General features: G+C 44.0%; 7 protein-coding genes, 1 long non-coding RNA gene and 2 pseudogenes across 10 annotated transcripts; 3 read left to right on the top strand and 7 right to left on the bottom strand.

Moving 5' to 3' along the window:
* The first annotated feature begins 37,860 nt into the window (after positions 1–37,860).
* LOC123038322 (protease Do-like 2, chloroplastic) lies at positions 37,861–46,723 on the top strand. The gene is made up of 21 exons (XM_044462172.1): positions 37,861–38,144; positions 38,245–38,370; positions 39,075–39,128; positions 39,384–39,457; positions 40,187–40,250; positions 40,819–40,863; positions 41,311–41,418; positions 41,740–41,817; positions 42,466–42,532; positions 42,653–42,711; positions 43,358–43,457; positions 43,791–43,870; positions 44,300–44,356; positions 44,512–44,615; positions 45,219–45,306; positions 45,399–45,484; positions 45,573–45,597; positions 45,693–45,764; positions 45,851–45,901; positions 45,989–46,049; positions 46,131–46,723. The coding sequence occupies exons 1-21, from the start codon at positions 37,986–37,988 to the stop codon at positions 46,373–46,375; spliced, it is 1,803 nt and encodes a 600-aa protein (XP_044318107.1). The 5' UTR covers positions 37,861–37,985; the 3' UTR covers positions 46,376–46,723.
* Positions 46,724–49,556: 2,833 nt separating this feature from the next.
* On the top strand, positions 49,557–51,977 carry LOC123038311 (pentatricopeptide repeat-containing protein At3g05340). The gene has a single exon (XM_044462166.1). It carries the CDS (start codon positions 49,740–49,742, stop codon positions 51,390–51,392), a length of 1,653 nt encoding a protein of 550 aa, XP_044318101.1. The 5' UTR covers positions 49,557–49,739; the 3' UTR covers positions 51,393–51,977.
* A 1,579-nt stretch (positions 51,978–53,556) lies between these two features.
* On the bottom strand, positions 53,557–67,476 carry LOC123038300 (G-type lectin S-receptor-like serine/threonine-protein kinase SD1-13; annotated as a pseudogene).
* A 4,356-nt stretch (positions 67,477–71,832) lies between these two features.
* On the bottom strand, positions 71,833–73,814 carry LOC123038283 (uncharacterized). 2 transcript variants are annotated; one of them, XM_044462152.1, is made up of 2 exons: positions 72,472–73,814; positions 71,833–72,354 (listed from the first exon to the last, which is right to left on the bottom strand). In XM_044462152.1, exons 1-2 carry the CDS (start codon positions 73,712–73,714, stop codon positions 72,326–72,328), a joined length of 1,272 nt encoding a protein of 423 aa, XP_044318087.1. In that variant the 5' UTR covers positions 73,715–73,814; the 3' UTR covers positions 71,833–72,325. The 2 variants fall into 2 exon arrangements, with proteins under 2 accessions (XP_044318087.1, XP_044318091.1); XM_044462156.1 differs by having other exon boundaries at positions 71,833–72,242; positions 72,472–73,810.
* Positions 73,815–75,604: 1,790 nt separating this feature from the next.
* LOC123102398 (endo-1,3;1,4-beta-D-glucanase) lies at positions 75,605–77,486 on the bottom strand. The gene is made up of 7 exons (XM_044523777.1): positions 77,224–77,486; positions 77,115–77,136; positions 76,736–76,853; positions 76,558–76,648; positions 76,312–76,401; positions 76,131–76,231; positions 75,605–75,902 (listed from the first exon to the last, which is right to left on the bottom strand). Exons 1-7 carry the CDS (start codon positions 77,450–77,452, stop codon positions 75,765–75,767), a joined length of 789 nt encoding a protein of 262 aa, XP_044379712.1. The 5' UTR covers positions 77,453–77,486; the 3' UTR covers positions 75,605–75,764.
* Positions 77,487–79,594: 2,108 nt separating this feature from the next.
* On the bottom strand, positions 79,595–81,637 carry LOC123151348 (uncharacterized; annotated as a pseudogene).
* A 4,855-nt stretch (positions 81,638–86,492) lies between these two features.
* LOC123038268 (uncharacterized) lies at positions 86,493–88,992 on the bottom strand. Of its 2 annotated transcripts, XR_006417807.1 has the most exons (4): positions 87,747–88,992; positions 87,470–87,561; positions 86,951–87,027; positions 86,493–86,785 (listed from the first exon to the last, which is right to left on the bottom strand). XR_006417807.1 is itself a non-coding variant. In XM_044462140.1 (2 exons), exon 1 carries the CDS (start codon positions 88,912–88,914, stop codon positions 87,751–87,753), a length of 1,164 nt encoding a protein of 387 aa, XP_044318075.1. In that variant the 5' UTR covers positions 88,915–88,992; the 3' UTR covers positions 87,285–87,561; positions 87,747–87,750. The 2 variants fall into 2 exon arrangements, 1 of the variants encoding a protein (XP_044318075.1); XM_044462140.1 differs by lacking the exons at positions 86,493–86,785; positions 86,951–87,027 and having other exon boundaries at positions 87,285–87,561.
* A 5,168-nt stretch (positions 88,993–94,160) lies between these two features.
* LOC123102327 (protein FAR1-RELATED SEQUENCE 5) lies at positions 94,161–97,634 on the top strand. Its single transcript, XM_044523666.1, has 4 exons — positions 94,161–94,361; positions 94,948–95,039; positions 95,158–96,856; positions 96,927–97,634. Exons 3-4 carry the CDS (start codon positions 95,181–95,183, stop codon positions 97,432–97,434), a joined length of 2,184 nt encoding a protein of 727 aa, XP_044379601.1. The 5' UTR covers positions 94,161–94,361; positions 94,948–95,039; positions 95,158–95,180; the 3' UTR covers positions 97,435–97,634.
* A 2,814-nt stretch (positions 97,635–100,448) lies between these two features.
* Positions 100,449–101,531, bottom strand: LOC123102284 (uncharacterized). The gene is made up of 4 exons (XR_006448892.1): positions 101,341–101,531; positions 100,799–100,934; positions 100,574–100,712; positions 100,449–100,474 (listed from the first exon to the last, which is right to left on the bottom strand). It is a non-coding gene; the product is annotated as an uncharacterized lncRNA (long non-coding RNA).
* Positions 101,532–102,672: 1,141 nt separating this feature from the next.
* Positions 102,673–103,440, bottom strand: LOC123102198 (uncharacterized). The gene is made up of 2 exons (XM_044523520.1): positions 103,108–103,440; positions 102,673–102,844 (listed from the first exon to the last, which is right to left on the bottom strand). The coding sequence occupies exons 1-2, from the start codon at positions 103,435–103,437 to the stop codon at positions 102,833–102,835; spliced, it is 342 nt and encodes a 113-aa protein (XP_044379455.1). The 5' UTR covers positions 103,438–103,440; the 3' UTR covers positions 102,673–102,832.
* Positions 103,441–144,179: the final 40,739 nt, after the last annotated feature.

Genomic DNA, 144,179 nt, shown 5'->3' with positions numbered 1-144,179 from the left:
GGCTTTTCGCAAAAACATTATAACCATAGAGCTTTTCCACCAGCCATATATGCATATAGTGATAGCCATTGTTCATCATTTTCTCTATGGTGTGAATTTGCCAGTACATTCAATGTACTGACCCGTTTCGGGCTGCAACGTCTCATGTTGCAGGTTTCTTACGACGAGTAAGTGATACGTTAGGGTTACGATTCTACACTCAACTTTGCCGTTGGTGTTGATGGGAATCCACAACCTTGTTGCTTCCGCTATTTTGGATTGAGGTAATAGTATTTACGTTATTTTATACATGTGATTTACCTCTGTTATAAATCCTCGAGTAATGTGTGTGTCAGCATACCGATCCAGGGATGACACTTAAGCACAGAGACTTGACCCATTCGGATCGGGTCGCTACAAGATGGTATCAGAGCACATGTTGAGTGTAGGACGTGACCCTAGAAACTGGCAAGCCCATAGCAAAGATTTTTCTCTAAAACTTTACTCTTCAAAAGGGTCTTTTACCTCTCTTCTCTTCTGAGCTTATTCAAATATCCCCTTTTAGTGAGACCATACCCCCTTTTCCCTTTTGACCCCACGAAGATTCGACTAATGAGACCACTCCAAGATGTACGAGATATCGGACAACCGAGACCATTCGGAATGAAGAGGATTTTACCATACATTATGATAATGGAAACTACAAACTGTTGAAGACTCTGAAGACTAGGAAAATTGGAGGCTCTGAAGAATTTCCAGATTTGTGTGACCTAGGAAGGCAACCCTTATGGAACTTGGCAGACTATGGAAGTTGTCAATACCCGAGATCAAGGTGTATCGGAGAAAGACTGAAACAACGAGCATGAGAACTCAAAGTTTTGAGATATTAACTATGGAATGATAGCTCATGGGAATGACAAGAGCAGAAACACGGTTGTCCATGATGTCATCGCCCGCTGATGCTATTGTCACCGTGCTGAGTTAAGGATGCATGTCTTCAGAATGGATTTGATGGAAGAAGGCTGATGGAGCACCTATCATAAGATGAAGTTTTAGCCCTAGCTGGTGTATCACTAGGATCTAGAGTAGTACATCAAGAAGTTTAAGGTGGAGCTCCATGAAGCCGTATTTTGACAAGGAAGCATTTCGTGAAGAACTTAGGTCCAAGAAGCTGAAGTAGCAAGCTGGAGGAGCAAAACTCGAGAAATCGGAGATTCGTCAGGAACTAGACCATGGTTCATGCCAAGGATGTTGAAACCTAGAAGTTTGAAATGCAACTCCGTAGTATTAAAGAATGTCACGAGAGACTTCACGTCAATAGAGATGATCTAGCAAAAGAACTTGAGAGAGACAAGCATGATCGGAAGAAGCCATTGGAGGCATGAACAAGGCTTGAAGAGTTTGGAGACGTTGAAGATTTATTGACCTTAGAAGACCAAACCCCTGTTATATACCTATGTTAGATGCGACGACTGTGAGCTGTCATTTGTTTGATGTTTTTCGACAGCCACAACAAAAATATGTCTTTTCAAAACTGTTGTTTGCATTGTGTGTATCCCTCTCTATCTCTCTTATCTCACCCCAAACCCATGGACCCAATAGATGATGAATGGAGATGAGCTTATATTTTCTGGATCGATGAGTCAATTGGAGACGGACCAATGGATTCAGAACATGGAGGATCACATGGAGAATAACCCTATAGTTGGACATGATATGACCCAGCATGCTCTTCAATGCTTTGAAAGAGGTGTTGCTACTTGGTGGAGGATGTACCAAACCATCAATGGATGGCAAGGAGTAAACCACTTGGAAAGAATTTAAGTTGACTCTGCCAAAGTCTCGGCTTGTGTCCCAGAAGTTGAAGCCTTATGGAAAGGATATGAAGAAACCTTGTGCATGCAAGATTTATGGAGAAATAGGACATACCATAAAGAACACAAGGATGAATGCACTAATTGTGAAGGAAGTCACCCAGTTGAAGAATGCCCAACTAGGCAGATTACTTGTTTCTTGTGTGAAGGGACTACCCACTATCCTGCTCGGTGTCACATTTACCCCATGGTACGAAGAACCATACAACAGAAGAAAGAAGTAATGAAAGGAGCCCTTATGGAAATTTTAGAAGAACCCGTGATGAAGGAAGAGATGGAGGACACACCTAAAGAAGACCCGAGTAAACCCTTCACTAAGTCTTGCTATTCATGTGGAGAAAAAGGACACATCTCCCAAAATTGTTTGAATGGGGATCTAGTAGAATTCCCGACAGAGGAAGTAGAATATGACCGACAGGAAATAGAAGCCATGATTGGCATGGAAAGGTCCAGGAAGAGAAGCAGATTGGATTCCAGGAAGGACCTGAGTCATATCACCTGTTACAGGTGCAAGGAGTCAGGGCACTACCTCAACAGTTGCCCAAAAAGGAAACCTCGATACTTGTCAGAAGTAATATGTTTTAGTTGTAATGGAGCACGGCACTTTGCTAGAGAATGCCCCAAGGAGAAGGAGACTTGTGATAAATAGTTGAGTCTGTGAGAAGTATAGTAGTAGAAGGGAGAACAACTCTTTTGTATCAAGGTGATTGAGTTGAGACATGTAATGGAAGAGCGAGAGATTGTAATCATTAGAGAATAAATAAAGTTAGCATCATTGGTACTGATAGGGATTTTATGAGTTGTTACTCTATGAAGAAGGATTTTGACCATTTTTTAGGATAAGAGAAATATGGTCTATGGAAGATTTGTGCATTTTAAGGGTGGTAGTACCCTGTAAGAACCCTTGACCCCTGGAAAAGATAAGGATACTCCACTGAGTGGATTTCGGACAAAATGAATACAAGTTTTGTCTCAATATGTGTGATGCCCCAAGAGTATGTGGGATGAAGTTGGAGACCATCAGTTGTTTGGACCAAATGTGATCAAGGAGTCAGAAGAGAATGTTAAGTTGATTCGAGACAGACTGAAGGTAACTCAGTCCAGGCAGAAGAGTTATGTAGACTAAAAAACTCAAGGAGGTAGTCTATGAAATTGGAGATAGAGCATGTCTTCGTGTGCCCCTCTGCGAGGAGTTAAACGATTTGGAGTTAAGGGAAAGTTAGCCCCGAGATTTATAGGACCATACCGAGTTTTGGAGCATATGGGAGAAGTGGACAACAAGTTGGAGTCACCCGAAGGATTGTCAGGAATTCATGATGTGTTTCACGTTTCCCAGTTGAAGAAGTGCCATACAGAGATGGCCAATATTCCCCTGTAAGGACGCTTGACCCTGGAACGGATAATGATGTTCCACGAAGGGGAATATGGACTTCATAAGTATAAGTTTTTATCTCGGTATGAGGGATATCCCATGAGGATGAAGAGATGAGTTACCATTGGATATAAAGGAGGTATGATGTTGGAAATATGGATCAATGGAAACTCCATGATGAGTCTGAGTAATCATGTCCTAGTTTGGTGCCAATAGAAGGAAGGAAGACATTACAATTGGATGGATTTAAGAATACTAGGAAGTTGGAAGTTGGAATAATGATAAGTTGCCCGATGATAAGTTCAAGGACTACAAGTGATGAGACGGGCCATACCCACAGGCCCCAGGACCTGCCAAGAAGCAAGTGCATTCTTGCTGAAGGAAAACCCTGGAAGAAGTTACGTTTATCGGCAGACGATCTTATAGGAGTTATGCAAAACCTGAGAGTTGTGAAGGAATGATAGATGTTTGTTTGGCTTGCAGAATTAATGGATTTAACCGAACATGGTTCGTCGACAAGAGAAATTCTGCAATGCTTGTGAGGATGACCGAGTGTTAGAATGCGAGATACACTAAACCATATACAGGGTAATGATTTGGGTGCGGGATGGATTGATCACCATACCGACTTACTCTTACTATTCGCCTTACTATGTGGGATGGTAAATCTGAGTGACTTACCTTTAGTAGAGAGACGATGATCAAAACCTTGTTTAAACCTTAGAATGGTATAGCAATTTTTCCCTTGTACAAGGCAGCTTTTGCCAACCGTAGGTTATACGGTGAGGATCAACCCAGACCCATTTCCTGCAGGAGAAACCATAAATTGTTGACCACCATGAGATATCGATAGTTGTTAGTTTTGGCGCCCGACCCGTCAGCTAAGAAGACCCAATCTCGGAATAACCTTACCAAGAGGAAAGGACAGAAGAATTGAGGAAAAGGTTATGCCACTACCGGAAGAGCCATAGAAGGAATTTTCCGAGGATTTGAGAAGACCGACACTGTTAACAATATGGATGAAGTATATGAGTTTCGATGGAGCTGTAACCATGCTTCTAAGGGTGGTAGCACCCCAGACCCCTGTGATGATTGATGGATTTTGAGAAGACCCCAAACCCTAACCTATTTCTTTCTAGCCTCTCCGAATCTCGAGGACGAGATTCATTTTAAGGGTGGTAGGTTTGTAACATCCCAAAATTCTAAATTTTGGAATGTCATAATAAATAGATAGAATTGATTGATTGTTTGATTGATTGCGTGAAATTGAGTGAAATTCGAATCCTTTTTGAAAGTTAAATGAGAGGGAATAAAAGGACTTTCCCAAACTTTCATATTTGCTTTCTGATCTCCATGAATTCAAATTCTTTTCAAATACAAAACCCTTGAGTGAAGATGATATGACTTCTTCCATTTAAATTAAATGAAAGGGTATTTGAAAATAATTGAATTTCATTTGGAATATTTCAATTCATAAACTTCATGCAGCTCAATGATTTTCATGAGCGAAGATAAAATGACTTCTTCAAAACATATGAAATATGAGTTGGGAGTTTCAAAGAATTAAATTCAAAGTTCTTTTGAATTTATTTTCAATTTGGAGTTATTTGAGTTTTATTCAAATTATTTTTCTCCAAAAATAAAATACATGGAAATTAGGGTAACATGATTCCCTACAATAGAAAATTGGAGAAAAATTTATTTGAAATCATTTTGGAATTTTTAAAATGATTTTTGTTGGATTCTATTAGACCAGTAGCACTCTTTGAATTATTAGAATTGGTGTGTATTTTATTTAATGCTAGAATAATGTTCATGTCGTAGAAAATCTTTTCCTGGAAATTTTGATATATTATATGCCTATATAATATTTTCATTTAATTCGTTTTATTATTTAAATTGTCGGGAAAATGTTTTTTTCAAAAAAAATCCCCTCGCTGACTGGGCCGGCCCAGCACCCAGCCAGGCCAAGGCCCAGCTCCGCGCCGCCTCGCCCGTCGTCCCCGACCGGGACTCCTCCTGGAGTCCGGCGTCGCGCCGCCACCGCCGCCTCCATTGCCCCTCGCCCAAGCTGCCCTCGCCTCCCCTCCTATAAAGCCGCCGCCCAGGACCCCCCTCTCCTTTTCGCCTCACCGCCGCCCCTCTCCTCCCCGCCTCTCGCCGCCGCAACCGCCGCCATCACCGGACACCGCCGCCGCTGCTTAGCCCGCGCCACCCCCGCCGATCCACTGCCGCGCCGCACGCCGGAGCATCCCGCCTCGCCCCTCCGCTGCCTCGCCGCGCGCCGCCTCGCCTCGCTCCTCACCGACGCTCGCCACCGCGGAAAGCCACCGGAGATCCGCCGCCAGTTTTCCGACGGAAAACCGCCCCGAACCGGTACAAACCGACCCGATTTTCTTTTTAGGTTTTTTTTCTTTAGATTCGGTTTTCGTTTAAAAAACGGTTTAGTTTTTTTAGTTTTATCTATTTAGAGAACGTTCTCTGTTTAGAACTAGTTAGTGAACATTCGTTATTTAGTGTTTTCCTTTTTTTTGTTAATTTCGGCCAGGGACCTATCTGTGAAGATTTTATTTACAGATTAGTTCCTGATTTTCAAATGACTATAACTTTTTACCCGTTAGTCCAAATCCAACGAAACCAACGCCCACATCTTCGTTATGATCTCCTCTATCCAGTAATCCAACCCAAGCATGTTTTTGAAAATTTTAAAATTTGAATTAGATCAGATTTGAATTCAAACTTCGTTTGATCATAACTTGAGTTTCGTAGCTCCGTTTAAGTTGATTCTTTTTGCAAATCAAAGCTCTTGACCTAAACATTCTAATAAGGCCAAATTCACATAATTTTGGTACTGTTAGAAATTGTTTTATATTGCAAGAGTTAATTGCTTGTTTTTTTGTTTTCCGAATCGACTTCTTCGATCTTTCTGATCTTTTGAGTGATTGCTTATGTGTGGTTACTATTGCTTGATTACGATAGATTGACCGTAGTGTGACGAATAGATCTATCAAGAGTTATGAGTGCGAATCATCTTCATCAACATTGCAGGCAAGTTCACACTTTGATCATATCCCTTTCATACCCAGTTTTTATGCATTAGTTTCACCATCAAACATTGCATGAGTAGGATTGATAACATGGGGGTATTGTGAAGTAGTTACTGAGGTAGGAACCTATTGCCCTGTTAGTATCAAACCCTTGGGAGTTACTTCTATGTGTTGCTTATATTGTTATGCTATGCTCGTAGACGTGGTTTGGGTATGAGTGAAATCCATGACAGATGTGAGATTGGTATTTAATGGTTCAACTTAAGGTGGCAACTTAAATACACATCTGGGTGGATTGCTAGGGGCACCCTGGGGATATACCAGTGGACTTGCCCGGACACCTGGGGAAATACCAGTGTTGTCCTAGGAGATCCCGGGAATATACCGTGTGATCATCCTACGGTCTTCCACCCAGGCTCAAAGGGATCATAAGATTATTCATGCTAGAAACTTCTGTGTGCAGCCACAAGCCATTATGGGCTCTGGCATAGTTGATTAAGTCGTGCGAACTCTTACAGGGTAGACTAGCAGATGTAGGGGAAAGTAGGTGTACCGGTCTATCCATCGTAAGGTGCTAGCGCTTCTGAAAGATTGTGTCTCGGTCATCCGTTTCTCAAACACCATGTAGTGCGAGAAATCCAACGGAGGCGATCGAGTCTTGTGGGGAAATGTGCGCAAACCTCTGCAGAGTGTACAAACTAATCATGATTAGCCGTGTCCTCGGTTATGGACATCTTGAGTATCTAGTTCTTGGATTATCCTGTTGATCTCATCACATTACTTTAATTAACTTTGTTGGGTTTTAATGATGATGCTTAATTGGGATTGAGAATGCTGTCAACCATTCTCAATGTTTAACAACCACCATGATAGTTAAATAAATTTATTCCTTTGCAGTAGGGAAAAATTGGCTTTTCACAAACACATTATAACCATAGAGCTTTTCCACCAGCCATATATGCATATAGTGATAGCCATTGTTCATCATTTTCTCTATGGTGTGAATTTGCCAGTACATTCAATGTACTGACCCGTTTCGGGCTGCAACGTCTCATGTTGCAGGTTTCTTACGACGAGTAAGTGATACGTTAGGGTTACGATTCTACACTCAACTTTGCCGTTGGTGTTGATGGGAATCCACAACCTTGTTGCTTCCGCTATTTTGGATTGAGGTAATAGTATTTACGTTATTTTATACATGTGATTTACCTCTGTTATAAATCCTCGAGTACTGTGTGTGTCAGCATACCGATCCAGGGATGACACTTATGCACAGAGACTTGATCCATTTGGATCGGGTCGCTACACCCTGGGACTCTTGTTAGTTGGAGGCACTCGTTGTTTCGAGCAAGCCATGGATTGATGCTTGTTGGTGGAGGGGGAGTATAAACTTTACCATTCTGTTTGGGAACCGCCTATAATGTGTGTAGCATGGAAGATATTGCCATCTCTTTGTTGTTATGTTGACAATAAAAGTATATCGCTCAAAATATTATTCACCTCTATTTCAAAACCGAGCTCTGGCACCTCTACAAATCCCTGCTTCCCTCTGTGAAGGGCCTATCTATTTACTTTTATGTTGAGTCATCATCCTCTTATTAAAAAGCACCAGTTGGAGAGCACCGTTGTCATTTGCGTTCATTACTGTTAGTTTACATTGAGTATGACTTGACTGGATCTCTTTTACCATGAATTACAATGTCTAGTCAGTCCTTGATCTTTAAAGGTGCTCTGCATTTATGTTTTGCGGTCTCAGAAAGGGCTAGCGAGATACCATCTTGTTATATCATATTATGATTGTTTTGAGAAAGTGTTGTCATCCGAGATTTATTATTATTGCTCGCTAGTTGATTATGCCATTGATATGAGTAAACATGAGACCTATGCGTTATTGTGAATATGGTTAGTTAATAATCTTTGCTGAAACTTGAATGTTGGCTTTACATATTTACAACAACAAGAGCAAACAGAGTTTGTAAAAGTTTTTCTTTATCACTTTCAGTTTATCAACTAAATTGCTTGAGGACAAGCAAAGGTTTAAGCTTGGGGGAGTTGATACGTCTCTATCGTATCTACTTTTCCAAACACTTTTTCCCTTGTTTTGGACTCTAACTTGCATGATTTGAATGGAACTAACCCGGACTGACGCTGTTTTCAGCAGAATTGCCATGGTGTTATTTATGTGTAGAAACAAAAGTTCTCGGAATGACCTGAAACTTCACGGAATGTCTATTTGGAAATAATAAAAAAAACCTTGCAAAAGATGAAGACCAGGGGGGCCACACCCTAGCCACGAGGGTGGGGGCGCGCCTACCCCCCTGGGCGCGCCCCCCTACCTCATGGGCCCCCTGGAGCTCCTCCGACCTCAACTCCAACTCTATATATTTGGTTTCAGGGAGAAAAAAATCAGAGAGAAGGATTCATCGCGTTTTACGATATGGAGCCGCTGCCAAGCCCTAAAACCTCTCGGGAGGGCTGATCTGGAGTCCGTTCGGGGCTTCGGAGAGGGGAATCCGTCGCCATCGTCATCATCGACCTTCCTCCATCACCAATTTCATGATGCTCACCGCCGTGCGTGAGTAATTCCATCATAGACTTGTTGGACGGTGATGGGTTGGATGAGATTTATCATGTAATCGAGTTAGTTTTGTTAGGGTTTGATCCCTAATATCCACTATGTTCTGAGATTGATGTTGCTATGACTTTGCTATGCTTAATGCTTGTCACTAGAGCCCAGTGCCATGATTTCAGATCCGAACCTATTATGTTTTCATCAATATATGAGAGTTCTTGATCCTATCTTGCAAGTCTATAGTCACCTATTATGTGTTATGATCCGTTAACCCCGAAGTGACAATAATCGGGATACTTACCGGTGATGACCGTAGTTTGAGGAGTTCATGTATTCACTATGTGTTAATGCTTTGGTCCGGTACTCTATTCAAAGGAGGCCTTAATATCCCTTAGTTTCCATTAGGACCCCGCTGCCACGGGAGGGTAGGACAAAAGATGTCATGCAAGTTCTTTTCCATAAGCACGTATGACTATATTCGGAATACATGCCTACATTACATTGATGAATTGGAGCTAGTTCTGTGTCATCCTAGGTTATGACTGTTACATGATGAACCGCATCCGGCATAATTCTCTATCACCGATCCATTGCCTACTGAGCTTTCCATATATTGTTCTTTGCTTATTTACTTTTCCGTTGCTATTGTTACAATCACTACAAAATACCAAAAACATTACTTTTGCTATCATTACCTTTTGCTACCGTTACCACTACTATCATATTACTTTGCTACTAAATACTTTGCTGCAGATATTAAGTTTCCAGGTGTGGTTGAATTGACAACTCAGCTGCTAATACTTGAGAATATTCTTTGGCTCCCCTTGTGTCGAATCAATAAATTTGGGTTGAATACTCTACCCTCGAAAACTGTTGTGATCCCCTATACTTGTGGGTTATCAGAGCCGGCTAGCCCCCTCGCCTGAGCGCATCCCTGCCCTGCCTAGCTTCTCCTCTGTTTCCCTTGTGGGGGAACAGGAGGAAGAAGACGAGCGCTGGCTCGCCCGCCCTGTCGTGTGGACCCCGTGTGCAAGCGAGACAAAACCCGGGCCCAAGTACGTTAAGTGGAAACATATTTCTGAAATTACGTTTTCATCTCCGGAAAACGTATTTTCCTCCTTCTTTAGCCCAAAGTGTGCTTTCCCTTCTCTGAAAGCGTATTTCTTTCTACTGCGGCCAAGAATTTGCTTTCTTTGTTCCGAAAGCGTATTTTCTAAAATCCCTTTCTGTCTTATCCACTCAGGGACCCATTGGTGATAAAAATATTCACAGATTAGTCCCTGAACTTCCACCCTTCGTATCTTTTTGACTGTAACTCTGATTGAGGTGAAACCAACGCTCACTTCTTCATCTCGTCGAGATCTTTCTATTGGTATCATTTTAACTAGGTGGTCCCATAGTGAAAATGATCATTTTTCCCTTGCTTCTAATCAGCCCCCTCCGAGAGAAAACCGTCCGGCATTTTGTTTTGCGGCTTCATCGCACTTCTTCCAGGAGTCTCCGTCACCCCCAGGAAAGCCACAACAGCCACTTGCATGATGGCCATGCAGTAGCCATGGTTTCTACTTGAATATTTAATAAAAGTTTGCCCATTATCTGTCTGCTTGTTTTCTACTAATGTTGTTGTTTCGGTTATGCTCGTGGTTTCATGTTCACCTTCATGCTATGTTCCGATGCATCTTATTATTTTGTACTACTTGCTAGTATTATTTTCTCATGTTATGCTTGGTAGTAGTAGTACATGCTGGTAGCAGTGGTGTTCTTCCTGATGCATGCTTGTCATCTATCAAAGTACTGTTGTTATGCATGTTCCTTTGCATCTAGTTGGTCACATGCTTACTTGGTAGTGTTCTTGCTATTTTCTTGCTTGGTATTTATTTATGATGCTAGTAGTCATGCTATCCTCATGTGTAATGTTATGCTTATGCTCATCGGTATGCCATGCTCATATGGTTTAATGCTTCAATGTGGTTATGCTCGATGATTATGTTGCACCTCCATGCTTATGCTCATGCATTGTAGTTGCATCATGTTATGTTAATATGGCTCAGCTCATTGCATTCAAATTTAACCGGATAATAATGAACTTGAACAACCGTTGGCTGAGTCATGGTGCCACCAAATCGAGCTGACCAGTGCAACCACATTTGCCTTTTATGGGAATGCCCTAATGCGGTCTATTGTCATGCCTCTCGCCGGTGCCTCTAAAGAGGGAAGGTTATATATGGGCGCGCTACCCTGGTCAGGTAGGCGGACATAAACCTTGTGTGCCCGTTGTTGTTGTTTTCGTACCGTGTCCCCATTCGGGATCGTTTATGTTTGGCCACGACAGTGTGTTGGATGTCACGGGTTGACATCGGGGCTACCCATGGCTTAGCTCAAAGGGGAGTTGGTCGGAGTGGCCGGGAGAGTGTCATGGAAATGGGTTGGTTTTGTCGGAACACCGTTGGTCCACCCAAATGGGAGTGTAAGGCCATGGATTCCGTGGTGTGGGTACAGTGTACTAACCTCTGCAGTGTGTGTGTTTAAATCTATCGATAGCCGCGCCCGTGGATATGGGCCCAGTTCGTACTCGGTCACACTATGAGCCAACTATAATAATAACTTGATTAATGATGACCCCGGTTTGATGATGAGAAAGAGATTGGTTGTGATTGAGAGAGGATCATAGGGGTATCATGGATACCGAAGTTGGTTGATCTTTATGTGATCGTGAGATGATCACGGAGGTATCGTGGATACAGATGTTGGTAAGTTGATGCATGAGATGGTTACTAGGTAACCGCCGGATAAGAGTAAGTTGGTGCATGATATGGTTTACCTGTTGCATGTATTATCATCATGTTCATATGCTCATGCCATGCTAATGTTGTTTTAGCCGTATCATGTTCAGTTTGTGTATGCCATGTTCATGATTTCTTTAACCTGCTAATGCCATGTTGTTGTTTGTCTTGACTGCTTTTGGTTATTGTGAGCTTGCAAGTACATTCAATGTACTGACCTGGTGTGTCATGCCAGTTTGTAGGTCGTTCCAGGATTTCTTCTTGTTTGGTGTGGTTCCTTTGCTCGCGAGCAAGGATAAGTGCTCCAGCCAGAGTCCCTGTGGATTGGAGTCCATCATCGTCGTTCGTTGTTCCGCTGCCAGTAGAGGTTCCGCTGCCTCGAGTTGTTATGTTGCTTGCATAGAGCAACTGTGGTTGGTGTAGCATCGTTGTGCCGGTGTTATTCGTTGTAACATCGGAGACCTTGTATTCATATTCGTGTTGTAATAGAGAGCTGGTTTGTTCTATGCTAAGCAGTGCCATATTCCAGAAGACTTCACCTCGATCTCTAGGCTGGAATACGGGGCATTCCGGTTTCTCTGAGCCGGAGTGCCACACGTCCTATACATAAATCTTTACCTCTCGACCATTTTGAGACTCCTCGTCATGTCCATGATCTCATCCGGGACTCCAAACAACATTCGGCCACCAAATCACATAACTCATATAATACTATATCGCCATTGAACGTTAAGTGTGAGGACCCTACGGGTTCGAGAACTATGTAGACATGATCGAGACACCTATCCGGTCAATAACCAATAGCAGAACATGGATGCCTATATTGGCTCCTACATATTCTACGAAGATATTTATAGATCGAACCGTTATGACAACATACGTAATTCCCTTTGTCTGTCGGTATGTTACTTGCCCGAGATTCGATCATCGGTATCTTCATACCTAGTTAAATATTGTTACTAGAAAGTCTCTTTACTCGTTCTGTAATACATCAACTCATCACTAATTCCTTAGTCACTTTTCTTGCAAGCTTCTTGTGATGTATATTACCGAGAGGGCCCAGAGATACCTCTCCGATACTCGGAGTGAAAAATCATAATCTCGATCTATGCCAACTCAACAAACACCTTCGAAGGTACATGTAGCGCATCTTTATAATCACCCTGTTACGTTCTGACATTTGATAGCACACAAGGCATTCCTCCAGTATCCGTGAGTTGCATAATCTCATAGTCGAAGGAATATGTAGTTGACATGAAGAAAGCAATAGCAATAAAACTGAACGATCATTATGCTAAGCTAAAAAATGGATCTTGTCCACCACATCATTCTCCTAATGTTGTGATACCATTATCAAATGACAACTCATGTCCATGGTTAGGAAACCTTAACCATCTTTGATCAACGAGCTAGTCAAGTAGAGGCTCACTAGGGACACGGTGTTTGTTTATATATTCACACATGTATTTTGGTTTCCAAATCAATACAATTCTAGCACGAATAATAAACCTTTATCATGAATAAGGAAATATAAAATAAAAACTTTATTATTGTCTCTAGGGCATATTTCCTTCACCCTAGAGGGTGACATGCCCCTCCAAGATTGGATCTAACCTCAAGCATTATTTTTATGGATGCTGAAATATGAGTCCCTGATATTTTTATCGACCATGGGAGTTTTGTAACTCCGAAACTTTTGAAACACATAAAGCAATTTGGAAATTTCTAGACAAAGTTTGCAGCCAAAGGGGGGCTCCAACCGACATTCTATGTTGCCACGCGGTAGGAGCTTGCGATTAGGGCAGGGGCCATGAGAGATGGGTGCGTGGGGGGCTGCATGTGGGCCCATGCCTCCTGAGTCCTCTCGGTATTGAACCTATGGGATCAATGTTGGTACATCTGTTACAAACAAGGACAACAAATGTGAAGGCTATATATCTCAAGTCGTGTGATATTCTTTGGTCAAGCATACCGAAGTAAACTTTTTTACAGATTGAATCATGTTCACCTGGCGGCCTGGTGGGTAGAGGCCCAAGTGGGGGCGCGGGGGCTAGCTGGGCCAGTCGGCCCAGTTGAGGGGGGGGCTTTCTCTTCTTTTTTTTCTGTTTGTTTTTCCCCCTTGTATTTTCTTTCTTTTATTTCCTTTTCTGTTTTAATTCATTTTAAAATACTTAGGCACTTTACAAAAATGTGTTTATTACACCATAATTAAATATGCAAATTATGGCACTGCCTGAACATTTTTGTTTTAACCTTTGAAAACTTTTACAACTTAACCTTATTTTAAATTTGAATTTGACTCGGTTTTGAACTAACGGTAGATTATCAACAGTAATCGTGGTGACGTGGCATGACTAGCGTTGGATTACTCTAGCACGATTATCGGGCGTTACAGACGGAAACTAGGGCGGCAAGAGTAGAACAAAACACCAGGCATAAGGCCGAGCCTTCCACCCTTTACCAAGTATATAGTGTTGGGGAACGTAGTAATTTCAAAAATTTCCTACGCACATGCAAGATCATGGTGATGCATAGCAACAAGAGGGGAGAGTGTTGTCCACGTACCCTCGTGGACCGAAAGCGGAAGCGTTAGCACAACACGGTGTTGGAAATATGCCCTAGAGGCAATAATAAATTGATTATTATTATATTTCCTTGTTCATGATAATCGTTTATTATCCATGCTAGAATTGTATTGATAGGAAACTCAGATACATGTGTGGATACATAGACAACACCATGTCCCTAGTAAGCCTCTAGTTGACTAGCTCGTTAATCAATAGATGGTTACGGTTTCCTGACCATGGACATTGGATGTCGTTGATAACGGGATCACATCATTAGGAGAATGATGTGATGGACAAGACCCAATCCTAAGCCTAGCACAAGATCATGTAGTTCGTATGCTAAAGCTTTTCTAATGTCAAGTATCATTTCCTTAGACCATGAGATTGTGCAACTCCCGGATACCGTAGGAGTGCTTTGGGTGTGCCAAACGTCACAACGTAACTGGGTGGCTATAAAGGTACACTACGGGTATCTCTGAAAGTGTCTATTGGGTTGGCACGAATCGAGATTGGGATTTGTCACTCCGTGTAAACGGAGAGGTATCTCTGGGCCCACTCGGTAGGACATCATCATAATGTGCACAATGTGACCAAGGGGTTGATCACGGGATGATGTGTTACGGAACGAGTAAAGAGACTTGCCGGTAACGAGATTGAACAAGGTATCGGTATATCGACGATCGAATCTCGGGTAAGTACCATACCGCTAGACAAAGGGAATTGTATACGGGATTGATTGAGTCCTTGACATCGTGGTTCATCCGATGAGATCATCGTGGAACATGTGGGAGCCAACATGGGTATCCAGATCCCGCTGTTGGTTATTGACCGGAGAACATCTCGGTCATGACTACATGTCTCCCGAACCCGTAGGGTCTACACACTTAAGGTTCGATGACGCTAGGGTTATAAAGGAAGTTTGTATGTGGTTACCGAATGTTTTTCGGAGTCCCGGATGAGATCCCGGACGTCACGAGGAGTTCCGGAATGGTCCGGAGGTAAAGATTTATATATAGGAAGTCCTGTTTCGGCCATCGGGACAAGTTTCGGGGTCATCGGTATTGTACCGGGACCACCGGAAGGGTCCCGGGGGCCCACCGGGTGGGGCCACCTGCCCCGGGGGGCCACATGGGCTGTAGGGGGTGCGCCTTGGCCTACATGGGCCAAGGGCACCAGCCCCTAGAGGCCCATGCGCCAAGATATAGGAAAAAGGGGATAGTCCTAAAAGGGGAAGGCACCTCCGAGGTGCCTTGGGGAGGATGGACTCCTCCCCCCCTCTTAGCCGCACCCCTTCCTTGGAGGAAGGGGCAAGGCTGCGCCTCCCCCCTCTCCCTGCCCCTATATATAGTGGAGGGGAGGGAGGGCATCCATACCTGAGCCCTTGGCGCCTCCCTCCCTCCCGTGACACCTCCTCCTCTCCCGTAGGTGCTTGGCGAAGCCCTGCGGGATTGCCACGCTCCTCCATCACCACCACGCCGTTGTGCTGCTGCTGGATGGAGTCTTCCTCAACCTCTCCCTCTCTCCTTGCTGGATCAAGGCGTGGGAGACATCGTCGAGCTGTACGTGTGTTGAACGCGGAGGTGCCGTCCGTTCGGCACTAGGATCATCGGTGATCTGAATCACGACGAGTACGACTCCATCAACCCCGTTCACTTGAACGCTTCCGCTTAGCGATCTACAAGGGTACGTAGATGCACTCTCCTTCCCCTCGTTGCTAGTCTCTCCATAGATAGATCTTGGTGACACGTAGGAAAATTTTGAATTTCTGCTACGTTCCCCAACAGTGGCATCATGAGCTAGGTCTATTGCGTAGATTCTTTGCACGAGTAGAACACAAAGTAGTTGTGGGCGTCGATATTGTTCAATATGCTTGCCGTTACTAGTCTTATCTTGATTCGGCGGCATCGTGGGATGAAGCGGCCCGGACCAACCTTACACGTACGCTTACGTGAGACCGGTTCCACCGACAAACATGCACTAGTTGCATAAGGTGGCTGGCGGGTGTCTGTCTCTCCCACTTTAGTCGGATCGGATTCGATGAAAAGGGTCCTTATGAAGGGTAAATAGCAATTGGCATATCACGTTGTGGTTCATGCGTAGGTAAGAAACGTTCTTGCTAGAAACCCATAGCAGCCACGTAAAACATGCAAACAACAATTAGAGGACGTCTAACTTGTTTTTGCAGGGTATGCTATGTGATGTGATATGGCCAAAAAGGATGTGATGAATGATATATGTGATGTATGAGATTGAATCATGTTCTTGTAATAGGAATCACGACTTGCATGTCGATGAGTATGACAACCGGCAGGAGCCATAGGAGTTGTCTTAATTTATTTGTGACCTGCGTGTCAACTTAAACGTCATGTAATTACTTTACTTTATTGCTAACCGTTAGCCATAGTAGTAGAAGTAATAGTTGGCGAGGCAACTTCATGAAGACACGATGATGGAGATCATGATGATGGAGATCATGGTGTCATGCCGGTGACGATGATGATCATGGAGCCCCGAAGATGGAGATCAAAAGGAGCAAAGTGATGATGGCCATATCATGTCACTATTTGATTGCATGTGATGTTTATCATGTTTATACATCTTATTTGCTTAGAACGACGGTAGTAAATAAGATGATCCCTTACAACAATTTCAAGAAGTGTTCTCCCCTAACTGTGCACCGTTGCGACAGTTCGTGTTTCGAAGCACCACGTGTTGATCGGGTGTTAGATTCTAACGTTCACATACAACGGGTGTAAGACAGATTTACACACGCGAAACACTTAGGGTTAACTTGACGAGCCTAGCATGTACAGACATGGCCTCGGAACACGGAGACCAAAAGGTCGAACATGAGTCGTATAGAAGATACGATCAACATGAAGATGTTCACCGATGATGACTAGTCCGTCTCACGTGATGATCGGACACGGCCTAGTTTGACTCGGATCATGTAATCACTTAGATGACTAGAGGGATGTCTATCTGAGTGGGAGTTCATAAGATGAACTTAAATTATCCTGAACATAGTCAAAAGGTTTTTGCAAATTATGTCGTAGCTCACGCTATAGTTCTACTGTTTAGATATGTTCCTAGAGAAAAATTAGTTGAAAGTTGATAGTAGCAATTATGCGGACTAGGTCCGTAAACTGAGGATTGTCCTCATTGCTTCATAGAAGGCTTATGTCCTTAATGCACTGCTCAGTGTGCTGAACCTCGAACGTTGTCTGTGGTTGTTGCGAACATCTGACATACACGTTTTGATAACTACGTGATAGTTCAGTTAAACGGTTTAGAGTTGAGGCACCAAAGACGTTTTTGAAACATCGCGAAACATATGAGATGTTTTGAGGGCTGAAATTGGGATTTCAGGCTCGTGCCCATGTCAAGAGGTATAAGACCTCCGATGACTTTCTTAACCTGCAAACTAAGGAGAAAAGCTCAATTGTTGAGCTTGTGCTCAGATTGTCTGAGTACAATAATCATTTGAATCGAGTGGGAGTTGATCTTCCAGATAAGACAGTGATGGTTCTCCAAAGTCATTGCCACCAAGCTGTTAGAGCTTCGTGATGAACTATAACATATCAGGGATAGATATGATGATCCTTGAGGTATTCGCGATGTTTGACACCGCGAAAGTAGAAATCAAGAAGGAGCATCAATTGTTGATGGTTGGTGAAACCACTAGTTTCAAGAAGGGCAAGGGCAAGAAGGGATACTTCATGAAACGGCAAATCAGCTGCTGCTCTAGTGAAGAAACCCAAGGTAAAACCTAAACCCGAGACTAAGTGCTTCTGTAATAAGGGGAACAACCACTAGAGCAGAATTACCCTAGATACTTGGTAGATAAGAAGGCTGGCAAGGTCGATAGAAGTATATTGGATATACATTGTGTTAATGTGTACTTTGCTAGTACTCCTAGTAGCACCAGGGTATTAGATACCGGTTCGGTTGCTAAGTGTTAGTAACTCGAAACAAAAGGCTACGGAATAAACGGAGACTAGCTAAAGGTGAGCTGACGATATGTGTTGGAAGTTTTTCCAAGCTTGATATGATCAAGCATCGCACGCTCCCTCTACCAAAGAGATTGGTGTTAAACCTAAATAATTGTTATTTGGTGTTTGCGTTGAGCATAGACATGATTGGATTACGTCTATCGCAATACGGTTATTCATTTAAGGAGAATAATGGTTACTCTGTTTATTTGAATAATACCTTCAATGGTCTTACACCTAAAACGAATGGTTTATTAAATCTCGATCGTAGTGATACACATGTTCATGCCAAAAGATAGTAATGATAGTACCACCTACTTGTGGCACTGCCACGTAAGTCATATTGGTATAAAACGCATGAAGAAGCTCCATATTGATGGATCTTTGGGCTCACTCGTTTTGAAAAGTTTGAGACATGCGAACCATGTCTATTGGTGTATATGCATGAAGAAACTCCATGCAAATGGACCATTTTGACTCACTTGATTTTTAATCACTTGGGACATGCAAATCATACCACATGGGCAAGATGACTGAAAAGCCTCGTTTTCAGTAAGATGGAACAAGATAGCAACTTGTTGGAAGTAACACATTTTGATGTGTGCAGTCCAATGAGTGATGAGGCATGCAGTGAATATCGTTATGTTCTTACTTCACAGATGATTGGAGTAGATGTTGAGAATATTTACTTGATGAAACATAAGTCTGAATTATTGAATGGTTCAAGTAATTTCAGAGTGAAGTAGAAGATCATTGTGACAAGAGGATAAAATGTCTATGATATGATCATAGAGATGAGTATCTGAGTTACGAGTTTTGGCACACAATTAAGACATTGTGGAAATTGTTTCACAATTAATATCGCCTGGAACACCATAGTGTGATGGTGTGTCCGAACATCATAGTTGCACCCTATTGGATATGATGCATACCATGATGTCTCTTATCGAACTGCCACGATAGTTTATGGGTTAGGCATTAAAGACAACCACATTCACTTTAAATAGGGTACCACGTAATTCCGATGAGATGACACCGTATGAATTATGGTTTAGAGAAACCTAAGTTGTCGTTTCTTAAAGGTTTGGGGCTGCGACGCTTATGTGAAAAAGTTTCAGGATTAAGCTCGAACCCAAAGCGGATAAAGTACATCTTCATAGGACACCCAAAAACAGTTGGGTATACCTCCTAATTCAGATCCGAAAGCAATAGGGATTGTTTCTTAAATCGGGTCCTTTTTCGAGGAAAGGTTTCTCTCGAAAAGTTGAGTGGGAGGATGGTGGAGACTTGATGAGGTTATTGAACCGTCACTTCAACAAGTGTGTAGCAGGGCACAGGAAGTTGTTCCTGTGGCACGTACACCAACTAAAGTGGAAGCTTATGATAGTGATCATGAAACTTCAGATCGAGTCACTACCAAACCTCGTGGGATGACAAGGATGCGTACTACTTCAGAGTGGTACGTAATCCTGTCTTGGAAGTCATGTTGCTAGACAACAATGAACCTACGAGCTATGGAGAAGCGATGGTGGGCCCGGATTCCGATAAATGGCTCAAGGCCATAAAACCCGAGAGAGGATCCATGTATGAAAACAAAGTATAGACTTTGGAAGAACTAGTTGATGGTCGTAAGGCTGTTAGGTACATATGGATTTTGAAAGGAAGACAGACAATGATGGTAAGTGTCACCATTGAGAAAGCTCGACTTGTCGTTAAGATGTTTTTCGACAAGTTCAAGGAGTTGACTACGATGAGACTTTCTCACTCGTAGCGATGCTAAGAGTCTGTTGGAATTATATTAGCAATTACTGCATTATTTATGAAATCTTGCAGATAGGATGTCAAAACATTGTTTCCTCGACGATTCTTGAGGAAAGGTTGTATGTGATACAACCGGAAGGTTTTGTCTATCCTGAAATATGCTAATAAGTATGCAAAGCTCCAGCAATCCTTCTGAGGACTGGAGTGAGCATCTCGGAGTTGGAATGTATGCTTTGATGATGATCAAAGATTTTGGGTGTATACAAAGTTTATGAGAAACTTGTATTTCCAAAGAAGTGAGTGGGAGCACTATAGAATTTCTGATGAGTATATGTTGTTGACATATTAATGATCAGAAATGACGTAGAATTTCTGGAAAGCATATAGGGTTATTTGGAAAGTGTTTTCAATGGAAAACCTGGATTAAGCTACTTGAACATTGAGCATCAAGATCTATAAGGATAGATCAAAACGCTTAATAGTACTTTCAAATGAGCACATGCCTTGACATGATCTTGAAGGTGTTCAAGATGGATCAGTCAAAGAAGGAGTTCTTGCCTAAGTTGTAAGGTATGAAGTTAAGACTTAAAGCTCGACCATGGCAGAATAGAGAGAAAGGACTAAGGTCGTCCCCTATGCATAAGATGTAGGCTCTACAGTATGCTATGCTGTGTACCGCACCTGAAGTGTGCCTTGCCATGAGTCAGTCAAGGGGTACAAGAGTGATCCAAGAATGGATCACAGGACAGCGGTCAAAGTTATCCTTAGTAACTAGTGGGCTAAGGAATTTTCTCGATTATGGAGGTGGTAAAGGGGTTCGTCGTAAAGGGTTACGTCGATGCAAGCTTAACACCTATCCGGATAGCTCTGAGTAGAGATACCGGATACGTATAATGGAGCAACAATTTAGAATAGCTCCAAGTAGAACAGTTATTTGGAATAGCTCCAAATAGAACGTGGTAGCTGCATCTAGGAGATGACATAGAGATTTGTAAAGCACACACAGATCTGAAAGGTTCAGACCCGTTGACTATAACCTCTCTCACAAGCATAACATGATCAAACCCAGAACTCATCGAGTGTTAATCACATGGTAAATGTGAACTAGATTATTGACTCTAGTAAACTCTTTGGGTGTTAGTCACATGGGGATGTGACCTTCAGTGTTAATCACATATCGATGTGAACTAGATTATTGACTCTAGTGCAAGTGGGAGACTATTGGAAATATGCCCTAGAGGCAATAATAAATTGATTATTATTATATTTCCTTGTTCATGATAATCGTTTATTATCCATGCTAGAATTGTATTGATAGGAAACTCAGATACATGTGTGGATACATAGACAACACCATGTCCCTAGTAAGCCTCTAGTTGACTAGCTCGTTAATCAATAGATGGTTACGGTTTCCTGACCATGGACATTGGATGTCGTTGATAACGGGATCACATCATTAGGAGAATGATGTGATGGACAAGACCCAATCCTAAGCCTAGCACAAGATCATGTAGTTCGTATGCTAAAGCTTTTCTAATGTCAAGTATCATTTCCTTAGACCATGAGATTGTGCAACTCCCGGATACCGTAGGAGTGCTTTGGGTGTGCCAAACGTCACAACGTAACTGGGTGGCTATAAAGGTACACTACGGGTATCTATGAAAGTGTCTGTTGGGTTGGCACGAATCGAGATTGGGATTTTGTCACTCCGTGTAAACGGAGAGGTATCTCTGGGCCCACTCGGTAGGACATCATCATAATGTGCACAATGTGACCAAGGGGTTGATCACGGGATGATGTGTTACGGAACGAGTAAAGAGACTTGCCGGTAACGAGATTGAACAAGGTATCGGTATACCGACGATCGAATCTCGGGCAAGTACCATACCGCTAGACAAAGGGAATTGTATACGGGATTGATTGAGTCCTTGACATCGTGGTTCATCCGATGAGATCATCGTGGAACATGTGGGAGCCAACATGGGTATCTAGATCCCGCTGTTGGTTATTGACCGGAGAACATCTCGGTCATGACTACATGTCTCCCGAACCCGTAGGGTCTACACACTTAAGGTTCGATGACGCTAGGGTTATAAAGGAAGTTTGTATGTGGTTACCGAATGTTGTTCGGAGTCCCGGATGAGATCCTGGACGTCACGAGGAGTTCCGGAATGGTCCGGAAGTAAAGATTTATATATAGGAAGTCCTGTTTCGGCCATCGGGACAAGTTTCGGGGTCATCGGTATTGTACCGGGACCACCGGAAGGGTCCCGGGGGCCCACCGGGTGGGGCCACCTGCCCCGGGGGGCCACATGGGCTGTAGGGGGTGCGCCTTGGCCTACATGGGCCAAGGGCACCAGCCCCTAGAGGCCCATGCTCCAAGATATAGGACAAAGGGGAGAGTCCTAAAGGGGGAAGGCACCTCCGAGGTGCCTTGGGGAGGATGGACTCCTCCCCCCCTCTTAGCCGCACCCTTTCCTTGGAGGAAGGGGCAAGGCTGCGCCTCCCCCCTCTCCCCTGCCCCTATATATAGTGGAGGGGAGGGAGGGCATCCATACCTGAGCCCTTGGCGCCTCCCTCCCTCCCGTGACACCTCCTCCTCTCCCGTAGGTGCTTGGCGAAGCCCTGCAGGATTGCCACGCTCCTCCATCACCACCACGCCGTTGTGCTGCTGCTGGATGGAGTCTTCCTCAACCTCTCCCTCTCTCCTTGCTGGATCAAGGCGTGGGAGACATCGTCGAGCTGTACGTGTGTTGAACGCGGAGGTGCCGTCCGTTCGGCACTAGGATCATCGGTGATCTGAATCACGACGAGTACGACTCCATCAACCCCGTTCACTTGAACGCTTCCGCTTAGCGATCTACAAGGGTATGTAGATGCACTCTCCTTTCTACTCGTTGCTGGTTTCTCCATAGATAGATCTTGGTGACGCGTAGGAAAATTTTGAATTTCTGCTACGTTCCCCAACACACGGTTGATGTAGTCGTACGTCTTCACGATCCGACTGATCAAGTACCAAACGCACGGCACCTCCGAGTTCTGCACATGTTCAACTCGATGACGTCCGTCGAACTCCGATCCAGCCGAGTGTTGAGGGAGAGTTTCGTTAGCACGACGGCGTGGTGACGATGATGATGTTCCACTGACGCAGGGCTTCGCCTAAGCACCGCTACGATATGATCGAGGTGGATTATGGTGGAAGGGGGCACCGCACACGGCTAAGAGATCAAGAGATCAATTATTGTGTCTATGGGGTGCCCCCTGGCCATGTATATAAAGGAGTGGAGGAGGGGAGGGCCGGCCCTCTCTATGGCGCGCCCTAGGGGAGTCCTACTCCCACCGGGAGTAGGATTCCCCCTTTCCTATTAGAACTAGAATCCCTTCCAAGTAGTAGGAGTAGGAGAGAAGGAAAGGGAAGGGAAAAGGAGAAGGAAGGAAGGGGGCGCCCCCCTCCCTAGTCCAATTCGGACCAGCCCATGGGGAGGGGTGCGGCCACCCTTTGAGGCCTTTCTCTCCTTTCCCGTATGGCCCATTAAGGCCCAATACGAATTCCCGTAACTCCCCGGTACTCCCGAAAATACCCGAATCACTCGGAACCTTTCTGATGTCCGAATATAGTCGTCCAATATATTGATCTTTACGTCTCAACCATTTCGAGACTCCTTGTCATGTCCCCGATCTCATCCGGGACTCCGAACTCCTTCGGTACATCAAAACACATAAACTCATAATATAACCATCATCGAACTTTAAGCGTGCGGACCCTACGGGTTCGAGAACTATGTAGCCATGACCGAGACATGTCTCCAGTCAATAACCAATAGCGGAACCTGGATTCTCATATTGGCTCCCACGTATTCTACGAAGATCTTTATCAGTCAAACCGCATAACAACATATGTTGTTCCCTTTGTCATCGGTATATTACTTGCCCGAGATTCGATCGTCGGTATCTCAATACCTAGTTCAATCTCGTTACTCGTTCCGTAACACATCATCCCGCAACTAACTCATTAGTTGCAATGCTTGCAAGGCTTATAGTGATGTGCATTACCGAGTGGGCCCAGAGATACCTCTCCGACAATTGGAGTGACAAATCCTAATCTCGAAATACGCCAACCCAACAAGTACCTTCGGAGACACCTGTAGAGCACCTTTATAATCACCCAATTACTTTGTGATGTTTGGTAGCACACAAAGTGTTCCTCTGGTAAATGGGAGTTGCATAATCTCATAGTCATAGGAACATGTATAAGTCATGAAGAAAGCAATAGCAACAAACTAAACGATCAAGTGCTATACTAACGGAATGGGTCAAGTCAATCACATCATTCTCTGATGATGTGATTCCGTTAATCAAATGACAACTCATGTCTATGGCTAGGAAAACTTAACCATCTTTGATTCAACGAGCTAGTCAAGTAGAGGCATAGTAGTGACATAATGTTTGTCTATGTATTCACACGTGTATTATGTTTCCGGTTAATACAATTCTAGCATGAATAATAAACATTTATCATGATATAAGGAAATAAATAATAACTTTATTATTGCCTCTAGGGCATATTTCCTTCAGTATCCCACTTGCACTAGAGTCAATAATCTAGTTCACATCGCCATGTGATTTAACATCAATAGTTCACATCACCATGTGATTAACACCCATAGTTCACATCGTCATGTGACCAACACCCAAAGGGTTCACTAGAGTCAATAATCTAGTTCACATCGCTATGTGATTAATACCCAAAGAGTACTAAGGTGTGATCATGTTTTGATTGTGAGGGAAGTTTAGTCAACGGGTCTACTACATTCATATCCGTATGTATTTTGCAAATTTCTATGTCAACAATGCTCTGCACGGAGCTACTCTAGCTAATTGCTCCCACTTTAAATATATATCCAGATTGAGACTTTGAGTCATCTGGATCAGTGTCAAAACTTGCATCGACGTAACCCTTTATGACGAACCTTTTGTCACCTCCATAATCGAGAAACATATCCTTATTCCACTAAGGATAATTTTGACCAATGTCCAGTGATCTACTCCTAGATCACTATTGTACTCCCTTGCCAAACTTAGGGCAGGGTATACAATAGGTCTGGTACACAGCATGGCATACTTTATAGAACCTATGGCTAAGGCATAGGGAATGACTTTCATTCTCTCTCTATCTTCTGCCATGGTCGGGTTTTGAGTCTTACTCAACTTCACACCTTGTAACACAGGCAAGAACTCCTTCTTTGACTGTTCCATTTTGAACTACTTCAAAATCTTGTCAAGGTATGTACTCATTGAAAAACTTATCAAGCATCTTGATCTATCTCTATAGATCTTGATGCTCAATATGTAAGCAGCTTAACCGAGGTCTTTCTTTGAAAAAATCCTTTCAAATACTCCTTTATGCTTTGCAGAATAATTCTACATTATCTCCGATCAACAATATGTCATTCACATATACTTATCAGAAATGTTGTAGTGCTCCCACTCACTTTCTTGTAAATACAGGCTTCACCACAAGTCTGTATAAAACTATATGCTTTGATCAACTTATCAAAGCGTATATTCCAACTCCGAGATGCTTGCACTAGTCCATAGATGGATCGCTGGAGCTTGCATATTTTGTTAGCACCTTTAGGATTGACAAAACTTTCTTGTTGCATCATATACAACTCTTCTTTAATAAATCCATTAAGGAATGCAATTTTGTTTATCCATTTGCCAAATTTCATAAAATGCGGCAATTGCTAACATGATTCGGACAGACTTAAGCATAGATACGAGTGAGAAACTCTCATCGTAGTCAACACCTTGAACTTGTCGAAAACCTTTTTGCGACAATTCTAGATTTGTAGATAGTAACACTACTATCAGCGTTCGTCTTCCTCTTGAAGATCCACTTAATCTCAATGGCTCACCGATCATTGGGAAAGTCAATCAAAGTCCATACTTTATTCTCATACATGGATCTCATCTCAGATTTTATGGCCTCAAGCCATTTCGCGGAATCTGGGCTCATCATCGCTTCCTCATAGTTCGTAGGTTCATCATGGTCATGACCTCCAGAACAGGATTACCGTACCACTCTGATGCGGATCTCACTCTGGTTTACCTACGAGGTTCGGTAGTAACTTGATCTGAAGTTACATGATCATCATCATTAGCTTCCTCACTAATTGGTGTAGTAGTCACAGGAACAGATTTCTGTGATGAACTTCTTTCCAATAAGGCAGCAGGTACAGTTACCTCATAAAGTTCTACTTTCCTCCCACTCACTTCTTTCGAGAGAAACTCCTTCTCTAGAAAGGATCCATTCTCAGCAACAAATATCTTGCCTTCGGATCTATGATAGAAGGTGTACCCAACAGTTACTTTTGGGTATCATATGAAGACACACTTCTCCGACTTGGGTTTGAGCTTATCAAGATGAAACTTTTTCACATAAGCATCGCAACCCCAAACTTTAAGAAATGACAGCTTAGGTTTCTTGCTAAACCACAGTTCATACGGTGTCGTCTCAACGGATTTAGATGGTGCCCTATTTAACGTGAATGTAGCTGTCTCTAATGCATAACCCAAAAACGATAGTGGTAAATTGGTAAGAGACATCATAGATCGCACCATATCTAATAAAGTACGGTTATGATATTTGGACACACCATTACACTGTGGTGTTCCAGGTGGCGTGAGTAGTGAAACTATTTCACATTGTTTTAACTGAAGGCCAAACTCGTAACTTAAATATTTTACTTCTGCGATCATATCGTAGAAACTTATATTTTTGTTATGATGATTCTCCACTTCACTCTGAAATTCTTTGAACTTTTCAACTATTTCAGACTTGTGTTTCATTAAGTAGATATACCCATATCTGCTCAAATCATCTGTGAAGGTCAGAAAATAACGATACTTGACGTGAGCCTTAACACTCATCGGACTGCATACATCAGTATGTATTATTTCCAATAAGTCAGTTGCTCGCTCCATTGTTCCGGAGAAAGGAGTCTTAGTCATCTTGCCCATGAGGCATGGTTCGCAAGCATCAAGTGATTCATAATCAAGTGATTCCAAAAGTCCATCAGCATGGAGTTTCTTGATGCGCTTTACACCAATATGACCTAAACGGCAGTGCCACAAATAAGTTGCACTATCATTATTAATTTTGCATCTTTTGGTTTCAATATTATGAATATATGTATCACTACGATCGAGATCCAACGAACCATTTTCATTGGGTGTGTAACCATATAAGGTTTTATTCATGTAAACAGAATAACAATTTATTCTCTTACTTAAATGAATAACCGTATTGCAATAAACATGATCAAATCATATTCATGCTCAACGCAAACACCAAATAACACTTATTTAGGTTCAACACTAATCCCGAAAGTATAGGGAGTGTGTGATGATGATCATATCAATCTTGGAACCACTTCCAACACACATCGTCACTTCACCCTTAACTAGTCTCTGTTCATTCTGCAACTCCCGTTTCGAGTTACTACTCTTAGCAACTAAATCAGTATCAAATACCGAGGGGTTGCTACGAACCTAGTAAAATACACATCAATAATCTGTATATCAAATATACCTTTGTTCACTTTGCCATCCTTCTTATCCGCCAAATACTTGGGGCAGTTCCGCTTCTAGTGACTAGTCCCTTTGCAGTAGAAGCACTTAGTCTCAGGCTTAGGACCAGACTTGGGCTTCTTCACTTGAGCAGCAACTTGCTTGCCGTTCTTCTTGAAGTTCCCCTTCTTCCCTTTGCCCTTTTCTTGAAACTAGTGGTCTTGTCCACCATCAACACTTGATATTTTTCTTGATTTCTACCTTCTTGATTTCAGAATTACGAAGAACTTGGGAATCGTTTTCGTCATCCCTTGCATACTATAGTTCATCACAAAGTTCTAGTAACTTGGTGATGGTGACTAGAGAACTCTGTCAATCACTATCTTATCTATAAGATTAACTCCCACTTGATTCAGGCGATTGTAGTACCCAGACAATCTGAGCATATGCTCACTGCTTGAGCTATTCTCCTCCATCTTTTAGCTATAGAACTTGTTGGAGACTTCATATCTCTCAACTCGGGTATTTGCTTGAAATATTTAACTTCAACTCCTAGAACATCTCATATGGTCCATGACGTTCAAAACATCTTTGAAGTCCCAATTCTAAGCCATTAAGCATGGTGCACTAAACTATCAAGTAGTCATCATATTGAGCTAGCCAAACGTTCATAACGTCTGCATATGCTCGTGCAATAGGTCTGTCACCTAGCGGTGCATCAAGGACATAATTCTTCTGTGCAGCAATGAGGTTAATCCTCAGATCACGGATCCAATCCGCATCATTTCTACTAACATTTTTCAACATAATTTTTGTCTAGGAACACAATAAACTGGGAGCAACATCGCGAGCTATTGATCTACAACATAGATACGCTAATACTATCAGGACTAAGTTCATGATAAATTAAAGTTCAATTAATCATATTACTTAAGAACTCCCACTTAGACAGACATCCCTCTAATCTTCTAAGTGATCACGTGATCCATATCAACTAAACCATGTCCGATCATCACGTGAGATGGAGTAGTTTCAATGGTGAAAATCACTATGTTGATCATATCTACTATATGATTCACGCTCAACCTTTCGGTCTCCGTGTTCCGAGGCCATATCTGTTATATGCTAGGCTCGTCAAGTTTAACCTGAGCATTCCGCGTGTGCAACTTTTTTGCACCCGTTGTATTTGAACATAGAGCCTATCACACCCCATCATCATGTGGTGTCTCAGCACGAAGAACTTTCGCAACGGTGCATACTTAGGGAGAACACTTATACCTTGATAATTTAGTGAGAGATTATCTTATAAAGCTACCGCCGAACTAAGCAAAATAAGATGTATAAAAGATAAACATCAAATGCAATCATAATATGTGACATGATATGGCCATCATCATCTTGTGCCTTTGATCTCCATCTCCAAAGCATCGTCATGATCTCCATCGTCACCGGCATGACACCATGATCTCCATCATCTTGATCTATATCAATGTGTCGTCACATGGTCGTCTCGCCAACTATTGCTCTTGCAACTATTGCTATCGCATAGCGATAAAGTAAAGCAATTATTTGGCGTTTGCATCTTATGCAATAAAGAGACAACCATAAGGCTTCTGCCAGTTGCCGACAACTTCAACAAAACATGATCATCTTATAGAACAACTTATATCTCATCACGTCTTGACCATATCACATCACAACATGCCCTGCAAAAACAAGTTAGACGTCCTCTACTTTGTTGTTGCAAGTTTTACGTGGTTGTTACGGGCTGAGCAAGAACCGTTCTTACCTACGCATCAAAACCACAATGATAGTTTGTTAAGTTAGTGCTATTTTAACCTTCTCAAGGACCGGGCGTAGACACACTTGGTTCAACTAAAGTTGGAGAAACTAACACCCGCTAGTCACCTGTGTGCATAGCACGGCGGTAAAACCAGTCTCGCGTAAGCGTACGCGTAATGTCGGTCTGGGCCGCTTCATCCAACAATGCCGCCGAACCAAAGTGTGACATGCTGGTAAGCAATATGACTTATATCGCCCGCAACTCACTTGTGTTCTACTTGTGCATATTACATCAACGCATAAAACCAGGCTCGGATGCCACTGTTGGGGAACGTAGTAATTTCAAAAATTTCCTACGCACACGCAAGATCATGGTGATGCATAGCAACGAGAGGGGAGAATGTTGTCCACGTACCCTCGTAGACCGAAAGCGGAAGCGTTAGCACAACGCAGTTGATGTAGTCGTACGTCTTCACGATCCGACTGATCAAGTACCAAACGCACGGCACCTCCGAGTTCTGCACACGTTCAACTCAATGACGTCCCTCAAACTTCGATCCAACCGAGTGTTGAGGGAGAGTTTCGTCGGCACGACGGCGTGGTGACGACGATGATGTTCCACCGACGCAGGGTTTCGCCTAAGCATCGCTACGATATGATCGAGGTGGATTATGGTGGAGGGGGGCACCGCACACGGCTAAGACATCAAGAGATCAATTGTTGTGTCTATGGGGTGCCCCCTGGCCACGTATATAAAGGAGTGGAGGAGGGGAGGGGCCGGCCCTCTCTATGGCGCGCCCTAGGGGAGTCCTACTCCCACCGGGAATAGGATTCCCCCTTTCCTAGTAGAACTAGGATCCCTTCCAAGTAGTAGGAGTAGGAGAGAAGGAAAGGGAAGGGAAAAGGAGAAGGAAGGAAGGGCCCCCCCCCTCCCTAGTCCAATTCGGACCAGCCCATGGGGAGGGGTGCGGCCACCCTTTGAGGCCTTTCTCTCCTTTCCCGTATGGCCCATTAAGGCCCAATACGAATTCTCGTAACTACCCGGTACTCCCGAAAATACCCGAATCATTCGGAACCTTTCCAATGTCCGAATATAGTCGTCCAATATATCGATCTTTACGTCTCAACCATTTCGAGACTCCTCGTCATGTCCCCGATCTCATCCGGGACTCCGAACTCCTTCGGTACATCAAAACACATAAACTCATAATATAACTGTCATCGAACTTTAAGCGTGCGGACCCTACGGGTTCGAGAACTATGTAGACATGACCGAGACATGTCTCCGGTCAATAACCAATAGCGGAACCTGGATGCTCATATTGGCTCCCACATATTCTACGAAGATCTTTATCGGTCAAACCGCATAACAACATACGTTGTTCCCTTTGTCATTGGTATGTTACTTGCCCGAGATTCGATCGTCGGTATCTCAATACCTAGTCAATCTCGTTACTCATTCCGTAACACATCATACCGCAACTAACTCATTAGTTGCAATGCTTGCAAGGCTTATAGTGATGTGCATTACCGAGTGGGCCCAGAGATACCTCTCCGACAATTGGAGTGACAAATCCTAATCTCGAAATACGCCAACCCAACAAGTACCTTCGGAGACACCTGTAGAGCACCTTTATAATCACACAGTTACTTTGTGATGTTTGGTAGCACACAAAGTGTTCCTTCGGTAAATGGGAGTTGCATAATCTCATAGTCATAGGAACATGTATAAGTCATGAAGAAAGCAATAGCAACAAACTAAACGATCAAGTGCTATGCTAACGGAATGAGTCAAGTCAATCACATCATTCTCTAATGATGTGATCCTGTTAATCAAATGACAACTCATGTCTATGGCTAGGAAACTTAACCATCTTTGATTCAACGAGCTAGTCAAGTAGAGGCATACTAGTGACATACTGTTTGTCTATGTATTCACACGTGTATTATGTTTCCGATTAATACAATTCTAGCATGAATAATAAACATGTATCATGAAATAAGGAAATAAATAATAACTTTATTATTGCCTCTAGGGCATATTTCCTTCATATAGATGCATTAAAGTAGACAAGATATAATAGTGATATCCCAACAATAAACATGTTCCAACAAGGAACAAACTCCAATCTTCACCTACAACTAGCAACGCTATAAGAGGGGTTGAGCAAGCGGTAACATAGCCAAACAATGGTTTGCTAGGACAAGGTGGGTTAGAGGTTTGACATGGCAATATGGGTGGCATGATAAAGCATGTGGTAGGTATCGTAGCATAGGCATGGCAATAGAGCGAGCATCTAGCAAGCAAAGATAGAAGTGATTTTGAGGGTATGGTCATCTTGCCTGCAAAGTTCTCCAAGTTGACATAAGCTTGGTCCTCGTAAGCGTTCTCAACGGGTTCCTCGATCACGTACTCGTCTTCCGGCTCTACCCAAAGCAAGAACACAAGCAAAGGAAGACACAATCAACCACGGTGCAATGCTCAAGCAACATGATGCAAAACATGGCATGATATGCGGGATGTGATATGCAATGCATATGCGTGCCTCGGAAGGGAAAGATTGAACCAGGCCTCAACTTGGAAAACCAAGAGTGCCGCTGGAAAGATGAGTTGATTTCGGTCGAAATCAATATAAAGATCACCAGAATCGGATGCACAGTTTGCAAATGACAAGCAAAACAATAATGGCACAAATATATGATTAACAGCACAAGGCCATCTAAATGTATCAAGAACAACAAGCTACTGCACTCTAACATAACAACAAAGCACATGGCAGTGATCCACTCAAGATGCTTGGCAAAAGATGAACACTGAGCTACGGCTAAATCACACAATAGCATGTTCAAACAAGCATGGCAAAAGTGCAAAAGATATCAGGTTCACAGACTTAGTGAAAATAACATGGCAGGATTTAACATCAGGAAGCAATGTTTAGAGCAAGATAACAACATGCTACAGGAACATATCATGGCAAAGCAAGGCATGGCATGAAACTACTCAAAGCATACAACAAAAGTCCCTTACTGACCATAAGCCAAAAGGGATCAGAAGATACAATGGCAACCACGTGAACATAGCAAGTTTCGTTAATAGATTCAGACGTAGCAGAAAACTGGAACATGGCAAAACAGAATTACTAGTCATGTTTACGAGCTCGATGCACTCACCACAAGGCATTGCATGACAAGCTAAGCATACACCCAGCAAGTAGACATGATAAATAAGCTAACCATGGCAAGAACACTCTCATAGCATGCATGGATCAACTACAACAACCTCGGCAAAATTGATTAACATGTAAACAATCTGCCAGGAACATTTTATAGCAAAAGTTGAGCAAGATTGAGTCATGCTAGGATACTCCATAATTGCAAACAAAGACATGGATGGATAGAGCATAACAATATCTCAAAAACATCCTTACTGAACATGCTCAAAAGAGGCATGGATCACTCTGTAGCAACAAAAATACATGGCATAAAAATATCATCAGGGAAATGACTTGGAAGAATTCTAAGTCCCTGAAATCAGCAACATCATGAGAGCTACTTTGCATGCTTGTGCTAATCACCACAATGATCACAAAAATACATGTCATACACCTAAGTAAATATGGCATGGCATACAAAAAACACATGTAGGGCTCAAGATCATAGGAGGTACACATTAAACATGGCAAAAATGACAAATGTCCATAGTCTATTAAGAATCTAAAGCTAACACTACATAGCACTCTTGCAACAACATTTAGGGCATCAAGATGAACTCAAATGAACATAGTGCAATGGAATGGAATGAAGAGCACATCCAGACGAACAATTTGATATGCTACACGTCCAAAACGGAGCCACGGATGCAAAGTTATGATGCGATGAAAAATGCTAAAAATACTGGGGACTTACGGGAGAAACGAGGTCAACCCTAATTTTAGATCTGGATCTGAGGCACGCTTCACGAGGTTTGACGGAGCTCCTCGCCGGAGTTGATGGAGTGGTGGCCGGAGTCGGTGGACTTGCCGGATCCGGCGGGGAGGAGGAAGATGGCCGGAGCCGGAGACGGTGAACGGCGCGGCGAGCTCCGGGCGGCGCGAGGCGGCGCTCCGCGACGGACGGCGAGCTGGTGGCGGCCGGCAATGGCGGCGGTGGCCGGCAGCGAAGGAGACGGCGAGGTGGCACGGGAGGAGACGAACCGAGTGGCGGCGGCGGCGCGCGGGCCGGGAGGGCCCTGCCTGGGCCCCGGCGGGCCGGCGCGGGTCGGACGGCGATGTGGGCACGCGGGCGGTGGCGAATGGCACGCTGACACGTGGCGGCAGCGGGCGGGGCGGACGCGTCCGGCCGTCTCGGACGTGTCCGGCGGCGGCGGGGGAAGAGGAGACTAGGGTTAGGGTGGATTTGATCCGAGATTTCGGAGGGGGAGACCTATTTATACATAGAAGGAGCTAGGAGGCTCCAAATTGAGCACGGTTTGCACCCACGCGATCGTGATTGAACGACCGAAATGATGGAGGGGGTTTAGGTGGGTTTTGGGCCACTTTGGAGGGGTGTTGGGCTGCAACACACACGAGGCCTTTACGGTTCCTCGGTTAACCGTTGGAGTATCAAACGAAGTCCAAATGGTACGAAACTTGACAGATGGTCTACCGGTAGTATACCAAGGCTGCTTGGCAAGTCTCGGTCCAATCCAATAACATTTAACACCAGCACACGGAAAGAGGCAAAAGGGGACACCGGAGGACGTAGGAGCGCCGGAATGCAAAACGGACAACGGGGAAAATGCTCGGATGCATAACACGAACATGTATGCCAATGCGATGCACATGATGACATGATATGAGATGCATGACATGGACAAAATGCAAAATGAAGACAAAACCCAACAACGAGGAAATATCATAACTTAGTGCCGAAAATGGCAAGAGTTGGAATACAAATATGGCAAGTTACATATGGGGCGTTACAAATATCTAGCAAGATCAAATCATCATGACCATTTTGATTGACTGGACCGGATCAAAGACATCCTGATCATGAGTCCATCTATTGCGTGCTGTCCAAATCGCATGCATGACCGTAATCAGCTTACAACGATCATATTCAGAAAATATTCCATCCAGCACAATATCCTTCGCCCACGTAATCGGGTGTAGGCGAGGAAGCTTCCGATCAAGGATCTCTCGCGCATCCACCCAGTATTGCTTAGCATGTGAGCAGTGTAAGAGCGCATGCTGCAAATCCTCCGTCGTGGCTTAGCATAGTTCACAGCGAGCCATTGTGTGTATATGGCATCGTTGCAGATTGGCGTAGTCAGGGAGAATTCCCTTAAGTACTCGCCACCAAAATACATGAACTCTTGGAATCACTTTTAGCTTCCACAAAATTTTCCACAAGTGTTGATCCGACATTGAAGAGCCCGCTACTGTCCCTTCCTCTTGAGCTAAACGCTCTTTATGAGTCATAAGAGCTCGGTATGCCGTTTTAATGGAGTATACACCTGCTTTTTCTAGAGACCACACATAGAAATCTTTGCCTCCTCCCCTTCTTAAAGGAATATTCAGAATTGCATCGGTGTCAGGAGCTAAAAAGTTGCTGCGTACCAATTGGATGTCCCATATACCTCTCTGCTGATCAATCAGTTCAGCAACCTTGTCGAGTTGCGCATTCCCAATATGTCCTATTGGTTTCATCATATCTGTATCGGGAATCCATCGGTCTGTCCATATAGATATGGATTCTCCGGTACCCACTCGCTTAATTAGTCTCGTGTCCAAAGCTGCACGCCCCGCAATAATGGCCTTCCACGTGGCAGATGCAGATTTTGGAGCCTGGGCATCCTCAAAGTTACATTCAGGAAAGTATTTCCCCTTCAACACCTTGGAACATAGCGACTCCGGGTGTGAGATGAGGCGCCATCCTTGCTTGCCTAGTAGCGTAATGTTAAATTGCTGCATATCCCGGAACCCTATGCCTCCTCTCTCCTTTTGTGCAGTCAACTTATCCCATGACAACCAGTGTAAAGATTTCTTGTCTATGGAGCTGCTCCACCAGAACTGTGACATGCCTGCTGAAAGTTGTTTAAGTATCTTCTTTGTCAGCAAAAAGCAGCACATACTGAAAGTAGGGATAGCCTGAACAATGGACTTGAGTAGAACTTCCCTTGCAGCACAGGCCATACCTCTCTCGTACCATCCTTGCATCCTTCCACGACTTCTCTCTACAATGTGATTAAAGTTACCACTCGTTATTCGTCCAACTGCCGTGGGAAGGACAAGATCTCTCTCTATAAAGGATTCTACAAAAATTCCAAGGACCTGCTTGATCTCCGTCCTTAGTGGCTGAGACGCATTACGACTGAAATAAACCGAACTTTTCTTTCGGTTAACCACTTGTCCTGAACATGCAGCATATATCCGAAGAACTTCATTCAATCTAGCTGCACTTTGCTGAGTTGCTTTCATGAAGATTAGGATGTCGTCCGCAAAGAGCAGGTGATTAATCCATGGTGAGCGGTAGCTCACTCGGATCCCTCTATCAATGTGTAGGCCACCCCAATTGTTCATCAATGACGTGAGGCCTTCTGCACATATTAGAAAGAGAAAAGGGGACATGGGATCACCCTGACGGAAACCCCGAGAAGGAGTAAAGAACGGGAGAAGTGTTCCATTCACCTTGACTGAAAACCGGACTGAAGTCACACACTTTATAACCAGTCTCACAAACTTGTCACGGAAACCCAACTTAGTCATCATGGCCTCCAAGTAGTGCCACTCTACACGGTCGTAGGCCTTGAGCATATCAAGTTTAACTGCACAAAACGCTAGGAAGTAGACAACAACCAAGGAAAAACTAATAACATAGAAAAAATAAAACTATAAAAGCAGTACATACTTATTTGGGGTTGATCCATTAATTGACTTCACACGAAATAGGAGGGAAGTTCATGTTTGCCACCATTGCAGGAAGAAGGGCCCGTTCTGCGTGAAGCATTTCTCCATGGTCCGCATTTGGCGCTCAACATGGCATGCGCAGGGTTCAGGTGCGGGTAATGCTCACCCAAACCCACTCCCGTCCCAATATTTTTTGCCCAAACCCGTACATGCACCCCGGGTTCCATATTGTTCCCACACCCGTACCCAGTCGGGTGCAGGTAATAGTGGGTAAAAATACCCATCACGGTCAGCTTTCAATTCACATTTTTTTTCATGTATTATTTTAGAATTTCAACATTTCTGTATGTAAAACACAACATTTCAAAATACCCATTTCTGTATGTAAAACACAACATTTTCGTATGGAAAATGCAACATTTCAACATGTGTTGCCCACTGGAGCTCGATGCGTGGCGGAAGGAGGTGCTCCTGCAGCCCGATGGTGCTCGCGTGGAGGAGATGAGGTGGAGGATAGGAGGTGGAGGCAGGAGATGGTCTGGTCTGCTAGTTGCGTGGAGTAAAGGGAGGAGACGAGGAGATGAGGGAGGCGGTCGGTCGCATTGCTGTAGGCAGCCGACGGTGGCGGCCGATGGCTCCTCCCCCTAGGGTTTGTTGCGAGATAGTAATGGGGGCAAGGGGGTTTGTGCGGTGTGAGTGATGGCGCGAAAGGGGTATGGGGAGGAATTTGCGGCCCAGGCTGCGGCTGGGTAAAGCGACACTAGGGCTTTCACATTTTTAGTGGATGACACATATAGGGCCTAACTGTCATAATGAATAAGCATATGGGTATGCGGTCACGCGGTATGGGTATTGCCTTCCCATACTTGTACCTGGCTCACCCGATGGCTATATTTGTTCCCATTTATAAAACCATGGGCAATTAGTTTTTCCAAACCCTTACCCTAATAGGGTTTTTACCTGCCGGTTAGCGGGAACCTATTGCCATGTTGATTTGGCGCGACCCATTGACAAATAATGTTTTAACTTGTTTAGTTTTTATAAATCTTAAAATTATGTCTACTTCTTCTAATTTTATAATTTGTTTTCGAAAATATGCATTTCTATAAAATATAAATATTCGTTTATATTAAAGTAAATATCCATGTATTTAAAAAAAATAAATGTGCATGTGTTTACCTAAATGTTCTTATGTGTGAAAATGAATGTTCATATATCTCAAAAGGATGTTTGTAGCGTTGAAAAACTGTTCATTTCTTCCAGAATAAATGTTTCTGTATCTCAGAATAGATACTCATGTACATCAAAACAATATAATAATCAAAAGGGAAACGGATGAATAAAAAAATGGTGAAGGAAAATCGTGCATTTATCTCTGAAAAAAATCATTTATGTATGACCCACAAAAATTAAAAAAACTTGTAGAAGGGGAAGTTTTTTTATATACAGTAAATTAAAAGTTGAACACATGAGGATTTTATTTTGAATGTAAATAAAACATAAAAAAGGAAAAACAAAGAATGGAGAGAGAGAAAAGAAAAAATAATAGAAATGGAAGTAGAGGAAGGGCTAAATGGGCCGACCAACGTGGTGGTACGCGGTACTTCTGGTTCTGGGCCTCCTTACGAAATCCCTTATCTCACGCGCCCCGCACGTGCTCCCCCTGCTTGCTACGCTACACTCTCTCTCAGCTCTGCTGAAGAGAGGATAAGGAGCTGAGCTCCTTCGTCGCGGCGAGAGGGAAACCCAAATCAATCGAACCGCGCCCTCGAAGCACGCGCAGCAGCAGCAGAAGCAATGGCGGCCCTCGCCGCCCTCTTCGCCTCCCCGGCCCTCCCCTTTCCCTCCACCTCCGCCTCCTCCTCACCGTCATGCTCCTGCCGCTTCCGCCGCGCCGTCGCCTGCGCTCCGCGCCACCCGCCCGCCTCACGCCGCGTCACGCGCCGCTTCGACGAGGTGCGCTTCTTTTACGTTCGCTCGCCGCCCGTGTCCCCGAGAAACGGGTCGAGGGGCCGCTTGTCTGACGTGCTGGGACTCGTTTTGGGGTGGTTCGCAGGTGGAGGGGGCGTCGAAGAAGCGGCGGGGCGGCGGCATTGGTGGCGGCGGCGGCGGCGGAGGGGGCTCTCTGGCGTCGTCAGCGCGCAAGGATAAGGGGCTTTCCATCGACTTCAAGGAGTCGCAGGTGCGAAGCGCAATGAAATGCCATGTCTTTGGTTGTGCACATTGTACAGTGCTAAGAGTTTAAAGTAGAACTACTAGATTTCAATTTAGGATGGACATTCCAATTGGCTCCAAGTAGGCCATTTTTTTTGGTTGGGAGCTACTTCCTCTGTCCCATAATATAAGATCGTTTTGCAAGCTGTTTAGCTTGCAAAATGATCTTATATTATTGGGACAGAGGGAGTAGTATCGAATTGCTTCCTGGTTCTGTAAGCAGGGTAGGGTAGTGTTTTGCTGTTTGGATTGGGTGTGTGCTTCGTGCTACAATTCAATACTCTCCATTGTCATATATATCTGTTTCCGGGATATGCAAGATGAACATTGCAGTCTTAATTGCCGCATTCACCATTTGATAGAGCCACATTTCCTTTTGTTTGCCATGTAAGTTCACCTTTGCAGCAATTACTAATGCCTACACTGTCTAGAATCTCTCAATTCTTATTCGGCGTCTCTGAGATCCTTAATGTGTGTTCTTACTGCCCTGCAATCTATTTCTGTGGACGTATTAGCTATGGTGACCAATCACACTAATATCTCCCAATTCTTATATCCACAAATGTTCTGTTTTTTGTGGTAAACTGCTGCAAACTCTTTTGTTGCACTCAGTGTTGTGATCGATGACATCATAAGTTGCATGGATTTTCTGCTAACTATGTGCTGTGCTAGGTTGCTGATTTCGAGGATCTTGAAGAGGACAAATTCCTTAATGCTGTTGTTAAGGTGGGTCTCAAGAATATGTCCTGGCTGTCAATGATGCTAGACAATGCTAGTTTAGTGAGGGAACTTGATATGTGTGCTAGATGCTGCTTATGGTATTATAAATGTACTTTTGTGTATAAGTATGTCTGTCAAGCATAGTGCTCTAGCCTGATCAAAGTCAAAAAAAAGGTCATGTTACCTTGATTTTGTGTTGTAGTCTGTGCTTTATTTTTATTAACCATGTCTGTCAGGCTTAACTATTTGATCTCTTGTTAGGTCTACTGCACTCATATTAGACCTGATTATGGGCTTCCTTGGCAGAAGCAAAGGCAACATTCAAGCACTGGGAGGCAAGTATTGGCCTCATACTTATATATGATTAGTTGATTACATTATTTAGGACTGAGCTACAAATTTGACGTCAGTTTTTTGACCATGGCATATCAAACGATTTTCATGGCAAATTATGTTCTCCGAGGATGGCAAGTTTAGTTGGCGAGCACGGCAAATCCACCTCAATTCATTTTTTTGTTAGAAAATTGTTGTGCTTGCAAACTAAATTTGCCATCATCGCACCAACATAAATTGCCATGAACACATCAGATTTGCCATGCCTAAAAATCTGACGTCAGATCTTTAGTGTTTCAGATTGTTTATGGTAGTTCTTTTCATTTACCTTTTTATATTCGGCACTGACTATTGTGACATCCCTTGTCCTGTGTGTTTAGTGAGTGGATGGGAAAGGGTACGGGCTTTAAGCATTTGGATTCAATATGCTGCAGTTAGGGATATATTGATTTAATGATGTTAGATGGGTGATGTAGTGTTCCTTTTTGGTGTTATGTTTCACAAACTGACTGGACAACTTCACAAGTAAATTGTAACACATATCTGGTTGTTGTTTCATTCTGAAAGGCGGCATCCTTTTTGAAGTCTTGAACAAGCAAGTCTCACTTTTATACCTTAACCTTTATCTGCATATCTGGATGCAGTCACTCATTTCAATTATAATTTCAGTGGTGATCCTCGTGTCTTGAATTTAGAATTTCTGCTTATCTTAATACACATTTCTTTTGCAGTGCCTTTATGATTGGTGATAACAAACTATTGACAAATGCACATTGCGTTGAACATGACACCCAGGTGCTTACTTAATTAGACATACCTATGAATTTCTTCTTTTTATTTTATAGCAGAGTCTTGGATCCACATTTTTGTATATACCTTCTTTTGAATAAGCATTGCTTCCTAACATTCTTCTTAGGCAGAACAATCAATTATTTCACTGATTTTAGTTTGAATGACCTGTAAGTTGTCCCGAAACCTGGCTAAAAAATCTTATATTCTTATTTAGCTGGGTGTACTATCCACATGATCACATCATAGCATGGGATATAAACAGAATGAAGCTAATTTCAGCTCCGAGGCACTCCAATAATGCAAGAACTGCACCAACTTGGCTAAAATCTTGTCGTGGCTCTAAAACTGTGAAGTTTCAGTTCAACCATTAACATGTATTTTGACTCTAAATTGCTTTCTCTGAAATTTTTGGGATTATTTAGTTTTGGAGTTTTGAATAACTAGTACGGGTCAGAGTAGCCTAATTCAAAAGTTCTGACAATAATTCAATATGTTGTACCATTTGTTTTTGGCGGCTAATGATTTAGTTATGCCATTTACAATATTAAATTAAGTCTTCTTTTATATACAGATTAAAGTAAAGCGAAGAGGAGATGACAAAAAGTACGTCGCCAAGGTACTCACCCTGCGACTATGCTGCTTTATCGACATTTTATCCAAAAGTGTGCTCACATAATCTGGATTACCTGAACATCGGCACATGCTTAGAGCGTTCTTATATAAGACACTCCCTCACCAATGAGTAAACCTCTTACTCCTGAATCCTGCTGTTACTGTTATGTTCTGTTGCGCATATCAAACCTGGCTTGCCAAATTTTCTGATTGACCACATTCCTCTAGATTGGTAAGGTCTGATCTCCACAGTAGGCACATAGGATTGCTTACAAATCTAAAGAGAAATAATAAGTTCATCGGACGATGATTTGATTGTCTAACATTTGGAAAGGTTTGCTACGAGTTAATGTTAATAATATCTTTTGAAATAAGATTTTTGGTTATTAGTTGCAACTTTAATTAACTTCTTCCAAAATCTGGTTTGGTTGTCTGATTAAGTAGTTTACAGGTCTTAGCTAGAGGCACAGAATGTGATCTTGCGATGCTCTCTGTCGAGAATGAAGAGTTCTGGCGAGGTACAGAACCACTTCAACTTGGTCGTTTGCCATGTCTTCAGGTAATTAACTATGTAACGTTCGAATGTACCATGTACTTACTGAAAAAGTGACAGTAGCGTCAAATGAACCAGGCCTTCGTTATTACTCCCTCCGTCCCGAAATACTTGTCATCAAAATGAATAAAAAGGAATGTATCTAGACGTATTTTAGTTTTAGATACATCCTTTTTTGTTCATTTTGATGACAAGTATTTTCGGACGGAGGGAGTACTATTTGTAGTTACATTTGTAAAGATATGTACAATACTGGGTTGATATTGAGTGATATATCATTTTTCCATTTCTTTTGCCATCTGACATCGTTCTGATGATTTATCTCAGGATTCAGTAACTGTTGTCGGGTATCCTCTTGGTGGAGACACTATATCTGTGACAAAAGGCGTTGTATCACGCATTGAGGTGCTATCTCTTGGCTCATTAAGTTTTCTTTACATTGCACTTTTTGAAAGGACTCTTCCCCTAACAAGGAGAAAAGTGATGGTGTTTCATGCATACAATGATTGCCCTATTTCTCAGCTATCCAAAAAGTCCTCGACTCCTTGTATGTTTGTATAGCTGTTCGATAGCTAATACTCTCTTTTTCTCCAGCGCATGTTTCTAGGATGTGGAAACAAATTAGACTGCTTTCTATGATAGTTATCAACATATCTTTCTGGAATACTTGCTCGCAAGCTTTTGTTGCTGTCAGAAAACGACCCTCATCTTCTAACATTAGCTAAATAGTTTTAACTAGTTTGGTAGGTAAGTAGTTATCAGTTACTCCGTCTGTCTCCAAATATTAGGCTTATAATTACAGTAGCTTCGTTTCAAAAGGTCAACTGTACTATTCTCTTGGTCTCATGACCTTGTTTGACCAAAATACGTATACGCCTTATGAAACAAACGAAAGGGGGGGGGGGGTGCAAAATAGAGGTCATTCTGTTCCATGCCACTCACTGAAGTTACAGTAAATTCAGTATTATTTCAGAGGTGTATATTGATATTCGCATTTAATATTGCTTTACTTACTAGTTGCACTTATACTACTTTACATTTGGAATAGCCCAGGTCACACCATATGCGCATGGAACATCAGATCTTCTTGGGGTTCAAATTGATGCAGCAATAAACGCAGGTTTGCTTTTACCTTGAACTTGTGATTTGCTTTAGGAAGGGCTTTCCTCGCTATTTTTTTTTTTTGAAGAGGATATATAAAGCATCGATATTGTATTTGGTATTGTTTGCTTTCTGGCAGGAAACAGTGGTGGACCGGCTTTTAATGAGCAAGGGGAATGCATTGGAGTAGCATTTCAGGTACTTTCACTGATTACTTGCTTACATAGCTGATGTGTGGAACTGTGGATATAAGTGATGTACTCCCTCAGTTCTAAAATACTTGTCGTGGTTTTATTAGCCATGTAATATCCCTGTTGTATAATGGTTTATCTGCATATTTACCACACCAGTATGTGTGTCAGTGTGAGTACATACGGTCTATGGCCTCATGGAAATACAAGTTTCATGTTTCCTCAGAATGGTATCAGAGGCATAAGGTCTCAACTTCAAGAGGTAGCCACTGTGCTATTAATAAAAATAGTTGCGGCCTCCATCTAGACATGAGGGGAAGTGTTTTGGTTTTGGGTTCAGAAAATTCCAGGTTATATGGCTTTGCTGTATCAACTCAGATCAGATTTACTTAATCATGGATTAGAATTGCATCATTTAACATTTTGTAAGCGATGACCACTTTGTTTTTCTACTCAAATAAAAGACTATCTTTCCCAAAGTTTTTATTAGCAAACCTGAAAGATACACTCAAAGCCCTGTTAATGCGTAATTTTGATGAACATCAAATGGTTAAGTACATTTGGTATGAATGTACTTACCCAGATATGTGTCTACACTGTTGAATGTTTATCTTGTATTTCTATTCCCTTTCTTCATGCTGTCTTTTGTTTAGGTGTTCAGGTCAGATGAAGCTGAAAATATTGGATATGTTATTCCAACTACAGTTGTATCCCATTTTTTGAATGACTATCGGAAAAATGGAAAATACACAGGTAACGTACATATATCTTTGGAAACAAAACAAAAACTGCGCCTTAAGTACTTAATTATACATTGGCATATAACTTATTACAGTCTGTTCATTTGCTTGCAAAATTTGTTTGGTCGGGCTCCCTGTTAAACTTTAGCGTTGTATTAATTTTGGCATTTTTCTGAAGCCTTTTTCACCCCCTAAATATATTTACAAGTTTTTCGTAATGTGTACTCACCGAACATGCATTCATTAGTAAAACTGTGTGATGACTGATAAGATGCTTGTTTTCGGAGGGTGAAGTTGCTGTTGTATGTTCAAGTTGATGTCCTCAATGTGTTCAGACATTATGCAGGATTTCCTTGCCTGGGCGTCCTACTTCAGAAATTGGAAAACCCAGCACTGCGTGAAAGCTTGAAGGTGCCTTCAAGTGAGGTATGCTATCGATATGTGTTCAGCTTCAGCTTGTGGATATGGAGATTTATTAGAGATTTTCGAACAAACTCTCATACACACAAAGGCACATGTATTTCCATATGGTTTAGCCAGTAGTTTCTGGTGAGATCCATGTCATTGACGGCAGCACTTTGTATCGTGCCTACTGTCTAAATGCAGATGTACATCTGTATTAGCAGAGAGTAGTCAGTGAGTTGTGTAGGATTCTGTTATCTATGTCTGGTAGAGATTACACCACAATAACCCATTTTCCCTACATAATAAAATGCTACAGTTAAATAAAGAGATACCGATTTATATCCAACAAACGTATGTTCTGAAAACTACTCTCAGTTTTGTCCTTACCACTGAATAGTGCTCTATGTTTTTCATTATTCTCCTATAACATGCCATTTTAATTGGTTGAAGGGTGTTCTTGTCCGCCGGGTTGAGCCTACAGCTCCAGCAAGCAGTGTTCTGCGAAAGGTAAAGTGCATCTGCATCTCTTAGATGGAGTTCACAGATTTGCTACCTTTAGGTTTTCTTCCCGCAAATGAATCTTTCTGAATTAATAGTTACCAGAACGGTATTTGCTACAATTGCTTCCTTTTTAAGCTGATCAGGTGTTTGTTTTTCTCCAGGGAGATGTGATAACAAGTTTCGATGGTGTCTCGGTAGGATGTGAAGGAACAGTACCATTTCGGTCCACTGAGCGGATTGCTTTCCGCTACCTCACAAGTCAAAAGTAAGTGCTTCCTCACAAGTACCATCATTTTCTTAATCATCTTGAAGTGCTTTTCCTAACCTTTTTAATTTATTTATGTTCTGTTCTAGGGCAGAACATTTTTTGTCACCAGTTTCTAGTGGTCTGGAATTTCATAATGGCACAATACCACAAATCTATATTTTGACAGCCATAACCAGTGGGCTTTGTTTCAACATGTGTACAGATGCATATAGATGTCACATTCTCTATCATTTGTATGGATGGGTAAAATGAAAATCATGCAATCACCTATTAACATGTATCTATTTCATGTTACCTTCTGAACCTTCATTAGTGATTCAGTAGTGCAAAATCATGGAGAACTAAGCAGTCTTTAATTATATGTGCACTGCTCTCCATTTGCCTAAAACCCTTGTGTGTAATGCCTACGAAGCTCCCTCTTGATCTGGGATACCAAAGTTACAAGCCTTTTCCATCTGAGGCATTGCAATTTTGTTCCAATAATCTGTATGTGGATCATATAAATTTGACACTAGTGACATCCTTTAACATCTGAAGAAAATAAAATGTTCCAACATGATAGCATGAACTGCACTAAACAATTGTTATTTTATTAATCAGGTATGCAGGTGATGTTGCCCAACTAGGTATCATTCGGGAAGGCAAGGTCATGAAAGTGCAAACCATTTTGCATCCAAGAAAACATTTAGTAAGACACTATAACCCTTGATCATTTCATGAGCTAAAACTAGAAATGTAAAAATTTCACCGATTTCACAATTTTCTTCATCCTCAAATAAGGTGCCATTCAATGTTGATGGGGGTCAACCTTCTTATCTGATAGTTGCCGGCCTTGTCTTCACGCCTTTAACAGAACCATTTATAGAGTAAGTAAACAACTATTTCCTCTTTCAATCCATGCTTGGTGTCAGAAAGGTTGTAGTTACTAACACATAAATCTATCTACATTTGCAGGGAAGAGTGCGAAGATACTTTAGGGGTAAGATCATTCCACATGACCATCCTGCGTGCAGCTTACCTTTCCGGAAGATCTGCAATCTCTTACTGTTGTTGATATCTTATCTTTGTGTGCAGTTAAAACTGTTGGCAAAGGCACGATACTCTCTATCAACCTTCGAAGGGGAGCAAATCGTAATTGTATCTCAGGTATGTTGTATTTCGTGGTTGGATAAATTGGCTAGTCCTAGTGCTGCAAAGTGTTATCACGTTCTTAAGTTACCAATGTTTTCCAGGTACTGGCGAACGATGTCAACATCGGGTACGAGCACATGGGCAATCAACAAGTAAACCTCTTGTCTATTCCACTTCTAGCCATCTTGTTATGCATTTGCATTCAGCTAATGTGTTCCTGTAACCACTAATTTTATCAGGTCATAAAACTAAATGGAACTATGATAAAGAACATCCACCACCTTGCTCATCTAGTGGACAGTAAGTACCGGCTGCCTCCTGTTGCATGACCTTCTAAAGCCATTTATTCATGCCAATCTTACCATTAATTGAAATGTGCAGCCTGTCAAGACAAGTTCTTGACATTCGAATTCGAAGACGACTTCCTCGTTGTTTTGGATCGGGAAGAAGCAGCGGCCGCATCGTCAGATATCCAAAAGGAGCATGCCATCCCCTCTGTAAGGTCATTGGATTTGTCTGAGCCCTACGTCGACACAAACCATGAGGTCCAAAACCAAGGCGAGGATTTCGGCGACAGTCCCGTGACAAACTTTGAACTGGGTGTTGATTGTCTGCTGTGGGCGTGAGGAGCTGCTATCGCTCCGTCCTAGAAACCAAGAACGCCCCAGTGAAACCAAGCATGGGGGGTTTCAGTTGAAAACTGGTAGTAACGCCAGTGGGTTTTTCCATCTACCCGGTGGCAAAATACACTTGACAGCGGCAAAAGCCGAACCATGTTGTATTTTGTTGTATCTCAATGCTCGAAGGTTAGCTTAGGTGTAATTTAGAGCGTGTTGTATGTTAAAATCACAGAATGCTCCATTCATCAACATTTTTCGGGGAATTGTGGCCCTTGGCCGCCCTTTGTACAACTAGGTAACAAACGATTCTTTAAATTCTCGGAAGTGCAATAAATCGGAAATTTTGTTGGATTATTTTCTTTGCTACGATCAAGGTTCAAAAATCGAATACTGTGCTCATATCGGCGTGGTCTTAAAAGAGCTATACGATCGACATTGTAGCCGATTGGCCGATGCAAACTATGCCGCAAACCAAAACGTTTGACAAAAAATACAACATTTTTTTTGTACAAGATGTACCAAAATACTTAAATCCAATGGTCTATTTGAACCACCGACATGAATTTAGGAAAATATGATTCATTTGCTCTCCTTTATGTAACATCAGTATTTTAAGCCACACCTAAACCGAAGGCAGTATTTGAACCGCTGCTGTAAATTAACGAACATGTGGTTATTTTGCTCTCATTCACTATAAGTTTGCTTTTTAAGCATACTTAGGGCATCTCCAACCCGTGCTACAAAACATTCGGACCTTTTTTTTTTTGCCATCCAATGTGATGTCGCATACGTTCGTGGACACATCCGCGTGTTCAAAAGCCCGCAAACCGAATGCAAAGTTGGGGAAGATTTGCGGGAGTCTGGACCTCCTCCACGTAGGACTCCAACAATCCTGGTCCACCCGAATCCTCACCTGGAGCCCACACATTTGGCCACATCCGCACTGTTTCCGCACCAAGCCTGCGCATTGCCACCCTCTCCAGCCGATCGCTGTCACCCTCCACCCTTGTTCTCGCCCGTTTCGTCGTCTGCCACCGCATGGATCCGCTCGTAACGTTGCCAGAGCCGGAGGAGGAGGGTCCAAAGTTGGTGGCCGCCTGAAAATAGCAACTTGGCGACCCACAATGCGCGCTGCTACGTCGAAAGGATCAAGGAGAAAGCGGTTTTGGCCATTTTTGCAAAAAGGGGTGATCATTAAGTTAAAAAGCTCACTGGTAAATGTGAGTATTCGTCTGCTCATGTGATCTATATGATTTAAAATTCTTTTGCGGGAATGCATGATTTAACTTTGACCATTATTTTGATGATAAATATATTTGTTATATGTCATAAAAATCATATCATTCGAAACTTTGTCCAAATACGAACACCATGATATAATTCTTATAGAAGACAACACACATTTAGGGGCTGTTCGGGTTCTCTCCGCTCCAGAACTGCTCTCCCGGAGCGAGCGGAGCAGCCCCAAACGCTGTAACTCCGCAGAGTCAGCGGAGCGGAGCGGAGTCAGCAGTAGTTCAAAATTGTGGAGCGGCAATTGAGCTGATCTGCAGATCCTAGAAACGAGGGAGTTCGTGGAATTTACGGATGTATGCCACCGATAAGTGAAACTTACCGGTTCGATAGAGTTTGTTTCTCGCGCTCGTCACGTTTTCAGCCCCGAACGGGCCGGTAGCTTGACCAACCTCCCTTTAGCACGGGCCACAAAACAGATTATTGGGCTTTCAGCCCAACTCACGAAGCGGAGTGGAGCTAGCGAGGCGAACGGTTTTTCTGGCTCGCACGATCGATCGAAGAGCTGGAATTCACTTCGAGGAGCGGAGCGCAGGATTTTGTGGAGCCAGCGGACTGCCGAACAGGGCCTTGGTATGCTAAATTAATGGTCAAACTTAAATTTTGCAGCGCACAAATTTTGAACTTAATTTGGAATCAAGAGAGAAAATAGTAAATAGTAAAATCATATTTTTACCCGCAAAAAAGTAAAATCCTATTTCTTTCACCATACAGAATCTTATCTTATCTTATCTTACCTACTAATAAAGCATGGACTGTTTCTGGTCGTCTGTCATGCCATTTTACAAATAAACCCCTCAGTTTTATGTAAATCAAACCGTAGTACACCATTTAAATTATAACCGAACCGTTTTTTCATTTTCTCAGAAAACCCCCTGACATTTTAGACAATCAACCCGCCGTCCATATTTAAGTCAGCCGAAACGTTTTTTTAGTTTTAACAGAAAATCCTTTGACATTTCGATTAATCAATCTACAATTTATGCAAAATAAGATTATTCACATCTTTTAAACCGTAACTTAGATTTTAACGTGTTATATATGAAACTTGATTAGAAAAATATGTAGAATCTAAATACGAAGTTATTTTTAGCTGTTAAATATCTCTAAAATATAATTTTTGGTGCAAACTTAATATATAGTATATGGTCTGTTTTTTTATACCGTTGGTGATTCGAATTGCAAATAAAAATCTATTAAAACCAGAGTGAGAGAAAAAACATCGAGAACCATGCATACACAACTATGAAAAACCTTGTGGGAAAAAAACATACTTTTTATCTTATTCCAAGCGAGTGTGCGCACGTGCGCGCGCGCAAAAGAGAGAGACATTAAGACTAACCACATTCAAACGTGTTTTCATTGTGTGAGCACAAAGGTCACTGTCGGCAACACAAATGTGATGCAATGTGAAACTAAAAGATGTGGGCCTATTAATGTCTTGAGTCGTGATTATTGGGTTAAGAGTGTGTGTTATTTTTTTTCTCGTTGCAATGCACGGGCTTTTTTTTTTTGAGCGAGTGTGTGAGCATAGAGGAAATACAAATGTGATGCCATGTGAAACTAAAAGACGCGGGCCTATTAAGGTCTTGAGTCATGGTTATTGGGTTAAGAATGTGTGTTATTTTCTTTTCCGTTGCAACGCACGGTTTTTTTTGCTAGTATCAGTGAAAAATAATACTCCCTCTGTCCCACAATATAGATTGTTTTTCAAGCTAGTACCTGACCTAATTATGTTTTACAGCATCGTATGTGGTACAGTAGTAATTTCTCAAAAAACAAAAACAGTAGTAACAATATTATTGTTATTCGGAAATTAATAATCTTCCCCGCAATTTTTTTATTATTGTTATTATAAAAGCTGAGCATGTACATGAGCCTTAAGAAAATGGCTGTCCCCGCGCTCCTCAACTACGCCTACCTCAGCGGCCTCCTCTCCCGCTGCGGCCGCGCCGCCGACCACCGCCTGGGCGCCGCCCTCCACGCCACCGTCGTCAAGAATCCCGCCCACTTCCTCCTATGCCCACTGCACCCCTCCCTCCGCCACGTCCTCGTCGCCTGGAACGCGCTCGTCTCCATGTACGCCAGGTGCGGCCGCCACGACGACGCCACCAAGGTGTTCGACGAAATGCGCGTCCGGGACTCCGTCTCCTGGAACTCGCTCATCGCCTCCGCCGCCGCCTCCTCCTCCGGCGCCGACGACGTGCTCGCGCAGTTCAGACGGATGCTGCGCTCGGGCCTCTCGTGCGACCACGCCACCTTCACCACAGTCCTGTCTGTGTGCGCGCGTGCAGTGTCCCTCCCCGCGTCTGCCATGGTGCACGGGCTGGTCGTCTCGCGTGGGTTTGAGGGCGAGGTGTCTGTCGGGAACGCACTGGTGACCGCCTACTTCGAGTGCGGGTCTCCGGGCTCGGCCAAGAGGGCGTTCCAGGGAATGGCAGAGAGGAACGTCATTACATGGACGGCGATGATCTCCGGGATGGCTCGAGCAGAGCTCTACGAGGACAGCATCGTGTTGTTTCGACAGATGAGGCGCACGGTGGACGCCAACAATGCGACATACTCGAGCTCCCTGTTAGCCTGCGCTGGATCTCTGGCAGCCAAGGAAGGCAAGCAGATTCATGGCCTTATTGTGAAGGCTGGACTCGCGACCGACCTCCATGTAGAGAGTGGGCTCATGGATGTTTACTCTAAATGCGGATTAATGGAGGATGCTCTGAGTGTGTTCCGCGCATGTCGGCAGCCTGACGAAGTTTTCTTGACAGTCATTCTGGTCGGATTTGCTCAAAATGGGCTGGAAGAGAAGGCGTTCGAATTGTTCACTGAGATGGCGGGTGAAGGAATTTGCATTGATACAAACATGGTTTCTGCAGTTCTGGGGGCATTTGGTGCCTCCGCGCCAATTGCTCTTGGGAAGCAAATCCATGCACTGGTCATCAAGAAGTGCTTCGGAAGGAACATATATGTCTGCAATGGTCTGATCAATATGTATTCAAAGTGCGGTGAGCTGCAAGAGTCTGTCCAGGTCTTTGATGAGACGCCCAGTAAAAACTCGATCTCATGGAACTCCATCATCGCAGCCTTCGCGCGACATGGTCAAGGTTCTGAAGTCTTTCAACTGTTTGAATCCATGAAAGCCAGCGGTGCCAATCCCACAGATGTCACCTTCTTATCACTACTACATGGCTGTAGCCATGTTGGATCAGCAAAGAAGGGGCTGGAGATCTTGAATTCCATGTCATCGCAGTACGGAGTGCTCCCAAGGGTAGAACATTATGCATGTGTGGTCGACATGCTTGGCCGAGCTGGTCAGTTAGACGATGCAAAGTCATTCATCGAGGACGGACCTTTCAAGGACAGTGCTATCCTTTGGCAGGCCTTAATGGGAGCTTGTAGCTTCCATCGGAACTTGGAGATCGGGAAATACGCGGCTGAGAAGTTGCTCCTTGTGGACCCCGAGTCCCCTGCTTCTTACGTCTTGCTATCAAACATCTACTCAGCGGAAGGCCGATGGGATGATCGAGCCAAGGTTATGAAGAAGATGAGGGAGATGGGTCTGAGGAAGGATACCGGCAAGAGCTGGATCGAGCTCGAGAAGGAGGTCCATTCTTTCGTCGTCGGGTCACTCACGTCTCGTCCTGACCCTGCTCCTGTTGATGATGTGGTGCTGCAGCTGTCTGCAGTTGCTGGTGATCATCAGGATGATGTGATGGAAGACAATGCTCTGTGAATGGGACGTCGGTGCGTGCATGCTTGATTCTGATGCACATAATATAGTGAAGGCTATTTCATGACCATGGCCTTCATGGTGAGCAGAACCCCAGCAAGACCATGGCTGGTCTTCAATCACGCTGTTATGATGACATGGGCATGGACCTGTATGCTTCATGGCGAGTGGCGCCCAAGTGTGGATCAAGGGGAAGGCCATGTCCCAGATGAGCTGCCGGTGGCTCCTGGAGATCACGACAGATGCTGGTGGATTGGTAGCGCCTCGAGGAGGAGGAAGCAGAGGTTTGAGCAGCGGCACTCGGCTTTGACAGCGCCATCAAAGAAGATCAATAGCTATGTGCTCAATTCATACTTTCTCTGTAACTTAATGTAAGACGTTTTTTTACACTGACTCTAAAAACGTCTTGTAAAAGATTACAGAGGTGTACACAAGGGGTCTATTTTGGATCACATGATACGAAAACACTGAAACGGAAAAAACATGTAGTGCTAATTTTGAAGATGGAAGACAAATCGGTCTGTAATGCTGAATTTGGTTCAAAGTGATGATTCTAAAATTTAAACGCGTGGGATGACACGTTGGTGAAAGGAAAATTGATCCGCCTTGCAGTTTTTGGTTTTCTATTCTAGCCCGTGCCCCGTGGGTATCATTTTCTATGTACACCCAGCTTGAGTTTGAAAACACATTGATCATCATGCTAGCAATTTGCCCCATGTTAAAGACGCCATGCTTAGAGCAATTCTAGCGGACCCCGCAAAACACGCAGACCCGCAAAATTCCGGTGAGTATGTGGGCTCGGCCCAATTTTCCGGTCAGAACAGAGCCCACATACTCGCCTGGCCCGCAAATTTTTTTGTCGCGGTCCGCAAACCGCACGCCCCGACCGCTATATCTGCGGTTCTGCGACTCGTTTGCAGGTCCAAACCCTATCCCCCGCCGCCGCCGAGCCACGCGATTCCCCTTTCCCATCTTCACATTTTTCGTCGCCGGCGACCACCCGCCCCGCCTCCAGCCGCCATGTGGGGCCGAATGTGGAGCTCCGGACGCGGCTCCGACAGCAGATCCAGCGGCAGAAGGGACCCGGAGCGCGAGCGGCGCGTCTGGTCGGACGGCGCGACGAAGCGCGGGGCCCGGAAGTGGACCAACCGCGGCCTGTCGCCGCCGGCGAGCTTCCAGCGGAGCGAGATGGAGGAGTACGACTGCCGGCGCGCGTCCTTCTCCTTCGCGAGGTCATCATACGTCGGGAGCTCCTCCCCCTCCGGCGCGGGCCTTCTCCCCGTGAAGAGGGAGTGGTCGGAGGACGAGGAGTCGGACGAGTTCGCCTTCGTCCCCGTGAAGGAGGACCCCGCTCCGCTCGGCCGCCGCGGAGTCGTCGGGCCGGAAGACTACGTTGCCGACGTCGATGCCGTTGCGGCCGCCATCGCCGAGCGGAGCGTGCGTGAGGAGGCGGAGCGTCGGCGCCATGGCGAGGAGCTCGAAGACCTCCAGTGGCGGCAGACGGTCGCCGCCAACCTCGCCGTCAAGGAGAAGGCCGAGGAGTGGTGCCGCATCCGCAAGGAGCAGGCGGCGAAGTATGTCGACCTGTGCAGCTCCGGCGAGGAGGATTGACCGTCCTTCTCCTCCACGGCGCCGTCCATTTGCCGCGACCTCGCTGCCGTCAGATCCGACCCCCTCTAGTACTAGTTAACATAGTATTTAGTATGAACTATGCTTGTAGTTTGTTGGTCATGTAAAATCTATGTAGTATGTGATGAACTATGTTTGTGCAATTTCTTCCGCGGAAGTGTTTTTTTTTTAAATTATGCAGGTTTAGATACGGTTTCTGTTCGGCCGCGTTAGTTTTCGACCCGCAAACGCGATCTTTCTGAAACCGCAAACGCGATTTGCGGGTCAAGTTTTTGCGGAGTCTGCTAGAGTTGCGCTTGGTAACCATCCTAGTCAAATTTGAACAAAGGTTGGTTTCTCCTATGAGATGCTGCTTCAGTGTTGACCATCAGCGAGGTATGATTACAAAGGGCCCTATCTAGGTTTTAGGGGTCTTTGTTCTCAATCTTTGCTCATGAGCACCCTGTCAAGCGTCTCAGTATTGTCTTAAATCCAAGCTACCAACGACAGCATTAAATCTGTTTCACCACCCGCACAAAACTGGGTTTGCTCTGCACCATAGAAAACCACCAAGATCCATATGAAAACCTTGTCTATATTGCAAGTGAAATTTTACAGAACCAAAGCTAATCTTAGAAGATAGCCAAAATGGAGAGGCTGCTAAATTAACTATTGATACATGTATTTGTATGAGCCAAATATCGCAGCTAATAATGCCACTGACATTTTCTCCAGCAGAAATACCATAATCTCACTTCACAGCAAAACTGATACTGAAGATAACCTTGGAGGCACATAAGACTTTTCATCATAACCATGAAACATAAGCACCAGGTACATCAAGCTCATCTCTAGGAGATACTCCCTCCGTCCCATAATATAAGAGCATTTTCAACACTAGTGTAGTGTCAGAAACGCTCTTATATTATGGGATGGACGGGATAGTAAAGTAACACTAGTACAAACTGGTTCAGCAACTGCTTCAAGGCTCATCTTGGCTCAAGCTTTGTGATGGTCATTCCATTCGAAGACTCCGATTCTGAATTATCACTGCATCCACTCAATCTGTCACAGAAGGCTGGCATGGAAACAGAAGGGAGACGGACACTCTGGCTGGTAAGCATGGCATTTACCGACGACATTGCCGGCCTATCTTCAGGTCTGTTCTGCACACACAGCAGCCCGGTTCGGATGCATTTCAGCACCTGGTCAACGTGAGAAGGATGGCCGCTAAGGGATGGATCGATCAACTCGACGACATTTCCCCTGGTCCAGTGTTCCCATACCTGCACCAGATTGGTAAATTGTTCAGTTATTATGATAGGGATTCAGCCGCGCACAGGGTTAACTAGCTTTGGTTCAAGTACTTACAAGATTTACGAGATAAACATATTGCTCGGAGTTGCAGGAGCCGTTGTTTCTTCTTCCCGTGACGATCTCCAAAACCAAAACGCCGAAGCTGAACGCATCCGATTTTGCTGAGTATTGACCATGCATGGCATATTCAGGCGACATGTATCCACTGCAAGAAGAACAGAAGTGTTACTATAGGTTCTACTTTGATGCCTAGCTATCAAATGCTGACTGTGCTTACTATGTCCCGGCAATACGTCTAGTGACATCTTCTGATTGATCCCCTCCAAATATCTTTGCCAAGCCAAAATCAGAAATCTTAGGGTTGTAATCAAAGTCCAACAGAATGTTGCTTGCTTTCAGGTCCCGGTGAACTATCTTCAATTGAGAATCTTCGTGGAGATATTGTAATCCCCTAGCAACTCCACTGATAATCTTGAACCTCCTTCCCCAATCTAGGTCTTTGCGTTTCTCAACATCTGCATTTAAAAAAGAAATATCAGCATTGCAATGAAAGTTTGGTGGCACTTGCACTATTCCTATTGAAGCTCGGCCATAGTGGAAAAAAAATCCTTGAGAAACTAATAGTGAAAAGGTTGTACCAAAAAGAATGGTATCAAGGCTTCTGTTGGGCATAAATTCATACACAAGTATTTTCTCTTGTTCTTCCAAACAAACGCCAATTAGGCTCACAAGATTCCTGTGGCGAAGCTTAGCAACAAGGACTAGTTCACTTTTCAGTTCACCTATTCCTTGTCTGGAACTGTGAGATAGCCTTTTTACTGCTATTTGTTTACCGTCAGGTAGGACTCCCTGTGAAAGAAAATAAATACACGCTCATTGGTAAATATATAAAGTTGATAAATTCTAGATACAGCATGGTTTGTACCTTATGAACCATTCCAAAACCTCCTTTACCAAGCATAGTTCCTTCGCCAAAGTCATTTGTAGCCACTCTTAGAGTTAACAGATCGAGAAGAAGTGAATCAATGCTTTGAATATCATCCAGCAGATCACTGTATCTGAAGTCAGTCAGTGCGGCCCCAGCAGTCTTGGATATCCAAAAAGTCCTGTCTCGGCGGCACGTCCGAGATAGAAAGAACAACACAATTGCAAGGATTATAAAAAATGCAGCAACTCCACCAATAACTGAGCCAATGATCGTTGTTTTCTTCCTTTGCTGATCTGGTAGCTCGGATGCTGCAAGCCTGAGGAAGAATGTGCCATCTCCAAAAAATTTGCTGTATCCTTCTCCGAGGTTAACCTGCAGGTCCCCATGCCAAACAAAGCACCCAGTGTAATTGTAAGTGTAAGCAGAGCAGGAGCAATTTTTCAGACAAGCCACCTGACATTCCTGAGAGCTTGTTGCCACTGCACCCCGAGCATTAGCAGGTACCCTCACATCTTCCATGGCATAGAACTTATCAGACCGAGAATGTGCAGAAGTCGAGTGGGTCTGGCACTGCAATGGTGTGTTCCTCTTGCACCCACCACTGTAATCGTCAAGGTCCCAGTCATTCTGACTGAACCCCTTGACACAGTTGCAGAACGGCAGGGCATTGAGGTTGCAGCTGCCGTATGCCCCACAGCGCGCATACACCTCACACTCCGTATGTGGCTGGGTCCAGATCAATATCCACTGCTGTGAGGAATCCAGCCATGTCAACAACCTGAGCTGCCCGCTAATGTCGATGATGATGTGTGTGATGACCGAGTCGTCTTTCGTCGAGTACAAGAGGTAACTTTCTGTGGAGCTGTTGACGAATCGCAAGGCCACCATCCCCGGGAGATCGAAGTCCCAAGGGGTACTAGCCCAGTAGCTTATGGAATCATTCCACTGCGCGAAATAAAGTGGTGTGCCGTTTGGGTCATGCTCCAGCGAGAACAACCCAGGAGATGGATCTGCCTCACTCTTCCAAGCAACAAGCCTCTGGCTAACACCAGTGATTTTGTTCAGCCCGAGCTTTACCCCTGGAAGCAAGGTGTTTGTTGGATGGTCTATGCTTTGCCAGTAAACTATCGATGAATTGGAGGCATCAATGAGCTCGAGGCTACCACTGTCCCTGATGGTGGCCACGGTGGAGTTGGATGCTATACTTACATTGGTCGACCATAGCAGTCGGTTCTTGGCTTGATCAAGGAGGACAAGGTTGCCGTCGCTGGTGATTTCCAAGGAGGCGGTGGTCGGGTCAGACACCGGCACGTTGGTGGTTGCCGTCCACACGGTGGTTGGCAGTGGTATGTTGCTGTACCATATGGCTATGTAGTAATTGCTAGAGGTGGTGTTACCTTGCGGTGGGGAGTAGAAGCCCAAGGTGAATTTGCCGCCCTGGGACACAATCTGCTGTGACCCGGACAACGGTGTGGTGGAGGTGATGGTGTCGACGGCTGTGCAGAGTAGGATTTGGCCGAATAGGAGTAGGAAGACGAGAGGAGCCATGGATGGGAGCTTGGAAGAATACCCAGCCACCCAGAGCTGGAAGGAGCATGGGAGTTTGAACTTTCTGAGTAACTCGTGGTGGTGCTTGGATATAGAGGTTTTAGGTTGGCGAGCAACAAGACTCCACCTCAAATTAGTAAGGGTCCTTCTTTTACACTAGATAGGCTGATTGAAAGGTACACACCCAACGCCATTGTAGTGCTGAATGATGGGTCAGTCAACAGAATGCAAACTAGTCGTTCGTGTTGAAAATTAATAGAGGATTGACAGTGGGTTTTTTTTCCTTGATCAATTGTCTGCCTATTTTATTCATTACAGCTCAACTTATGCACTGCCTTGGACTTTGAAACTTGACCCAGAGTGTCGTTCTTGGTCAACAAGCACGCTCAGTTTCCAGGAAGCTTACCACTGATGGGCAGTATTCAGCAAAGACTGCTTATGATTTCCAATTGCTCGCTACAATTCCACAGAAGCAGAATTTATTGAGTGGAGAGCCAAGGTGGAAGGGAAGTGACAGTTCTCCATATGGTGCATGTACAGCTGATTGACTAACAGCCTTGGGGATTCTCAAAAAAGTTACAAAAAAGATTCTCACTAACAGCCTTGGGAATTGGGATGGACCATGATGATGCTTGCAAGCTTTGTGATCAAGTGCTCGAATTGCAACCATTTGATTCTGCATTGCCCATTTCGCCAAAGAAGTTTGGTCCTGTCTGGCTCTCACATCCCAACAGCCACCTCCATTAGCCTCCCAGAGGCAGCCCTCACATCGTAGTCTGCGTGCAACAGATTCAGATCCTTTGTTTGTTCTTCTCTTTCAGTATATTCTAGCAAGATTTGCACTAATTCACCCCCCCTGATGAAGAAGCAGAGGCAGAGGACCTGCTATATACTGTATCTGTGTACACAAAAGCCAATTTCTGCTCTGATGGTGACTTTAGCTGGAAAGCAAAAAATAAGACTTGACTAAAGGCAGAGAAGTCCTGTCGGCAGCGAAAGCTGTATGCTCCGTATACTATTGTTGACTTGAATAGCCAACATGTAAATCATGTAAGACTTGTCTGTCTAAATATCCCCCCTCCCCTTTGCAGGCTTGCAGCTAGTATGCACTTTGCTCGTTGCTTCAAAATTACAACTAGAGCCTGGAGTAAAATCAATTTTTTTTACCAGGTATGTGATCGCCGCATCGGGAGAATTGATTTTAACCCCCCCAGTTCACTCGCCTTGGATCTTATGCCCCTTTCTTCGTTTGCCTTGCTCTGAAGCCCCCCAGTTCTGTCTAGCTCTTCCTGATGCCCCCCTTTGATGTTTAACAAATTTGTTAGTAGATATAACCATCAAATAAAAATGCGAATAGACAGAAATCCCCATGTGAAACTCCCTCAGCACCTAGGGTTTCTAGGATTTAGACAACCATATAAGAGGAACCAAGCAAAATCCATGGAAACGGAAGGGGAGAAGCTTGCCTTGCCAGCAATGGAGGGCGGCAGGAGGGGAGAGGGGAGGGGGGGACGCCGCGCAGCAGCAGGGGGGACGGACGGCAAGGCGCGGCGGAGCAGCAGGGGCGACGGACAGCAGGGCGCGGCGGCTCTGGCGGCAGGGGCGAAGAACGAACGTGCTAGCCCTCCTCGCATCGCGTGGTGCTGGGTCATGAGGAAACTGCACGAGGGCAAATTAGTCAAATCAGAACATTATAGGATCAGTTTTTCTTGCATTATTAGCTAACTGAATAGAGTAGATAACAACGCAAAAGGGGCAATCGGCAAGAATCAAGTCGTACTGGGGGGCTTCAGAGCTAGGCAAACGAAGAAAGGGGCATAAGATCCAAGGCGAGCGAACTGGTTAGCACAATTTGGGAGTCGAGACTGACCTCAGTAGAGGAAATAACGGCGGCACCGGGCCTTGGCCGGAGCCAAGGATGACGAGGTCGGACACTCAGGCGATCCTGTGTTCCTCCCGCCGGCTTGCTGTCGTGCCACCAGTCGATTAGTGCGCCCTCCTGGTATCCATTAGGTACTTAGGTTGCTGGTGCAAGCTTATTCAGGACGCCCCTTAGGTGCTCGCTGAAATGCCGGCCCCAAGTTGCTTGCGCGGGACATCTCCGCCAGCGTGCGACGGCACCCCCTCGCCCGCGAGGATGTCCAGGAACGCCTCGGCGCTGGCAGTCGCCGACGGACCTTGTGGGTTGTGGAAGACGAAGCGGAGGACGATTTAGCCGTCGCGGTCTCCCGGGCGAACATGGGGCGGGCGCGGATGACGTCCAAGTCATGGACTATGCTCTATGCAGGTGGAACGCAGGAGAGCGAGCAGCTCGGCTCCCGCTGGCTGAAATTATTCGGCCCTCTTCGGTTCCTCGGGCGGCGATGGCCGGAGTTGTGCGCGCGGATTAGGTTGGAAGAGAAAGAGAGTGAAAAGATTAGGTTGGAAGAGAAAAAGAGTGAAAAGATCCGAGCCAAGAGATGGATACAGGGGACCGGTATCCGACGGAAGCAAAGCTGCTTCTCTCAGGAGCCATCGTGGCCACCCAACGCATGCTTAGAGCAACTCTAGCAGACCGCGCATCCGGCCGACTCGCAAAACGTGTTTGCAGTTCACGGAAAACGACATTGCGGATTGGTCGCAGATGCAGTCCCCGCATAACGGATTTTAAAAAAGATATTCACGAAATATGCTTTTTTACGGGTCAACTTTGCGGGGTCTGATCTAGCGTAATTCCTCCAGACCCGAAAAACCTAAATTTGCATCTTAATTTGATCCAACATAATGCATTTCTTTGCCTTTTCAACAACATTGGATACATAAGACATCATCAAATCTTTGCTAGAAATAGCAAGACCTAAGAAAACGAGAACCACTAGTATGCATTTTATTAAGGAGTGCATGGACATCTATTAATTTCTTTCTATCAATAAATCAATGTATTCGTCTTCCCAAAACCAAAATGAGCATCCATCTTTCTACACATATGAGTGAGCATGTTCGAAATGAGCTACCGTAAGTGCATGTAGCTTGTCGTTTTTGCATTTGAAGAACACCCATCTCGGGTGCTTCGGCGTGCCCGAAGTTAGCGCCACACTGTCCGTGGGTAGTCGTTGCACTGTATGAGCGGCATCGGCGAGCCACATAGCCGGAGCGCGAGCGCCGAGCCCGGGGGACGGCCGGACGAATCCATGCCCGCAAACCGCCGTCGGTGGCGGGAGGACGAACCCGTACCTACATGCGGCGGTGCGACCTTGCCAGGGCTGCGGGAGATGCTCCCCGACCATTCCATCGCTTGGCACAGCCTCCAGCGGGCGGAAAAGCCAAATCCGGTAGCCCGCGATGAAGGGCCGCAGATCCGCAACTTCTCGGCCCGCCGGCGCAGGAGGGGGGGGGAGGGGAGAGGGGAGGCCTCGTGCGTGTGGTGGCCTTTAGGCGTGCTCCTGTCGGCTACTTTCGCCGGAATCTTGGGCGGCGGCCCGGCGGCGGGGCGAGGGGAAGAGGGGAGGTGGTTGGTGGGGAAAGCGCGGGCTGAAATGTCCCCTCCACCAACCGCTTCCGCTTATATGCAGGGCACCGCAGCGGTGAAGGGGAAACCCGCGTATTCGTTGGTTGGGGCCGAGATTTTGCCGCGCCCCTCAAATTTTTTTGCGGGCCGTCCGCCTTTGCGGGGTTTGTTCGGGCGGGATTTTTCACGCGAACCCGCATTTTGACGGTTATTTTATGGGTCGGGGCCGGATGCAGGGTCTGCTAGAGTTGCTCTTAACTGAACGCGCACCGCTTCTACTTGCTCCGTTGCTAAATCTAGTGTATATTTGAAGAAGACAAATCAGCGGTTGTAAATTGGTACAAATTATTGGAGAGAACAAAACGTTAAAAGTGACACTTCTGTTATAGAAGGTGGGTAAAAACATCAATTATGATGATATCTTTCTTCTTTTTCTGAATTTATAGGCACAGTGGAAGGATGATCTATGTGACAGTAACATGTCAAAGGCCTGCAGAGGTTTAAACAAAAGTCAAAAACTGCACTGCAAGAGAAAAGCATATATGAAGTTATGAACATCAGAAATTGACATTCACCATTGTAGTCACCCTCTGGCCTCTGCAAGTCCATAGGCATATATGATAGTAGGAACCTGTCCCTGTGAAATCAGAATTTACTTGCCTAAAAGCCAGCAAAGGGTTCAACTCCGTAGTCATGCTAATTGCTTGGAACCTATGGAAGCTTCGAAACGTTTGGGTCTTCAACAACAGAGACATGCAGCGCCCAATCCCCGCTCTTGTGGATTATCGATGAGCTGAAAGCATGAGACTGGTACGGTGAACCTAGAGCTTTTTCTGAGTAGTTGGACTAGCTAGTTCTTCCTTGGTTGTGGTGTAGTCAGTGGCATTGCTTTGAGAAAAAGAAAATCAATCTCACTTTCCCTAAAATAATACTCCCTCCGTCCTGAAATAAGTGACTCAACTCTGTACTAGCTTTAGTGTAAAGCTAGTACAGAGTTGAGTCACTTATTTCAGGACGGAGGGAGTAATATTCAATCTCTCTTATATCCAAGCAGTTAACAGCAATATCGAATATACGATGCCATCTGAGATAAAAAAAAAATCCATCTCCATGATAATGCCCCCAGATCACACATGGAAAGACATCTGGTGCCAAGTAAAGTCTAACCCCACCACACAAGTATTCTAGACATATACACAACTACCTGATCAGAAACTTTCAGATAGTGCAGGACGGTAATGACTAGAATAACAATTTGAATAGTCAAAAATATTCACCTGGATAACAGAACCATGTTCACGCTTTGGATTCAAATATCGGACAACGGATAACCCATATACATTTCTGATTTTCTTGGCTCCCTTAAAATTTTCCAGTTATTGATAAATGTAGTCGTTCAAGGCGCATTATGACTTTTCATCATAGTCACGACACTTAAGACACCAGGTACATCGAGCTGGTCTCTAAATACTGTATAGTAACACTAGTGCAAACTGGTTCAGCAACTGCCTCAAGGCTCATCTTGGCTCGAGCTTCGTGATGGTCATTCCATTCAAAGACGCCACTTTCGAATTATCACTGTATGCATGTAATCCGTCACAGAAGGCTGGAACGGAAACAGAAGGGAGAGGGACATTGTGGCTGCTAAGCATGACATTTACCGACGACATTGTCGGCCTATCTTCAGGTCTGTTGTGCACACACAGTAGCCCGATCTGGATGCACTTCAGAACCTGGTCAATGGGAGAAGGTTCTTTGCTAACCAATGGATCGATCAGCTCGATGACATTTCCCCTGGTCCAGTACTCCCATACCTGCACCAATTGGGTAAATTGCTCATTTATTATGATGGGGATTTCAGCTGTCTGCACCGCGTTTACTAACATCGGTTCTTAAGTACTTACAAGATTTACAAGATAAATATATTGCTCGGAGTTGCAGGAGCCATTGTTTCTTCTTCCTGTGACTATCTCCAAAACCAAAACACCGAAGCTGAACGCGTCTGACTTTGCTGAGTATTGACCATGCATGGCATATTCAGGCGACATGTATCCACTGCAAGAAGAACATAACTGTTACTATAGGTTCTACTTTCATGCCTAATTATCAAATGCTGACTCTGCTTACTATGTCCCAGCAATACGTCTAGTGACATCTTCTGATTGATCCCCTCCAAATATCTTTGCTAAGCCAAAGTCAGAAATTTTAGGGTTGTAATCAAAGTCCAACAAAATATTGCTTGCTTTCAGGTCCCGATGAACTATCTTCAATTGAGAATCTTCGTGGAGATATTGTAATCCCCTAGCAACTCCACTGATAATCTTGAATCTCCTTCCCCAGTCTAGGTCTTTGCGTTTCTCAGAATCTGTCATTCAGAAAATAAGTATCAGCATTGCAGATTTGCAGTGAAAGTTTGATGGCACTTGCACTACTACTATTAAAGCTCGGAGTGAAAAGGTTGTACCAAAAAGAATGGTATCAAGGCTTCTGTTGGGCATAAATTCATACACAAGTATTTTCTCTTGTTCTTCCAAACAAACACCAATGAGGCTCACAAGATTCCTGTGGCGAAGCTTAGCAACCAGGACTAGTTCACTTTTCAGTTCCCCTATTCCTTGTCTGGAACTCTTACATAGCCTTTTTATTGCTATTTGTTTACCGTCAGGTAGGACTCCCTATGCAAGACAAGATACATTCATCAGTAATAAATATATAAAGTTGATAATTTCTACATATGGCATGGTTTGTACCTTATGAACCATTCCAAAACCTCCTTTACCAAGCATATTTCCTTCGCTGAAGTCATTTGTAGCCACTCTTAGTGTTGATAGATCGAGAAGAAGAGAGTCGATGCTTTGAATATCATTTAACAAATCACTGTACTTGAAGTCAGTCAGTGCACCCCCAGCATTTCCGGATATCCGAAGAGTTGTCTCGGCGGAACTTCTGAGATATGAAGAACAACACAACTGCAAGGATTATCAAAACTGCAGCAAGTCCGCCAACAACTGAGCCAATGATCGTTGTTTTCTTCCTTTGCTGATCTGGTAGCTCGGATGCTGCTAGCCTGAGGAGGAGTGTGCCTCCTCCAATTCCCCTGTACTGATCTTGGAGAGTAATCAGGTCCCCATGCCAAACAAAGCACCCAGTGTAATTGTAAGTGTAAGCAGTGCAAAAGCAACTATTAAGACAAACCACCTCACATTCCTGAGAGCTTGTAGCCACTGCATCCTGAGCATTATCAGGTAGGCGCACATCTTCCATGACATGGAACTTATCAGATGGAGCCTGTGCAGAAGTTGAGTTGGTCTGGCACTGCAATGGTGTATTCCTCTTGCACCCACCACTGTAATCTTGGAGGTCCCAGTCACTCTGAACCTTCTGGCTGAACCCCTGGACACAGTTGCAGTAGGGCAGGGCATTGAGGTTGCAGCTGCCGTATGCCCCACAGAGCGCATACACCTCACACTGTGACCATGGCTGGGACCAGAACACGACCCACTGCTGTGAGTATCCCAACCATCTCAGCTGCTTGATCTGTCCGCCGACGTCAATGATGAACCGCGAGACAACCGAGACATCCTTGAGCGAGTAGAACAGATAGCCTTCTGTGTCGTTGTTGATGAATCGGGATTCGTATGCGTAAGTGGTTGTCATCTCCGGTGAAAAGCTGAAGTTATAGCCATTCCAAGGGCCGCTGGACCAGTAGGTTATGGACGAATTCCACTGGCTGAAAAACTGTGGTGTGCCATTTGGGTCCAGCTCCAGCGTGAACAACCCTGGAGACGGGTCTGCCATGTTCTTCCAAGCAACAAGCCTCTGGCTCACACTGGTGATCTTATTCCGCCCGAGTTTTCCCCCTGGAAGCCAGGTGTTTGTTGGATGGTCTATGCTTCGCCAGTAAACTATCGATGAATTCGAGGCGTCAGTGAGGTCGAGGCTACCGCTATCTCTGATGGTGGCCATGGTGGAGTTGGAGGCTATACTTTCATTGGTCGACCATAGCAGCTGGTTCTTGGCTTGATCAAGGAGGACAAGGTTGCCGTCGCTGGCGATCTCCAAGGAGGCGGTGGTCGGGTCAGACACTGGCACATCGGTGGTTGCCGTCCACACCGTGGTCACCAGTGGTATGTTGCTGTACCATATGGCTATGTAGTAATTGCTAGAGGTGGTGTTACCTTGCGGTGGGGAGTAGAAGCCCAAGGTGAACTTGCTGCCCTGGGACACAATCTGCTGTGACCCGGACAACGGTGTGGTGGAGGTGATGGTGTCGACGGCTGTGCAGAGTAGGATTTGGCCGAATAGGAGGAGGAAGACGAGAGAAGCCATGGATGGGAGCTTGGAAGAATACCCAGCCACCCAGAGCTGGAAGGAGCATCGGGGTTTGAACTTTCTCAGTAACTCGTGGTGGTGCTTGGATATAGAGGTTTTTAAGCTGGCAAGCAACAGTGCTCCACCTCAAATTAGTAAGGGTCCTTCTTTTACACTAGCTAGGCTGATTGAAAGGTACACACACCCGACGCCATTATGGTGCTGAATGATGTGTCAATTAACAGAATACAAACTAGCCACTAGTTTGTTTGAAAATTAAGAGCGGATTGACTCTAGGGGTTTTCCCTTGATAAATTGTTCTGTCTGTTTTATTCATTTCAACTCAACTTAAGCAATGCCTTGGGCTGTGCAACTTGACCAAGAAGTGTCGTTCTTTTCGGGAGTGGCGTTTTGGCTCTCGGGTCCAGGTGAACCTGAAATATGAGCCGCCCAGACAAGCATGGGGATGTGTGCTGCAGGTCACTGCCGAAGGAATACAGGAATTGAAAAAGATTTATACACTGCAGGCTCACAGTGTACGTACATACAATTCATGACGGGGGAGCGGACGGAGGTTGGCTCTATTAAGAGCTCTGACGCACCTGTACCTGGTCACGTGGTACAGATAGTTTGTTTGGACGCCCCCCCACATGTCAGGTGAAAGAAATACTGATTCGGTTTCTGATTCAGATAAATAAATTAAAAACATGATAGAGTACGAGTCAAGACATAAAAACTAAAGAAAAACTTGTCGCGGATGTAGTTCGTTATAATTTTTGCAACAAAAAGAAAAATCGTCCAACACCACCGCCCGCACGAGCCACCATCAGGTCCAATGCCGCCGCCCGCCTGCACCGCCACCACGGAGGCGATCACCACCGACCACCTGCGCAGCTCGACCACCGTCGCCCACCTGCGCACCTCCCCCACCACCACGCACGGGAGCGACCAGTGCATCCATTGTCGGGCTCAGCGCCACCACCCGCCTACGCCACTGCCATGGGGATGACCACCGTCGCCCACCTGCGCACCTCCCCCACCACCACGCACGGGAGCGACCAGTGCATCCATCGTCGGGCTCAGCGCCACCACCCACCTACGCCACTGCCATGGGGATGACCACCGTCGCCCACCTGCGCACCTCCCCCACCACCACGCACGGGAGCGACCAGTGCATCCATCGTCGGGCTCAGCGCCACCACCCACCTACGCCACTGCCATGGGGATGACCGCCGCCGCCCACCTGCGCCACGCAGGCGACCACCACCGCCACTCGCAGGACCAGCCACTTCGTCCGCTTCGGCTGCCGGCGCCGCGGATTATTGTCGTGCAGTCAAGAGTGTCACTGCATGATCTGAATACAGTCAAATATACAGAGAATATACAGTCAAGAGTGTGAAAATAGTGACTGAATTTACTGAACTTATGCTAATGAACTACTGAACTCACAACAAAAATCTACAGTTCTAAAAAATCTGAGATCTAATGAATCTACTTCTTGAGTTGGTCCTGGCTTGCAAGAGTACATCCTACTGGACATATATAAGAGGTTATGCAGAACCAAATTGTCATTGTGGTTTCAGTACAAGAATTGAGTGGTAGTGAGATCAGAACAACCACAAGAATTGTCGTTGTCATTGTGGTTTCAGCAAATAAAGTTTCTGCTGGCTAATCGAACCAGCAAACAAACAAGGGTTCTTGAGTTTCACTAGAAATGCCGTTTTGCAATTAAAGTGAGATGAAAACAAGTGAAGTGCTAAATGTGTTTGCATGATTGAGTCAAGTTTCATCCATATCATTGTCATTGTCACTGAATGAATGATTCAGTCAAGTTTCACTAGAATTTGATTTTGCAGTACACATTGTGATTTAGTCAAGTTTCGCCCAGAATGACAAGTTAAACTTGACTGTCAATTTTCATTCATTTCTGTGTGTGCATGATTCAGTCTAGGTTCACTAGAATTTCATTTCACAGTACCAATTTTCAAACAACTCTCCCTGATTCGGTTAAACTGTCATTGTCATTTTGCTGAGATCTTGTTTGAAACTAGTACCCCCACCCATATCAACAACACTAAAATTTGTCGAGGTACTGAATCCACCCACATCAACTTTGACACAAACCTAAAGGTACTTAATCCTAACAGGTTGTTGTGTTAATATCAGCAGCTCTAAATGTGTGAAGGTACTGAACTGAGCGTACCTGAATAAGTGATTGTTCATACTGGAGAGCATGCCCGGTTAATGCTGGAGAAGCCTGAAAAGCATCCAAGTAATCTTCCTAACCTGGTATAGGAGAGATGCAATGTGTAAAAAAAATCCAGTCTTTCATCAGATATCCCAAATCTAGTGAAATGAACTGAAACTAAATGGCCCAAGGGAGAAGTGGACCGACCTGCAGGAAGTGGAGTTGTGCGCGGGGGTCGTCGACGGGCACCAGCTGGTATGTGGCCACCACAAACTCCTCATTTGCCTCCCACTCATCTGTGCTAGTGACGGCGAGGGGGCAGGTGCAGGCGGGGAGGGGGCGCGGAGGCGGGCAGGCAGGAGCGCGGGGTGTGGGGAGCGCCATGGCGAGGTGAAGAGGTCGGGTCGGCGAGGCGACGGACGGAGGAGGGGGGAGTTAATGGTAGTGGAGGTGGACATGAACGACGGCCGCCATGGCCAGGGGCACTTGGGGATGGATGCGTCGTTGGTCTGCCGCGCAAAATCCAAGCTTTAGATCTGGAACCAGGCAGCGGCGGCGCAGCATAGGGGAAGAAGGCGGCGCCGGCCTAGACCTGGGGGGAGGAATCGGAGGAGCGATCAAGGCGGCGTGGGCGGGGGAGATGGAGCGTCGCGTGGTGCGGGGTGGGCGGTGGAGGCAAGAGTCCCGAACGTATGTGTCCGTCATCCCCGCTCTGTACCGAAACGGCGTTAGCAAGCCACGTGATTTCGCGCGTGGGCCAAGGTACATTTTCTAAATCCGAATACGCAGGAGAATACTTTTCTATGCGTGAATCGCGAGGCACATGTGTGGGGACCCGGGAGCCAAGTTGCATTTCCGGTTCTTTTTTCTCTTTTTTTCGAAGTCAGTCCGAAGGATCTCGATTCATTAAAAATAAGAGAGTTGCCTGCTCAATATACGAAAAACCAGGCTAAAACCGTCACAGAAGCCAACATAGGGCAATACCGGCCAACCTGCAGACTGAGGTATATATAGCCTAGTGGTGGAAAGGGGCTGAAGCCTTCCCACCCATCCAAGTTCAAGACAATATACTTGCAGTTTGGGTTTGTTGCACCAAATATAATCGGAATTGCTACACGGACGACACCATATGCACGATCTGCAGCCGATATTTTGTTCCCAACTGCGCTAGCTTCAGCTTTTGAATAAAAAACAATTGCCTAAACGCTGTTGGTGCTGCCACGTAGTATCGTGCAGGCGTCGGGCACAAAATTATCGTCCATGTAGCAGCCCTCAAAATAATATAGGGGCCTCCCTTGCAGTTTTTCTGTCAAAAAAACACCGGCCGACCTGACCACCCATGCAAAAAAAAATGCTGCATGGATGGCCGTAGCAGAGAAGGATTTGGCCAAGTAGAAGGAGGAGGAAGGCTAGAGGAGGCATGGATGGGACGAGGCCTGGAGTTTGAACTTCCGGAGTAACTCGTGTGGTGGTAAGGCTGCCCGTAATGGGAGTATCATAGATAGCATCATGCATGCCAACTAAGCAAGTTTGATGAGGTGGCATAGAATTAAATAAAGAGATAGTATCATGCATGCCAACTAAGCAAGTTTGATGAGGTGACATAGAATTAAATAAAGAAAGAGATGCTTGAGTATCCATATCATGATACCGTATCATATTAAATGATGTGCTACTTTGTGTCATGCATGACAATAAATGTAGTCATCTATGATACCTACTTATGATACTATGCATTAGGGATGTAGTATAATAGACTAGTATCATATGCATGACACTAGTAACAAGGCTTCACTTCAAATAGTAAGGAGCCTTCTTTAACCTGGCACACTAGCTAAGCTGATTGAAAGGCACAGACAACCAGGCACCATTGTGGTGCTGAATGATGGATCAATTGACAGAATGGAATCCAGTCACTTATGTTGAGAGAGGATTATTGTTCTGCCTATTCAATTCATTCTAGCTTACTTCAGCCATTCTGGTTCTTGAAGAAAGACCTTCAGCAATTTCTACGGTTGTGGAACTTGACCCAGAATGTCGTTCTGGGTCAAAAGCCAAACTCAATTTCCAGGAAGCTTACCGCCGATGGACAGTAGTCAGCAAGGACTGCCAGCTCTTGCTATGGCTCGGGTTGCAGGACCCATATCGGACAGCTGATCAACTAACAGGCGATGGATGGCCCCATGATGCAGATAAATTCAAGCTTTGTGATCAAGTGCCCGAATTGCAAACCATTCATTTTTGAATTGTCCATTCTCCAAACAAGTATGGCTCCTGTCCAGCTCTTGGATCCACGACAGCTACCTCCATTACCTTGGCCAGGATGCGCTCCCGCCGTAGACGTAGCCATCTACAAGGTTTTGTACATTCCTATATTATAAGAGAGGTGTCTTTTTTTCATCTTTGTTGCCACAATATTATATTCCCTCCGTTCCAAAATAGATGACGGGGCGTATTGTTGCTTCTTTCATCTACACTGTTTTTTTATATCTGTGGTGTGGACAGAAAGTTAATACTGCGATTAGGTTGCTCGCGTAAGCTTTTTGGCGACACCCCTTGGGTGTTCGCTGAAATGCTGCCTCCAAGCTGCTTCTGCGAGACATCTCCGCGACCATGTGACGGCGCCCGTGAGGATGCCCAGGAGCTCCTCGTGGCCGGAGATGCGTGGCGCAGTCGCGGACACGGACCTTGTCGAAGACGAAGCCGAGGACGATTTAGCCGTCGGGGCCTCTTGGGCGAACATGCGGTGGGTGCGGTCGTGCGGATGACGTCAAAGCCATCAACTGCGAAGGTGGAAATGGGACACGGGAGAGCCGCTCGCCGAAAGGATTTGGCCTCCTCGGCCTCTCGGCGGAGATGGCAGGAGTTGCGCACGCATACTCTCTCCTTTTCGGTTTACAGGGCTTATCTTAAATTTTTCGTTTTTTCAATTTAAAAGGCTCATCTCCAACTCCTATTAAGATTCCAAGGCACATTAAACCTTTGCATGCAATAATTAAAAAAAACTAACCAATGCATACAATGTCCTACTCATCTAGTGGCCAAGCATGCAATGATTTAATGTATCTTGCAATCTGAACTTGTGATGGGGAACAACCAAATTGAGCCTTATAAAATGAAAAACTAAAATTTTGAGATAAGGCCTATAAACCGGAAAAGAGGGAGTAGGTAGTTTTGTAAAATACAAGATACATCCCTCCACTCATCATCTGTCTTGGTTGATGAGATTTCATATTTGAGCCCTATAAACCGGAAAGGAGAGAGTATTTGGTTTGGGAGGAGAAAGAGAGGGAAAAGGACGAGGAGAGCTGGGTGGGCGGAGATGGTCGCCCTTCCTAGTGCTCCACCCTGGACAGGTGCTAAGCATGTCATGTAAGCAAAAAATGACATGGCACAGTAATTAAAGAGAAGAGAGCATTTTGGTGACCCCAGAAAAAACCAATGCTAAGCACATGAACCTAGGCAAACCACTTAAATGAAAGAAGATGACCAATGCATGAAAGAGTTTATGTGCTTAGCAACAAGTTAAGCACCTATGCATTGGAAAGTTGAGTTGCTAAACTATTTAATGCACTAAGCACCTCATCTAAGCACCTCATCTAAGCACCTTTGCATTGGAGGATTGAAATGGGTTGCCCGCTCTAAGAAACTCTTTTCACTACTTTTTGCAAACACAAAAGGCATTCATGATTTTTTTTGTTAAATTAAATTGAAGCCACGACTTATTTGGAGAGAAGAGAAGTGACAATAAGGCTAGCCATAGTGGGGGTAACTTAGGTAGTAACTTAACACCTCCCAAGACAATTTTGCTTATGTGGTAAGTATTTAATGAGGAAAGAGGTGCTTGTGGTAACATAATATGTTACTGAAACATAGCGCTTCCCGAAGCAAAATGAGTCTATAAGCTAATAAATGAAACCATCTATGACACTACCACTTAGTTACTTTGCACTATGAAGGTAGTAACTTAGACTAGTGTCATATGCATGACACTAGTAACATAGCGCACTCCAAGAAATTTTTGCTTATGTGGCAAGTATTTAATGTGAGGTGGTAACATAATATGTTACTGTAACATAGCGCTTCCCAAGACAAGATGAGTCTACAAGCTAATAAATAAAGTCATCTATGACACTACTATCATGTTACTTTGCATTATGAAGGTAGTAACTTAGACTAATGTCATACACTAGTCTAAATTACTCCCCACTGAGCAATTTGATAAACTGACACACACACACACACAAATTGCTCCAATAATTATCCCCGGATGCCAAGGCCATGAGAAACGCTCTGTTTTGAGGAAATGCTTTCTGGCTGACGTTTCAAGAACATGAATTGCCATGATATCCTTATTACGGAAATGTTATCTGTCCGACCTTCTCCATTGACGTTTCCCAGTGAACCACCTCAAGCCACACACCATCCAGATCGCTCGGATAGCAGTTTTCGAAGAAATTTGCCTCAAAACAAACGAACTGCCTTGCACTACACTAAAATTGCCACCCAAATAACACTAAAAATGAGACTCGCTCCTGCCATTGTGTGCATGACATGTGGGCTCAACGGGTTGCTGGCCCACACGTCACAAACCCAAAGGAGCTGTGTCCCTAAAAATGCCAACTGGGTCGTTCGCAAATGTCATCTCTGGCAAGGAACATTTCCCAGATATTGCGGTCCTATCTTTGTTACTTTCTAAATGTATATGGGCACAGTGGAAGAATCAACACTTTGACAGTAACATGTGAAGAACAGCGCTGCTATGCACACGAGGCCGCTGTCGTGCATGCATTCGTCGTCCACGGAGCAGTTTCGTGTGAAGAAACGCAGAAGTTTGAAGGAAAATTGCACTGCAAGGGGGAAAGCATTTATGAACATCAGAAACGTCATTGTAGTCGTAAGTCCATATGCATTCATGATAGTAGGAAATTACTAGGCTACAAAACCCTAATTGTCGACCCAGATAAACTAAGGAAACAGGGCCCAAAACCTGAGGCTGCTGTCTCCATCCGTGGTGCATCTCAGAAATTCTTCAGGGGTTAGATAAGAAGGCTCAGACACAAACTGATACTCTTCAGTCTTCAGTTTATTACCTGTGCATGATTCTGTAAGCCCATTTATTACACTGAGATATAATCCATGCATCTGTATCGAAGGAGACACACTCCAACCTCGACTAGGATTGTATCACACAAATTTGAGGAGACAGATGAACTGGTACAATACAACAGTCAGGAAGGAAGCGTGCTACATACTGCATTCCCCAGATTACGAAGTCGGATTATAGAGTGACCACACAAACACACACCAAGAACATAAAAGTAACTAATTACATCGTACGAGGTTCAGACATTTAGGCACAACTGGTTGCGCCGCAACCATCGTATGGATGATTGAATTCCTTCCTCTTCGTTACCTCTGCACAAAACCTTATTATCATCATAAGATGTAGTGAGCCTCACATTTCTGCAGCAGAATCAGGGTATTCAGCGTATCAGAAGATTTAACCCAACCAAGATGCGAACAAAGTAATAAGTTTTGGAGTGTGATCAGCATGCTCTTTTTATCTCCACAAAAGCTAAAGCCAAGAAGAAAATGTTAAGTTATAAACTGAATTGTTTGGTTCAAATATTTATGTATAATAATCAGATTGTTGGCCAAAACTTGCAAGTAGGGGTACCATCTTATCCAGCACCTTGTTCAGTAGGGTTCAAGCATGAAGGCGGCCACGCCATCGTGTAAGGATACATCAGGGCCGATGGGCACTCGTCTTTCCGAACCAACATCCTCAGCTTCATAGTTTCCAAATCAATGGAGAGCAGGCGATCCTTATTGCGCAAGAAGACCACACCGGCAACCACCGCAATGACAACCAGCCCATGCCGGTAAAACTGTGGTGAACCAATCATCTCCGCCATGGCCCTTTGGAACCTCACCGACTTGTCCACCAGTGTCCATGTTAGCACACCGCTGCCATCATCCCAGCCGCCCCATACCTCGATGCAGCATCCGAGCATGGTGAGCAGGTAGAGCCCGCCAGCATCGTCGTCCCCCTTCTCAATGACATCGAAGCTGAACTGCCGCGCGAAATCCGGGAGCTCCAGCAAGGAGAACGCCATCGTCGCCGTGTTGAGCGCAACCATGCGCTCCCCGCCCTTGAGCTTCCAGTAAAGCGACCCGTTGGCTTGCATCACCCGGGAGTCCTCGAGATTGTACTGGCCCGCGAGGACAGCGGCGTCGGCCCATCGGAGCTCGCTGGAGGAGAGGACCAGGGCGCGGAGCCCGGAGGAGCCCCCGCCGTCTTCTGAAAGGCAGAACGCCTGGAACACCGACGAGCAGCCGTCGTCGGTGACGAGGCCGTACCCCACGGGGCGCTCAGCCGGGGGCGCGGGGAGAGAGGCCCAGCGCCGGGTCAAGGGATCGGCGACGGCCAGCTCTCCGGACACCCGATTGCGCAGCAGGAGGCGGCCGTTGCGGCAGTCCAAGACCTTCCACGGATCGGCGACGGGCTGCTCCGCGGACGCCCGATCCCACAGCAGGGGCCGGCCGCTGCGGCTGTCCAAGACCCTCCACGGGTCGGGGCCCGACGAGCCGCGGTCGGGCAGAAAGGAGAGCGCGAAGTCGCCGCCCTCGACGACGCGGCGCGCGGCGGCGGGAAGGGGGGCGGGGAGAAGGAGAGGGCTGGGGTCTTCGCGGCAGCGGTCCTCACTGGGGCGGTGGACGAAGCAGCCGAGGAGGAGCGGGCAGGCGGAGGGGTGGCGGCGGCGGAAGCGGCGGAGGAAGCGGGCGCTGCGGGCGGCGTGGATGAAGGGCTTGCAGGCGAGCGCCGCGCGGAGGAGGTCGGCAGGGGTGGGGAGGTGGAGGAAGACCTCCCGCAGGAGGTCGCCGCCGAGGACAGCGATGGTGTCGGCGTCGGCGACCGGAGCCGTCCGTGCCATGTGGCGGCGCAGAATGGGGATCGGAATGCGAGCAATCGACGGGGCCTCACTCTCAGGCCGAGGTAGTTTCGACTTTCGACGCGTGGGACGTGTTGCTCAATGGCAATCTTGTAATATAACCCCTCCAGCAACCTTTCTGCCTTTTCATTAAGAGGAACAAAAAATGTGTATATGTTGACATCTTTATACGAGGGGCCAAGAAAAAAAGCTCTAAGACTAGCCACAATGGATAGTAACATACATTAGTAACATACACATATCACTAGACTATGTTACTATCTTTATAGTGGGTAGTAACATAAGGGTGATAACATGCAAAGATTCATTTATTAAATTAGAGACTCATATTGCATTGGGACATGTGATGTTACAGTAACTAGCTAAGTTACTACAAGTACCTCTCTCCTCATTAACTCATTGCTACATAAGTAAATTTGCTGAGTTGGATTCGAAGTTATTGCTGAAATTACTCCCACTATGGCTAGTCTAAAGCCGTCGCCGCCTACTTTCCCTTCTCCTTCCCGTCTAGTTGTTGATAGAGAAGCCATCAACGATCTTCATAGTATCCCGACACTGGCAACGGGGGGAGGAGGGCTAAAGCCGCTGCCATCTACTTTTTTTTCTCCTCTCCGGCTTGCCGTCGCCAAAGGAGCCATTGGACCGGCTCCAGGGAAGGGGGTCGCATTTCTCTGGTGGTCGCTCTCTCATGCCCGCGCACGGGGGTGGGTGTGGCTCTCTCGGCAGGCTGGTGGCGAGTACGGGTGGCGCTAGTGTGTGGCGGCGCGGACATGCCTGTAAGGGGCGCACGGCGGTGGGTGTGGGGGCGCTCAAGCCGGATCTGGATTGGTTTTGGCACGTTGTTTGGTGTCCTGTATTGTCTTCACTCATGCAACTACACATTGTTTGATTGTATATATGGGATATGATTAGGAGTTGACACCTACACATAACACACACAGGAGGAGGCCAAAATGAACAACACCGCCGACGGCGTCAATGTAGTAGGACGTGAACGAGGAGGTCGAGAGAAACGACGCCGGTCATGGCTTCAGTGTAGCAAGCCATGGGAGAGAAAACGGAGACCGCCCAAGTGTAATAGGACACGAGAGAGGAGGTTGAGAGGAACGACGCCAGCGATGGCACTAGTGCAACAACAAGCGGGAGTAAGGAGTGTCATTAACACACATCACACATATGCATATGTACGTTCCAACGAGGAAGAAGTTAGATCTACTCGTCTACAGTCGTTGAAATAGAAAATGTGCAATACGAAAGGCGTGCGAAACTGCAAGGCGGAGCTACTGGTCAAAAGAAATCTCAAATGATCGACCACGCGCGACGAATTTGACAAAATTTGTTCAAAATAGCTCCAAACATGAACGCAAAATTAAGCATTTACGATCGACGAAGCTACGAATCGATCGCCTGAATGGAACCATAACATCGATGTGCATCTTCTTCGTGCAGAGCTTATCTCGATCGAAGCATTGTTGGATAGATTTAGAAGGGCCGAGGTAGAAAGAAGATTAGAGACAACCTCAGCCGGTTCAGCAATCGGTTCCTACCAGGCTGCCGGGTCCGTGCGATAAGATTCTAGAGATCGCATCCATTCCGTGTTGCCGATATTTGTTCGTTTGGTTGATTGGAGCAGGGCAATACACACATCTGTGCCTAGAGGCTTTGCAAGTGCGTAATTCCTGTCACAGATCTGGACTTCGTTTTAAACCGGCAACTTGGCCTGCCTCCGCAACTAATAAAAGAGATGAAGCCACCTTTTTTATTACTAGTATTATTCTGCACATGGTTGAAGACATAGCAAGCTGCTAACAACTGCACACACCGACACACGCATGGACGTAGTACCAATGTGAAGAGATTATTATACAAAGGTAAAGCACACACATTGTAACCAGATTATCTGCATATCTCATTATGTAAGTTTACACGCATGAACGCAAGAAAAAATTATTTATTTGGACGTAACATTTTCCTTTTGCGGGAAATTTATTTGGACGTAACAAATTGCAAGGACTTGCATGATGAGGCGTTCTCATTTCAGGTATTTGTGGAACCAGCCGAGCATTAAGCCAAGGGCTTGTTCGGCGGTCTCGACTGCGAACGGGTTGGTGACATTGTATCTGCAAGCGAAGCCATGGGCAACTTCTGGAAAGATCTTTGCATAGTAAATCTGCAACAAGCGAAAGTCATATGAGGCTCTCACTCACTTCTTGTCAAAGAACATGAATGAAATCTTCTGTGCTTATTGCCTAACTTTTGGGTTATTCTGAAGGAATTTTCTGTTTCATGAATGCAAATTGATTTACATGCTTCCATGCACAGGGTAACAAGCCATGTAGAAACAACATAGTAGTCATTTGGTATCCAAATGTTTGGAATGAGATCACCTGAAACTAACCTGATTGCTTTGATGCAAGGCATCAACAAGCTGATCTACTAATGCTGGCGGTGTAACAGCGTCATTCTGAGCTCCAAGAATCTCAATGGGGCACTTGATCACTGAGTGGCAGTTGAGCTAAGAATAAAAACACATGTATAGTTCACCAATAAGAGTACCAACAAGATAAACAAAAGTTCACCTTTCATATCGTCGGCAGTGACTGCTGAAGGATGGGAGATGACAATTGCTTCCACCTCGTTTGTTTTCGCCACCTCCACAGCGAATTTCCCTGTCGGTAGAGGACGAGGTCATGAACCAAAAAAAATCTTTGAAAAGGTGAATACGAACTAATCCTATTTGCGGAATTACTAATTTTCTCTTCAACATTTTGTATTCCAAGCATGCCGGCAATATAAGCATATTTCTATGTGTTGGTTTTACTAACCGCCCCAACAATAGCCCCCAACTCCAACAAAAGACTTCTTTTCCTTCTTCAATGCCGCGAAGATGGGTTTTGCATCTTGAGCTGCTTTTACCTGTATGTAAAGATCCGATCAGAGTGGGTAGAAAAATATAGACAAAATGAATTAATGAAGAATTATCATAGGTAAAGATGAATTTACCGGAGAGTGAGCCAGGAACCATTCTGTTCTGTTTGTGCCTTCTGTGTAAGGTTGTCCATTGAAGAAGTCGGGTACCACAACGTAGTATCCAGCTTCACCGACTTTGTCGGCAATTTTCCTTCATTTCCATGAACGCGCAAGACTTTTAGTTTAAACAATGATATGGATACAAATTTATTGGTACTGCACACATGGTGATATGGGTTGGTGTTGATTTGACTTGGTTCCACAAACCGAGCCATTCTTGCTAAAACAATTTGCAATTGATTCATATCATTGTTTTGTACTTTTACTGAAGAGCAGTCCGTGCTCACAAATTTCCTAGTCATCATCAGTGAAGAGAGGAACACAAGGAAATGCGAGGAGAAAAAGTTGGTACCTCAACAATGGCGCTTCGAATCCTAAAAGATCAAATAAAGCACCGTCAACACCAAGTCACACTCACACCCATACTCTGCCTGCACATTCCATAATCAAGATGAACTGACCGTAGAAATCGGAGGCGAGGACGACGGCCCTGTGGGAGTGGGCGGCGCCGCCGGTGACGTAGGCCTTGAAGCCGGCGAGGTCGTCGACGACCGCGCCGGCCTCGTCGCCCCCGGCCGTGAGGTCCGGCGGGTTGTCGGTGCACTGCGTGTGAGACTCGGCGGCGGCGCCGCCACTGGCCAGCACGGCGAGGCAGAGGAGGCTCAGACAAAGCAATGCGCGCGGAGCCATGGGCCTGCAAAGCGTTGGTCTGCGCTGTGCCTTGCGTGCGTTTGTATTTGTAAAGATGAAAAGAACGTGCAGCTTGCGGGGTAGGTGGCATGGATTGTTCATTGTTGGGTCGCCTCCACGTCGCCGTCGATCGGGCTTCCTTTTTCTTTGCTTCTTGCAACGTGCCCAGTTGAGTAGTACGTTGTACATACACTATAGCATTTATTTTGTGAAGAAATCTTATTTTTCTGGTTGACCTTTAGGAGTCGCCATCGACGGGGGAGAGAGAGACCCGGCGCAGGGTCAAGGGACCGACAAGCCGCGAGCGGGCAGGAAGGAGAGCACCAAGTCGCCGCCTCTGCCTCAACGTCACGTGGCACACAGACAAATACTCTAAACCAATGCACAAGTATGGAGGATCATGATAAAATATATGCAGAGCAACGATGAATCACGAATGCCCACGACTTCATATGAATTTGCCAATTGAAAAAATAACCAAAAGTACTAGTACATGAGAGAGGTGATGGGGATTGGTTTGTTCATGTTTTACCGATGAACAATGCAAAGGTTCGTCTGTTCATATATCCGCCCTCATAATATATAGCCCTTTTGATTCATAATATCGAGGTTTGAATTGGACTGCAAGTGTATTTGTTGGTGGCCCTTGTGCTGTATAACAGGATAGCTAGACGTTTTATGTGTAAAAGAGGAACTCTGTAAATACTTTGTACCCCCCCCCCCCCCGAACCCTAATCTTAGAGAAAATTTTGAGTGTGTTCTACAAGCGTATTGTTTATTCGTCTTCAAATTATGAGATAATTATAGCACCTTCATCATAGTATTGTAAGATTATTTACCAGTTTGCAAGATATTTACTGATATAAATCCATCATTTCAGTATCCACGAAAAGAAAACTCATCATTTCAATTGGTCTTTGGTTGGTCATTTTATTGTATTTTGGTAAGAACTCATATAATATAACTTTCTGTCCAACCAAAGCTTCTTCAAAGTTTACAGGGAGCATTATCACATACTCCCTCCGTTCCGTGCAATTTTTTTTAAGTCAAATGAGTGCATGTTTGACCAAGTTTTTAGAAAAATATATCAATATCCACAATGCAAAATTTATATCATTTGATCCATCATGAAAAGTAGTTTCATATATTATCCACAATACAAGAGTATAGGGGAAGCCGCATAGTTCAGGATTTCCTAAGCCCGTTTACAAATGTATTCATTTTCTCATTGGACTGTTTTTTGTCAATTCAAATTCTCCTTGTTTTCATACTTCAGTAGAATTATTTGCAATGATCAATATTCAACAACCAAATTCTATTATTACTACGATGTTACAATGGAGTGGTGCACGCATATTAGATTCGAGAAGATAGAGGGGAGGAACAGCGATGGCAAAGGGAGAAATGGCACCTGTCATCGGAAAATCAGCAGAAATTTTAACAAATATTGCGCCTTGATGAGCATCAGATGTGCACAGCCATCATTTCAGCGGATGCGTACACAAATAAGGATAGCGAAATCAGTGTATTTATCCACAAAACCTCCAACCCAGACTTCAGCAAGAGCTTCAGCTTCTTCCCTGTGGCATGACCTTGGAATTTGGATGCACAGTAAGACTGGCATTTGCATCAGATAAACCAAACTAAAAACCTGAACCAGAACTGTTCACCCAATATATTCGAACATGATAGAAAGACAAGCATAGCCTATCTCAGAAATCTCAATGCGTTTTTGCCTGCAAAACCTTCAACTAAGATTAACCGAAGAAATGAACCTGGACCGTCATGCTGCTATCTCCATCCATGGCGCACCTCAGAGAAGTGAAAAATAAATAAAAACACACCAACACCAAAAGATAAAACAATTTATCAAACTTCACCGTAATAACAACACTTGGTGACATTAGGCCAAGTTCTTCAGTCTTCAGTTTCTTCATTGAGCATGCCATCGGAAGAAAAGTAGACTATCCAGCATTCGCGCATCTGTACCAGAGGAGCCAGACTCCTAACCCCAGCCAGAATTGTATCCCGACAACCTCAAGTTAAGCACCAAAATTGAGCAGCCGGATGAACTGATACAGAAATTCACACTATATATCATAATCATACAAGCAATATAAAAGCTCTGGCGAAACAGTCACAAAAGCATGCTAAATACTATATTCCGAAATTATAACCTCAGGCAATAGAGTGACCATACACATAATGGTGGCAGAACACAACACACCAACTAAGACTGCAAGCACAACTAATTACATGATACGAGGCTAAAACATATAAGGACAACTAGAGCAGGTTCGCGGCTATCATGTCTCAAGAATTCATATGGATGATCAAATGACATCCTTTTCCAATAACAGCTCTGCCACATAATCATCATAAGCTGAAATGTAGCTTCACATTCCTGCAGAAAATTCAGGGCATTCAGACATATCAGAAGAATTCACCCAAGAAGCAAACAAAAAGAAAATTTTGAATGGCAGAAGGTTAACTGAACTGTTTGGTTTAAACATGTCTGTATAAGCAGTTAAGCACATTGTTGATCAAAACTTGCAGGACACATTCAGCATATTGTAACTGTGTATCACCTTATCAAGCACCTTGTTCAGTAGGGTTCAAGAACGCTGGCGGCCATGCTATCGTGTAAGGATATATCAGCGGAGACGGGCAATTCACGTCCAGAGACAGCCTCGTCATCTTCATGGTCTCAAGATGAATGGAGAGCAGACAACTGCCGCTGCGCAAGAACACCACACCAGCAGCCACCCCGATGACCTCGCCCTGTGGAGTCTGGTCCAAAGGATCCGAAAGAATCATCGGTTCCATCGCCCCATAGAATCTCACCGACTTTTCCAACAGTGTCCATGTCAGCCCACCGGCGCCGTCATCCTCACCGTTCCAAACCTCAATGCATAATCCACGCATAGTGAGCACACAGAGCTTACCGGTGCCATCCTCCCCCTTCTCAATGACGTCGAAACTCTGCTCCCGCAAGAAAGGCGGGAGCGCCAGCACGGTGAGCTCCATCGTCGCGGTGTTGAGCGCCAGCATGTGCCTCCCACCCATTAGCTTCCAGTACAGCGACCGTTTCGCTTGCATCGCGCGGGATCCAGCGAGATTGGGCTGCTGCGCGAGGCCACCCACGTCGTCTCACCGGAGCTCAGCGGAGGAGAGGAGAAAGGCGCGCAGCTCTGTGGTTCCAGCGCGTCGGGAAATGCATACCGCCTTGAGGGCCGAAGAGTCGCCGTCGTCGGCGACGAGGGCGTACCCTACGCGGCGCCCACCGGGGAGCGCGGGGAGCGAGACCCAGCGCCGGGTCAACGGGTCGGCGACCGCGAGATCTCCGGAAGCCCCGTTACGCAACAGGAGGCTGCCGTTGCGGCAGTCCAGGAGCCGCCACGGGGTGCCGGGGCCATCCGGCCGGCCGCGGCGGGGGAGGAAGGAGAGGGCGAAGTCTCCTCCCTTGATGGTGCGGTGCGTGGCGCGGAGGAGGTCGGCGGGCAGAAGGTAAGGGGCGCTGGCCCCGCGGCGCTTGCCGGGGCGGTAGAGGAGGCATCCGAGGATGACCGGGCAGGTTGAGGGGTGGCGGTGGCGGAAGCGGCGGAGGAAGGCTTCGCTGCGGGCGACCCGGAGGAAAGGCTGGCAGGCGAGGGCCGCGCGGAGGAGGTCGGCGGGGGTTGGGAGGAGGATGAAGACCTCCTGTAGGATGTCGTCGCCGAGTACGGCGATGGTGGCGGCCGCCGGAGCCATGTGGCGCAGGGGAACCGGCTCCTCTACCGTGCCGCTGGGCACGGCAGAGTGCCGTGCCTTCTCATACGCCCAGCCTGTGCATTGATATGGGCCAGAAGGGCCTCACTCCTGGCCAAAAATCCATCTTAACAGCCCAGCCGTTCATCTGATGCATCACAGTTTCCTCAAAAAAATAAAACATGATGCATCACAGGGCTACACAGGCCAACTAATTAACTATTTCCATACAGTCATTTTTTTAATTATTTCCCGGCCCTAAAAACTACTCCCTCCGTCCATAATATAAGAACGTTTTTGATATTATACTAGTGTAAAAAATGTTCTTATATTTTGAGACGGAGGAAGTAGTTAACTATTTCCCAACCCCTAACAAACTATTTTCTCTATAAAATACTAAGAGCAACTCCAACAGGGCGATCCATTTCGACCGTCCATGTCTGTTTGGGTCGCCGCGGACAAAAACGCCGGCCCAACGCGCCGACCCAAATTCAAAATGTGCCTGCTTCGTGTCCGTGCGGATGCATTTCAGGCCCCAAGACACGTCGCGCGTCTCCTCGGTGTCCGCCGCGGTACCACACGTTGGTCGGCCAACCACCGCACTCTGTCATATTTAACGCGTCCACCTACCGCGTGCGAGCCCACGCGTCAGCGACTAGAAGCTACATGGGTCGTCCTTTTTAAATCTAGCGTGGGGGGGGGCACATCCACTTCCGCTTCTGCTGCCCATCCATATTTAGTTGCACGCTCCCTCACCGGCGACATAGCAAACCCTACCCATGGGCTTCTTCGGCGGCCCCGGCAAGAACAAGGGGAAGCTCACCCCTGACAGTTCCTACTCCGTCGTCGCCAGCGCCTGCCCGCCCTGCCGGGCAACGACTGCACATTCTGGTGCACCAGGCGCGATGGCACTGCTAGTACAGGCAGCTGCTGTCGTAACTGGATGTGACCGTACCGCACGACTGTCATCTGGATCCGCATCGGATCTCGGTGCCGCGGTCGCAGCGGGCACATGCGGTGGAGATGCGCAGGCGGCGGGAGCTACTCATGTCGGAGCAGCGTCAGATACCGGAGGAGCAACGGCGCCGCAGCATCCAACACCACGACACCAACCCCCGCCGCCCCCAGTCGTCAAGCAGGAGGAGGAGGCTGCCTACTAGGCGGTGTTTGCAACAGCCATGCAGACCTCCATTAAGGAGGAGCGACGCAAGGCGGAGGCGGACTACCAGCCGCAGCTGGCGGAGGCCCTCGCCCTCTCTGCCGCAAGTAGCATGAAAAAAACAAAAAAAAATCCACCAAAAATATAAACGTGCCAATAAAGCTGATAAAACAATAACAAATAAAAATAGAAACTTTATCACATGTCTGTATATATATATATGTATATATATATATGTATGTATGTATGTATGTATGTATATATATTAGAAACTTTAACACATGTCTGCTTGAACATGTTGGCTAAAAGAAAAAAAATGAAACGGAACGATACCAATACCAATAAAATCATTTTTTTAGTATGAGTTCATTTCCATTTTAGAATGTTGCTCATATGTATTAATTAATACTCCATCCGTTTCTATATATTAGTCTTTTCAAGATTTTAATATGAACTATATACGGATATATATAGACATATTTTAGAGTATAGATTCACTTATTTTGTTTCGTATGTAGTTCATATTGAAATGTTTAAAAAAGACTTATATTTAGGAACGGAGGGAGTAGGTAATTAGTCTTTTGAGACAATAACAGTAAATTAGTATTTCATAGGAGAAATAGTTTTTTTTAGACAAGGGAAATAGTTTTCTTAAGAGTTGGGAAGTACGTAGTTAATTAGTTTTTTAGCAAAAAAGAAAATAGTTAATTGTTGACCTGTGCTGCCGCGTGATGCGTTAGGAGGCCTTTCTGGCCCATATGTGCACGCTCTTGCGTAAGAAGGCACGGCACTCTGCCATGCCCAGCGGCACGGTAGAGGAGCCGGTTCCGTGGCGCAGGATGGAGGGGAAAGTATAGTGCTCCCGGTGCTCCGATGCGAAAAACATTTTTTAAAATGTTTAAGAAATTCTGAAAAATGCAGCACATCGACGGAACATTGATGTCTTTTATCACAAAATTTCAAATCAAAATTCAAAACATTGCTCGAGATACAAAAATGACAAATTTAACATCAATGTGATAATGGGCCAAAACTAAAGTCCAACTTATGTTATGTACACAAATTTATTATTTTTGTATCTCAAGCAATGTTTCAAATTTTGATTTGAAATTTTGTGACAAGAGATATTGATGTTCCGTCGATGTGCTGCATTTTTTTCAGAATTTTTTGAACATTCTAAAAATATTTTTCGGACATTTGAAGCACCGGAGCATCCCAAGCCTAGAAGCACTAAATATTTTCCCCAGGATGGAGTTACGCACCTGGGCGGCGGCGTTTCATTGTGACCTAATGTGTGGAGCAATCGCACAGAAGAGAGTGAGAGTGAGAGAGCAGATGGCCCGGCCCAATTCGGCATTTCATTTTTGGGAAGCTTCTACCCCAGTTTTTTTTTTGGTTGTAGGAGGTTCTCGAAGGGTTTAGTTTCGTTTTTCTTGGGGGTTTTCGTTTTTGTCTTTTTAGAAGAAAAAAATCCTATTTCTGAAAAATGTTCACGTTTTATAAAATAAAAATCCATATTTTCGAAAATTTTAAATAAAAAATAAAAAAAGATATTAGAAAAATGTTCACAACAGTTTTAAAAAATGTTCAAGTTATCTAGAAAATGATCACAAACGTTTAATTGTCTTTCAAAAGATTCAACAAAATTTTAGAAAGTGTTCAATTCATGAAATAATTTTTTTGTATTTTCTGGGAAATCGGTGAAAACAGAAAAATGCCACTCCCTCCTTCCATCTATATAGGGCCTAATGTGTTTTTTAAGACCGCCTTTGACTATTGACAAGATTATAGTACATGACATGCAGAATGTGAAAATTATATAATTGAAAGCTTCTTTCACACACGAATTTAACGATGTGCTTTGTGTAAGTTGCATGTCATATATTATTGCTCTAATATTTGGTCAAAGTTAGCCTCGAAAAACGCATTAGGCCCTATATAGATTGAAGGAGGGAGTAGAAACATAACATGTAGAAAAAATTCACTTGCTTCACCTGAGTCATTACAGTAGCTAGTGCGCTAATGGATCGGACCCCTTGTGGCGCCCCTGTGCGTGCCTCTCCTATCTGACGCAAAGAGTGTCAACTAGGAGGTCCCTCGAACCCTCGACATATGCCCAGCCTAAAAACCCAGCCCAAGGGGCCTTCCTAAACCTCTCATTTGTTTAGATTGTCTAAGTCGTCCCAACCGAGCCCATATGTCAGGCGGATACGATGTCGTCCAGACATGTCCACCACATAGGACCCGGCAAACCGACATCACCCTACTCCCACCAAATCGACCCGCAAGTTGTTCTTCTCCTCATGTGTATTGCCCATCCTGCGCCCTCCCAGTCATGCAGCACCCGGAGCGCTACCACGTCCCTGAACTTGTTCATCGTCCTAGACCCTACCCCCACTTGGAGCACCACCCCCGAGCACAGTCGCGACATCAGACGCCACCCTAGTACGTCCTAGTCCTCATGGATGTTGTCACTGTTAGGAACGTAGCACAACATGTACTTACATGCACGGTAACACTATGAAGATGCTAGAGGTAGATCATATAGTTATCAACAAATGCGGCCGAGAAGAGATGTTGGTGTAGACTTGTAGATTCCCGCAGCTAGGTTCAACATCCCGAGCCGTGAGACTACGATCCCTCTGCCAGTATCCATGCCAAGGAATCACTGATCAAGCATAGCTTGTTGTCTAGGACGAAGAAATGCCATAGACTAGGAGATGTGGCAGCCTTGCGGCAATGGTGGAAACTTGCAGAGATAGAGATGGAGAGGGCGCCACCAGATGGAATTGAGTGGTTGCCCCCTCTGCTATATATATAGACGCATGTGAGGAGGGACTCCCTCTCCCCTAGCTAGGGTCGGCCGCACCTGGGAGGGATGTGCCCCAAACCCTAGCCGCCGCCCCCTTTGCCTTCCCCAAGGCATGTGGGGTGTGCCACACTAATGGGCCCCTTGATGACCCACAAGTATAGGGGATCAATCATAGCCTTTTCGATAAATAAGAGTTCGAACCCAACGAGGAGCAGGAGGAATAGACAAGTAGTTTTCAGTAAAGTTTCATTATAAATGATGTAAAGATAATTTAATAGATTGTTAACAACAAGATAATTCGTAACAACATAAATATTAACTAAAGCAATAGAGTGCAACAAGTGACCCAATCCTTATGTATGCTAAGGACAAGCCGGTTCTGTTTCTTATAATAGCTAAAACGCTCTTGAGGATACACAGAAATTTCATCAAGTTACTTTCACCATGATTTATTAAGCTATTGTTTATTGATTTCGCAAGTGTTGTGTGGGTGGACCGGAGATAAGGTATTGTTCTTACTTGAAAAAAAATACATACTTATGATTGTACCCTCCATGCAAACATGTAATTAACATAAATCTAACCATTGCATTAAACGATAAGATTCAAAACAGCCCCTCACGGAATGATTTCATAAACCATGTTTTAGGTTTATATCACTCCCGCAACCCATCATCTACAAAAAAAATCTACAATGTCTTCCCATATGCCCTTTTGATGGTGAAGTGTCATGTAGTTGACGTTCACATAACATCACTAGAGGAAGAACAACACAACGTATCATCAAAACATTAAACGGTATTCAACTTCAAATGATTACTAGCAACAAAAATTCTCCCATGTCCTCAAGAACTAATGAATCTACTCACAAGACATCATATGGATCATGATCAATGGGTATAAATATGCAATGAACAATCTGAACATAACAACTAACATAACAATCTTTCACCGATAAATCTCCTATGCATCAATTACCGTACATGTTCTATTGGGCAAATCAAAGACCTAGAAACCCGTGCCCGATTATAAGGCAATAAGGCAATAAATGAAACAAACTATGACACTACTACTAAGATACTTTGCACTATGGGGGTAGTAACTTAGACTAGTGTCATGCATATGACACTAGTCTAAGTTACTCCCCACTATGACCAGCCTTATAAACCCATTCGAAGGGAGTATTAGTGATTCAAGATTCGTGTCTCAATTAATTCTTCATTGATGAGCCATTACTGATGACGAAAAATTATTATACGCACTATCAACAAAACCTCCAACCCAGATACACATGGCAGAACAGAACACACCCCGACACCAACTATAATTACTCACACTCATCATTTTAATGGATGCGTACATAAATAAGGATAATGCGTGTCTCTGCGAAATCAGTGTATGTGTCAACAAAACCTCCAACCCAGATAAACTCAAGAACAAACCCCAGACTAACCTGAGTCTGCCATCTCCATACGCAGCATGTCTCAAAATTTCACAAGAGAAGAGAAAAAGGCACTAACACCAATTGATAGAACAAATGATCCGGCTTCACCTTATAAAGGCACTCACTGGCACAGGCCAAGTTAGCTCTTCAGCTTCTTCCCTGTGAATGACCCTGGAATTTGGATGCACAGTAAGACTGTCAAACAGGCATTTGCATCAGATCAACCACACTCAAAATCTGAACCAGAACTGAAGTCGCCCAATATATGCAAACATGGTAGAAAGACAAGTACGGAGTACTCTATAACGTAACTGAGAAATCTCATTGCATATTTACCTACAAAACCTTCAATCCAGATTAAGTGAATAAATAAACCTGGAACATGATACTGCTGTCTCCATCCATGGCGCAACCTAGAGAAGCGAAAAATAAATAAAAACGCACCAACACCAAACGACAGAACAATTATCAAACTTCACCATAATAACAACATTTGATGACAATAGGCCAAGTTCTTCAGTCTTCAGTTTCTTCATTGAGCATGGGATTGGAAAAAAAGTAAGACTATCCAGCATTCGCGCATCAGTATCAGAGGAGCCAGACTCCAAACCCCAGCCAGAAATTGACACGATATATAATGATCATAGAAGCAAACATAAAAGCTCCGGTATAACATTCACAAAAGCATGCTAAATACTATATTCCGAAATTATAATCTCAGGCAATAGAGTGACCATACACATAATGGTGGCAGAACATAACACACCAACTAAGACTGCAAGCACAACTAATTACATGATATGAAGCTAAAACTGTAAGCACAACTAGAGCAAGTTTGCGGCTATCATGTCTCACGAATTCATATGGATGATCAAATGACATCCTTTTTCCAACATCAGCTCTGCCACAGAATCTAATCACCATAAGCTGAATGTAGCTTCGCATTCCTGCAGAAAATCCAGGGCATTGAGACATATCAGAAGAATTCACCCAAGAAGCAAACAAAGAAAGTTTTAGATGGCAGAAGGTTAATTAAACTGTTTGGTTTAAACATTTCTTTATAACCAGTTAAGCACATCATCGTTGATCAAAACTTATAGGAGACATTTAGCATATTGTAACTGTGTATCACCTTATCAAGCACCTTCTTCAATAGAGTTCAAGAACGCTGGCGGCCACGCTATCGTGTAAGGATATATCAGCGCAGACGGGCAACTCTCATTCTCAGAGAGCTTGGTCATCTTCATAGTCTCAAGATGAATGCAGAACAGACAACTGCCATTGCGCAAGAACACAACACCGGCAGCCACCCCGATGACATCCAGTGTGAGATGGTAAAAGTGTTCCGAGCCAATCATCTCTGCAATCGCCCTGTGGAACCTCACCGACTTGTCCACCAGCGTCCACGCCAGGCCACCGGCACCGTCGTCCTCGCTGACCCAAACCTCGATGCAGAAGCCACGCATGGTGAGCACATGGAGCCCGCCGGCGCCGTCCTCCCCCTTCTCGATGACGTCGAAACTGAGCTCCCGCAGGAAAGGCGGGAGCGGCAGCACGGCGAGCTCTGTCGTCGCCGTGTTGAGCGCCAGCACGTGCTGTCCACCCACTAGCTTCCAGTACAGCGACCCGTTGGCCTGCATCGCCCGGGAGGCCGCGAGATTGGGCTGCTGCGCGAGGCCGCCCACGTCCGCCCACCGGAGGTCGGCGGAGGAGAGGAGGAAGGCGCGCAGGTCCGTGGTGTCGCCGACTCGGGAAATGCAGGCCGCCTTGAACACCGAATAGTCGCCGTCGTCGGTGACGAGGGCGTACCCCACGGGGTGGTCGCCGGGGAGCGCGGGGAGCGAGACCCAGCGCCGGGCCAACGGGTCGGCGACGGCGAGGTCCTGGGACGACCGGCTGCGCAGAAGGAGGCGGCCGTTGCGGCAGTCGAGGAGCTGCCAGGGGGTGCCGGCGCCGGCGGCGCCCGGCCGGCCGCGGCGGGGGATGAAGGAGAGCGCGAAGTCGCCGCGCTCGGCGACGCGGCGCGTGGCGGCGGCGGGGGGCGCGGGGAGCAGGCGCGGGGCGCTGTTCCCGCGGTGCTCGCCGGGGCGGTGGAGGTGGCAGCCGAGGAGGAGTGGGCAGGTGAAGGGGTGGCGGCGGCGGAAGCGGCGGAGGAAGGCGGCGCTGCGGGCGGCGCAGAGGAAGGGCCGGCAGGCGAGCGCGGCGCGGAGGAGGTCGGCGGGGCCCGGGAGCAGGACGAAGACCTCCTGCAGCAGGTCGTCGCCGAGGACGTCGACGGTGGAGGCGGCAGGCGGAGCCATGTGGCGCGACGCGGAGGGACGCCGCCTGGAACGGACGGGGGAAAGGGATGTTCCTTCCCCACTACGCGGTAGTTTCGGGCTGGGACCAGGCGGGTTGCTATATCAAAAAAAAAATCTGATTGCTGATTGGCACTTTGCAGTCTTGCAAATTGCAATATAACCGCTCGGGTCTCATTTACGCCCAGTTATGTTTGCTTAATTACGTAACGACTCTAAAATATATATACTCAGAAACAACCCTGTGACACGCATTTTTCAATTAAAAATTAAAAGGGGGTGAACTGCAAATGTTCAGGATTTCATCTAACTAGGTTTCCACGCAAAAAAAAAAAGAGAGAATATCTGACTAGATTTACGGCACGGCAAAGGGTGAAGGGTTTGGCTGGTTTGATGTCCCGGTATGGAAAAGTTGGCAACCCAAACAATTCGGCCGGAATTGCTTTATTGCCTACGAACATTATTAGGAAGGCGGATTATTGTGTTTCTTTTTGGCAGCAAAGCGATCAGCACCTAAAGTGTTTCACCAATCTTTGACTTGGGAGCAGGCAGTGACCAATAAGTGGCAACCAATCACCGTCCTCTTGCCAAAGTTCCGTATCACAAAATTGTTGGATTAGGCCATCCACGACGCAAGATACTTTATTTATTTGGAATATATATGTCCCGCTCAGAAAGACGAGACGGCAGCGGCTCTTTGAAAATGAAATAAAGATCTTTTCACCCACTCCTCGTTCCGTTGATGCGTCTAGTATCGTCGGTGGGCGTGTGGAGGTGTGTCTCCGACAAATCTGTTTTTGATGGATTTGCTCGGATCTATTCGTCGTTCATCTATGTTCTTGTGTCTTCAAGTTGGATCCTTCTGATCTACATACTTCATCGACGGCGGTTGCTGTACTGGTGCGTTGGTTCTGTGGGGCCTTAGTACGACGACTTTCCGACTGTGTACTACAATAAGGTTTGTCCGGCTCCAGTGAGGAAGAGGCAATGATAGCAGCTTGCCTTCGACTCGCTTCAGTGCTTATACTCGTCGCTAAGTGGTCTACGGATTTGGATGTAATTTTATTATTTCTAGTAATCGTTGTAATACCATTGTTGAAGATGAATAAATCAAAAGTTTTTCTCACAATATGTGTGTGTAAAGATCTATATTATATCAATAGAACACCGGATACAATGAGATATAGGTTAACTGAACACATAAAAATCCTAGCAAAAGAAACTAAACCCACATAAACGAAAACTACCCTAAACAAGGGGGGCGGGCTATGACTAGGACCAAATGCCTCTAAAATCTTGCCAAAGCCACAATAAAACGTGTCCTCATTGCACAACCGTGCTCACGGCAATAGTTGACAACATCAAGGAATCCAACCGCAAAGACGTTAGAGAAACAAGTCTAGTTCAATTGTCGTAAATAGTAGACCGCCACGAAACAAATCTCGTTGAATCGCCATAATAGTAGACCGATACGTCTTTAATGTATGAGAAAATTACTTCTATACCATCGACAACCTCTGCAATGGCTTATTTGCCATCCAACAAAGCTTCAGTGCTTATATACCAAACACAAACAAAATCTATTGCTTATTTGCCATCACCGTTAGTCTCCCGTTACCAAGTCTCTGTTTTCTTGTCAGTTTTCTTGAAAAATCCAATTTTACCCTCGTTGCAGATTAAAAAAAAAGACAACTTGCCCCCGCACCCGACTCTCCAACACCACGACTCAACGCACGCACACCTGACCCTCCCCATCCCCACACACGCACGCGCAGCGGCAACATCCACCGAGCGGCAATGGCGGAACCGCCGCCGGCGCCACCATCGCCCCTGTCGCCGCTCCCCCAACCCCCGCTGTTGCCGCAGAATCTCGACGCCGCTGCGCCTCAAGGCTTCTCACCCACCGCATCTTCGATCCTATCCAGGCGACGCCTAATGGCGAAACCGCTGCCGGCGCTTCCCCAGCCCCTGCCGCACGGTCCCGCCGCCGCCGCGCCTCTATCCCTCTCGTCTACCGCGTCTTCGATGGCCTCCGCAAACGGGCTAGCAGCGGCAACCTCTCCCAGCGGCCATGTCGCCCAGAACCCTAGGATTGGGGATTCCGGCGAGGTGGAGAGTAGGGCAGTGGCGCCGACGGCCGATGCTCTTCCCAAGATCAACTCTTCTCTTCCCATTTTTTTATATCCTGGATTTGTTAGATAATCACTATAATTTTGCTGGAATGCTGAAAATAGAGGAGGAATGTTGTCAATTTTTTTTCTGGACATGTTCTACAGTTGTTTGCTTATTTGCCATTGAGGGCAAGATGATCATTTTGGGCACTTAACGGATTGAGTTAACACTAGACTAACTGCTAGTGGTATATAGGCAATAGATTTTGTTTGTGTTTGGTATATAAGCTCTGAAGCTTTGTTGGATGGCAAATAAGCCATTGCAGAGGTTGTCGATGGTATAGAAGTAATTGGGATGATTCTTTTGACAAGCTATATGCTTGGAAAGCTGAGGTTGAGAAGAGGTCTCCTGGAAGTATAGTTGCGATTGACCACATGGAGTATGATCAGAAAAAATATTTCATACGGATGTTTGTTGGGTTGAAGCCTTTGTGCGATGGGTTCTTGGCTGGCTGCAGACCTTACTTGGCGATAGATAGCACTCATTTGACGGGCAAGTATAGAGGCCAATTAGCTACTGCTTGTGCTATTGACGGTCACAATTGGTTGTACCCTGTAGTCTATGGAGTTATCGACTCGGAAACTACTGAAAGTTGGGTGTCGTTTATGGAGAAGCTTCGTGAAGCTATTGGCTCTCCCCCCAGTCTAGCTATATGTTCAGATGCAGGAAAAGGGATTGACACTGCAATCGAATAGGTATTTGGGTATGCTGAACATAGAGAATGCATGCGACACTTGGTTGTGAACTTCAAGAAAAAATTCCATGGTAACGTTTTTGATGATCATTTGTGGCCAGCTGCTTATTCATGGACTCCTCGAGGGTTTGACTATCACATGGCAGCCATAGAGGAGAAAAAGGCTGCTGCAATAGCATACTTAAACAAGTACCACACCAGGCTATGGTGAAGGAGCAAATATTCAACCTCCTCAAAAGTGGATTATGTGACAAATAATTTGGCCGAGTGTTTCAACAACTGGATCCACAACCACAAAGGTTTAATGTTGTTTCAGCTCATGGACAAGATAAGGAGAAAGATTACGGTTAAGTTTGAGAAGAGGAGAAGGCTAGCTAGAAAATTTCAAGGTCGGCATATACTTCCAAGTGTCATGAAGGAGTTGAATGACATAAGCAGGGGGCTGGACATTGAATATGAGAGAATAGATGACATGATTGCAGAAGTGAGTGAGAGTGTTGCGCTAGGTGGCAAGCGCCACGTCACTGATCTAGCAAACAGGACATGCACATGCAGGGCATTTCAAGTCTCCGGGAAGCCTTGCAAACATGCAATTAGCTTTATTACTGGAATTAGGGGGGTCACAATAGAAGACTTCGTTGATGATTGTTATAGTGTTGCCAAGTTTGCTGCAGCTTATGCTCCTATTCTTCCTGGCCTAACCGACATGTCTCAATGGCCAAGTGTGAACAAAGAATTCTTCTTGAACCCCCCAATCCTTAGGCGGGCCCCTGGGAGGCCAAAGGTACAGAGGCACAAAAGTGGTGCTGAAAATAGCAAGGGAAAGGGAAAGAAAGGCCAACACCAATGTCCAATTTGCAAAGCTTATGGACATAGATGGCAAAGCTGCAAAGATGCTGCTCCTGAAGCACTAGAAGCCTATGCAGAAGTAGCAAAGCAGAAAAGGTACTTTCTATTTCAATATGAGATTTCTGTTCCACCTTACTCTTGTCTTAATTAAGCTATAATATGTGAAACTCATGCAGGGACAAAAGAAAAAAAAACCCATTACAAAAGCTATTTGTACAACAACAGATCAAGCAACTAATGGTACACTACCTCTACTTCTATGTCCAAGTGAAAATGAGACTGCACTAGCTCTACTTTCATGTCCAAGTGATGCAGTTCAAGGCGATGTAGCCAAGTCGACATCATCGAAGACTACATCTAGAAGGTATGAAAACTGCACCAAATTTACTTATATTCTGTGAGTGTACCATAGTATGTAATCAACTTTTTTGATGTAGATCAAAGGTGATATCTGCTGCGCCTGACAGCCCTGCAATGGGAACTCGAAGCAAGAAGAGAGTTGCGCCTAACAACCAAGCAATGGCCAGTTGAAGCAAAAAAAGTTGAAACTGTGAAATGCTCTAAAATCTTGCGTATTATTTCTGTATCGCAGCTCTTCATGTGTATGCTATTTTATTTAGAGACTTGCTTGTGTGAACAACATATTTTGGTTGTGGTATTTTGGTTCTGGACGATGCAAACTTGGTACTGATTGTGTGAGAATTAATATGGTGTTTCATGAATGTCTTCTAAATGATGTGAATTTTCTTGAGTATATTACTCTGTTGCTGGAATTTTTTATATCCTGGATTTGTTAGATAATCACTATAATTTTGCTGGAATGCTGAAAATAGAGGAGGAATGTTGTCAATTTTTTTTCTGGACATGTTCTACAGTTGTTTGCTTATTTGCCATTGAGGGCAAGATGGTCATTTTGGGCACTTAACGGATTGAGTTAACACTAGACTAACTGCTAGTGGTATATAGGCAATAGATTTTGTTTGTGTTTGGTATATAAGCACTGAAGCTTTGTTGGATGGCAAATAAGCCATTGCAGAGGTTGTCGATGGTATAGAAGCAATTTTCTCTTAATGTATCTATAATTTTTTTATTATTCCATGCTATTATATTATCTGTTTTGGATGATAACGGACTTTATTTTATAATTTTATATTATTTTTGGGACTAACCTATTAATCGGAGGCCTAGCCCAAATTGCTGTTTTTTTGTCTATTTTAGTGTTTCGCAGAAAAGGAATATCAAACAGAGTCCAAACGGAATGAAACTTTCGGGAGCGTTATTTTTGGAACAAATGTGATCCAGGAGACTTGGAGTGGACGTCAAGAAACAATCGAGGAGGCCACGAGGCAGGGGGCACGCCCTCCACCCTCGTGAGCCCCTCGTTGCTCCACCGACCTACTTCTTTCTCATATATATATATATATATATGTTTGCTCAGTTCCCGATCATTGTTTAGTTCTTCGTGCACCCCTATATCCTCTCGTTCCCAGTCATCCGATTTAAATCCTGCGTTTCTGCTCAGTCGTAGGAATTTTTTGCACTAAGCCGCCCGCCTCCGGTCCTGTACGTCCGTAAGTTAATCATGCAGATTTGCAAGGGCACCCCTCAACAGACCAGACGTGCGAAACCCACGTTCCCGATCACCATGGCGGCGGCCTGCGGCTAGAGACGAAGAACTCTCGTACGCCCTAAACTTCCAGAAGACTGGATCCGGGGTGCAGGCGTACACACAAAGGTTAATACAACATCCCAAATCCATCTCTTCTGCCCCTTGCCTTGCGGTGCCCTGTTCCTGCTGAAAGCAGATTGCTTTGCGTCAGGTCTTCAGGAGCATTATATTGGGAAAAACAATGCTCTGTATGAGGGAACAATGATCCAGTACTTATTATTGAGAAAAACAATGAACCAAATCACTTTTCAAAACTTAATTCTCGTTAACTTGATGCAAACATAGGTTTCTGTGGTGGATATGTTGTGATTGAACTTAATGGGATGCATGTGATGTAGCTCATATTTACTGTTCGAGATTATGCTAGTTTGGTAGTGAAAATTTATCCTGAATGAAACTCTTCTTGTTGACATCCATTCAAGTGCTGCCAAATTTTATAGTAAAGTTGGGAATCGCTATTCTAGATTTTACCTGCACATACATCTACATTGTCGAGGGTCTGTAACTTTGTACACTGATTGTCATTTGAATGACAGTGCCCAGGTCTGTCAGTTAGTGTTGGGGCTAAACCCATATTGGGTTGTATTTCTCTCAAAATGTGTGTTGGTTTTCTGGTTAGTTCTAAAGGCTTATCATGTACCTGTTGGTGCAGGTGCAGCAATGGGATCTACAAATATGTGGCAGATGCACATGAACGAGGAAGGATTTAATACACCCATAAAGAAAGCAAGTGTTCCTCTCTGTGTAAGTCAATTGCTGTTGCCGAACAACAGGCGTACTCATTTTACTTATTTGTACATGAAAGTGCTTATTAATTCATCCTTTATGTTCCAATGCTCGTCCTTTATACCTGAATGTGAAGATGATTTGAAGCCTAAAGTGGGGATGATATTTGAAGGATTGAAGGCCGTGGAGGAGTTCTACAAATCTTATGCACATCAATCTGGTTTTGGAGTTCGTATTGGGCAACAAAAGAAGTTAGAAAATGAGGTAGTTCGCACTAAACGATACATGTGTAATAGACAAGGATTTAAGTCTGAAAATGGTAACAAGATTGACGATCCATCAAAGAAGAGGCGTAAGAACACAGACATAAGGTGCGGTTGTGATGCACACATCTTTGTGAAGTTATGTGCTAATGATACCTACAAGATAGAATCATGGGTCAAGCACCACAACCATGGTCTTGTGTCACTGGATAAGCGTCATTTGATCAGATCAAATCGCCGAGTTAGCGAGAGGGCAAAGAACACATTGTACACATGCAGCAAAGCAAGCATATGCACCTGCCAGGCATACAGGCTCCTACACGTCAGCGAGGGTGGATTTGCGAATGCTGGATGCATGAAAAGGGACTTGCAAAACTACTACCGTGACCTCAGATTAAAAATTAGGAATGCAGATGCTCAAATGTTTGTGGCCCAGCTAGGTAGAAAGCAGGAAGTTAATTCAGCATTTTTCTATGATTTTGTTGTCAGTGCTGAAGGAAAGTTGATGTATGTGTTCTGGGCAGATGCCACAAGCAGGAAGAACTACAAACATTTCGGTAGTGTGGTGTCCTTTGATTCTACATATACTACTAATCAGTATGACATGATCTTTGCACCATTTACAGGAGTTAATCATCATTTACAAAGTGTGTTCTTTGGTGCTGCGTTCTTACTAAATGAGAAGACCGAGTCATATGTCTGGTTGTTTGAGACCTTCCTGAAGGCAATGGGAGGTGTAGCGCCGACACTCATCATAACCGATGAAGCTACTAGCATTAAGAATGGAATTGATGAAGTTTTTCCAACCTCAGTACACAGGCTGTGCATGTGGCATATAATGGAAAAACTTCCTGAGAAGCTTGGACCTGCGATTAGAGAAGAATCTGAATTTTGGAAGAGGATGAATGCATGTGTATGGGGTTCAGAAACCGTGACCGAGTTTGAGTTAGAGTGGAATTCTATAATTTCAGAGTATGGGTTGGAGGATAATGAATGGTTGACTAAAAGGTTTAGCCTCAGAGAGTCATGGATACCAGCCTATTTTATGGACATACCACCGGCAGGCATTCTTCGAACTACTTCAAGGTCTGAAAGTGCAAATTCATTCTTTAACCGATTCATTCATCGCAGGCTCACTTTTGTTGAGTTCTGGCTTAGGTTTGAAACGGCTTTAGAATGTCAACGTCAAGAGGAGTTGATTGCCGACAATTCAAGCATCCATAGGATCCCCCAACTAGTGACACCGTGGGCAATGGAGAAACAAGGTAGTCAAGTATTCACACATGAAGTGTTTGGGAAATTTCAGGAACAAGTTATTGCAGCAAGAGATAATTGTTGTGTTCAAGGAATTGCACAAGATGGGGGAATAAAAGTAGTGACCTTCAAAACGGGAGCCAGTAGGGTAAGGGAGGTCCGTTGTGACACGACAACCATGATAGCTAACTGTTCATGCAAGTTATATGAGTCACATGGAATCCCATGCCGCCATATTGTCCAAGTGATGCGAATTGAAAATCAAAAGGAGCTTCCAACCTTCTATATTATGGAAAGATGGAAGAAACAGTGTAAAAGGTATGAAAGTTATAAAAATCAATGCTCTTCTCTTTTTTAAATTATATGATTGACATACAGAAAATTGCAGTGAGAGTGTTTACGATGAGCAAGGGAACCTTCTAGAAGAAAATCCCACCGATTCCTTGGATGCAGCCGCAAGGAAGAAGATTTCAACAGTACGCAACAAGTTGGAAGATCTAATTCAAAGAGCCAAGCAATCAGATGAAGGCATGAGCTTTTTAGTATCAAGTGTTCTGAGCATTGAGGAGCCTCTGAACCAAATGGTTCCCAATGCAGTCAAGCACACTAGGCAAGAGGAATATGAGGCGTTTATTGGTTGCAACATTCCTACTCAAGTTGACATACACCCGCCAAATGATGGCCATTCGGTAGGGAGATGTAAAAGAATAAAAAGAGCAAAGGAAATGAATGGGGAAAAACAAAAGGAGAAGAAAAAAGAAGCCAAGGCCAAGGTCGCACGCTTGTGCAAGACGTGCAACCAAATAGGGTTTCATGACAGTCGCAATTGTCCTAGCAAAAAAGGTCATGGAAAAGAAGCCATGAATGTGCAACAAATGCTTCCAGATGGTGCATGATGATAGCTACAAGTCTTCGAAAAATAGATGATGTTTAATCCCATTTATTCAGTTTATTGAATGTTTGAATTTATGCACTGGATTCGAACTTGTGCTTTGTCCAACTGTTTATGTTATTTGTATCAGATTTGATTCATGCTTAATTAAGTGTGAGTGGTGAGCAGATGCATGAGTTTTGATTCATGTATCAAAGTTTGGAAGCTTGTTCTTGTTTATGAGTAGTTGAAGAAAAAAATTGAATGCATAAGATGTTCGACGGAGCAGCCATATACTAATTGCGGCTAGCATGTATCAGGTGTTTCCGTCTGAATTTTAATTCAAAACAACTTAGAAGCACTTGTTTATGAGCTTTATCCATCAATGGCAGTCACCCAGGAGAACTAGATGTACAAGAATCATGGCTAGCTGATGATCTGATCTATTTGTGTTGTTACCTACTTACTACCCGAAGTACTAGTTATACTGTAATAATTTTTCAGTGTAAAATGAGACTTGTAGGCCAAACTGCAGCATGAATCTTGTACGAGCAGCCCAGATTACAAACTGCCAGTAAGCATGAACAATAGCATTCATCAAAATAAAGTAAACCAACCATTTCTCTAAAAAGAATGAGTCACCAATAAGTGGACATTCACTTGTTTCTGAATTTCTTTGCAAGAACAAGCAATCCCTGTCATATTCATTATGTACAAGAGAGAGTTTAGTTACAAGTACTTGGGGTCACAAGAACATGCTCTTGTTCCCAACCGAACCCAAAGGAATTGGTCCAAACCACCAACGCACGTTGTTGCTACTCCTACCTAGAGCCTGCCCTGTACTCACACTGCTTCTATATTTTATATTCACTTATTTCTGAAGTATGATGCTCGATTGGCACCAACAGCAACTCGTATGATATTCTTACAGAAATCACCAATAGCAAGTCATCTGATAAGAACTAGCTACATGGTCGCAATAGTGGTCGGGTTGTGCTAGTCTTGGGTTGTGTCGAAGGAGCTCCAGGACGGTTTTGCCTGAAGAGATTGGGGAAGAGTTCGACAGTGCAGCAGCTGCAAAGAAATATCATACTGCAAAGGCATGTCCGGCTCGGATCCCAAACGGGAACTCCAACGCATGGCTGGACGGCTCCATACATCGCAGTAGGGCAAGGCCTGGTGCGTCCGCAGGGGAGAACTCCACGCCTAGAGGCGATGGCCACCCGCTTGGATCTCTGCCGGAGAGGCTGCCGTCGCTGGGAGAGGTGGCCGCCTCCGGCGTGTCTCCATTACAGCGTCCAAGGTGCTGCCGCCAATCACCGCTCTTCGTGGCAGGAAATAGTCGCTGGACTCTGGTGGTCTTGGTCGCCGCAGCCGTGGCCGTGGCCGCCGGCGAGATGCAGAGATTGGGAGGAAAACGATTGAGTGGTTAACTGGGAGAGTTGGTCTCGTTGGGGTCTCTTTTGAAAAGTTGACATGGCAAACTTGGGTGGATGTGGGCATGTTTGTGCAAAAAAGACAGGGCACAAACAGCAGGCACAAGATTTTGATCCAACGACTGATAATGACAGGATACAAGGATTCACGAAGACGCCGAATTCACAGGATAGGCTGCCTATATATATACTAGTACAAATGCCCGTGCGTTGCACCGGGTGAAAAAGAAGCACAACCTGCTTCATGTGCCATTATGCATCATTTTTAATGTCCAATTTTAATAAACATCAATAATAAGGTTAAACTGATTAGTGTTTTTAACTCCCGAACGTGAAGTCGCTCCTCCTCCTCCAAGAAAGAAAGCTAGGGTTTCTGCCTCTCGCTGGCGCCGCCGCAGGTCTGCCTCATCTCTGGTGGCCCTAGGGCCACGGGGGCGCGGTGGATCCTGCCAAGGGCCAGCGGGAGGGCTCCGTTTTCAGTCTTTTTTCCTTGTCTTGTTAGGGTTTGTGTCATGCTCAGGAAGGCGAGACGGCGGCGGCTCCCTGAAGATGGAATAAAGGACTCCCCGCCTAGCCCCCGTTCCGGTGGTGCATCTAGCATCGTTGGTGCGCGTGTGGAGGTGTGTCTCCGGCGGATCTATCTTTGGTGGATTTGCTCGAATCTCGTCGTTGTTCGTCTACGTTCGTGTGTCTTCGGGTTGAATCCTTCCAACCTACGTTATTCTTCATCGGCGGCGGTTGCTGTTCTGATGCGCCGGTCCTATGGGGCCTTAGCACGACGACTTCCCGACTATCTACTACAACAAGTTGTGCCCAACTCCGGCGATGGAGGGGTGATGACGGCGGCGCGCCTTCGGCTCGCTTCAATGCTTGTAGTCGTCGCTAGGTGGTCTACAGATCTGGATATAATTTTTATTTCTGGTGTTCATTATACTGCCATGATTGAATATGAATAGATTGGAAGCTTTTTCGCAAAAAAAGATTAGTGTTTTTTTAGCATGAAGATCGGACGTGAAGAAGCCAACATACCATTCTTCATCGGATGGAACAGTAGTTTTGCATAGAATAGATTGTCAATCGTTTTTCTTTTGCTTTTCTGAAAACGCAGAAAATTCCTTATTTGTAATAAAAGTTATCGTTTTCATAAAAAAAACAGGAACACATTAGCTTCCATCCACTCTGATGCATGCTCCAAGAATATATATTTCTTCTTTTTATCCCATCCACGAGACATAATGATGTCACCAAGATAGCTTGTCAGCCATGGATACATTGACATGACAAAAACAGTAATTATGTTCATACCTTGTGAGTTACTCCCTCCGTCACATAATATAAGAGCATTTTTAACACTGCACTAATGTCAAAAACGATCTTATATTATGAGACGTGGGGACTATATTCTAAGTAGAATATAAATGATGAAGAAACAAATTTTCTGTCCATACTCATTACTCTGTACACTTGTCCTGTAACAAGTTAATCTTGTGTTATTACTCTACGCAAATGTAGAGTGTAGTAACACTTGTATGGGAAAATGATCAACCAGATGATCTGCAAGAGCAGACTACCTTATCAGATATTAGTACATGACTCTCTTTCTTGCTGCTATTACTCGGTACACTTGTCCTGTAACAAGTTAATCTTGTGTCATTATAGAACTTAGTAGAGTTTAGTAACACTTGTATGGGAAAATGAATAACCAGATGATCTACAAGAGCAGACTACCTTATCAGCTATTAGTACATGACTCTCTTTCTTTGCTGCTGGTAACTTATAACAGTAATGCAGAACACGAAACTCAACTCAATCAAGGTAATGTGTATGCTCCCCTCCGAAATACGCCCTTAAAGAAGAAATAGTACTCCTGGTGAAAAAGAAGAAATAACAGTCAGCTCCATGTAAAAAACTATTATGCTACAATAATAGAAATAGAAGTTACGAAAGGCTGACCAGTTATTCCTGCCCACTAAGCAAATCTGTAGCACTATCCAGGTGGGGTTTGGTTTGTTAATTATTTGCACAGTTTCACCAGGTCCGCCGTATAGCAAGGAGCACTATGCTCTATGGCAGGTGACGAATGAATGGGCTATATAATAAGACGTAGGTCAAGATTCAGTGAGTACCACGGCAGGAATCAATGAGTACTGCGGCAGGAATCAATTAAGTGAACACATTAACGAATCAGCTATACCAACCCATACAGCAAGAAGCACTACAACAGGAATCAATTGACAACATTATTGTATCAAATGGCTCTATGCCCATATTGTACAGCAAAAAACATTATTGTTGCAGCTAGTTTGACAAAGGAAACAAAATGGCAACAATATAGATCGAAGAGGTGCTTGCTTGAGCCTATGCCAACAGACCAATTGTGTTAAATACTTGCTCACATCAATTTAAATTGCTAGTTTAACCATCAGTAAACTCTGGTTGTAAAAACTGTAAATCAGACATAGCTCCGTCATAATTTGCACAAAGAAAAAAGATACCTGCGGCGAAGTAGGTCTAGGTGACGACTGATGGTCTTCCGGCAAAAAGTCGGCGGAGACGATGGCGGATGGTCTTCCAACTAAGATCTGTGTGTACCTATATGCCTTCAGTAGAGAATCTAGAATTTTGTGTTTGGGACATTCTTTCAGTAATTCCCTCCCAGCTCCATCTTGGCTGCGGCATGGTGATGAGATATGCTGGCCCATGTTGCCGAGAGAGCCATTCAGCAGTAATCAAGCATAATTTCTTACATATATAATTTCCATGCAACCAACTTCTTAAATCATGCATTTCACAAATTCCATTTAATTAGCCCACCATTTCCATTCCTTCGTTATCCAGTCCTCTGCCCGTTGATACCCGATGAGGCTTGTTGATACTCTGTGTAACTCGAGGACATATATAAACTCATGGGTATATATGTAAAGGGAGCAAGGCCAGACTATATTAAACAAACGAACCCTTTTTTTCAAGCCCAATCGTAAGCAAACTCAATTGACCGTAAACTTATCCCCCACATCAACACCTCTTTTTTGCTAATCGAGGAAGCCCACTCATGGCCCAGCACAACGTTGATGAGGGCTACATATATAGTATGTTTTTAAAAAACTGAGTGCTACATGACAGAGCAAAGTTTCCTAAAGTAACATGAGAGAAAATGATGATTTCCATCTGTTACAGGAAAGGATTGACTGCCTTGGACGACAAATCCCTAGCGGCGATGGCCAGCTGCACGACTGTGAAGAGCAGCGCAGCAAACCGAGAAACCTATATATGTCATTGGCATAACAAGGTTAAATCCAAAGTAACTCAAGCAGCAACGTCATTATTAATCTTAGTATTAAAGAACCATACAAAGCATCAAGCTTAGTACTGTAAACCGTAATACCATGATGTAGAATGTTACTAACCAATTTTGATTTTCGAAATAGGTATACAACTACTGGCTTCAATGTTTTCCATCGACTCCGCATATATTCACACCATTTATTGTTTGCTCATTATCAAATAAGCTAAATCCAACCAAATGTGTTGATCTGCTAGGAAAAACGGACCCAGTTCTACAATGCTACACAACTAAAAGAAGCCTAAGCTTAGAATTGTGATTGTACAATGCAAATAAGCAATACTTGACTGAACTGTGAAAAACAACATCCTAGTTCTAAAATTTGTCGCACTACTTTTCCTTCTAGCAACCAAAATCAACCATGCTATTGTAGCACTGCTTTGCCTTTCTAACAACAAAATTAACTGCCTATTTATTGAACCATGACAAAGTTTTCAGTACTAAACAACATTACCAACCATGGTGAATCTGAAAAACAAACATTGCGTGCCAAAATTGGCAGTACTACTGAGTTATCTTCCTCTCTCGAAATTGGAAGAATGTGAATATAGCTATCCTCACGCACTTCACACATATCGGTCATCCACGCGCACCTCACACACTGAAGGTGTTGATGTTCAATTTTGTTGCATATCCTTACAAATTTACCTGCAAATCTAGGAGAAAATAGTTCCAGTCGATACAATATACACAAAACAAAAATTAAACCAGATATATATGTACTAAATAGTGAGGAGACACTACAACAACCACAATAAATTCAAAGTCACAAACAGAAAAGGGGTATGCAGCAGCTAGACCATTCACCAATGGTAGCAACTGCTTCATCTCAAATGTGACACAACTTCAACAGAATAGCAAGCAACCAGAAGCAAAAAATTTGAAGCAATAGCAAAGATAAAAGTCAAATAGCACTCACCGATAGCAACTCGAGCTCTGCGAGGCCCTCGCCAGCGCCATTGGAGACCACCAGCTCCAACGACCCTACCATGTTTAGGTCCGTGACCCCGGAGCCGAACGCCAGGGCGTCATCGCCGGCGACGAAGTCGAACCCGTCGGGCCCGACCACCTCCTCCACCGTGGGGGCGTCGGAGCGACCCCAATCGACGGCCCCGTCGGTTGGCCCGCGCCAGCGCGACCGCGGTGCCCCTCGCGTGGGCGTGGAACTCGTAGCGTTGCATGGCGCCGACGAGCGCGCCCTCGGCGTCGAGTGGCTAGACCTGGACCTGGGCGTCGGTGTCCCAGCCATACTTGTCGACGACATCGTCGAAGAAGGTGGGATACGGGGCGGGCGTAGGTGTGGGAGGAGGCGTTGGAGGTCGCCGTGAGCGGGCACAGCGAGGCGACACTGGCGGGGGCGGGGGAGGGGAAGAGCAGCGCGAGGAGCGGGAGGAGGACCAGCTCGAAGGACCCTAACATCTTCAGGCCCCTGATGCCGGAGCCGAACGCGAGGGCGCCGTCGCCGGCGACGAAGTCGACCCCGATCTCCTGGTGGGTTGGGGACGACGGCCTGAAGATTGGGGCAGGTGGAGACTGGGGTGGCGAAGCGAGAAGTTGGATCCCCTGTGGCGAAGCAGCCTCCATGTCCCGTGAACAATCGAATCTTATTTTTACTTTATTACTAACTTAGATCTGCAGCTCGGGTTAATTATCCAAAACTTCAGGGGGGCTTTGTGTAAAAAGGCCGCGACGGTGAACCCGGAGACCCAATCCGTGCTTTATTATTAGGGAGATATATATATACCCCGCAAACATTCAGGAGCACCACGAAACCCTATTTCCACCGCCGCAACCTTCTGTACCCAAGAGATCCCATCTTGGGGCCTTTTCCGGAGCTCCGCCGGAGGGGCATTGATCACGGAGGGCCTCTACATCAACTCCATGGACGCTCCGATGATGTGTGAGTAGTTTACTTCAGACCTTTGAGTCCATAGCTAGTAGCTAGATGGTTTCTTCTCTCTCTTTGGATCTCAATACAAAGTTCTCCTCGATTCTCTTCGAGATCTATTCGATGTAATCTTCTTTTACGGCGTGTTTGTCGAGATCCGATGAATTGTGGGTTTATGATCAAGTTTATATATGGACAATATTTGAATCTTCTCTAAATTCTTTTATGTATTATTGGTTTATCTTTGCAAGTCTCTTCGAATTATCATTTTGGTTTGGCCTACTAGATTGATTTTTCTTGCAATGGGGGAAGTGCTTAGCTTTGGGTCCAATCTTGCGGTGCTCGATCCCAGTGACAGAAAGGAAAACGACACGTATTGTATTGTTGCCATCGAGGATAACAAGATGGGGTTTACACCATATTGCATGAGTTTATCCCTCTACATCATGTCATCTTGCTTAAGGCGTTACTCTGTTCTTATGAACTTAATACTCTAGATGCATGCTGGATAGCAGTCGATGTGTGGAGTAATAGTAGTAGATGCAGGCAGGAGTCGGTCTACTTGTCACGGACGTGATGCCTATATACATGATCATACCTAGATATTCTCATAATTATTCGCTTTTCTATCAATTTCTCGACAGTAATTTATTCACCCATCGTAATACTTATGCTATCTTGAGAGAAGCCACTAGTGAAACCTATGGCCCCCGGGTCTATTCTCCATCATACAAGTTTCCAATCTATTTTATTTTGCAATCTTTACTTTCAATCTATATCATAAAAATACCAAAAATATTTATCCTATTATCATTATCTCTATCAGATCTCACTCTTGCAAGTGGCCGTGAAGGGATTGACAACCCCTTTATCGCATTGGTTGCGAGGTTCTTATTTGTTTGTGTAGGTACAAGGTAACTCGCGTGTGGTCTCCTACTGGATTGACACCTTGGTTCTCAAAAACTGAGGGAAATACTTACGCTGCTTTACTGCATCACCCTTTCCTCTTTAAGGGAAAACCAACGCAGTGCTCAAGAGGTAGCAAGAAGGATTTCTGGCCCCGTTGCCAGGGAGATCTACGCCAAGTCAAGACATACCAAGTACCCATCACAACTCTTATCCTTTGCATTACATTATTTGTCATTTGCCTCTCGTTTTCCTCTCCCCCACTTCACCCTTGCCGTTTTATTCGCCCTCTCTTTTCGTTCGCCTCTTTTTCCTTCCTGCCTTCTGTGTACTCGTTCTTTTTGCAATTCGTTGCCATCATGTCTGAAACTGGGGAGATTATCATTGATAAGGATAATAATATGGAAAACTTTGATGCTATTGATGATCCTCTTGAAAATCCTATTATTTTGCACACTAAAAGGTTTTGTATTGGTAGCGGCAATATTATTGGGAAGGGAGTTATTCAAGATTTATTTACTTGTGCCGGTGCTTTGCCCACCATGAGTGGATCTATCCTTCATAAAACTAGTAGTCTCGCAGATGCTATATCTTTGCTCATAGTTGAACTTGAAAGATAATTTTTACATATGCATACTTCCATACAAAGGATTTTCCTAGAATTTTCTAATATTGAGCATTCTTCTGTTAAGCGAGCAGCAATCATCTTTTTAGCTCATGAGTTTAGATTTATAATAAAAGAAGCCAATGAAATTTTTGTGCATTATAGGGTGGATGTTGGCCGTCCTCGCATAGAAGCAATCATTTTCTATCAAGAAGACATTATGCGTTTACAATCTTTAGATCATGTTGCTTTTAATGAAAACCTTCGAAAAAAGGTTCCTATCGATGCTCTTGTTAATAGGATCTTTGAACTTAATGATAATTTTGCCATCCAGAACAATGGGCTAGGTTTTTCCCTTGAACAAAGACTCATGACTTTTTGCCAAAAGAATGCTTATAATGATGAATTGGTTTTACAATATCAGGGGCCAAAGGAGGAACCAATACTTCCCGAGCTTGATCTTGGGGACTTTTGTCCCATTAAATTTAGCCCTTTTGATTACTTTTGTTTGCCACAAAGAAAGCTTGCTGCTGAACATAGGGAGTATGAGATGAGTTTTCGCGATTTACCTTATCATTATCGTGGCAATACCTAGATCTATCTTTGCTTTTACGCCTAGCTAGGGGCGTTAAACGATAACGCTTGTTGGGAGGAAACCCAATTTTATTTTTATTCCTTACTTTTTGCTCCTGTTTAGTAATAAATAATTTATCTAGTCTCTGTTTCGGTTGTGTTTTTTGTGTTTAATTAGTGTTTGTGCCAAGTAGAACCGTTGGGAAGATTTGGGGAAAGTCTTTGCGATCTTGCTGTAAAAAACAGAAACTTTAGCGCTCACGAGAATTGTTGCCATTTTTTATTGGAGAGTGCTATTTAGTTAATTCTTTTTGAAGATGATTAATAGATAAATTCCTCACGTCCAGCAATTTATTTTAGAATTTTTGGGGTTCCAGAAGTTTGCTTTAGTTATAGATTACTAACCTATTAACCGGAGGCCCAGCCCAGAATTATTGTTGTTTTTTGCCTATTTTAGGGTTTCAAAGAAAAGGAATATCAAACGGAGTCCAAACGGAATGAAACCTTCGGGAACATGATTTTCTCAATGAACAAGACCCAGGAGACTTGGACCATACGTCAAGCAACCAACAGGGAGGCAACGAGGTAGGGGGCGCGCCTACCCCCCCCCCCAGGCGCGCCCTCCACCCTCATGGGGCCCCTGTTGCTCCACCGATGTACTTCTTCCTCCTATATATACCTATGTACCCCCAAACGATCAGATACGGAGCCAAAACCCTAATTCCCGCCGCCGTAACTTTCTGTATCCATGAGATCCCATCTTGGGGCCTGTTCCGGAGCTCCACCGGAGGGGGCATCGATCACGGAGGGCTTCTACATCAACACCATAGCCTCTCCGATGAAGTGTGAGTAGTTTACCTCAGACCTACGGGTCCATAGTTATTAGTTAGATGGCTTCTTCTCTCTTTTTGGATCTCAATACAATGTTCCCCCCTCTCTTGTGGAGATCTATTCGATGTAATCTTCTTTTTGCGGTGTGTTTGTTAAGACCGATGAATTGTGGGTTTATGATCAAGATTATCTATGAACAATATTTGAATCTTCTCTGAATTCTTTTATGTATGATTGGTTATCTTTGTAAGTCTCTTCGAATTATCAGTTTGGTTTGGCCTACTAGATTGATCTTTCTTGCAATGGGAGAAGTGCTTAGCTTTGGGTTCAATCTTGCGGTGTCCTTTCCCAATGACAGTAGGGGCAGCAAGGCACGTATTGTATTGTTGCCATCGAGGATAACAAGATGTTTTTATCATATTGCATGAATTTATCCCTCTACATCATGTCATCTTGCTTAAGGCATTACTCTGTTTTCTTGAACTTAATACTCTAGATGCATGCTGGATAGCGGTCGATGAGTGGAGTAATAGTAGTAGATGCCCAACAACGTCTACAAGAAGAAGGTTGTGTAGTAGACATCAGTGACCTCCTACTGGATTGATACCTTGGTTCTCAAAAACTGAGGGAAATACTTACGCTACTTTGCTGCATCATCCTTTCCTCTTCAAGGAAATCCAACGCGGTGCTCAAGAGGTAGGAAGAAGAATTTCTAGCGCCATTGCCGGGGAGGTTCGCGCAAGTCAAGATTTGACTCCTGACAACGAGCCATTTATGGCGCCGTTGCCGGGGAGTCTACGCAAAAGTCAACATACCAAGTACCCATCACAACGCTTATCTCCCGCATTACATTATTTGCCATTTGCCTCTAGTTTTCCTCTCCCCCACTTCACTCTTGCTATTTTATTCGCCCTCTCTCTCTATCCTCCCTCTCTTTCTTGATTTTCCTCTTTTTGCCCGCTTGCTTTTTGTTTGCTTGTGTGTTGGATTGATTGCTTGTCACGATGGCTCAAGATAACACTAAATTGTGTGACTTTACCAATACCAACAACAATGATTTTATTAGCACTCCGATTGCTCCTCTTACCGATGCTGAATCTTGTGAAATTAATGCCGCTTTGCTGAATCTTGTCATGAAAGATCCGTTTTCCGGCCTTCCTAGTGAAGATGCCGCTACCCATCTAAATAACTTCATTGATTTGTGTGATATGCAAAAGAAGAAAGATGTGGATAATGATATTGTTAAGTTGAAGCTATTTCTTTTTTCGCTTAGAGATCGTGCTAAAGCTTGGATTTCGTATTTGCCTAAAAATAGTATTGATTCTTGGAACAAGTGCAAAGATGCTTTTATCTCTAAGTATTTTCCTCCCGCTAAGATCATCTCTCTTAGAAACGATATTATGAATTTTAAGCAACTTCATCATGAACATGTTGCACAAGCTTGGGAGAGGATGAAATTAATGATACGTAATTGCCCTACTCATGGTTTGAATTTGTGGATGATTATACAAAAAAATTATGCCGGATTGAATTTTGCTTCCAGAAATCTTTTAGATTCGGCCGCGGGAGGCACTTTTATGGAAATCACTTTAGGAGAAGCTACTAAACTCCTAGATATTATTATGGTTAATTATTCTCAATGGCATACTGAAAGATCTACTAATAAAAAGGTGCATGTGATAGACGAAATTAATGTTTTGAGTGGAAAGATGGATGACCTTATGAAATTATTTGCTAGTAAAAGTGTTTCTTCTGATCCTAATGATATGCCCTTGTCTACTTTGATTGAGAATAATAATGATATATGGATGTGAATTTTGTTGGTAGGAACAATTTTGGTAACAACGCGTATAAAGGAAATTTTAATCCTAGGCCTTATCCTAGTAATCCCTCTAATAATTATAGTAATTCCTACAACAATTCTTATGGAAATTATAATAAGATTCCCTCTGATTTTGAATCTAATATTAAAGAATTTATTACTTTGCAAAAGAATTTCAATGCTTTGATTGAAGAAAAATTGCTTAAGATTGATGATTTGGCTAGGAACGTTGATAGAATTTCTCTTGATGTTGATTCTTTGAAACTTAGATCTATTCCTCCTAAGCATGTATCAATGAGTCTCTCAAAGTCATGAGAATTTCCATTGATGAGTGCAAAGAAAGAACCGCTAGGATGCGTGCTAAGAAAGATGCCTTTATAAGAGCGTGTTCTTCTAATTCCTATGAAAATAAAGATGAATATCTAAAAGTTATTGATGTGTCCCCTATTAAATCTTTGTTTTGCAATATGAATCTTGATAATGATGGGACTGAATATGATCCACCTTTACCTAGAAGGCGTTCCAAAAATTTGGAGTTTTTAGATCTTGATGCTAAATTTGATGAAAGTGGGATTGAAGAAATTAAAACCCTAGATGTTGCTAAACCCACTATTTTGGATTTCAAGGAATTTAATTATGAAAATTGCTCTTTGATTGATTGTATTTCCTTGTTGCAATCCGTGCTATATTCTCTTCATGCTTATAGTCAAAATAAAGCGTTTACTAAACAAATCGTTGATGCCTTGATGCAATCTTATGAAGAAAAACTTGAGTTGGAAGTTTCTATCCCTAGAAAACTTTATGATGAGTGGGAACCTACTATTAAAATTAAAATTAAAGATCATGAATGCTATGCTTTGTGTGATTTGGGTGTTAGTGTTTCCACGATTCCAAAGACTTTGTGTGATTTGTTAGGTTTCCGTGTTTTTGATGATTGCAATCTAAACTTGCACCTTGCGGATTCCACTATTAAGAAACCTATGGGAAGAATTTATGATGTTCTTATTATCGCAAATAGGAATTATGTGCCCATAGATTTTATTGTTCTTGACATAGATTGCAATCCTTCATGTCCTATTATTCTTGGTAGACCTTTCCTTAGAACGATTGGTGCAATTATTGATATGAAGGCAGGAAATATTAGATTCCAATTTCCATTAAGGAAAGGCATGGAACACTTTCCTAGAAATAAAATTAAATTACCTTATGAATCTATTATGAGAGCCACTTATGGATTGCCTACCAAAGATGGCAATACCTAGATTTATCCTTGTTTTTTATGCCTAGCTAGGGGCGTTAAACGATAGCGCTTATTGGAAGGCAACCCAATTTTATTTTTATTCCTTGATTTTTTTCTCCTATTTAGTAATAAATAATTTATATAGCCTCTGTTTTGGTTGTCTTTTTTGTGTTTAATTAGTGTTTGTGCCAAGTAGAACCGTTGGGAAGACTTGGGGAAAGTCTTGATATCTTGCTGTAAAAAAATAGAAACTTTAGTGCTTACGAGAACTGCTGCCATTTTTATTTGGAAAGTGATATTTAGTTAATTATTTTTGTAGATGATTAATAGATAAATTTCTCACATCCATAAATTTATTTTAGAATTTTTGGGGTTCCAGATCTTGTGCTAGCTACAGATTACGACAGACTGTTCTGTTTTTGACAGATTCTGTTTTTTGTGTGTTGTTTGCTTATTTTGATGAATCTATGGCTAGTAAAATAGTTTATAAACCATAGAGAAGTTGGAATACATTAGGTTTAACACAAATATAAATAAATAATGAGTTCATTACAGTACCTTGAAGTGGTCTTTTGTTTTCTTTCGCTAACGGAGCTCACGAGATTTTCTACTTTAAGTTTTGTGTTGTGAAGTTTTCAAGTTTTTGGTAAAGATTTGATGGATTATGGAACAAGGAGTTGCAAGAGCCTAAGCTTGGGGATGCCCATGGCACCCCCAAGATAATCTAAGGACACCTAAAATCCAAAGCTTGGGGATGCCCCGGAAGGCATCCCCTCTTTCGTCTACTTCTATTGGTAACTTTACTTGGAGCTATATTTTTATTCACCACATGATATGTGTTTTGCTTGGAGCGTCTTGTATGATTTGAGTATTTGCTTTTTAGTTTACCACAATCATCCTTGCTATACACACCTTTTGAGAGAGCCATACATGATTTGGAATTTGTTGGAATACTCTATGTGCATCGCTTATATCATTTGAGTTATATAGTTTTGCTCTAGTACTTCACTTATATCTTTTAGAGCACGGTGGTGGATTTGTTTTATATAGACTATTGATCTCTCATGCTTCACTTAGATTATTTTGAGAGTCTTAAATAGCATGGTAATTTGCTTAATAATCCTAATATGTTTGGTGTTCAAGAATAGTAAAAACTTTCTTATGAGTGTGTTGAATGCTATGAGAAGTTTGATGCTTGATAATTGTTTTGAGATATGAAGATGGTGATATTAAAGTTGTGCTAGTTGAGTAGTTGTGAATTTGAGAAATACTTGTGTTAAAGTTTGTGATTCCCGTAGCATGCACGTATGGTGAACCGTTATGTGATGAAGTCGGAGCATGATTTATTTTTTGATTGTCTTCCTTATGAGTGGCGTTCGGGGACGAGCGATGGTATTTTCCTACCAATCTATCCCCCTAGGAGCATGCGCGTAATACTTTGCTTTGATAACTTGTAGATTTTTGCAATAAGTATATGAGTTGTTTATGACTAATGTTGAGTCCATGGATTATACACACTTTTCTTCCTTCCACCATTGCTAGCCTCTCTAATACCGTGCACCTTTCACCGGTATCACACCCACCATATACCTTCCTCAAAACAGCCACCATACCTACCTATTATGGCATTTCCATAGCCATTCCGAGATATATTGCCATGCAACTTTCCACCGTTCCGTTTATTATGACACACTGCATGATTGTCATATTGCTTAGCATGATCATGTAGTTGACATCGTATTTGTGGCAAAGCCACCATTCATAATTCTTTCATACATGTCACTCTTGATTCATTGCATATCCCAGTACACCGCCGGAGGCATTCATATAGAGTCATATTTTGTTCTAAGTATCGAGTTGTAATTGTTGAGTTGTAAGAAAATAAAAGTGTGATGATCCTCATTATTAGAGCATTGTCCCAGTGGGGAAAGAATGATGGAGACTATGATTCCCCCACAAGTCGGGATGAGACTCCGGACGAAAAAAATAAAAAAGAAAGAAAGAAAAGAGGCCATAAAAAAGAGAAAAGGCCCAAATAAAAAAAATGGGAGAAAAAGAGAGAAGGGACAATGTTACTATCCTTTACCACACTTGTGCTTCAAAGTAGCACCATGATATTCATGATAGAGAGTCTCCTATGTTATCACTTTCATATACTAGTGGGAATTTTTCATTATAGAACTTGGCTTGTATATTCCGATGATGGGCTTCCTCAAAATGCCCTAGGTTTTCATGAGCAAGCAAGTTGGATGCACACCCACTTAGTTTCTTTTGTTGAGCTTTCATATACTTATAGCTCTAGTGCATCCGTTGCATGGCAATCCCTACTCACTCACATTGATATCTATTGATGGGCATCTCCATAGCCCATTGATACGCCTAGTTGATGTGAGACTATCTTCTCCCTTTTTGTCTTCTCCACAACCACCATTCTATTCCACATATAGTGCTATATCCATGGCTCACGCTCATGTATTGCGTGAAGATTGAAAATGTTTGAAAATGTCAAAAGTATGAAACAATTGCGTGGCTTGTCATCGGGGTTGTGCATGATTTAAATATTTTGTGTGGTGAAGATAGAGCATAGCCAGACTATATGATTTTGTAGGGATAACTTTCTTTTGCCATGTTATTTTGAGAAGACATGACTGCTTATTAGTATGCTTGAAGTATTATTATTTTTATGTCAATATTAAACTTTTATCTTGAATCTTTCGGATCTGAATATTCATACCACAATTAAGAAGAATTACATTAAAATTATGCCAAGTAGCACTCCGCATCAAAAATTCTATTTTTATCATTTACCTACTCGAGGACGAGCAGGAATTAAGCTTGGGGATGCTTGATACGTCTCCAACGTATCTATAATTTTTGATTGCTCCATGCTATATTATCTATTGTTTTGGATATTATTGGGCTTTATTATCCACTTATATATTATTTTTGGGACTAACCTATTAACCGGAGGCCCAACCCAGAATTGCTATTTTTTTTGCCTATTTTAGGGTTTCGAAGAAAAGGAATATCAAACGGAGTCCAAACGGAATGAAACCTTCGGGAACGTGATTTTCTCAACGAACAAGACCCAGGAGACTTGGACCCTACGTCAAGCAACCAACAGGGAGGCCACGAGGTAGGGGGGCACACCTACCCTCCCAGGCGCGCCCTCCACCCTCGTGGGCCCCTTGTTGCTCCACCGACGTACTTCTTCCTCCTATATATACCTACGTACCCCCAAACGATCAGATATGGAGCCAAAACCATAATTCCACCGTTGTATCTTTCTGTATCCACGAGATCCCATCTTGGGGACTGTTCCGGAGCTCCACCGGAGGGGGCATCGATCATGGAGGGCTTCTACATCAACACCATAGCCTTTCCGATGAAGTGTGAGTAGTTTACCTCAGACCTTCGGGTCCATAGTTATTAGCTAGATGGCTTCTTCTCTCTTTTTGGATCTCAATACAATGTTCTCCCCCTCTCTTGTGGAGATCTATTCGATGTAATCTTCTTTTTGTGGTGTGTTTGTTGAGACCGATGAATTGTGGGTTTATGATCAAGATTATCTATGAACAATATTTCAATCTTCTCTGAATTCTTTTATGTATGATTGGTTATCTTTGCAAGTCTCTTCGAATTATCAGTTTGGTTTGGCCTACTAGATTGATCTTTCTTGCAATGGGAGAAGTGCTTAGCTTTGGGTTCAATCTTGCGGTGTCCTTTCGCAGTGACAGTAGGGGCAGCAAGGCACGTATTGTATCGTTGCCATCGAGGATAACAAGATGTTTTTTTATCATATTGCATGAATTTATCCCTCTACATCATGTCATCTTGCTTAAGGCGTTACTCTATTTTCTTGAACTTAATACTCTAGATGCATGCTTGATAGCGGTCGATGAGTGGAGTAATAGTAGTAGATGCAGGCAGTAGTCGGTCTACTTGTCTTGGACGTGATGCATATATACATGATCATACCTAGATACTCTCATAACTATGCTCAATTCTGTCAATTGCTCAACAGTAATTCGTTCACCCACAGTAAAATACTTATGCTCTTGAGAGAAGCCACTAGTGAAACCTATGGCCCCCGGGTCTATCTTCATCATATTAATCTTCCAATACTTAGTTATTTCCTTTGCTTTTTACTTTGCTTTTATTTTACTTTGAATCTTTATCACAAAAATACCAAAAATATTATCTTATCATATCTATCAGATCTCACTGTCATAAGTGACCGTGAAGGGATTGACAACCCCTTATCGCGTTGGTTGCGAGGAGTTATTTGTTTTCTGCAGGTACTAGGGACTTCGCGCGTGACTGATACGTCTCTAACGTATCTATAATTTTTGATTGCTCCATGCTATATTATTTACTGTTTTGAATGTTTATGGGCTTTATTATACACTTTTATATCATTTTTGGACTAACCTATTAACCCAGAGCCCAGTGCCAGTTCTATTTTTACCTTGTTTTAGGGTTTCAAAGAAAAGGAAAACCAAACGGAGTCCGATTGACCTGAAACTTCACGGAACTCATTTTTGGAAGGAAAGAAGCCCAGAAGACTTGGAGTGCACATCAGGGGATCTGCGAGGAGGTCACGAGGCAGGGGGCGCGCCCTCCACCCTCGTGAGCCCCTCGTGGCCCCCCTGATGTACTTCTTCCGCCTATATATCTCCATATACCCTAAAAACACCCGTGAGCACAATAGATTGGGAGTTCCGCCGCCAGAAGCCTCCGTAGCCACTGAAAGCCAATCTAGACCCGTTCCGGCACCCTGCCGGAGGGGGCAATCCTTCCCCGCTTGCCATCTTCATCATCCCGGTGCTCTCCATGATGAGGAGGGAGTAGTTCTCCCTCGGGGCTGTGGGTATGTACCAGTAGCTATGTGTTTGATCTCTCTCTCTCTCTCGTGTTCTTGAGGTGATACGATCTTGATGTATCGCGAGCTTTGCTATTATATTTGGATCCTATGATGTTTTCTCCCCCTCTACTCTCTTGTAATGGATTGAGTTTCCCCTTTGAAGTTATCCTATCGGATTGAGTCTTTAAAGATTTGAGAACACTTGATGTATGTCTTGCCGTGCGTATATGTGGTGACAATGGGTATCACGTAATTCACTTGATGTATGTTTTGGTGATCAACTTGCGGGTTCCGCCCATGAACCTATGCATAGGGGTTGGCACACGTTTTCGTCGTGATTCTCCGGTAGAAACTTTGGGGCACTCTTTGAGGTTCTATGTGTTGGTTGAATAGATGAATATGAGATTGTGTGATGCATATCGTATAATCATACCCACGGATACTTGAGGTGACATTGGAGTATCTAGGTGACATTAGGGTTTTGGTTGATTTGTGTCTTAAGGTGTTATTCTAGTACAAACTCTAGGGTTGTTTGTGACACTTATAGGAATAGCCCAACGGATTGATTGGAAAGAATAACTTTGAGGTGGTTTCGTACCCTACCATAATCTCTTCGTTCGTTCTCCGCTATTAGTGACTTTGGAGTGACTCTTTGTTGCATGTTGAGGGATAGTTATGTGATCCAATTATGTTAGTATTGTTGAGGGAACTTGCACTAGTGAAAGTATGAACCCTAGGCCTTGTTTCAACGCATTGCAATACCGTTTATGCTCACTTTTATCATTAGTTACCTTGCTGTTTTTATAATTTCAGATTACAAAAACCATTATCTACTATCCATATACCACTTGTATCACCATCTCTTCGCCGAACTAGTGCACCTATACAATTTACCATTGTATTGGGTGTGTTGGGGACACAAGAGACTCTTTGTTATTTGGTTGCAGGGTTGCTTGAGAGAGACCATCTTCATCCTACGCCTCCTACGGATTGATAAACCTTAGGTCATCCACTTGAGGGAAATTTGCTACTGTCCTACAAACCTCTGCACTTGGAGGCCCAACAACGTCTACAAGAAGAAGGTTGTGTAGTAGACATCAAGCTCTTTTCTGGCGCCGTTGCCGGGGAGGTGAGTGCTTGAAGGTATATCTTTAGATCTTGCAATCGAGTCTTTTAGTTTCTTGTTTTATCACTAGTTTAGTTTATAAAAGAAAACTATAAAAAATGGAATTAAGTTTGCCTCATACGCTTCATCTTTTTAATATCTTTCGTGAGTATGATGGAAAGGATAATTGTGCTCAAGTGCTAGAAGAAGAAATATATAAAATGTTTGGCACTAAATATTTGAATGATGAGCATGATTGCAATGTTTTTAGTATGAATTCCTTGAATATCCATGATGCTAATGATATGCAAAGCCACAAGCTTGGGGAAGCTATGTTTGATGAAGATGATATTTTTTGTCCCCCAAGCTTTGATGAGCAAATTTATTATGATGAAAGCATGCCTCCTATCTATGATGACTATTGTGATGACACGTATGCTTTAAAGAATAATGATAACAATGAAACTTGTCATCTTGATTTCAATTTTCAATCCCATGATAGTTACTTTGTTGAGTTTGCTCCCACTACTATTCATGAGAAGAATTTTGCTTATGTGGAGAGTAGTAAATTTTCTATGCTTGTAGATCATGAAAAGAATGCTTTAGGTGCTGGTTATATTGTTGAATTCATTCATGATGCTACTGAAAATTATTATGAGGGAGGAATATATGCTTGTAGGAATTGCAATAATATCAAGTTTCCTCTTTATGTGCTTAAAGTTTTGAAGTTATGCTTGTTTTACCTTCCTATGCAAGTTGATTCTTGTTCCCATAAGTTGTTTGCTCACAAAATCTCTATGCATAGGAAGTGGGTTAGACTTAAATGTGCTAGTAATATTCTTCATGGTGCTCTCTTTATGTTTCAATTCTTATCCTTTATGTGAGCATCATTGAAATCATCATGCCTAGCTAGGGGCGTTAAACGATAGCGCTTGTTGGGAGGCAACCCAATTTTATTTTTGTTCATTGCTTTTTGCTCATGTTTAGTAATAAATAATTCATCTAGCCTCTGTTTAGATGTGGTTTTATTGTTTTAATTAGTGTTTGTGCCAAGTATAACCTTTGGGAAGACTCGGGGAAAGTCTTGTTGATCATGCTGTAAAAAATAGAAACTTTAGCGCTCACGAGAATTGCAGCCATTTTTATTTGGAGAGTACTATTTAGTTAATTATTTTTGCAGATGATTAATAGATAAATTCCTCAGGTCCAGAAATTTATTTGAGAATTTTATGAGTTCCATAAGTATACGTTTGATCCAGATTACTACAGACTGTTCTATTTTTGACAGATTCTGTTTTTCATGTGTTGTTTACTTATTTTGATGAATCTATGAGTAGTATCGGAGGGTATGAACCATAGAGAAGTTGGAATACAGTAGGTTTAACACCAATATAAATAAATAATGAGTTCATTACAGTACCTTGAAGTGGTCTTTTGTTTTCTTTAGCTAACGGAGCTCACGAGATTTTCTACTTTAAGTTTTGTGTTGTGAAGTTTTCAAGTTTTGGTTAAGGATTCGATGGACTATGGAATAAGGAGTGTCAAGAGCCTAATCTTGGGGATGCCCAAGGCCACCCAAGGTAATATTCAAGGATAGCCAAGATCCTAAGCTTGGGGATGCCCCGGAAGGCATCCCCTCTTTCGTCTTCGTTCATCGGTAACTTTACTTGGAGCTATATTTTTATTTACCACATGATATGTGTTTTGCTTGGAGCGTCAATTTATTTTGTTAAGATTTGCTTGCTGTTATTTATAACAATGTTTTGCATCTTTTATTTCAATAAAAGTGGCATTGATAGCCTTTACTATGCCTATTTTAGAAGTCCACATGCTGCTGTTTGAAAACAGAAAGTTTACCGCTGTTGCAATAATTCCCTAGAAAAGTCAGAATGTGATAAAATGTTGAAACCTTTTGCATATTAATATCTGATAAATTTACTATAGTGGGAATTTTCTTTCATATTTTTTGGAGCTAGGGAAGTATGGATGTTGCAGCATTCTTTACAGACTATCCTGTTTAGGCAGATTGCTGTTATGTTTGCATTGTTTGCATATGTTTGCTTCTTTAATGATTCTATTTGAGGATAGGACTATTAAATATGCAGAGGAATTTAGTATGCAATGTTTAATAATAATTTTATTGATTTGCTACAATAGAGTATGATAAGGTTTTGGCAATGGTTTATACTAACTTATCTCACGAGTCCTTGTTGAGTTTTGTGTGGATGAAGCTTTTGAGATTTAGGGAGACCGTGATATGAGAGGAATTAAGGAGACACAAAAGCTCAAGCTTGGGGATGCCCAAGGCACCCCAAGATAATATTTCAAGAAGTCTCAAGCATCTAAGCTTGGGGATGCCCCGGTTGGTATCCCACCTTTCTTCTTCAACAACTATCGGTTAATTTCAGTTGATCCTAAGTTTTTGCTTCTTCACATGATGTTTGCCATTCTTAGAACGTCATTTTATTTTGCTTTGCTTGCTGTTTGAATAAAATACCAAGATCTGAAATTATTAAATGTTAGAGAGTCTCCACATAGTTGAATAATTATTCAACTACTCATTGATCTTCACTTATATCTTTCGGAGTAGTTTGTCGTTTGCTCTAGTGCTTCACTTATATCTTTTAGAGCATGGTGGTAGTTTTATTTTGAAGAAATAGATGAACTCTCATGCTTCACTTAGATTATTTTGAGAGTCTTAATAGCATGGTAATTTGCTTAAAATCCTAATATGCTAGGTATTCAAGAATAATAAAACTTTCTTATGAGTGTGTTGAATACTAAGAGAAGTTTGATGCTTGATGATTGTTTTGAGATATGGAGGTAATAATATCAAAGTCGTGCTAGTTGAGTAGTTGTGAAATTGAGAAATGCTTGTGTTGAAGTTTGCAAGTCCCGTAGCATGCACGTATGGTAAACGTTGTGTAACAAATTTGAAACATGAGGTGTTATTTGATTGTCCTCCTTATGAGTGGCGGTCGGGGACGAGCGATGGTCTTTTCCTACCAATCTATCCCCCTAGGAGCATGCGCGTAGTGCCGAGGTTTTTGATGACTTGTAGATTTTTGCAATAAGTATGTGAGTTCTTTATGACTAATGTTGAGTCCATGGATTATACGCACTCTCACCCTTCCATCCTTGCTAGCCTCTTCGGTACCGTGCATTGCCCTTTCTCACATTGAGAGTTGGCGCAAACTTCGCCGGTGCATCCAAACCCCGTGATATGATACGCTCTTTCACACATAAACCTCCTTATATCTTCCTCAAAACAGCCACCATACCTACCTATTATGGCATTTCCATAGCCATTCCGAGATATATTGCCACGCAACTTTCCATCATTCCGTTCATCATGACACATTCATCATTGTCATATTGCTTAGCATGATCATGTAGTTGACATAGTATTTGTGGCAAAGCCACCATTCATAATTCTTTCATACATGTCACTCTTGGTTCATTGCATATCCCGGTACACCGCCGGAGGCATTCATATAGAGTCATCTTTGTTCTAGTATCGAGTTGTAATCATTGAGTTGTAAATAAATAGAAGTGTGATGATCATCATTATTAGAGCATTGTCCCAAGTGAGGAATAAATAAAAAAAAAGAGAAAGGCCATAAAAAAGAGAAGGCCCAAAAAAGAGAAAGGCCATAAAAAAAGAGAAGGCCCAAAAAATGAGAGAAAAAGAGAGAAGGGACAATGTTACTATCCTTTTACCACACTTGTGCTTCAAAGTAGCACCATGATCTTCATAGTAGAGAGTCTCTCATGTTATCACTTTCATATACTAGTGGGAATTTTTCATTATAGAACTTGGCTTGTATATTCCAACAATGGGCCTCCTCAAGTGCCCTAGGTCTTCGTGAGCAAGCAAGTTGGATGCACACCCACTAGTTTCTTTTGTTGAGCTTTCATACATTTATAGCTCTAGTGCATCCGTTGCATAGAAATCCCTACTCCTTGCATTAACATCAATCGGTGGGCATCTGCATAGCCCATTGATTAGCCTCGTTGATGTGAGACTTTCTCCTTTTTGTCTTCTCCACATAACCCCCCTCATTATATTCTATTCCACCCATAGTGCTATGTCCATGGCTCGCGCTCATATATTGCGTGAAAGTTTATAGGTTTGAGATTACTAAAGTATGAAACAATTGCTTGGCTTGTCATCGGGGTTGTGCATGATGATAGCATTCTTGTGTGATGAAAATGAAACATGACTAAACTATATGATTTTGTAGGGATGAACTTTCTTTGGCCATGTTATTTTGAGAAGACATGATTGCTTAGTTAGTATGCTTGAAGTATTATCATTTTTATGTCAATATGAACTTTTGTCTTGAATCTTTCAAATTTGAATATTCATACCACAGTTAAGAAAAATTACATTGAAATTATGCCAACTAGCATTCCACATCAAAATTTGTTTCTTTTATCATTTAACTACTCAAGGACGAGCAGGAATTAAGCTTGGGGATGCTGATACGTCTCCAACGTATCTATAATTTTTGATTGCTCCATGCTATATTATTTACTGTTTTGAATGTTTATGGGCTTTATTATAAACTTTTATATCATTTTTGGGACTAACCTATTAACCCAGAGCCCAGTTCCAGTTTCTGTTTTTACCCTGTTTTAGGGTTTCGAAGAAAAGGAAAACCAAACAGAGTCCAATTGACCTGAAACTTCATGGAACTCATTTTTGGAAGGAAAGAAGCACAGAAGACTTGGAGTGCATGTCGGGGGATCTGCGAGGAGGTCACGAAGCAGGGGGGGCGCACCCACCCCCCTGGGCACGCCCTCCACCCTCGTGAGCCCCTTGTGGCCCCCCTGACGTACTTCTTCCACCTATATATCTTCATATACCCTAAAAACACCCGTGAGCACAATAGATCAGGAGTTCCGCCGCCAGAAGCCTCCATAGCCACCGAAAGCCAATCTAGACCCGTTCCGGCACCTTGCCGGAGGGGGCAATCCTTCCCCGGTGTCCATCTTCATCATCCCGGTGCTCTCCATGACGAGGAGGGAGTAGTTCTCCCTCGGGGCTGAGGGTATGTACCAGTAGCTATGTGTTTGATCTCTCTCTCTCTCTCTCTCTCTCTCTCTCTCTCGTGTTCTTGAGGTGATACGATCTTGATGTATCGCGAGCTTTGCTATTATATTTGGATCCTATGATGTTTCTCCCCCTCTACTCTCTTGTAATGGATTGAGTTTCCCCTTTGAAGTTATCTTATCGGATTGAGTCTTTAAAGATTTGAGAACACTTGATGTATGTCTTGCCGTGTGTATCTGTGGTGACAATGGGATACCACGTGATTCACTTGATGTATGTTTTGGTGATCAACTTGCGGGTTCCGCCCATGAACCTATGCATAGGGGTTGGCACACGTTTTCGTCGTGATTCTCCGGTAGAAACTTTGGGGCGCTCTTTGAGGTTCTATGTGTTGGTTGAATAGATGAATCTGAGATTGTGTGATGCATATCGTATAATCATACCCACGGATACTTGAGGTGACATTGGAGTATCTAGGTGACATTAGGGTTTTGGTTGATTTGTGTCTTAAGGTGTTATTCTAGTACGAACTCTAGGGCTGTTTGTGACACTTATAGGAATAGCCCAACGGATTGGTTGGAAAGAATAACTTTTAGGTGGTTTCGTACCCTACCATAATCTCTTCGTTCGTTCTCCGCTATTAGTGACTTTGGAGTGACTCTTTGTTGCATGTTGAGGGATAGTTATGTGATCCAATTATGTTAGTATTGTTGAGGGAACTTGCACTAGCGAAAGTATGAACCCTAGGCCTTGTTTCAACGCATTGCAATACCGTTTACGCTCACTTTTATCATTAGTTACCTTGCTGTTTTTATAATTTCAGATTACAAAAACCATTATCTACTATCCATATACCACTTGTATCACCATCTCTTCGCCGAATTAGTGCACCTATCCAGTTTACCATTGTATTGGGTGTGTTGGGGACACAAGAGACTCTTTGTTATTTGGTTGCAGGGTTGCTTGAGAGAGACCATCTTCATCCTACGCCTCCTACGAATTGATAAACCTTAGGTCATCCACTTGAGGGAAATTTGCTACTGTCCTACAAACCTCTACACTTGGAGGCCCAACAACGTCTACAAGAAGAAGGTTGTGTAGTAGACATCAGTGACCTCCTACTGGATTGATACCTTGGTTCTCAAAAACTGAGGGAAATACTTACGCTACTTTGCTGCATCATCCTTTCCTCTTCAAGGAAATCCAACACGGTGCTCAAGAGGTAGCAATGCCCCGGAAGGCATCCCCTCTTTTGTCTTCGTTCATCGGTAAGTTTACTTGGAGCTATATTTTTATTCGCCACATGATATGTGTTTTGCTTTGAGCGTCTTGTATGATTTGAGTCTTTGCTTTTTAGTTTACCACAATCATCCTTGCTGTGTACACCTTTTGAGAGAGACAAACAAAAATCGGAATTTATTAGAATACTCTATGTGCTTCACTTATATCTTTTGAGCTATATAGTTTTTGCTCTAGTGCTTCACTTATATCTTTTAGAGCATGGTGGTGGTTCCATTTTGTAGAAATTATTAATCTCTCATGCTTCACTTATATTATTTTGAGAATCCTTTAGAACAAGATGGTAATTTGCTTTTAGAAATAATAAAAACTTTCATATAAGTGCATTGAATACTATGAGAAGTTTGATACTTGATAATTGTTTTGAGATATGGAGATGGTGATATTAGAGTCATGCTAGTTGAGTAGTTGTGAATTTGAGAAATACTTGTGTTGAAGTTTGTGATTCTCGTAGCATGCACCTATGGTGAACCGTTATGTGATGAAGTCGGAGCATGATTTATTTATTGATTGCCTTCCTTATGAGTGGCGGTCGGGGACGAGCTATGGTCTTTTCCTACCAATCTATCCCCTAGGAGCATGCGCGTAGTACTTTGTTTCGATAACTAATAGATTTTTGCAATAAGTATGTGAGTTCTTTATGACTAATGTTGAGTCCATGGATTATACGCACCCTCACCCTTCCACCATTGCTAACCTCTCTAGTACCACGCAACTTTCGCCGGTACCATAAACCCACCATATACCTTACTCAAAACAGCCACCATACCTACCTATTATGGCATTTCCATAGCCATTTCGAGATATATTGCCATGCAACTTTCCACCGTTCCGTTTGTTATGACACGCTTCATCATTGTCATATTGCTTTGCGTGATCATGTAGTTGACATCGTATTTGTGGCAAAGCCTCCGTTCATATTTGTTTCATACATGTCACTCTTGATTCATTGCATATCTTGGTACACCGCCGGAGGCATTCACATAGAGTCATATTTTGTTCTAAGTATTGAGTTGTAAGTAAAAAGAAGTGTGATGATCATCATTATTAGAGCATTGTCCCAGTGAGGAAAGGATGATGGAGACTATGATTCCCCCACAAGTCGGGATGAGACTACGAACGAAAAAAGAGAGAAAAGAGGCCAAAATAAAAAAAAGAAGGCCCAAATAAAAAAGAAAAAAGAAAAAAATAAGAGAAAAAGAGAGAAGGGACAATGTTACTATCCTTGTTCCACACTTGTGCTTCAAAGTAGCACCATGATCTTCATGATAGAGAGTCTCCTATGTTGTCACTTTCATAAACTAGTGGGAATTTTACATTATAGAACTTGGCTTGTATATTCTAATGATGGGCTCCCTCAAATTTCCCTAGGTCTTCATGAGCAAGCAAGTTGGATGCACACCCACTTAGTTTCTTTTGTTGAGCTTTCATACACTTATAGCTCTAGTGCATCCGTTGCATGGCAACCCCTACTCACTCACATTGATATATATTAATGGGCATCTCCATAGACCATTGATACACCCAGTTGATGTGAGACTATCTTCTCCTTTTTGTCTTCTCCACAACCACCATTCTATTCCACCATAGTGCTATATCCATGGCTCACGCTCATGTATTGCGTGAAAATTGAAAAAGTTTGAGAACATCAAAAGTATGAAACAATTACTTGGCTTGTCATCGGGGTTGTGCATGATTTAATATTTTGTGTGATGAAGATAGAGCATAGCCAGACTATATGATTTTGTAGGGATAACTTTCTTTGGCCATGTTATTTTGAGAAGACATGATTGCTTAGTTAGTATGCTTGAAGTATTATTATTTCTATGTCAAAATTAAACTTTTATCTTGAATCTTTCGGATCTGAACATTCATGCCACAATAAAGAAAAATTACATTGAGAAATATGTTGGGAATCATTCCACATCAAAGATTCTGTTTTTATCATTTACCTACTCGAGGACGAGCGGGAATTAAGCTTGGGGATGCTTGATACATCTCCAACGTATCTATAATTTTTAATTGTTCCATGCTATTATATTATCTATTTTGGATGATAACAGGCTTTATTTTACACTTTTATATTATTTTTGGGACTAACCTATTAACCGGAGGCCTAGCCCAAATTGTTGTTTTTGCCTATTTTAGTGTTTCACAGAAAAGGAATATCGAACGGAGTCCAAATGGAATGAAACCTTCGTGAGCGTTATTTTTGGAACAAACGTGATCCAGGAGACTTGGAGTGGGCATCAAGAAACAATCGAGGAGGCCACGAGGCAGGGGGCGCGCCCTCCACCCTCGTTGGCCCTGATGAAGCTATGTACCTAGGGTAGGGTCATAGACCTGACCTAGACACCCTCCCCTAGGACATCATCCTAAAACCAGAAGCATTCGAGGGATAGCATCATCCACTCGACTACGAAGCATTCCACTCAGAAGAATCAAAGTCACTCGACCACGACAACTATCACTTGACGGACAAAAGATCTAAAGTCACTTTGCACGACAACGGTCAGACGTTTACTTCATAGACTTAATAGGCCTTTATGTCACTTTATTGCTAGCGTTACCAGTAACGCCCCCTCTTGATGTACCTTAAACCCTTTGTAACGTGGACTGGCTGGGGTCTGGGCGCACTCTATATAAGCCACCCCCTCCACTGGCACAAGGGTTCGCACCCCCTGTAAACACACACATACATAATCCAGTCGACCGCCTCCGGGCACCGAGACGTAGGGTTGTTACTTCCTCCGCGAAGGGACTGAACTCGTAAAACTCGTGTGTACAACTTCACCATAGCTAGGATCTTGCCTCCTCATACCTACCCCCATTCTACTGTCAGTCTTAGATCCACGACAGTTGGCACCCACCTTGGGGCAGGTGTCTTAGTGACTTTTTGGTGGAGTTGCGATTTTTCCCGATTCTCATCATCATGGTTTCCCCCGGCGGACTGGTTGAGGGCCGCGAGATCCGTCTCGGTGCGCTCGTTTTCGTTGCTGACGACTTCGCCTGGCTTCAGGAAGCTCCACTCGACGTTGAAGGGCTCCTCGTTCGCGGGGCGTCACACTTTCGCACGTGCGTCCGCGGCGTCCTTCTCCGGCAGCCGTCGACCCAGTATCGATCGGCTCCTATGGTGTCCTGGTCCCCCATTGTTTGCCGGCGCAAGCGTTCCGGTCGGTCACGGCTCCAGCGATGGGTGAGACACGCGGTGGCCCACCAATCAGCCACCTCACAAGTCGCGGCATTCGAGCCCGACGAAACCCTCTACGGCCTGTTCGACTGGCTCAGTCGAGATCGCATCCGAGTGTGACAGCAGCGATCCCGTGGTGGAAGTCTTGATGGTCAACAGACCACGTAGTCCTCCTGGCTTCCCCCGCGACGACGGTGGTGATGGCGACGGCGATCCGTCGCACGCTCACGAGGAGTACAGCCCCGAGCCCCTTTCTTCGCAGCGGAGGGAAGAGCTTCGCCGCCGCAATATGGATGCACTTCACACTCCTATCATTGGGGAAACCCCACAGGCCCGGGCCTTGGAGGAAGCGCGCCTGGCCAACTTGGCTGAGCGCACTCGACTGGAGAACTTGCAGCATGCACTCGGCGAGCGTGCTCGACAGCGGATCCCTGAATCCAGTCGATGGTAGTTTTTTCTGCCTCAAACTCAGGTATACCACACTCCGATTCAAAATCTCACAGCTGCAGCCCGAATAGCATAGTCAATTCAGCCTTCCAAGTCAGAAGCTGGCAGAGGTTTGATGCAGATCCGGGCCTTGCTCCGAGCAGCCGGAGAGCAGAACACAACAGTGTCGCAGTCGCGGAATATGATTCATAGCAGGTCTGTGATGGCAGATACAGTTCAGTCGGCCCATAGCTCAAGATCACCCCGCGGCATGAAGGACGTGGGCACATGCAAGATCAGTACAGAAACCACGAGCAAGATGATCAACGCCTCGGCCACGATGACCGTCGTTGAGTGCCCACGCCTCCTCCGAGGAGTGGATTGTATGTGCCTCAGCGGCATGATGACAAACGCCCTCACAGTGGCGAGCGAAGAATACCAGTCGACCCAAGGGAGCCAGGCTTTGATGCGAGATCTATTCTCGTTCAAGGTCTGGTTGACAGGAACATAGCACACAGAGAAGGCCATGACAGAGATTATCCGACTAGCGGCAGAGTGCACGTTTCAGGTCCCGAGTGTTTCAGCAGAGCCATCAGGGCCGCAATGATTCCTCCCAATTTCAGGCTGGCGACTGGAGTCAGCAAGTTTACGGGTGAGTCTAAGCCTGACACTTGGCTTGAGGACTACCGAATGGCTGTGCAAATTGGTGGTGGCAATGATGAAGTCGCCATGAAGCACCTTCCTCTGATGTTGGAAGGCTCGGCTAGAGAATGGTTGAACCAGTTAGCACCGGGCAATGTATTCAGTTGGCAGGAACTCGCCCGAGTGTTTGTTAGGACTTTTGAAGGTACTTGCAAGTGACTAGCAGGGTTGACAGAATTGCAGCACTGTGTGCAAAAACTGAATGAAACTCTGAGAGACTATATCCAGAGATGGATCACATTACACCATATAGTGGACAATGTGTCAGATCACCAAGTAGTTTGTGCCTTAAAGAAGGCGTTAAGTATCGGGAGTTGAATCTGAAATTCAGTCGGACAGGAGATATGTCCCTGACTCGGATGATGGAGATTGCCACCAAATACGCTAACGGTAAAGAAGAAGACCGACTCCGGAGTGGCAAGCACAAAGCAGTTGCCTAGGACACCGATGGAGGTACTTCCAATCAAAAGCAGAAGCGTAAGGCTGAGCCAGCTGCTCCTGGTGAGGCTTTAGTTGTGGCTCAATGAAAGTTCAAGGGGAACCCAAAGGGCCCTAGAACCCCAAGAAAGTGAAAGATCAAGACGAAATGATGTGTTGGATTTACCATGCCACATTCACACCAAGAAAGATGAAGAGGGTAATCTGATTTATCCTAAGCACACCACTCGACAGTGTCGACTCCTGATCCAGCAGTTCCGAGAGAAATAACTCAAGGAGAAGGAAAAAGAGTCGAACAAGGGTGAGGATAAGGAAGAGGATGATGATGGTTTTCCCAATGTCAACTCCACTCTGATGATTTTTGCTGATGTTGAGAGCAAAAGTCGATTGAAAGTTATCAACAGAGAAGTGAACATGGTTGCTCCGGCAACACCAAGTTATTTGAAGTGGTCCCAGACTGCCATCACGTTCTACCAGTCTGACCATCCAGCACGTATAAACACCCTTGGGAGGCAAGCGTTGGTGGTCGACCCAGTTGTTGAAGGCACTCGACTGACTAAAGTGTTGATGGATGGTGGTAGCGGGCTGAATATCCTTTATGCTAAAACCTTGAAGGGAATGGGGATTCCAATGTCCAAGCTCAGCGAAAGTAATATGAGTTTCCATGGCGTTATACCTGGCAAGAAGGCCGAATCACTCGGCCAGATCGCCCTTGATGTGGTTTTTGGTGATTCCAAGAATTACCACAAGGAAAAGTTGAAATTTGAAGTAGTGGATTTCCAGAGTGCTTATCATTCTATTCTGGGTAGGCCTGCCTATTTACGTTTCATGGCTCGACCATGTTACGTGTACCTCAAATTGAAAATTCCTGGTCCCAGAGGAGTGATCACTATCACTGGCAATCGGCAGAAGGCAGAAGAGTGCTTCCAGAAGGGCTCAAAAATCGTCGATGCACAAATGGCAACAGTCGAAATGCAAGAATACCAGAAAAATGCAGATCCGAGTGATTTGCTGCGCTCCAAGAAGCCTGCCATGCATTTCAGTCATCCAGTGAAACCAAGCCAATTCATATTCATCCGACCGATCCTAATGCTGCTCCTACTCATATCTCAACATCACTCGACAGCAAATAGGAAGAAGCGCTCATCCAGTTCCTCCGTGAGAACTGGGACATCTTTGCATGGAAACCTTTTGACATGCCGGGTGTACCCAGGGGACTGGCTGAGCATCGTTTGTGAGTCGACCCGAAAGTACAACCAGTCAAGGAACATCTTCGACGGTCTACCGCACAGAAGAGAAAAGCAATTGGTGAGGAAGTGGCTCGGCTCCTGGCAGCTGAGTTCATCCAAGAGATTTACCACTCCAAGTAGCTCGCCAATGTTGTCATGGTCCCCAAGAAGGATGACTCACTTCGCATGTGCATCCACTTCAAGCATATCAATCGGGCTTGCCCAAAAGATCATTTTCCTCCCCCCCCGCATCGACCAGATTGTCGACTCGACTGCGGGGTGTGAGCGTTTGTCTTTTCTAGACGCATATTCCGGGTACCATTGATACGTCCATTTTGCATCATGCTTTTATATCGATATTTATTGCATTATGGGTTGTTATTACACATTATGTCACAATACTTATGCCTATTCTTTCTTATTTTACAAGGTTTACATAAAGAGGGAGAATGCCGGTAGCTGGGATTCTGGGCTGGAAAAGGAGCAAATGTTAGAGACCTATTCTGCATAGCTCCAAAAGTCCTGAAACTTCACGGAAGACGTTTTCAGAATATATAAAAAATACTGAGAGCAAGAAGTTCACCAGGGGGGCACACCCTGCCCACGAGGGTGGGGGCGCGCCCTACCCCCTGGGCACGCCCCCTACCTCATGGGCCCCCTGGTGGCCCTCCGATGTCCATCTTCTGCTATATGAAGTCTTTCGATGAGGAAAAAATCAGAAGCCATCTCCTCGAACGAAACTCCGCCGCCACGAGGCGGAACCTTGGCGGAACCAATCTAGGGCTCCGGCAGAGCTGTTCTGCCGGGGAAACTTCCCTCCGGGAGGGGGAAATCATCGCCATCGTCATCACCAACGCTCCTCTCATCGGGAGAGGGCAATCTCCATCAATATCTTCATCAGCACCATCTCCTCTCAAAACCCTAGTTCATCTCTTGTATCCAATTCTTGTCTTCAAGTCCGGGATTGGTGCTAGTAGGTTGCTAGTAGTGTTAATTACTCCTTGTAGTTGATGCTAGTTGGTTTATTTGGTGGAAGATCATATGTTCAGATCCTATATGCATATTAATACCCCTCTGATTATGAACATGAATATGCTTTGTGAGTAGTTACGTTTGTTCCTGAGGACATGGGAGAAGTCTTGCTATTAGTAGTCATGTGAATTTGGTATTCGTTCGATATTTTGATGAGATGTATGTTGTCTCTCCTCTAGTGGTGTTATGTGAACGTCGACTACATGACACTTCACCATTATTTGGGCCTAGAGGAAGGCATTGGGAAGTAATAAGTAGATGATGGGTTGCTAGAGTGACAGAAGCTTAAACCCTAGTTTATGCGTTGCTTCGTAAGGGGCTGATTTGGATCCATATGTTTCATGCTATGGTTAGGTTTACCTTAATACTTTTGTTGTAGTTGCGGATGCTTGCAATAGAGGTTAATCATAAGTGGGATGCTTGTCCAAGTAAGGACAGTACCCAAGCACCGGTCCACCCACATACCAAATTATCAAAGTACCGAACGCGAATCATATGAACGTGATGAAAACTAGCTTGACGATATTCCCATGTGTCCTCGGGAGCGCTTTTCTCTATATAAGAGTTTGTCCAGGCTTGTCCTTTGCTACAAAAAGGATTGGGCCACCTTGCTGCACTTTATTTACTTTTGTTACTTGTTGCTCGTTACAAATTATCCTATCACAAAACTATCTGTTACCACTTATTTCAGTACTTGCAGAGAATACCTTGCTGGAAACCGCTTATCATTTCCTTCTGCTCCTCGTTGGGTTCGACACTCTTACTTATCGAAAGGACTACGATAGATCCCCTATACTTGTGGGTCATCAAGACTCTTTTCTGGCGCCGTTGCCGGGGAGTGAAGCGCCTTTGGTAGGTGGAATTTGGTAAGGAAAAATTTATATAGTGTGCTGAAATTTACTGTCACTTGTTACTATGGAAAGTAATCCTCTGAGGGGCTTGTTCGGGGTATCTTCACCCCGACCAGTAGAGCAAAGAGTTGCTCCTCAACCTACTGAACCTACTGAAAATGAAAATGTCTGCTTTGAAATTCCTTCGGGTATGATAGAAAAACTGCTAGCTAATCCTTTTGTAGGAGATGGAACAAAGCATCCTGATGAGCATCTAATATATGTGGATGAAGTTTGTGGATTATTTAAGCTTGCAGGTGTACCCGGAGATGTTGTTAAGAAGAAGGTCTTCCCTTTATCTTTGAAGGGAGATGCATCGACATGGTATAGGCTATGTGATGATATGGGGTCATGGAACTACAAACGATTGAAATTGGAATTTCATCAGAAGTTTTATCCTATGCATCTTGTTCATCGTGATCGCAATTATATATATAATTTTTGGCCTCGCGAAGGAGAAAGCATCGCTCAAGCTTGGGGGAGGCTTAAATCAATGTTATATTCATGCCCCAATCATGAGCTCTCAAGAGAAATGATTATTCAAAATTTTATGCTCGGCTTTCTGATAGCAATCGCACCATGCTTGATACTTCTTGTGCTGGCTCTTTTATGATGAAGACTATTGAATTCAAATGGGGTTTATTGGAAAGAATTAAACGCAACTCTGAAGATTGGGACCTCGACAAAGGTAAGGAGTCAGGTATGACACCTAGGTTTGATTGTGTTAAATCTTTTATGGATACCGATGTTTTCCGTAAATTTAGCACTAAATATGGACTTGACTCTGAGATAGTAGCTTCTTTCTGTGAATCTTTTGCTACTTATGTTGATCTCCCCAAGGAGAAGTGGTTTAAATATCATCCTCCCATAGAAGTAAAAGTAGCTGCACCTATTAAAGTTGAAGAAAAGTCTATCACTTATAATGATCCTATTGTTCCTACTTCTTATGTTGAGAAACCACCTTTCCCTGTTAGGATAAAGGATCATGCTAAAGCTTCAACTGTGGTTCGTAAAAGCAATATTAAAACTTATACACCTCCTGAGCAAATTAAAGTTGAACCTGATATTGCTATTGTTAAAGATCTTTTGATTGATAATATTGATGGGCATGTTATTTATTTCTGTGATGAAACTGCTAGAATTGCTAAACCTTGTGCTAAAGATAAACCTAGACCTGTGGTAGGCATGCCTGTTATTTCTGTTAAAATAGGAGATCATTGTTATCATGGTTTATGTGATATGGGTGCCAGTGCTAGTGCAATACCTATTAGCCTATATAGAGAAATTATGCATGATATTGCACCTGTTGAGTTAGAAGATATTGATGTCACAATTAAACTTGCCAATAGAGATACTATTTCACCAATGGGAATTGTTAGAGATGTTGAAGTCTTGTGTGGGAAAACTAAATATCCTGCTGATTTTCTTGTTCTTGGTTCCCCACAAGATAGCTTTTGTCCCATTATATTTGGTAGACCCTTCTTAAACACTGTTAATGCTAAGATAGATTGCAAAAAGGATGTTGTTACTATCGGTTTAGATGATATGTCTCATGAATTTAATTTCTCTAAATTTAGTAGACAACACCGTGAAGAAGAATTACCTAGTAAGGATGAAATTATTGGTCTTGCTTCTATTGCCGTACCTCCTAGTGATCCTTTAGAACAATATTTGCTAGACCATGAAAATGATATGTTTATGAATGAAAGAAGGGAAATAGATGAAGTATTCTTTAAACAGGAACCTATTCTGAAACACAATTTGCCTGTTGAAATCCTAGGGGATCCTCCTCCACCCAAGGGTGATCCCGTGTTTGAGCTTAAACCGTTGCCTGATACTCTTAAATATGCTTATCTTGATGAGAAAAAGATATATCCTGTTATTATTAGTGCTAACCTTTCAGAGCATGAGGAAGAGAGATTATTGAAAACTCTGAAGAAGCACCGTGCTGCTATTGGGTATACTCTTGATGATCTTAAGGGCATTAGTCCCACTCTATGTCAACATAAAATAAATTTGGAAGAAGATGCTAAACCAGTTCGTGATCATCAACGACGGCTGAATCCTAAAATGAAAGAAGTGGTAAGAAAGGAAATACTAAAGCTCCTTGAGGCAGGTATAATCTATCCCGTTGCTGATAGTCAGTGGGTAAGTCCTGTCCATTGTGTCCCTAAGAAGGGAGGTATTACTGTCGTTCCTAATGATAAAGATGAATTGATTCCTCAAAGAATTATTACAGGTTATAGGATGGTAATTGATTTCCGCAAATTAAATAAGGCCACTAAAAAGGATCATTACCCCTTACCTTTTATCGATCAAATGCTAGAAAGATTATCCAAACATACACATTTTTGCTTTCTAGATGGTTATTCTGGTTTCTCTCAAATACCTGTGTCAGCCAAAGATCAATCAAAGACTACTTTTACTTGCCCTTTTGGTACTTTTGCTTATAGACGTATGCCTTTTGGTTTATGTAATGCACCTGCTACCTTTCAAAGATGCATGATGGCTATATTCTCTGACTTTTGTGAAAAGATTTGTGAGGTTTTCATGGACGATTTCTCCGTCTATGGATCTTCTTTTGATGATTGCTTGAGCAACCTTGATCGAGTTTTGCAGAGATGTGAAGAAACTAATCTTGTCTTGAATTGGGAAAAGTGCCACTTTATGGTTAATGAAGGTATTGTCTTGGGGCATAAAGTTTCTGAAAGAGGTATTGAAGTTGATAAAGCCAAGGTTGATGCTATTGAAAAGATGCCATGCCCCAAGGACATCAAAGGTATAAGAAGTTTCCTTGGTCACGCCGGATTTTATAGGAGGTTCATTAAGGACTTCTCAAAAATTTCTCGGCCTCTGACTAATTTATTACAAAAAGATATACCATTTGTCTTTGATGATGATTGTGTAGAAGCATTTGAAATACTTAAGAAAGCATTGATCTCTGCACCTATTGTTCAGCCACCTGATTGGAATTTACCCTTTGAAATTATGTGTGATGCTAGTGATTATGCTGTAGGTGCTGTTCTAGGGCAAAGAGTTGATAAGAAATTAAACGTTATTCAATATGCTAGTAAAACCCTAGACAATGCTCAAAGAAATTATGCTACTACTGAAAAAGAATTCTTAGCAGTTGTATTTGCTTGTGATAAGTTCAGACCTTATATTGTTGATTCTAAAGTAACTATTCACACTGATCATGCTGCTATTAAATATCTTATGGAAAAGAAAGATGCTAAACCTAGACTTATTAGATGGGTTCTCTTGCTACAAGAATTTGACTTACATATTGTTGATAGAAAGGGAGCTGAGAACCCCGTTGCAGACAACTTGTCTAGGTTAGAAAATGTGCTTGATGACCCACTACCTATTGATGATAGCTTTCCTGATGAGCAATTAAATGTCATAAATGCTTCTCATACTGCTCCATGGTATGCTGATTATGCTAATTACATTGTTGCTAAGTTTATACCACCTAGTTTCACATACCAGCAAAAGAAAAAGTTCTTCTATGATTTGAGGCATTACTTTTGGGATGACCCACATCTTTATAAAGAAGGAGTAGATGGTGTTATTAGACGTTGTGTACCTGAGCATGAACAGGAACAGATCCTACGCAAGTGTCACTCCGAAGCTTATGGAGGACACCATGCTGGAGATAGAACTGCACATAAGGTATTGCAATCTGGTTTTTATTGGCCTACTCTCTTCAAGGATGCCCGTAAGTTTGTCTTATCTTGTGATGAATGTCAAAGAATTGGTAATATTAGTAGACGTCAAGAAATGCCTATGAACTATTCACTCGTTATTGAACCATTTGATGTTTGGGGCTTTGACTATATGGGACCTTTTCCTTCCTCTAATGGATATACACATATTTTAGTTGGTGTTGATTACGTTACTAAGTGGGTAGAAGCTATTCCAACTAGTAGTGTTGATCATAACACTTCTATTAAAATGCTTAAAGAAGTTATTTTTCCAAGATTTGGAGTCCCTAGATATTTAATGACTGATGGTGGTTCACATTTTATTCATGGTGCTTTCCGTAAAATGCTTGCTAAGTATGATGTTAATCATAGAATTGCATCCCCTTATCACCCTCAGTCTAGTGGTCAAGTAGAATTGAGTAATAGAGAGCTCAAATTAATTTTGCAAAATACTGTTAATAGATCTAGAAAGAATTGGTCCAAGAAACTTGATGATGCATTATGGGCCTATAGAACTGCATATAAAAATCCTATGGGTATGTCTCCGTATAAAATGGTTTATGGAAAAGCATGTCACTTACCTCTCGAACTAGAACACAAGGCATGTTGGGCTATTAAAGAGCTCAATTATGATTTTAAACTTGCTGGTGAGAAGAGGTTATTTGATATTATCTCACTCGATGAATGGAGAACCCAAGCCTATGAAAATGCCAAGTTGTTTAAAGAAAAAGTTAAAAGATGGCATGATAAAAGGATACAAAAGCGTGAGTTTAATGTAGGTGATTATGTATTGCTATACAACTCTCGTTTAAGATTTTTTGCAGGAAAACTTCTCTCTAAATGGGAAGGTCCTTATGTTATCGAGGAGGTCTATCGTTCTGGTGCCATAAAAATCAATAACTTCGAAGGCACAAATCCGAAGGTGGTGAACGGTCAAATAATCAAACATTATATCTCTGGTAATCCCATAAATGTTGAAACCAATGTTATTGAAACTGTAACCCCGGAGGAATACATAAGGGACACTTTCCGGAACGTTTCAGACTCCGAAAAGGAATAGGTATGTGGTACGGTAAGTAAACCGACTCCAAAACAGTTTTTAAGGCAATATTTCTTCGTTTTGGAATATTTAGAAAAATAGAAAAATAAGAAGTAGTACGGGAAGGACACGAGGGCTCCACGAGGGTGGAGGGCGCGCCCTACCCCCCTGGGCGCGCCCCCTACCTCGTGGGCACCTCGTGCGCTCTCCGGGCTCCGTTTTCGTACACGACACGTATTTTGGTCGGTAAAAATTCATTATATAATCCCCCGGGGGTTTTGACTCCCGTATCACGCAAATATCTCTTGTCTTTATTTTGAGTTGTCCTGCTGCAGATAGAGAAACATGTCATCCCAGGATTTGGAAGGAGAAAGCTATGTGGCTGATTACCTTGCAGATCCTAAGGTCTATGGGGATGTGGAGCATTGTGGTTCGACTACGGAAGAAGAAGAGGAATATGAACCCAAGGGAAAGGAGGAGACGAGCTCAGATGAAGATGAAGTCCCACTACCTCAACCTGGGGACATGCATGTGGAGTTCAAAAAGTCAAGCCTCCCGGGTAGAGTAAAGAAACCTAAGATCGAGTTTATCCCTTTTCGCCTCTTGCAGGAAAACAAGCAGGAACTATGCAAAAAGATACTGAGCCTGGAACAGGAGATCGAGGACCTAAGGGACCAAAATTCTGTCCTCAAGCGCAAATTAAGGAAGAAGCCTACGCCATCAACAAAACCATCACCTTATTCACCAACAAAGAAGAATTGAGTATCAAGTATGGGCACTCCCCTTGGCAACTGCCAAGCTTGGGGGAGTGCCCCGGTATCGTATCACCATCACTTTTATCTTTACCATTTTTCTTAGTTCGATCCTTTTGGTAATATCTTGATCTAGTAGAATAAAAGTTTTAGTATGATCTAGTTATGAGTTTTTCTTTATAATTCCTCTATGTAATCGAGTCCGTGAGCTATATAATAAAGATTAGTGTTGAGTCAAGGGCTTGATTATTTTGCCATGATCCTAAGTGAATAATAGAAAAGAAAAAGAATAAAAAAGGAAACAAACAGATCATATGGATCTTATGGAGAGTAATGAGCTCACATAGAAAGAGTATGATGAATAAAAGTTGTTGAGAGTTGACAAACATAGTTTTGGTCATCGTTGCAATTAATAGGAAGTAATAAAGAAAGAGAGGTCTTCACATATAAATATACTATCTTGGACATCTTTTATGATTGTGAGCACTCATTAAAATATGACATGCTAAAGAGTTGACGTTGGACAAGGAAGACAACATAATGGGTTATGTTTTCTTACATCTGAGATAAATTATATTGTCATGGATCATCCAACATGGTTGAGCTTGCCTTTCCCCCTCATGCTAGCCAAATTCATCGCACCAAGTAGAGATACTACTTGTGCTTCCAAATACCCTTAAACCAGTTTTGCCATGAGAGTCCACCATACCTACCTATGGATTGAGTAAGATCCTCCAAGTAAGTTGTCATCGGTGCAAGCAATAAAAATTGCTCTCTAAATATGTATGACTTATTAGTGTGGGAGAAAATAAGCTTTATACGATCGTGTGATATGGAAGAAATAAAAGCGACAGACTGCATAATAAAGGTCCATATCACAAGTGGCAATATAAAGTGACGTTCTTTCGCATTAAGATTTTGTGCATCCAACCATAAAAGCGCATGACAACCTCTGCTTCCCTCTGCGAAGGGCCTATCTTTTACTTTTATCTCCTACCTTGCATAAGAGTCATGGTGATCTTCACCCTTCCTTTTTACATTTTATCCTTTGGCAAGCACAGTATGTTGGAAAGATCCTGGTATATATGGCTAATTGGATGTGAGTTTTCATGAACTATTATTGTTGACATTACCCTTGAGGTAAAACGTTGGGAGGCAAAACTATAAGCCCCTATCTTTCTCTGTGTCCGATTAAAACTCCATACCCATAAGTATTGCGTGAGTGTCAGCAATTGTGAAAGACTATATGATAGTTGAGTATGTGGACTTGCTGAAAAGCTCTTATACATTGACTCTTTCCTATGTTATGATAAATTGCAATTGCTCCAATGACTGAGATTATAGTTTGTTAGTTTTCAATGAAGTTTACGATTCATACTTGAAATTGTGATTGAATTATTACTCTAGCATAAGAAATCATATGACAAGAATTATATAAGTTGTTGTTCTAAGAATGATCATGATGCCCTCATGTCCGTATTTTATTTTTATCGACACCTCTATCTCTAAACATGTGGACATATTTTTCGATTTCGGCTTTCGCTTGAGGACAAGCGAGGTCTAAGCTTGGGGGAGTTGATACGTCCATTTTGCATCATGCTTTTATATCGATATTTATTGCATTATGGGCTGTTATTACACATTATGTCACAATACTTATGCCTATTCTCTCTTATTTTACAAGGTTTACATAAAGAGGGAGAATGCCGGCAGCTGGGATTCTGGGCTGGAAAAGGAGCAAATATTAGAGACCTATTCTGCACAGCTCCAAAAGTCCTGAAACTTCACGGAAGACGTTTTCAGAATATATAAAAAATACTGAGCACAAGAAGTTCACCAGGGGGGCCACACCCTGCCCACGAGGGTGGGGGGTGCGCCCTACCCCCTGGGCGCGCCCCCTACCTCGTGGGCCCCCTGGTGGCCCTCCGATGTCCATCTTCTGCTATATGAAGTCTTTCGATGAGGAAAAAATCAGAAGCCATCTCCTCGGACGAAACTCCGCCGCCACGAGGCGGAACCTTGGCGGAACCAATCTAGGGCTCCGGCAGAGCTGTTCTGCCGGGGAAACTTCCCTCCGGGAGGGGGAAATCATCGCCATCGTCATCACCAACGCTCCTCTCATCGGGAGAGGGCAATCTCCATCAACATCTTCATCAGCACCATCTCCTCTCAAAACCCTAGTTCATCTCTTGTATCCAATTCTTGTCTCAAGTCCGGGATTGGTGCTAGTAGGTTGCTAGTAGTGTTAATTACTCCTTGTAGTTGATGCTAGTTGGTTTATTTGGTGGAAGATCATATGTTCAGATCCTATATGCATATTAATATCCCTCTGATTATGAACATGAATATGCTTTGTGAGTAGTTATGTTTGTTCCTGAGGACATGGGAGAAGTCTTGCTATTAGTAGTCATGTGAATTTGGTATTCGTTCGATATTTTGATGAGATGTATGTTGTCTCTCCTCTAGTGGTGTTATGTGAACGTCGACTACATAACACTTCACCATGATTTGGGCCTAGAGGAAGGCATTGGGAAGTAATAAGTAGATGATGGGTTGCTAGAGTGACAGAAGCTTAAACCCTAGTTTATGCGTTGCTTCGTAAGGGGCTGATTTGGATCCATATGTTTCATGCTATGGTTAGGTTTACCTTAATACTTTTGTTGTAGTTGCGGATGCTTGCAATAGAGGTTAATCATAAGTGGGATGCTTGTCCAAGTAAGGACAGTACCCAAGCACCGGTCCACCCACATACCAAATTATCAAAGTACCGAACGCGAATCATACGAATGTGATGAAAACTAGCTTGACGAAATTCCCATGTGTCCTCGGGAGCGCTTTTCTCTATATAAGAGTTTGTCCAGGCTTGTCCTTTGCTACAAAAAGGATTGGGCCACCTTGCTGCACTTTATTTACTTTTGTTACTTGTTGCTTGTAACAAATTATCCTATCACAAAACTATCTGTTACCACTTATTTCAGTACTTGCAGAGAATACCTTGCTGGAAACTGCTTATTATTTCCTTCTGCTCCTCGTTGGGTTCGACACTCTTACTTATCAAAAGGACTATGATAGATCCCCTATACTTGTGGGTCATCAACCATCAGATCCGACTATATGGACCCGATGAGATAAAAACAGCTTTCATCACACCATTCGGCTGTTTTTGTTATGTTACCATGCCATTCAGTCTCAAGAACACTAGAGCTAATTTCACGAGGATGATTCAAAAGTGTCTGCTCACTCAAATCAGTCGGAATGTGGAAGCATACATGGATGACATTGTGATCAAGTCGTGTAAAGGTTCCAACCTGCTGGCTGACCTTTGCCAACCTGAGAAGATATGATATCAAGCTTAACCCATCAAAGTGCACATTCGGAGTTCCTGGCGGAAAGTTACTCGGTTTCCTCGTTTCCGAACGAGGGATCAACGCGAACCTAGAGAAAGTTGGTGCCATACTACGGATGAAGCGCCCTGTGCGTGTGGATGATGTCCAGAAGCTTACTGGTTGTTTGGCCGCCTTGAATCGACTCATCTCTCGCCTCGGTGAAAAGGCATTTCCTCTTTACTGACTGATGAAGAAATCTGACAAGTTCGAGTGGACTCCTGAAGCTGATGCAACGTTTGCAGAACTCAAAGCCCTTCTTTCCACCCAGCCGGTGCTTGCTGCCCCAATCAGCAAAGAGCCTTTACTGCTTTATATTGCAGTCACTGGACAAGTTGTCAGTACAGTACTCACGGTCGACACTACTAGGGAAAAGCTTATACACAGGCGCTTACTAGTAGTGCGGGTTTATACCACTCGCTGCTGCTACTTACTAGTAGCGCGGTTTTTTACCCCTCGCTGCTACTAAGTTGATAGTAGTAGCGCGGGTTTTTAACCCTCGCTACTACTAAGCAGTCTCTGTCGTGCCCCCCCCCCCCGAGACATGCCATAGTAGTAGCGAGGGGTATGAACCCGCGCTACTACTAAGTTGATAGTAGTAGCGCGGGTTTATACCCCTCGCTACTACTAAGTACAAGGTAGGTGAAGTCTCCATATCCTCGGTCGAATCCCTCCTCTCTCCCTCACTCTCCGCCCTCTCTCCTTAGGCTCTCCCATTCCGCTTCTCCCTCCCACCCGCGATTCCCTTCCTCATCCACCACCACCGCCGGCCTCGCACCTCATGCCTCCCCTAAATACGGCGACCTCCACACCCACCGTAGCCCCCTCCCCCTCCTTCCTCCTTCTCTAATGTTTGAAGGAGAGGGAGATCCAGCAGAGCGCCATCCATGGCGCCAGCCAGATCCACCATGGACACAATCACAGGTGAGTTGTTATTCCTACTCCTCTCAATCTCTCTCTCTCTCTCTCTCTCTCTCTCTCTCTCTCTCTCTCTTCATCTTTTAGATCGAGCAGAGTGCCATCCATGGCGTCATCTAGGGTTTCGGCTCCAACTCCGGCGGCCACCGGTGAGTTGCTGCACCTACTCCTCTCTATCTCTCTCTTCCTCTTCTAATCCTTGTCTCTTTTTTTGTAGCAGCAGCAAAGGAGAGGTGTATCACCATGGACAACTTCATCCCCTCCAAGACCAGTAGCAGCCATGGATGGAGAGGACGATGACACCCAGCAGAAGCAGCCGCCATGAATGGAATTTTTTTAATTCTCAATTAGTTAGTAGTAGCGCGGGGCCCTAACCTGCGCTACAACAAAGTAGTTGTAGCGCGGGTGTCAACCGCGCTACTACTACTAGAAGTAGCAGTAGCGCGGGTACCGCCCGCGTTACTGCTAACAGTTAGCTGTAGCGCCCTAGTAGTAGCGCAGGCCCCCGCGCTACTGCTAGGAAATTACCAACGCTACTACTAGGGTTTTCCCTAGTACTGCGAGCGGGAAGAAGAAGAAAAAGACTATAAAGTTTAGTGCCCAGTATACTATGTTTCTGAAGTTCTGACTCCATCCAAGCAAAGATATCCACATTATCAGAAGCTTGTTTATGGAATTTAGATGACCACGAAGAAGGTTGCACATTATTTCTCTGATCACTCCATTACAGTCGTCAGCGACGCAACATTGTCAGAAATTCTGAACAACAGAGATGCAACTGGTCGAGTGGCAAAGTGGGCGATTGAACTCCTTTCCTTGGATATCAAGTTTGAGGCAAAGAATGCTATCAAGTCCCAGGCAATAGTAGATTTCCTCGCCGAGTGGATCGAACAGCAACTACCGACTCAGATTCACTTGGACCATTGGACCATGTTCTTCGATGGATCTAAGATGCTGAATGGTTCTGGTCCTGGGGTAGTATTGGTACCCCCCCAAGGAGATAAGCTCCGCTATGTTCTCCGGATTCATTTTGATTCCTCCAACAATGAAGCTGAATATGAGGCGCTTTTGTACGGGTTGCGTATGGCCATGTCACTCTGCGTCCGTCGCCTCATGGTCTACGGCGACCCAGATTTGGCGGTGAATCAAGTAATGAAGGAGTGGGACGTCAGAAGCCCGGCTATGACTGGCTATTGTAATGCAGTGAGAAAGTTAGAGAAGAAGTTTGAGGGTTTAGAGCTCCATCACATACCCCGACTGAAAATTCAAGTAGCGGATGATTTGGCGAAGATAGGTTCCAAGAGAGAAGCCATTCCCAGTAATGTGTTTTTGGAACATATTCATACACCTTCAGTCCAGGAAGATCCTTTCACCGAAGAGCCCCCACAACCAAAGAGCGCCACTGATCCGACTGAAGTCAAAGTCCCGGCCGTGGTCGACTTGATCATGGAGGTTTTGGTCATCACTCCCGACTGGACAGTGTCATACATCGCGTACATTCTTAGGAAGGAACTCCCAGAGGATGAAGAAGAGTCCCGACAGATCGTCGGCCGATCCAAAGCTTTTACTGTGATAAGAGGACAGCTGTTCAGATAAAGTGTAACTGGAGTCAGCCAGAAATGCATAACACCAGAAGAAGGTCGAGTGATCCTCAACGACATCCACTCGGGGACCTGTGGTCACCATGCGTCCTCTTGGACCATTGTGGCCAAAGCATACCGAGCGGGATTTTATTGGCCACGGGCAAATGAGATGGCACAAGAAATAGTCGACATATGTGAAGGTTGCCAGTTTTACTCCAACATGTCTCACAAGCCTGCGTCAGCCCTGAAGACCATTCCACTCGTATGGCCCTTCGCTGTTTGGGGTTTGGACATGGTTGGACCTCTGAGAACGAGTAGGAGCGGCTTCACTCATGTACTCGTGGCAGTCGACAAGTTCACCAAATGGATTGAAGCCAAACCTATCAAAAGTCTTGAAGCCAGTACTGCGGTCAGTTTCATCAGAGAGTTAACATTCAGATATGGTGTTCCGCGCGGCATCATCACTCACAATGGGTCGAACTTCGATTCTGATGAGTTCAGAGCCTTGTGCGCTTCCCAAGGCACTCGAGTCGACTATGCTTCAATCGCCCATCCCCAGTCGAATGGACAAGCTGAAAGAGCAAATAGATTGATTCTCAAAGGGCTAAAACCCCGACTGATGCGTGATCTCAAGCACGTGGCAGGCGCCTGGGTCGATGAACTTCCATCAGTGCTTTGGGGTTTAAGGACAACTCCTAATCGGTCGACTGGACGAACTCCATTCTTCTTGTTCTATGGAGCTGAAGTTGTACTTCCGAGTGACTTGCTTCACAATGCACCCAGAGTCAAGCTTTTCTTAGAAGATGAAGCAGAACAGGCTCGACAAGACGCAGTTGATGTCCTGGAAGAGGAAAGAGAGATGGCCCTGATCCGGTCGACCATTTATCAGCAAGACTTGCGTCGATTCCACGCTAGAAACGTGAGGGGTCGATCATTTCAAGAAGGAGACTTGGTTCTTCGAGTGGATCAGCAGAAACCACACAAGCTCGCCCCTACTTGGGAAGGCCCCTTCATTATCACCAGAGTGCTCCACAACGGAGCATACCACTTATACAATGTCGAGCACAAGAAAGACGAGCCACACGCTTGGAATGCGGAGCTGCTCCGCCCCTTTTACACTTAAGCATTTAGACTGTTGAGATGTAATAAGAAGTACCCTTTAGTTTGATTATCAAAGACATAGTTTTACAGTCTCTTGAAGGATTGCTGTTCCTTTTTTATATGTTCTAAATCCCCCGGTGGGTGCCTTAGATGCGAACCCGTTTCGCCTAAGTTTTTAAAACAAAATCCTACCGAGTGATGAGCAAGCCTCTCACTCGGAGGCTTAGCTGCGAATCCGTTTCGTCTAAGTTTGAAAAATCCTACCGAGTGGTGAGCAACCCTATCACTCGGGGGCTTAGCTGCAGTCCAGTACTCGCCTAAGTTTGAAAAATCCTACCGAGTGGTGAGCAACCCTCTCACTCGGGGGCTTAGCTGCAGTCCAGTACTCGCCTAAGTTTGAAAAATCCTACCGAGTTGTGAGCAACCCTCTCACCCGGGGCTTAGCTGCAGTCCAGTACTTGCCTAAGTTTGAAAAATCCTACCGAGTGGTGAGTAAGCCTCTCACTCGGGGGCTTAGCTGCAGTCCAGTACTCGCCTAAGTTTGAAAATTCCTACCAAGTGGTGAGCAACCCTCTCACTCGGGGGTTTAGCTGCAGTCCAATACTCGCCTAAGTTTGGAAAATCCTACCGAGTGGTGAGCTACCCTCTCACTCGGGGCCTTAGCTGCAGTCCAGTACTCGCCTAAGTTTGAAAAATCCTACCGAGTGTTGAGCAACCCTCTCACTCAGGGGCTTAGCTGTAGTCCAGTACTCGCCTAAGTTTGAAAAATCCTACCGAGTAGTGAGCAACCCTCTCACTCGGGGGCTTAGTTGTAGTCCAGTACTCGCCTAAGTTTGAAAAACCTTACCGAGTGATGAGCAAGCCTCTCACTCGGGGGCTTAGCTGCAGTCCAGTACTCGCCTAAGTTTGACAAAATCCTACCAAGTGGTGAGCGACCCTTCCACTCGGAGGCTTAGCTGCAGTCTAGTACTCGCCAAAGTATAAAAACATGTTCCATCCCAATCCGCAAGGATGACGAGGCGCAGGTCGACCGCGATCTGTCCTCGGAGCTTCGACACAAATACAATGTCCGCTCCATCCTTATCCGCAAGGACGACGAGGCGCAGGTCGACTGCAATCTGTCCTCGGAGCTTCGACACAAATACAATGTCCGCTCCATCCTTGTCCGCAAGGACGACGAGGCGCAGGTCATCCGCGATCTGTCCTCGGAGCTTCGACACAAATATAGTCTCCGCTCCATCCTTATCTGCGAAGACAATGAGGTGCGGGTCGACTGATTACGCCCCCCCTCAGAGCTGCATTACAAATACAAAGATTATTCTGAGTGAAGAAATAAGTTCCACTCGAAGGCAAACACAGACATATTCAGAAGGTAAACCAAGTTCAGATAAATCCTAAAGTTCTAGAACACGGATA

This window comes from Triticum aestivum, chromosome 1A (genome assembly GCF_018294505.1).
Source record: "Triticum aestivum cultivar Chinese Spring chromosome 1A, IWGSC CS RefSeq v2.1, whole genome shotgun sequence".
Lineage (NCBI taxonomy): Eukaryota > Viridiplantae > Streptophyta > Magnoliopsida > Poales > Poaceae > Triticum > Triticum aestivum.
This window is presented reverse-complemented; position numbering and strand designations above follow the sequence as displayed.

Bases quoted from the DNA above. Each gene is read 5' to 3' on its own strand.
- LOC123102398 (XM_044523777.1), bottom strand. From the start codon at position 77,452: ATGGCTCCGCGCGCATTGCTTTGTCTGAGCCTCCTCTGCCTCGCCGTG. The intron at 76,854-77,114 runs GTACCAACTTTT...ATGGAAATGAAG, and splicing joins TTCGAAGCGCCATTGTTGAG to GAAAATTGCCGACAAAGTCG. The intron at 76,232-76,311 runs GTGAACTTTTGT...ACTGCCACTCAG, and splicing joins CACTGCCGACGATATGAAAG to TGATCAAGTGCCCCATTGAG.
- LOC123038322 (XM_044462172.1), top strand. From the start codon at position 37,986: ATGGCGGCCCTCGCCGCCCTCTTCGCCTCCCCGGCCCTCCCCTTTCCC. The intron at 38,371-39,074 runs GTGCGAAGCGCA...GTGCTGTGCTAG, and splicing joins TCGACTTCAAGGAGTCGCAG to GTTGCTGATTTCGAGGATCT. The intron at 45,902-45,988 runs GTAAACCTCTTG...TAATTTTATCAG, and splicing joins AGCACATGGGCAATCAACAA to GTCATAAAACTAAATGGAAC.
- LOC123038268 (XM_044462140.1), bottom strand. From the start codon at position 88,914: ATGGCTCCGCCTGCCGCCTCCACCGTCGACGTCCTCGGCGACGACCTG.
- LOC123102327 (XM_044523666.1), top strand. From the start codon at position 95,181: ATGATATTTGAAGGATTGAAGGCCGTGGAGGAGTTCTACAAATCTTAT. The intron at 96,857-96,926 runs GTATGAAAGTTA...AGAAAATTGCAG, and splicing joins TGGAAGAAACAGTGTAAAAG to TGAGAGTGTTTACGATGAGC.
- LOC123038311 (XM_044462166.1), top strand. From the start codon at position 49,740: ATGTACGCCAGGTGCGGCCGCCACGACGACGCCACCAAGGTGTTCGAC.
- LOC123038283 (XM_044462152.1), bottom strand. From the start codon at position 73,714: ATGGCACGGACGGCTCCGGTCGCCGACGCCGACACCATCGCTGTCCTC. The intron at 72,355-72,471 runs GTGCTGGATAAG...TCTTGGCTTTAG, and splicing joins CTTGAACCCTACTGAACAAG to CTTTTGTGGAGATAAAAAGA.
- LOC123102198 (XM_044523520.1), bottom strand. From the start codon at position 103,437: ATGGCTGGGACACCGACGCCCAGGTCCAGGTCTAGCCACTCGACGCCG.